The sequence below is a fragment of the Capra hircus genome, chromosome 8 (assembly GCF_001704415.2).
Source record: "Capra hircus breed San Clemente chromosome 8, ASM170441v1, whole genome shotgun sequence".
Classification (NCBI taxonomy): domain Eukaryota; kingdom Metazoa; phylum Chordata; class Mammalia; order Artiodactyla; family Bovidae; genus Capra; species Capra hircus.
Window position 1 is genome coordinate 10,194,811 of NC_030815.1, and position 142,985 is coordinate 10,337,795.

General features: G+C 46.6%; 2 protein-coding genes and 1 pseudogene across 7 annotated transcripts; 1 reads left to right on the forward strand and 2 right to left on the reverse strand.

Moving 5' to 3' along the window:
* On the forward strand, positions 2,208-50,330 carry ZNF395 (zinc finger protein 395). 4 transcript variants are annotated; one of them, XM_018051864.1, is made up of 10 exons: positions 2,208-2,271; positions 31,407-31,653; positions 33,416-33,648; positions 36,973-37,082; positions 42,043-42,278; positions 42,894-42,994; positions 43,668-43,950; positions 45,504-45,596; positions 46,552-46,655; positions 46,846-50,330. In XM_018051864.1, the coding sequence occupies exons 1-10, from the start codon at positions 2,234-2,236 to the stop codon at positions 46,955-46,957; spliced, it is 1,557 nt and encodes a 518-aa protein (XP_017907353.1). In that variant the 5' UTR covers positions 2,208-2,233; the 3' UTR covers positions 46,958-50,330. The 4 variants fall into 4 exon arrangements, with proteins under 4 accessions (XP_017907353.1, XP_017907354.1, XP_013821311.2 ...); XM_018051865.1 differs by lacking the exon at positions 2,208-2,271 and adding an exon at positions 2,878-2,945; XM_013965857.2 differs by lacking the exon at positions 2,208-2,271 and adding an exon at positions 2,990-3,104.
* On the reverse strand, positions 52,290-81,742 carry PNOC (prepronociceptin). Of its 3 annotated transcripts, none has more exons than XM_005683550.3 (4): positions 81,669-81,742; positions 67,990-68,139; positions 57,518-57,911; positions 52,290-52,960 (listed from the first exon to the last, which is right to left on the reverse strand). In XM_005683550.3, the coding sequence occupies exons 2-4, from the start codon at positions 68,113-68,115 to the stop codon at positions 52,875-52,877; spliced, it is 606 nt and encodes a 201-aa protein (XP_005683607.2). In that variant the 5' UTR covers positions 68,116-68,139; positions 81,669-81,742; the 3' UTR covers positions 52,290-52,874. The 3 variants fall into 3 exon arrangements, with proteins under 3 accessions (XP_005683607.2, XP_017907355.1, XP_017907356.1); XM_018051866.1 differs by lacking the exon at positions 81,669-81,742 and adding an exon at positions 81,410-81,594 and having other exon boundaries at positions 57,460-57,911; XM_018051867.1 differs by lacking the exon at positions 81,669-81,742 and adding an exon at positions 81,410-81,464.
* Positions 85,566-86,218, reverse strand: LOC102179851 (annotated as a pseudogene).

Genomic DNA, 142,985 nt, shown 5'->3' on the forward strand with positions numbered 1-142,985 from the left:
TTCTAAGCACATCATGCTTTGTGTCTGTTGTGCTATGGGGTGTGTTCAGGACTGGGCCAGGAGACCGAGTGCTGGGTATGTGTTTGGGAATGGATGTTTGTGAGGGAAAGTTCAGAGTCTGTATTAATGTGCAGAACTCTGGAATGCATACTGACAAGTACATACCTGCAGTCAAAGGGGATATTCATTCAGTATATGCAGTAAGAGAGCACATGCCTTTGGATGGCCTGTCTCAAACAGAACAAGCTCTGGGTTCTGTGCAAATTTAGAGACCGGTGGCTCACACTGCACACAGCAGGCACTGACATAGCTGTCAAATGAATGATTGTTTCTGTTTTATTAAAGTTCAATCATTTTCAGAAATATATAGGTTGGGTTACAAGTTTGAACTGGATGTTTTAAGAAAAATAAACCTCACAGCCAGGTACCGACATCCCTTTATAAAGGGTAGCAGTTTAAAAAGACTGGAATAGAATTTACCTGGAGTCCTATCTGGTGTCAAAAGTGTTCACTATTTCAGTTCATTCAACAAACATTGGCAGAACACCTCAGCCAGGTAGCACCTGGTGTTGCTGGACTCAGTTTCCTCACTCCCTTGGTCTGGGTGCTGCAATTAAAGCTTAATTATATGCTATCTTGTATTTTTCCTTAATTATTGCAAGTGCATTCATTTACTTCCAACTACGCTGGATGTCCCTTGGGGGCAGGGACTATATTATAAATGTCAGGATCGGTGAGGGACTTGGCAGAGAGGTGAATCTGCAGAAGCCAGTAAGCACCTATGGTCTGAAGAGAAAGGGAAACAGAACCGAAAGCTATTCATGAACTGTGTGTGTGTGCTAAGTCGCTTCGTGTCCAACTCTGTGTGACCCTATGAACTGTAGCCCGCCAGGCTCCTCTATCCAAGGGATTCTCCAGGCAAGAATACTAGAGTTGGTTGCCATGCCCTCCTCCAGGGGATCTTCCCGACCCAGGAATCGAACCTGAGTCTCCTACATTAGTAGGCGGGTTCTTTACCACAGGTGCCACCTGGGAAGTACATTCGTGAACTGTAGTAATACATAATACATCACAAGATACCTTAATAATAAGGGTGCACACATTGGTTGTTAATGAAGTAGAATATTCCTTTAATAATAAAAAGTAAAATTCAAATCTGCATTTTCCCATTAAGGGGAGATTTTGCATATTCATATCATTGCTGTGATCCCCCAAATGCTTTGCTTTCTGTTCTTTTGAATGCAAAACAAGAATGTTTCCTTGAGGATAAGAAGGAAAAGGGGGAACCAGTCTTTGTTTGATGGCCGAATTAGCCTATAGCAGGATCTTTCAACAGTGTCACTATTGACAGTTCAGACCAGGTAATTCTTTGTGGTGTGGGGCCATCCTGTGCCTTGCGGGATATTTAGCAGCACCATTGCCCTATACCTGTTTAGATGCTGGGAGCACCACTACTCCCAGTTGTGACAATCAAAAATACTTCCAGACATTGCCAAAATGTCTGTTGGGGGCAAAAGTCACCCCTAGTTGAGCACTGATATCCTTTAGGGACTTTGGAGTTTTTTAAAGGAGATTTTTCTTATGTTAACACATGGTGGACCATGAGGGAAGGGAAAGAATATTTAGTGTTTCTTTGGTGTGAGCGAGGCACTGTACCCATGTTTTTTATTTCATCTTACAGATAAAGAAACTGAGGTTCAGACAGAGAAAAGAACCTGCTGAAAAGCATAAAACTAGTTCGACAATAAAATCAGGATCGCAAACCAGGCCCGTCTGATTGCAAAGCCTCTAGTCCTTTCCTGCACACTCCCCACCGTCTCACTGCAAGAAAAACAGTACACTTCAAGTTGAAGGTGAACTGACTGCAAACTCAATAAGTAAGTCCAAAAATATTTAAAAACTTTTTGGGGGAGGGGATTGGTTTCTTCTACCCTTTAAATTTATTTGACTATGAATCTATATGCCCCTGCATACAGGCACTAGGGCCCTTCACTACCGTTGTGGCTCTTGGTCTTATCTCTGAAAAACACAGAGCGACACAATGGAGCAGCTTCAATTCTCCTCGTTACAAATTATACAAAAGCCAGAGCCTAACGGTGCCAAAAGCAACTGGTATTGTTTACATAAGGGCTGAAAGCTAATAGTTAACTTTCTCTCCTGTTAATTCCAGAAACAGTAAATAACGCCTCACTTTACAACTACAAACGAGTGAGCTCGAGTAAAATGTCATAAAATGGAGAAGAAAACATTAAAGCAAAGGAAGATGGAAAGGTTGGCTGCAATCTTCACTCCCTCCGGCCTTTCGTTCTCGCGCGGCGGGCCGGGGCTGCGCGGCCTGGGTCTCCATTGCCCCCGCCCAGCGTCCGTCGGTGGCGCCCGGAGCCTGATGGCGGCCTTTCCCGCCCTGGGGCAAGCTCGGCCTGTCTCGGTGAAGCCGGTCCCAGAGCCCCGCCTGGAAAAACAACAGCGAGAAACTTTGGCTCGGTTGGCGGTTCAAGTGAAAACAGGCAAACACTCAAGTTTGGTTCGGGGCTGCAGCCGCCGGGTCGGATTTGGGGGTGGTGGGGGGTGGGGGAGGCGGGGGCGTCACCACTCGGTCAGGTTCAAGGGCGCATGTGCGCGAGGAGTCGCTCGGGCACTTATTGAGCACCCACGGTCTACCGGCGGCCGGGGTGTGCACGCCGGGCGCGCGGCGTGGGTGTGGGGGCGCGGGGCGCGGGCGCCTGTGGCCGGCGAGAGGCGCGCGGGCGGCGGGCGCGCGCGGCGCCGGGGGCGGGGTGCGCGCGCGGGGAGGGCGGCTAGGGGGTGTGTCTCCAGCCTGGCCCCCGCGCTCGCTGGCTGGCGCGCGCCTCCGCTCCCTTCCCGGGCTGGGAATCCGGGCCGGGTTGTGGCCGCGGCCGCGTACGTGAGCGCAGTGTCCCGGAGAGGGAGGGCAGGCCGGCCAGGTGGGCGCGAACGGAGCCTCGGCGGGCGGGCGGCCGCAGCGGAGCGGGGCGGTGGGCCGCGCCGGGCGGGCGGGGGCCGCGGCAGCCGCAGCCGCGAACCGAGCCGAGCTGTCCGAGGGGGAGCTGCCCGGCCCGTGCCGCCACTCGTGGCGGGGCGAGGTGAGCTGCGCGAGGACCTCGCGGCGCTGCAGCCCGGGGACTGGGGGCGGCCCGGGAACTTCCCACGCTCTGCACGCCCGCGGGGGCCGGGCCGGAGGGCCGGGAGGCGGGCGCCGCCGGGGCCGCGGCCGGTCGGGGCGCGGGGGCGCTGCGGCAGTGGCCGCGCCGGCCGGGAGGGGGGTGGCTGCGCGCCCTCCCTCCCGTGAGCTGCCTTGTTTATCCCGCTCGCCAAGGAATCCCCTCCCCAACTCTGAGCGCCGGTCCGGAGTCGCCTCTCCGCCGGAGGGTGACCTGCCCCCTCCCTGACCCTTTCCGGCTGGGCGGCCGGCCCAGTCGTCCCGGCGCCCCGCGCGTTCCTGCCCGCTCCGCCGAGCGGCCGGGCGGGCGAGTGCCGGGCTCCGGGACGCGCGGCGCGACACACCCTCCACCTCGGGGGCTGGCCCCCACCCTCCCGGTCCACTTCTGCCCTGCTGTCCACCCCCCTGCTTCCTTCTGCGCGCCTTCACCCTGTCTCTCCTCGCCGGCAGCCCCGGGCGCAGGCACTGTGGGCTTGTGGGGGCCTGGACGGGGAGTTTGTCATGTGCAAACAATTTCCAAGGCAGCGTTTTCTTCCCTTCCTGGGAGTTCGGGGCTCGGCGCCTTCGCTTTAGGACGGACTCAGAAATCTAAAGACGCCCACCTGCCAGGGGACCAGGGGGCTCCGTTGCCTCTTGGTTTCAGGCGGCCTTGGCCAATGCCCGGTGACTTTGGAGAGCGTCCCGCAGGCGAGCGTTCTCCAGATGTCAGGCAGCCAGGTGCAGGGGTTACCTGCAAGCCACCGACCCCTTCTTTACACCCCGTATGGTACACTTTGCCTGCAAGTGAGTGATCAACAGGTATCCAAGGCCTTTTTGACATCCTCCTAAGGTTTTGTGTAAACAGAGATTCGGGGTCTCAGGACTCTGGAAACACCAGAAAATAGCAATTAAGTTCAATTCCACAGGTACCTTTGGGGGACTGCAGGCCTTCTCAGCACCATGCCAGGCTGTCCCGGAGAGAGCACCCAAGGAAAGGTGGAAGTGATTTGAGAGCTCAAGTTCAAATTAATGTACTCTGACTGCCTGAGTGACTAAATGCTAGGGGGCAGGGGGACTGTCAAAGGCAAGGTCAGAGCTGGGGACTGGACTTGGAGTCCTAAGTTATGAAATCAGTTATGCACATGGAAAATAACTCTGGCAAAGGCCAGAGGTAGGGGAGGAAGAAGTAAACAGGTATGAGAGGTCAGAAAGGGGTTGCATATGGGAGGAGAAGAGGTTCAGACAGCTATTCAATGAGGAGGATGTAAAAGATACCGGAGATGATTTCCTCCAGGGTTTATCATCTCAGGGGAGAGACAGAAAGACTTGAGCATGGGAACTAAGGCCTCAGGATAGGGCACCATTACCTGTCAAGCTGCAAAGCGTAGAATAGGTGCTGTTGGAGTTCAGAGAAGGAATAGGGTAGGAATCACAGAACTGTTCTCCCCGAGACCCTTGAGGTGGGCCACCAGGTGCAAACGGACATGACTTTTCCTGAGAGACAGGAGATGTCCTTGGTCAGACCAGGGGATGTTTCTTGAGCAGTAGGAGTGAAGATGGGGAAGGACGATGATTGAGGTTGTGAGCATCCTAGAAGGCCAGGCTGAGGGACTGCATTTTACTCTGTGTGTACTGCGGAGACCGTCAAGGTTTCTGAGCCAGACTGATGTCACGAGAGGGTCTTTGGAAAGATTTTGAAAAGTAATGTTGTTTAGCCTGACTCTTGGCGATCCTGTGGACTGTAGCCCTCCAGGCTCCTCGGTCCATGAGATTTTCCAGGCTAGAATACTGGAATAGGTTGCCATTTCCTCCTCCAGGGGACCTTCCTGACCCAGGGATCAAACCCGTGTTGACCCGAGTCTCCTGCATTGGCAGGCGGATTCTCTGCTGCTGAGCCACCAGGGAAGCCCTTTGAAAAGTTATGTTATGAGACAAATCAGTAGGCTGTTACAGTTGTGGAATGCCCAGGATTTGGACTGGGATAACTGGAAATGCAAAAGTGGATGAGTTTTAGAAGCATTACGGTTTAAATAATCTATTGACAGGAACAGGGTGAAGGAGGAGATGAATGCAAATTAATTCTTTGTGGAAATTGATTACACGCCAGGGCCTTGGAGCTGCTGTGCTTGGTAACTCAAGAAATCGGAAATGTGTGTTTTGGAGAGAAGTAATTGATACTCTGCAGAGAAGTTTCTTTTGTTTGCTAAGAAGTTGAAACATAGGTGTCCTGCTAGCAACTGCAGCCCTGAGATTGGTGGGAAACCAGGGTATATAGGGTGGGAAAGGCTGCCGGAGCCCGGGGATGGAAGGCACTCTGATGAGTGTCTTCTTGGTCATAGGGGGTGCAGTAGAGGTTGTTGGTGAGGGGATCTGGGGTGTGAGTTGGAAGGCTTTGTTCTGTCTTGCCATCCAGATGACATCACCTGGTCCTGAACCTGAAGTGAGCAAAGCAGCTCGGAGGAATTGAGGCTCCAAGGAATATGGGACACTTTTTCTTCTAATTGGGAGGGAGGGATTGGAGAATGGCAGGAACTAGAATGGAATTCACTAAGCACATAAATTGCTGGACTTTGAAACATGCTGAGTTTTGCTCTCCACAGAGATCTTGTCTAGTCCTGGTGTCTCACTGCAGGTGAGCATGGGGGAAGCAACAAGACGAGGGGACAGCCAGACGATCTAAAAGAGGAAGGAGGAAATTTGGGGCCCAAATTTGGGATAGTGCCTTTTCCAGGGCCAGGTTCCTCCTAACCGGAGCCCTAGCCAGGTCCCAGGAAGCCAGCCACTTGCCTGTCTATCTGCAGAGGGTGCTTCTCCTGAGCTCTGAATTCTGCTTTCCTGTTGCAAGGCTGAGCAAGGGTGATTTACTGAACAAATTCCCCAAGCCTCAACTTGCAACATCCCAGGGCTGGTGAATTTGAAGGATATGATTGCACAGAGTTGCAGAATGAGTGGCAATGTCATTGCAGCTACTTAGTCTCCCTCTTCCTCTGGATGCAGGATCAATGAATTAGCAGGGCAGACAGGCTCATATGGGGAGAGGTGGCCATCAGATTTTTTTTTTTCTTTTTAGGGAATATATGACTGTCAAAAAAAAAAAAAAAAAAAAGGTTGCATGGAGCCCTGGTGGAACTAATCTACTGATTACAGAACAGTGTTTTCTACACTGTTTCAACCATGACCTACATTAAGAAATAAAATTTACACCATGAACCAGTACACCCAATCATGTATGTAAAAACCTAATTTAAGTTCGTGAGTACTGCCTCTTTTGCTTGGTGCAATCTCCTCTGATATTTTTAGTTAATGAATTTTTATTGGAGTGTAGTTGATTTACAGTGTTGTGTTTCAGGTGTACAGCAGAGTGAATCAGTCATTCATGTACATACATCCACTCTGTTTTAGATCCTTTTCCCATATAGATCATTACAGTGTTGCGTAGAGGTGCCTGTGCTATACGGTAGCTCCTTGTTAGTTCCTGATGGTTCAGTGGCTAACGAATCCACCTACAACGCAGGAGACAGAGGAAACACGAGTTTGATCCCTGGCTCGGGAAGATTCCCTGGAGGAGGAAATGGCAACCCACTCCAGTATTCTTGCCTGGGAAATCCTGTGGACAGTGGAGCCTGGTGGGCTACAGTCCATGGGGTCGCAGAGAGTCGGACATGACTCAGCACCGCACAGCACAGTGTGTACATGTCAATCTCAATCCTGATACTTTTATTTTCTATTCCATTATTTTTCATTTACAAATGTTTATTGTCTTCCACCAAGTCAACTTAACGAGCCCATAATGGATCATAACCCACAGGTAGGAAAACAGTGAAAGAGCATTTTCACATCGAAGAAGTATTGAGTAAACTGCTTCTGTGCAGAGCGCCCCTGATTAGTGCTGAAGGTGGAAGGAAGCATGAGGAAGGGACTGAACGTTTACAGGCTCCATGAGAGATAAGGTCCGCCTGTGATTAAGGAGCAAGGCAAGGTGATGAAATGCCAAGATGAAAAATAAGTAGCCACAGGGTACGAGGGAAGGAGCTATGCTTGTGTGACTTGGAAAAAACTTCTGAAATAGGGAAGGAAGTCTGGGGTGATTCCTTTGTGGTAGCTCATGGTGCCTCACAGGTGGGGGGTTTATCACTATGATGCTGCATAGGTGGGGGCCCGGGGTTAGGGGTGTACACAGTGTGCAGAAGAGGTCCTTGTGAGAGAGGAGGGAGCAGTCAGACTGGAAAGGTTGGTTAGGATCAAAGGGTAGTGGAGGGGTTGTAAACAGGAGGCCTGAAGAATGTGTTCAGTTTGCAGACTGGGGTTGTCCCTGGGAGGTTTTCTGCCACACAGAGGTTTTCAAAAATCAGGAGCAGTCCAGAAAAACCTCTGAAGTTGGAACTCTCATAAAAACTCAGATCAGGCCGACCTGTGCAACTGAGTGGTGGCTGCCCCTGGAGATGGGAGACAGCACCGCCCTGGGGGGCTGGGTCGACAGATATTCAGGTTCCCCTGCTCTCCGCTGCTTTAATCCAGTTGATACCAGTTCCCTACTCAGTTCTGCAGGCCTTTGGGTTTGTGACCTGAGTTTCCGAGACTCGGAGGCCAAGAAGGGAATTTGGGATTGCTGTCGGAGGATTCCGGTAGGAGTGTGACACTGAATTTGAGAGCTTTGTGTGCAGATGACTTGTTGGAGGCTTGTCAGTAGTCTTTTCTGAGTTGCTGCTGGCTGGCACTGTGAAATATTTTTCTGATGATTGGAATGGTGCTAATCAGAGATGGCCTTGGACTGTATTCTCTGGTGAGGCCGGTTTCTAGTGACCCCCAGGATCTCTTAGTCCTCCCGCTTTCCACTTCTGGCTGGCCTGGTTAGATGGTGACTCCTGGCACGTACTTTCTGGGAACCATGTTGAGGTAATAATTTGGTGAGATGTGAGTCACAACTGCCAAGTGTCGTTTGACATTAGGTCCTCAGGGGCTTTGGTTCTGTGCGTGAATAATAAAGGAATGGCAAGGAGACGGTCTCATTTCTTCTCTTAGATCCTTCCTAGGGTGGTCTCGGAGGTGGGCTTCCGGGATCCAGAGACTGATAATCCAGAATGCGTAATGACCATGTCATAATTGGTTCAAGACCAGGTGTGAATGCAAATGACTCCTAGAAGACTAGGAGGTCCATAACCACCCGTGATTGATAGTCCTTCCCCGGGGGAAGCTACAGGTGACAGGCACTGAACAAGAACCACTCTGCTTTTTACAGATGTGCAGCCTGACTATTTTAAAATACAGTTTTTTTAAAAAAGTTATTTATTTATTGGGGCTGTATTGAGTCTTTGTTGCTGGGCTTTCCTCTAGTTTGAGTGAGCGGGGGCTACTCTGTAGCCGTGGTGCTCAGGCTCCTCGTTGTGGCGGCTTCTCTTGCTGGGGAGCGAGGGCCATAGGACGAGTGGGCTTCAGAAGTTGCCGCGTGTGGTCTCAGCAGTCAAGGCTCCCAGGCTTTAGAGCGCAGGCTTAGTAGCTGCGGTGCATGGACTTAGCTGCTCCGCCCCATGTGGGATCTTCCACACCCAGGGATTGAACCCGTGTTTCCTGCCTTAGCAGGTGGATTCTTTACCACTGAGCCACCAGGGAAGCCCCTAAAATATAGTCTTTGTAAAAAAAAAAAAAAGTTGAAACTGAAGTACTTTTTGCCAAATTGCTTAAAAATATGTGATCATAGGATGCAAGGATAACCAGAAGTCAGCCGAATCATATCAAATTAAAACCCATTTCCTGCTTTTTTAAAAATAAGTGTCCAGTGCCCCTCTTTCACTTTATATCTGCATTTTATTTATTTACTGGCCACGTTAGATCTCAGTTGCAACACGGAGTCTTTCATTGCATTTGTGTGGGCTCCAGAACGCCTGTGGGCTCAGTAGCTGCAGTGGAGGGCTCCTCCAGTTACGGCATGTGGGGTCTTAGCTCCCCGAGCAGGGCTGGAACCCGAATTCCCTGCGTCAGAAGGTGGATTCTTAACCACTGGACCACCCGGAAAGTCCCCCATTTCCTGTTTTATATAACGGTTTGGTTACTACATCAGAGAAGCCATGCGTTAGCTATGGTACACTTTGGCTTTAGTAAAGTATTTGTCAGTTTCTTTAGGTAGGATGGTCCATATTAAATAAGTGGTGGAATGTGGGCTGGGTGGTGTTACTAATTTAATTTGACAGTTGTATGCAAAAACTGTTAGTTAGTGGCACTGAGTCAGCCTGGAAAGGGGTCTAAAAATGAGTGCCATAGGGTTCTATTCTTGGTGTTGAGCTGTTCAACATTTTTTTTCCATCGTTGTGGATGAAGATACAGAAGGTATATTTGTCAGCATTGTTGACAGTGTAGAAGTGGGAGGAATTGCTTAGTTAGCAGATAACCCAAGATTCAGATATATACAGAATGAGGGCTCAAATTTTAAAAAGAAATTCCGTAAGTGATAAATGTAAACCCTGATTTAGTTTTTAAAATTTGAATTGTAATGCTTATGCATTCTAGTAAGATAATCTCCCTCCTGGAGACCACATCGCAAGTGTACATGATGCTTTGTACACAGAGATTATTTAGAGTTTTTTTTTCCCTTAAACCGTAATGAAAAATTGGAAACAACATAAATATCCAGTAGAATGACTGGGCAGGAAGTAATCCATAAGTGATTCTGATGGATGTGTCTTCATAATGGAATATTATGCCATTAAAAATCAGGGTTAGGAATATTTTAAAATAACATGAACAGATGTTTCTGTGAAAAGTTAAGGAGCATCTACAGTATGATTTCAAATCTTTTTAAGTTTTTCAAAATAGTTTTATTTATTCTGGGTGTGCTGGGTCTTCGTTGCTACTCAAGGGCTTTTCTCTCACTGCGACGAGCGGGGTCTCCTCTGCAGTTGTGGTGTGCGGGCTTCTCATTGTGGCGGCTTCTCGTGTTGTGTAGCACGGGCTCTACGGGTATGCAGGCTTCAGCAGGTGCAGAACGTAAGCTCAATAGTTGTGGCACACGGGTTTAGTTGCTATAAGGCATGTGGGATCCTCCCGGATCAGGGATCGAACCTGTGTTTCATGCATTGGCAGGCAGATTCTTTGCCACTGAGCCACCAGGAAGCCCCTATGATTTCAAATCTTAAAAAAGTGCGTAGAAAATGACTGGAAGGAAATATTCCAATAATTCTAATACCAAAATATTAATATTGGTTACTTCTAGATAGATGAGTTGAGTGACTGTTATTTTAATGTTTTAAGTTAGCTATTTATATTTTTTATAGGGTGTATGTATGTCACAGTGGGAAAAACACTACCATATATTTTTTTAAAAATACTTTATTTTCTCGAGCAGTTTTATATTCACAGCAAAATTGAGAGGAAGATACAGAAATTTCCCACATACTTCCTGCCCCTCACATGCACAGCCTCTCCAGCCATCAACATCCCCTACCAGATGGTACATTTGTTGTAACTGATGAACCTACGCTGACCATTACTAATCACCCCAAATCCATAGTTTATATTAGGATATTCTGATTTTGGACAAATGTATCCACTGTTACAGTATCCTATAGAGTATTTTCACTGCCCTAAAATCCTCTGTGCTCTGCCTATTCATCCGTCCCTCTCCCTAACCCCAGGTAGCCCCTGTTATTTTTACTGGCTGCACAGTTTTGCTTTTTCTAGAATGTTATATCATTGGAATTGTACCGTGTGTTGTCTTTTCAGACTGGCTTGTGTCTAATCTTCCTCCATGTCCTTTCCTGGCTTGGTAGTATAATTCTTTTCAGCATTTCTTTTTAGCACTGAATAATATCCCATTATCTGGATGTAGCACAGTGTATTTATCCGTTCACCTCGGTTGCTTCCAAGTATGGGCAGTCAATATGAATGAAGCTGCTGTAAACATCTGTGTGCAGGTTTTTATGTGGATGTAAATTTTCAGCTCCTTTGGATAAATACCAAGGAATGCAACTGCTGAATCGTATGTTAAGAGCGTGTTTAGTTTTGGAAGAAACCACCAAACTTTTCCAAAGTGGCTGCACCGCTTTGCATTCCCACCAGCAATAAATGAGAGTTCCTGTTGCTCTGTATCCTCACCAGCATTTGGCGTTGTCAGTTATCTGGATTTTGGCCACTCTCATCGGTGGGTAGTGGTATCATTTTAATTTGCATTTCCCTAATGACTTGTGATCACATCTTTTCATGTGCTTTTTTGGTTGCCTCTATGTCTTTGGTGAGGTATTGGTTAAGGTTTCTGGCTCGCTTTTTAAAATTGAGTTGTTTGCTTTCTTACTGTTGAGTTTTAAGAGTCCTTTGTATATTATGGATAATAGTCCTTTATCAGTTGTGTCTTTTGCAAATATTTTCTCCCAGCCTGTGGTTTGTCTCTTCACTCTCCTGAACACGTGTATTTTTAAAAAACATTTCATCATTCGGGGACAGGATGGGGTAAAGGCAGATGATTCATTCAGTGACTAATCTTGAGTTATTTACCTGCTATGTGTCAAGCACTGACTGGAGACACAAACGAAGGCTCAGTCTCTGACCTGAATTTGATGATCTGATTGAAAGCGGGAGACCAACAGTCAAACAGACAAGCACAGCATGGCCCCCATGGTCCTCCAGGTGCCAAGGACGGGACAGATCACGTGGGAAAAAGTTGGAGATTGTTCTGTTGTTCACAAGTTTAATGGGAGCCCTGAGTGACATAAGGTTTTTTTTAGAAGTTAGTGTTAGTTGCTCAGTCACATCTGACTCTTTGAGACCCCATGGACTGTAGCCCGCAAGGCTCCTCTGTCCATGGAATTCTCCAGGCAAGAATACTGGAGTGGGATGCCATTCCCTTCTCCAGAGGATCTTCCCCACCCAGGAGTCGAACCCTGGTCTGCTGCCTTGGCAGGCAGATTCTTTACCATCTGAGCTACTGGGCGAGCCCTATTTTAGAATTCAAATCCCGTTCATAACCAGATCAGAAATTCATCAGTCCAATCCCAGGACCTGGTTTTAGTGACCTCTGCTGGTCTTGTGACATTTGGACCACTGTGGGGATATGATTTTAAAGAAGCACAAAGAAGGCTTCACCCACAGGAAGGAGCCTGGGATGCTGTGGGATTAGGATTGACAGGAGCATATTCAGGGGCGTGGGCACCCAGTAGTACTTTCCGATCTTTTCACGGTAATTGACTTTTTCATCTCTGCTCCTAGTGTTAGAATATGACCAGTGGACGGAACAATTACTTTCTCCTCTCCAGCTTCAGATTCTTCCTCTGTAGAATGATTGCTTTACATGATTCCTTACCTGTTGAATGATTACACTGAAGGTGATGAGCTTTAAGGTTCCTTTAAACCATAAAGACTGGGAGACCAGATTTCAGTTCTGTCAGAAAAGGAATTTTTTAAAATTTTGATTTTTTTTTATTTAGCTGTGCCAGACCTCAGTTGTGGCGCACAGGATCTTTGGCCTTTGTTGCCATGAGGGATCTTTAGTTCCGACATTTGAACTCTTAGGGATGTGGGATCTAGTTCCCTGACCAGGGATGAAACCCCTGAACTGGGAGTGTGGAGTCTTAGCTGCTGGGCCACCAGAGGAGTCCCGGGAAAGGAATTTTCCAGCTGGCAGGTCTGACCAACCGTGGAAATGTCTTCCCCTGGAGTAGTGAGCTCCCCATCATTGGAGGTATTCAACGTGGGCTGAATGCTGTGGATTAAGGGTGCCGTAGAAGAGAACAAGAGTTAGGCTGGCTTCCAAAGTCCTTTCCAAGTCTTAGGTTATTGTGTGACTTTTGTCAAAGCTGAAAGATAATGTGAAATATGGGATATACCTCTAATTGTACAGTACTAGGGTCAACATCATCATGGTAGGCTTTTTAGAAAATGTTAATAAGTGGGTCCTAACATTTTCAAGAAATCTGCTGGGGTCATTTTAGAAAGGAGGAAGAGAACTATTCAGTGGTGGCTCAGGAGTCAGTTTGTGGCCAGGACTGCTGAAAATTGAATTTTGTCTTTAGGAAAAGCAAGAAGACAGAGGTGGAGTGGAGATGGCAAATAATAATAAAGCAGGTTGGCATATGGAAGACTAACGTGTTTATTGGGCAGTTGTGTTCAGTATAATGAATGAGTCAAGCTGGGGGCCTTTAATTGACTCCTGAGGTCCTCTGCTTGGCTGTGGAGGACCTGAGAGTGTCCTTGGCTACCTCCTTCCTCGTGTTTTCCAGGCAGATTTATATTACCAGGTTATTGTTGTTATTGAGCTCAGTCACTCAGTCGTATCCGACTTTTTGTGACCCCATGGACTGTAGCCTTACAGGCTCTTCTGTGCATGGGAATTCGCCAAGGAAGAATACTGGAGTGGGTTGCTATTTCCTTCTCCTGGGGATCTTCTGGACCCAGAGATCAAACCTCGAACCCAAGTCACCTGCATTACAGGCTGATTCTTTACCATCTGAGTCACCTGGGAGGCCCTCCGCACATTAAATGCCATCCTGACACCAGGGATGAGTCTGAACCTTGTGGCTGCTCTGTGGATTTAGTGATAGTGACGACAAGGAAGATAAACTTTTGGGTGGGATTTTCCAGAGATGCATATGTTAATGTTATTTTATATTGGACAGTAAATTTGTGATTTGAATAAAAATGTTTTTGTTTTCACATTTTTATTTGTTGCTTCCATGTGGAAGTTTAATTTTGCCTAAATTTTACTTAAATATGTGGTTTATTTAGAATCCACTCTGGTTAAACATTTTAGATTTTCTTGCTGATATTTTTGGATTCCTTCTTTTGTTGGGAGCACTGTCAGGGCTAACTCACATAGCAAATGGGCTAACTCACATAGCAAATGTTTCTCAGAAATTCCGCAAGGAGAATAGAGGTTTATCTCATCTTTTGGAGAAGAACGCAAGATTTATGTCACCAGGCCATTCATGCCGGCCTTTTGGCATTTGAAAGAATCAGTATTAGGCAAGAGAGTGGTTTTTTGGTGTTTTTAAATTTAATTTTATTTTTTGGCTGGACTGGGTCTCCGTGGCTGTGCAGGCTTTTCCCTCGTCGAGACGAGCAGGCGCGCTCCCCGGTCAAGGTCCGCGGGCTTCTCACCGCAGCGGCTTCTTTTGTTGCTGAGCACGGGCTCTGTGGTTCAGGGGCTTCAGCAGCTGTGGCTCCCGGGCTCTAGAGCACAGGCTCTGTAGTTGTGGGGCACGGGCTTAGTTGCTCCCAGGCGTGTGGAATCCCCCTGGACCGGGGATTGAACCTGTGTCCCCTGCATTGGCAGGCAAACGCTTTACCTTTGAGCTGCCAGGGAAGCCCGGAAGTGCGTTCTTCATGTGAAGCAGTTTCGGGGTGCTTACCTAGGGGGCGTCAGTTTTAGATGTATGTAAAAAGCACAGACAGAACTCTGTAATTGAGAACTAAAGTGGGAAGTCTTTGTGCATTTGATGATGAAGGGCTCAGGCCGCCTTTATCCCAACATCATTTGGGTCTCACACAGTAGATGGCACATCGACTGTGCTTGTTGAGTTGCTCGGAATCAGTTCCCTGGGCCACATAACAGTGAGTATGGGAAAAACTTAGGCTATCAGATTTTTTTTTTTTTTTTAAGGCAAAAACACGATAAGAAATAACAGCTCTCAGCCGTTTTTGTCCTTTGAGTGTTAGGAAGCCATAAAACTCTTTTAGTAAAAACAACCACACTGGGTGGCTGTTTTTCAAAGTGCAAGGGGGCGGGGGAGTTGGTGGTGGTGGTGGAATGAAAACCTCCCTGTCCTCTATTTTTCTTCTTCAGCCGCACACGAATTGCTCCTGGTGTGCCGTTCTTAAATTCCTGTGTCCTCTATCCGTTTTAATCTTGTTATCTATTTTTATGGTGACTGTCGCCATGGTACTTGTGCACTTTACATAGCACAACAGAGATTTCAGATATCTCATAGGACAGCTCAAAGTTCTGCTGCAGCCAGGGAGAAAGGCTGCTGGGGTAGTTTTCTTTTTAAATTGAGGTGTAATTTGCATACAGTGGAATGCTCAGATCTGAACTGTGCCGTTTGATCAGTTTTGACAAATGCATCCTGAGACAGAACCTGTCTATCACCTCTGAAGCGTTCCCTGTGACCTTTTTGAGTGCATCCTCACCGCAACCAGAAGGACCACAACTCTGATTTCTAAGACCCTAGCTAGGCTAGTTTTGGTGACCCTAGGACTTTAATAATAGACTTTTGTGTTTCTATGGGCTTTTCACGTGGCATTTTGAAGAGGTGAAGAGTATGTGTGTGTGTTTAAAAGATCAGTGTTTTGTGTGATTAGGTGGCCCTCAGGAGTAAATGAGATTTTAGAGCTTGTCTGATGTGGTGGTCAGCTTCTTCCTTCTCATGAACCCACGGGATCGGAATTGATGTTAAAAATCCTGATTCCCAGATGGAAGGGTCTGAAGCACAGCTGGTTGGCTAGGGGCCCTGGTGGATTATGTGTGGTTGGGTGAGAGCTGCCATTATGGGCGAGTCTGTGTGTGTGTGTGTGTGTGTGTGATGTTGGACAGCTGGAATGCTCAGCTTGCACAACTGAAATCTTTCCTAGGACATCCCTTTATGTTACCCAGAAGCCCTCTGACATGCCTTTCTCTTTTTTTTCTTGCCTCTTCCCTGAACTGGCGTATAAACTGAACCATCCACAGAGTCACAGAGCTGGGATTCTAATACTTAAAGTAAGATCTGTGTTGCAAAGCCCACTGCTTTGCACCACTCTGCTTTCAGCGTCCTAGGGAATTGTATGGCAGATTCAGTTAGAAATTGCCCCCAAACATCAGACTGAAATGTACGGAACAAGGTCGGTTTCTTTTTTTTAAAAAAAATCACATGGTGAAATGCAATTTTCATTACAGAAGTAGTACATGAACACATTCTCTGTAGGAAAAAAAAAAAAAATGCAAACCTTTCAGAGCAAACCCAAATCTTCCTTAACAACCACTTGTAATCCCAGTCCTTCCCTGGAGGTTAACCACTGTTACAAGTTTGTTGGTGTTCTCAAATGCTTAACATACTTGCATTTATACCTGTAGAACAAAAAAAAAAAGTGCGTGGCAAGTAGTATTGTGCTCTCCCCACCCCCCTTCCATCTTGGTGGTGGCTTTCTGCCACTGCGGGTAGGTCTTACTGATTTTACCTCCTTCATAACCTTGCTTAGAACCAGAAGGCTAAACCATTGTTTGTGGGCTTCCCAGGTGGCGCTAGTGGTAAAGAACCTGCCTGCCAGTGGAGAAGACATAAGAGATGTGGGTTTGATCCCTGGGTGGAGAAGATCCCCTGGAGAAGGGAATGGCAACCCGCTCCAGCATTCTGGCCTGGAGAATCCCATGGACAGAGGAGCCTGGTGGGCTACAGTCTGTGGGGTTGCAAAGAGCTGGACATGACTGAAGCAACTTAGCACACACACGAACAGTTGTTTAATTTAGCCTAATTGATGGCCATTGAAGTTATTTCCAAATCCCCTCCTGATACAAATGCTGTTACAGTAAACATGGCCAGACATGCCTGCTTGTCACGCATGTGACCAAGAATAGATAGTGAGAAAGGGGATTTGCTGGGTAACAGGGTACTTTAATTTTAATTTTAATTTTTTTTGTATTTATTTATTTGGCTGTGCTGAGTTTCAGTTGTGGCATGTGGAATCTTCAGTTGAGGCACATGGCATCTAGTTCCCTGACCAGTGATGGAACCTGCACCCCCTGCATTGGGAATGTGGAGTCTCAGCCACTGGACCACCAGGGAAGTCCTGATACTTTAATTTAAAAAAATAATAAAGACCCATTACAGGGTCAGTTCTGAGCTTAGGCTTGATGTAGGCCAGAAGTTCTTCAGGTGGACTCAGACACAAAGCAGTTGTTTTCTGAGAATGGGGCAGGCCCCAGGGTGTGCGAGTATGCAGTTTGGCTGGGAGGCTGGGTGTTGGAGAGAGTCCATTGAACCCCATAGTCAGTTGGGTCTAGTTCCCCGAGGACTTTGACCTGTGTGTTGGAGAAGAGTCACTGGATGGATGAGCAGCCGTGGTGGCCCCTAGATGGTAAATTCTAACCTAGTTCACTCCCTAGCTGGAGACCTTCAACCCATCTGTGATAGTTCTCTGTCCATCTTTAGAATACAAAGTGTGGCTTCAACACGCAAGCCAAGGGTCAGGCTTGTGGAAGCATTTTTGTGTTCTTAAAAAAAACAAAACCAAACCTAGAACACTGTCTTTATCACTCCTGTCAGCAGTTCCATTGTGCTTGGAGAAGGATGGAGTGTGTCTCTCTGTGTTTACCCTTCCCATCATCTCTGGATCTCTGAGAACTCCTGGAAGACAGGAAAAGTCATCGTCAGGCCAAACCCATGCCTCTAGGAGGGTGTATGGCAAGGAAGGGCTTGGCTCTGTCCCTTCTGAATGGAGCATGCTGGTCACCCAGCTGGTGAGGGCAAGGTCCCGTTGCAGCCTTAATCATCCTAAATGCATTCACCTTCACATTTCTTACGCAGAGGTTAGAGAACAGTTCTGGTTCTGAATCCAGGGACCCCCACTGATTGCACTCACACAGTTGTCCAAACCCAGTGAGGCAATTTATATTGCCTTCTTTGAGGGTGTTGACCCGCTTCAGTCAATGTTGGGACCCTATTTTATCTCTCTCACTTGCTAGACCCTCCCAGGGCTCACTGGCCTTAATCTTTGCTTTGAGTGTGCCCTCCCCGTGACAGCCCATTGAGCTGACTGTCCTGGGGTTTCACAAGTTCTTTCTCCATGGGCAGCCATCTGTGTCCCCAGGATGGATGAGTCTCTTAAGTTTATAGGTGGTGGTGGGTAGCGTGTTTCCTTTTGGTTCAGTCCTTTTGCATTGGTGCTGGACAAAACGATTTTTTTTTTTTTTTGACTTTGTGATCCCGGTAGGATGACAGTCCAGTCTACACAGAGGGCCCTATGTCAGAGCTCTTCCATGATTTCTGTTTCCCCTCCCCCCTTAAATGTATTACACTGCCCTTGTCAGTGTTCAGCTTTACTGTCAGCTGTTCCCCTCCTTGAGCGAAGTTTCCCCTGTAGTCTCGTCTCATCACCACCCAGAGCTTGGTGCCTTTTTTAAGGCTAACGTTCATTGAACTTTGGAGAAGGAAATGGCAACCCACTCCAGTACTCTTGCCTGGAAAATTCCATGGACAGAGGAGCCCAGTAGGCTACCGTCCATGGATTCTCAAAGAGTCGGACACGACTGAGCGACTTCACTTCACTTCACTTATTGAACTTAGCCCTGGAAGATTCTTTTCCCATTCCTTCCTGGGCTTTTCTCTCAGACCTGGGGGATCAGAATATCTAGGAAGGGAATCTTGGTGACTCTCTCTCTCTCTCTTTTTTTTCTAAATTATTTTTTAAAAATTTATTTGGTTGTCCTGGGTCTTAATTGTGTCATGCGGGCTCTTTATTCCCTGACCAGGGATCAAACCTGGCCCGCCTGCATTGGCAGGTGGATTTGTATCCACTGTGCCACCAGGGAACACTTTCTTTTTAAAAAAGTTGTATTGGAGTATAGTTAATTTACAGCATTGTGTTATTTCTGTTGTACAGCAGAGTGACTCAGTGATACCTGGTTCTGTCACTTCCTAGCTCTGTGGCCTTGGGAATGTTGCTCAACCTTCCCACGTCTCAGTTTTCTCATCTATCAAGTGGAGGAGGTGATCCTGCTTATCTCATGGGGCTATTGTGAGGGATGAAGTGAGATACAGTCTGTGAAATACATAGCCAGTGGCCAGCCCTTCTGTCTTTGAGTAATGATAGCTCTCGGAACATTCCTGAACAACTATAGTCTTCGAAAGGCTGCAGGATGGACAGAATGCTGGGTTTCTCTTGCCCTTGATTCTTAGCGGTTCTAATGAAGCAGATAGACGTGATCTGGGGGCTTGTGAACACCCCTAATGAAGCAGATAGACCTGATCTGGGGGCTTGTGAACACCCCGGGGCCTTTCCTCTCAGAAGAGTCTAGTTGTCTGCGTGAGCCTAAGTTCAGTCTCCCTGCCTGACCTGGGGAGGGATTCCATGTGGTCCCAGGGGCCAGCAGTGGGTTACTGGTGCTGGGCAGCCACTGTGGCGACCCACCACATGCCAGGGTCGTTCTTCTCTTTTCCCAGAGTGCACGTGTGCGGCCCGCTGGTCCTTCCGTTTGGTCCACACTAGCTTTGTTACTGTCACCAGTGAGTGTGCTCTCATCCTCTGTCCATTTCAGAAAGAACATCCAAGAGTGGATGCCTGGATATCCTGAGCTCAGACAGACATGCCCACTCACTTCGCCTGTTTCTCCATCTCTCTGCAGCCTTTGAAATCATCCTCAGGCCCACGGTTATTGGGACATGCGAGTGCGTGTGCTCAATCATGTCCGACTCTTTGTGGCCCCAAGGACGGTAGCCCAACAGACAGGCTCTGTCCACGAGATTTCCCAGGCAAGAATACCGGAATGGGTTACCATTTCCTTCTCTAGGGGATCTTCCCGACCCTGGGATCAAACCTGCATCTCCCACATTGGCGGGTGGATTCTTTACCACTGAGCTACATGGGAAGCTGAGAATTCCATAAATGGCCACTCTAGAGAAAGCCACTTCCTTGGTGGGTTGGGCCTCGGGCAAGCCCCCTCCCTCACTGTGCCCATTTTCACAATGTATTTATTTAAACCATCTGCTATACGGTATTCACTGAGGTTGACTTTCTGTTTTCTGGAGGAAACGTGTTTGTCTCCCTCACCCTCCAGTCACTCAGCAGATTTTTTTTTTGTTGTTCGACCCATAACATTTTATTTCAACTTAACTGTGTCAAGCACTGAAAATATTAACATGCATAGTCATCTATGTTTATAAGCTTCATCCTAAAAACCATCGTTTTTAAAACTGGGCTTTGGTTTCAGATTGCTGATTTCTTTTTTTTTTTTTGCCTTTTCCTGAAAGAAGCAGATTCTGATCCATTCATCTAATTGCTCAGATCGATGACTGTCACTCTTGAGCATATGAAGTGCTTTAATAAGCGAGCTGGGTGTGGGATGCAAGGGAAGCTCAGCGAGGCCTAAAGCTCTCTGATTATTCGGCAGATTGTCTTAGCTCGCAGGTGCTGGGGTCCTGTGGTGCCCCTTCCCCTGGGTTTCCAGTGAGCTGGCGCTGCCCTGTGTGCTGGGCGTGTCTGCACGGGTAAACGCATGTCCAGACCCAGGCAGCTGGGATCTGGGACTGAGGTGTCAGATTTGGGAGGGTTGCTCGCAGAGGCTGGTCACGCTGGTCACGCTCCGCCTCGCGGAGGCTTGGCAGCGGTCCTTGAACCGCCCTGGGCAGGCCACCAAGACGGAGATTTTGGCAAGGGGCGGGGGAGGAGGGCAGACTTGGAACTGTGTGCTGAGAGCCAGGTGAGGGGCCAGTCACATGGGCCCTGCCTTGGGCTCAGGGCAGAGCTGGCCAGCTGGGTGTTGATATCGAAGCTGGGAGCCCTGGGGTTGGTTCCCCATGGCCAGATGGCCTCTAAGTGGAATATGTTGAATTTCTCAGTTCCCCTTCTTGCCAAAATCAGTTCCATTGTGATTTCAGTTAATCAGTAACTCACTCATGGTCAACTTTTTAAAAAAGTATTTTATAGTAAATAATATTATATAATATTTTAATATATAATTATGTATTATTTATAAATAACATAATATAAATATATAAATAAAATATTTATATATAATAAAATATATAATATTATATTATTATATATTAACACTGGCTGTGTCTTGCAGCATGTGAGATCTTAGTTCCATGACCAGGGATCGAACCCATGCCCCCTGCCCTGGAAGCGAGGAGTCTTAACCGCTGGACCACAGGGGAAGTCCCCGTGGCCAGCTTCTCGATTCCCTTTAGAGTTAGTAGCTGCATCACTGATTGTGGTTGAACACCCTTTCACAACCTCAGTTCCCAGGTGCCGGCCGGACTGTGGCCACTAAGCTGTCCGAGTGGCCAGCCATGTCTGTTAGCTGTGTAGTGCCAGGCTGGGATCAGGCAGCAGAGGAGGGGACACGTTGTGGAGACCCTTCCGGACACTGGGAGGTGGCCTCAGTTTTCACGGTGAGGCAGGAAACTGAGGCTCTGAGGGCGTGGCTTGTTGCCTGATGCTGCACAGGTCAGGGCCATGGGCTTGCCTGGAGCGCGTTTCCTGAAGCGGTGCCCTTGGCAGTGTGCCCAGACTCAGCCTCTCTCGTTCCATGTTGAGGAGCCGGCTTCAGTTACTCAGGTGTATCCAGCCTTTTTTTTCCCTCGGCCACAGAGCTCCTGGGGGATGGGAGGCATTTGTGCGGCTCTTGGGGAGAACGCTCCAGCCCCAGGAGCGAAGGGTTGTCCCCCAGGAGAAGGTGCCAGAGTGACAATGTGGGGGGACTGCCCCCATCCTGAGACAGGAAACTTGTCCTGGGAAGCGGGGAGTCAGAGTGGAAGCAACATTTAGATGAAAAATTGATCCGTGGAAGGACCTGATCCAGTAGTTAAGACTTGGAGCTCCCAGTACAGGGGGCCAGGGTGCATCCCAGTCAGGGAACTAGGTCCCGCATGGCACAGCCCTCCCCTTCCTCCAAAAAAGTTGATCCATGGAAGCGGGGTACAGTCCTTCTGACCAGACACGTCTAGTTCTGTTCATTATCCAGCTCTTATTTCAAGTTTTTAAGTGTTATCAGCCACTAGAATGTTCTGTCATTCGAACAGCACGTGCTCCTTGTCTCATTACCTGTAATTTCCAAAACTACACTTTATTTTGTCCTGGCTTTTGTTTGGCCCTGGTGGCTCCCAGGTGGGACTCGGATTCCGGAGGGGTATTTGGGTCCTTTCCTCCCCTGTTGCTCTTTTCTGCTTGGCCCATTCTCTTTTGCACGTGCATGGTTTCTCCCCCTCTCCTGGCCCGGCCCCCAGACCAGGTGGCTCCTTTCTTGGGTACCTGCAAGAAAGGGCTTTGGAGTTCCCTGGGGCCTTTGTGTTGCCTTGTCTGATCCTCACAGTGCTGTGAGGAAGGAAGTGTGAGCTTCATTGGGAAGAAGGGATCTATCAGAGGCACTTGTGTGTGTGCATGCTCAGTCGCTCAGCTGTGTGTGACTCTCTGTGACCCCATGGACTGTAGCCCGCCAGGCTCCTCTGTCCATGGGATTCTCCAGGCAAGAATACTGGAGTGGGTTGCCATACCCTTCTCCAGGGGATCTTGTCCACCCTGGGAGAGGGCTCCCACCTTCTTACTACCTGTTGATTCTGGCCAGGAAAGTCACCAGGTGACTCACCTTCCCTACAACCCCACTGGCACCACCCCCCACCCCCGGTCTGTTTATTTAGGATTGCCAGGGTAGGTGATTATTCATTCAAATGACTGCTGAGTTCCACATGGTTTTTCTGTTCAGTGAAGAAATAGAGCCTGCATCTCTCTGCCTTCAGAGGAGCAGGAATACAAGAGGCCCCTGTGTCTCGAGATCAGCATTTCAGGCATCACAATCACACAGCTTCCCTTTCTAGGGTGTGCACCATTCAGGGACTTACCTAAGGGGTCCCATGTTGTTAAGCATTTTATTTTTAAATTTTTATTTATTTAAAAAATATTTATTTATTCGGCTGTGCTGGGTCTTAGTTGTGGCAGGTAGCATCTAGTTCTCTGATGACCAGTGATCGAACCAGGGCCCCCTGCATTTGGGAGCTTGGAGTCTGAGCCACTGGACCGCCAGGAAAGTCCCTGTTAGGCATTTTAAATTCTCTCCTCTGTGCTTTAGATTTGGGAAGGTTGTTCTTATGATGCCAGTTTTCCCTTTTCATAACTGTAAGTGCCTCTGACAGACTTCCTGGTGACTCAGTGGTAAAGAACTTGCCTGCCAGTGCAGGAGATGCGGAGACACTGGTTCAATCCCTGGAGGGGATCAAGAAGATCCCCTGGAGAAGGGCATGGCACCCCACTCCAGTATTCTTGCCTGGAGAATCCCATGGACAGAGGAGCCTGGCGGGCTACAGTCCGTGGGGTCGCAAAGAGTCGGACACAGCTGAGCGACTGAGCATGCACACACACAAGTGCCTCTGATAGATCCCTTCTTCCCAATGAAGCTCACACTTCCTTCCTCACTGCACTGTGAGGATCAGACAAGGCAACACGAAGGCCCCAGGGAACTCCAAAGCCCTTCCATCTGAGCCCCTGTCCTGCTCCAGGGTCCAGGGATGAGAGAACGAGTCCAGGGATGAACTAGGAAAGGCTGCGGACAGCCCAGCTGACTAGGCCAGCAAAGCAGTGGCCTTCTGAAGGAGCCTCAGTTTTCTCAGCTATAAAATTGGGATTAAATTGTCCCTCCATGTTTCCTTGAGTTGCTGTGAGGTCAGGAAAAAAAGGAAGCCCCCAGATGTGTGTATCAAAGTACGTGGAATCCCGAGTGCTATGCAGGCATTCATGGGTGGTTGGGGTTAATGTGCAGGTGGGAAGCTTTCTCTGCAAACTGCTGGAGGGAACTGTCAGTGCTCTGAGGCCGGTTCTCCCCGCCTCCTCCAGCCCGCTGGCTCTGGTTAGAATGCCGAGTCAGCAGTCAGGCATCTCCCTGCCTCCTACGGGAACTCTCACATAGTTTTGGTACAGCCGAATCAGGTTTAACCACAGTGCAGGCACCCACATGTACGCACGTGCATGCGTGCCCCGTGCAGATAGGAAAACAGTGCTGGCCCAGCCCTCCACCTCGCCTGGCATGTTTGTAGGCGTGCCTTTACTTATCCCTGCTTCCTTAAACAGCATGCTCTACCTGTTTTCAAGAACACACTGCGTAAGTCCCCTACACACAAACCTTCAAGATGCGAGCTTTCAAAGATGCGAATGTGTATTCTCACGTTTCACCTCATAAATTAGTTAACGTGTCTGGCATGCATTGTCACGTGCGTGTGTCCTCTACAAGTGGTTGTGCTTTTGTGTGCTTTACAGAATACAGTGTCTTTATTTGAACCCCAGGATGTCCCAAAGCAGGGCTTCCCAGGTGATGCTGCTGGTAAAGAACCAGCCTGCCAATGCAAGAGACAAAAGAGACTTGGGTTTGATCCCTGGGCCAGGAAGATGCCCTGGAGGAGGGCGTGGCAACCCCCTCCAGTGTTCTTGCCTGGAGAATCCCGTGCACAGAGGAATCTTGCAGGCTACAGTCCATGGGGTTGCACAGAGTCTGACATGACTGAAGCGATTTAGCATGCACACATCCGAAAGCAAGCGTAAAAGCAGCGGTGATGTACATGGTACCGTTAAGTGCCAGCCGTTACACTATACTAGTGACTTTTCAAGGTACTGTAAGATTAAAAACAATTTTCTTTTTTTATGTGTGTTTATTTTTTATGTACTATTTGTGTGAAAAATATAACCCTATCACAGTACAGTACTATATAACTGGTTGTGTTAGCTGGATACCTAGGCTAACGGTTAGACTTACGAACACGTTGGACTTACCAACACTCTTTCGGAACTTGTTTATATATACGGGACTTACTGTACTTTCTTAGAACCAAGTCTAAGTGCTAAAATGCTACCCTTATTTTTGACATCTGCCTATCATTTTAGGGTGAGTAGTAGGTCTTATTTCTTACAACACATTAATTTTTAACTGTATTTTATTTTTAAAATTTTTACTTATTTATTTTTGGCTGCACTGTGTCTTTGTTGCTATGGAAGGGGTTCTCATTGAGGTGGCTTCTCATCGTGGCGCACAGGCTGTTGACCACGTGGACTTTAGCAGTTGTGACGCATGGGCTTAGTTGCTCCATGGTGTGTGGAATCTTCCCAGACCAGGGATCGAAGCCCCATCTCCTGCGTTGGCAGGTGGATTCTTACCCAAGGGACCACCAGGGAAGTGCACCACATATTATTTTTTAATCTGGGGCTTTCCTTACCTATGGGAATAGCAACATCTGTTCAAAATCATGCATTTAATGGGATAAGCAGGGGCTTGCTCTCTTGGGGAGATGGAGTCTCTTGGAGTTTCAGGTCCCTGAGCCCTGTGTTTCATACAGAGTAGTGCCTGCATGACAGCTGTGAATAAAGGACACTGCTGGTTTTGTAAGTAGATGAGGAGGTAGGTGTGAAGGAAGAGGAAGTACAGTTGTTCCTGGGCTGAACTGTGAAAACCCTTTCCTTCCCTGTGGGCAGCACAAACAGAATGGTCTCTTTTACTTGACTAGAATGGCTCCTGTGCAGTCACATCAACAAAAGTATTTGTGGATCGGGGTCATTTATTGTTTGCTGGGGAAAATTCGGTGTAACCAGATCAGGTGACCCGTTTCTGCAGCCCATATGCTGGGATATGAAAATAGCTCTGCTATTTGGGGCCCTAATTTTCCTCTTCCGTTTTGCTATTACTTCTATTACTCAACGGTGGGAAGGCTGGGCCCTCAGTTACAGGAGATCCTGTGGAGAAGATCCAGCCCTGAACCGGAGATGGGCAGCCTTTAAGATCCTTGCCAGTCCTGATCACCTAATTTTAATTTTACCAGCAGTCTAAACTGTTATACATTGAGACAGTATAATCCGGTGTCTAAAAACCTTCAGATGAAGACAACGATTAAGATGACTTGAGGATCGAAATGGTCATTCTCTGAACAGCTGATTTAGAAATCTTGGCGTTGAATCAATTACTGATATGCTCAATGCTATGATCTTAAGCTCATACCATGAAAAACCTAAAATGCACACTATGCATTTAAAAAATGGTGTCATAGGGCCTGATGTGTAACTTGAGAGACCTAGATGTTTTCGCGCAGGCCCTTGGCTACTCTTGGAGATTTTTCTGTCCAAAACCAGGCTGAGAAAAAGGTCCTCTGGGAAGAAATAATCAATATATGCTCAATGAAGTGAAGTGGTTTTTTTTTTTTTTTTTTTTAACTTTTCCTGGAGAAGGCACCCAGAAGAAAATAAAGCTTGAGAACCAGGTAGCATTTGGGCAGTGAGGACAGAGTATGACAACTTGCTTCTTTCTGCCAAGCAAGGTTCAGATGGTGAGGACCACAGACAGATTTGCATATAGTCATCAGTATGCTGTGGACGCATGCGGCATCTCTCTGTAACAGAGATCATCCTTGGGCAAGGACTGCTGAAGCATGAATTGTTTGGGACCAGTGAATTGTCCTTTTCTCCACTGAATTCCATTAGGCAGTAAAACGTGGTGTGCTGCAGCATTTTTGACCTTTACGTGAGCTTAGAATGTCACGTGGAAGGAAGACAGTAAGTGAAAACTTTACAGATTTAAAAGAAAATGATAGCAACACCGATAAAAGATGAAGAACAATATGCAGAATATTAGCCAAAGGTCTTAAAAACTCAAATCGTTGCTCTTTGCAGTGGTTACTCAGGGGGAGATCATAAAATAGAAAGCTGAGGTTTAGTGGGGAATCTCAGCAGAGGAGTGACGCCCCTGACCTTGGTCCCCAAATTGTTCATTAGAGAAGCAGCAGTCTTCCATGCTTTGGCATATGGAAGTCTTACTCCAAGCCTCACCCTCTTTAATGACAAAAACAAACAGGAAAACAAAACAACCCCTCCCCCCCAAAAAAAAACCCCTTTGGTTGTGTAATGAATCAGTTTGACTGTATGACCTGCGTCCTGCAAGTGCTACTCAGTGATGTCATAGCTTGTTGCCATGGGAGGCTAAAGAGAGCAATCATTGTGCATGAGGGCGTGCACACACACACACGTGGATGTGCTGAGACGAGGGGTTGTCTGGCAACAGTCACATGTCAAATGGCGATTTGCAGCTTAGAACCACAGAGAGGGTTTGTTTTCTTCTGTCTGTTCCAGTTATTAAACTGATGGCAGATGTCCTCATTAAGAGCTATTAGCACATCAGAAGATGTTTGCTGAGTTTGGAAAAGGGCTCACCCCTTTTGGACATGGACCAAAATACATCTCCAGTAGCCAACCGCACCCTGAGGAGGACAGCAGAGGGGATGAGAAGCAAAGAGAAGCAGGTTCTCTTAAAACTCTACATCAGCCAGGAAGTCTTTTTTAGCATGAGTTTATATTTTAGTCAAAGACTTCTGTAACTCAAGAATGTAACATTGTAAAGTTGGATTTGCCTACTTGTTGAAACACTGTTGTTGTTACCCTGAAATAGATGTTTCCTGATTTCTCTTTATGGTACCAGAACCCTGTGGCAAGTTAGGGACTGACTGGTTTATATGGAACATCTATAGCTCTGAAGAAAGAAACTAATAGGGAAGTGAGTAGAAAGTAGAGATCAGGGAAGGAGGATTTGAAGGAGGCAGTGGTTATATTGATAGAAACATACTGGGAGAGAGTTGGGACCCTCGATCTCAGGTATAAAGTGAGAAGAAGTCCTGGAGAGCCCCTGGCAAATTCTGTATTACCCTGGCACCTCTGCCTGGCTGCATGGCAGACCTTTGTACGTGTGTGCATGCTAAGTCACATCAGTCATATCTGACTCTTGGACTGTAGCCCGCCAGGCTCCTCTGTCCATGGGATTCTCCAGGCAAGATTTCTCTAGAATGGGTTGCCACGCCCTCCCTCAGGGTATCTTCCCAACCCTAGGGATCAGACACGCATCTCTTACTCTCTTGTTTTGGCAGACGGGTTCTTTACCACTAGTGGCTCCTGGGAAGCCAGGCACACCTCTGTAGGTGCTTGAGTTCACTTCTGAATTCCTGAAGGACTTGAGGGATGGTGTTATCTCCCGAGCCGTGCTCCTGATTCAGTAGCCTACATTTAATCTAGAGTCATATATTTTCACTTCCATGCTATCAGTCCCCAGTGTAAATTTGGCTAAAATTTTCCTTAGCTTTTGGGATTGATTCCATATCTCTCTGCGCCCTCATGAGGGCAATATGTGTATAAAGTTCTTCCCAAACCACTAAATGATTAACAATGACCTGGACTGTTAAACAAGATCAGAGGAAAGCACTGACCTTTATTTTGTAGGTAGGAAGCTGAGGTGCAAGTGGAAAAGGGATTTTCAAGGAAAGAAAAAAGCACAGGAGATGGATGCAGAAACTTGCAGGATTGGGAGCTGGGTTTTATTTGGTTTTGCTTTATTTTTTTCCTATCAAGGTTCACTGACATAGAGAAAAAAATACCACGTAGATCAGAAGCAACTTGAGTGTTTTCTTTTGAGAGATCTCATACCTACTGGACTAATGGCAGTATCATGCCCTTTGACACCAACGAGGCAAGAGTTCAGTCCCCTGGGACTGCCTTTCATGGTTGTGTTGCCTTGGCAACCTAAGCTGGCAGTGGCTCAGTTTCCTCATCAGAAATGAAAGACCATATGTTTGTCTTAAGTTGTTCTGAGGATTAAATTAGATACAGTTTGTGAAAGCTCGTGCTATTGGGCATTTAATAAAGGCAGTTTCCCTTCCTTCTTTCTCTTCTGCTTTTAAAAATTAAGATTTGAGCTCGCTATAAATAAAGCAAATCATAAAATGTATTTCAGGGTGGAATTCAGGCCAGTCAAAGGAGAAAGGCCAGAGAACGCATGTGGAAAGAAGCCGGAAGTGGGCATGTTCACCAGCTGTGCAAATCCAGCAGGCTTTGGAAGGTGCAGCTTCACAAATCAAATAAAAAGTGTTCTTTACGTTAAAAAAAAAAAAAAAAAAAGGCTTAGGAAAAAGAAAACATCATCAGAGACTGTGAGCCAAATATTTCAGGCTCCGTCTGAAGACTGGAAGCCCAGGAATTTTGGAAATGCTACCCTTTCTTCATGTTCAGTGGTAGAAACCTCAAACTTCCTGCTGTGGAAAGTGGGGGTGGCCGCTGTGTTGTGTGTGTGCATGTGTGTTTTTTTTGGTCAAGAGCAGGGTTCTTTCTTTCTCTGGAAGATTGCTGCCATCTGACGTCTCTAAGTGGCACTGTGGCTTTGCTTACAGCTCATCGACATTAAACAGCGGGTTATGGGCATCCCTGGTGGCTCAGTGACCAAAAAACCTGCCTGCCAATGCAGGAGCCATGGGTTCCATCCCTGGGCCAGGCAGATCCCCTGGAGAAGGGAATGGCAATCCACTGTAGTATTCTTGCCTAGGAAGTCCCATGGACAGAGGAGCCTGATAGACTATTGTCCATGGATCACACAGATTTGGACGCAGCTGAGTGACTAACTCTTTCTCTGTGTGTGTGTGCACACGTGTGTGTGTGTGTCCACGCGCGCGTGCACATTTCCGCCTGGGTGCTCAGAGTCACTCCGTCATGTCCGACTCTGCAACCCATGGACTGCAGCCTAGGCTCCTTTGTCCACAGGATCCTTCAGGCAAGTATACTGGAGTGGGTTGCCTTTCGCTTCTCCAGGGGATCTTGCCAATCCAGGGATCCAACCTGTGACGCTTGCATTGATACCACTAGCGCCACCTGGGAAGTGCTTAAAGTGAGAGTTCGAGGCTCTTGTTTCTGGCTTGATGCCTGAAGATGACAGTAGGTGACTGGGTGGACACTTTTTTTTTTTGATGATGAATTTACTTCTTGTGTTTTTCTTCCTTTTGATGACATGCATAGTAAAAAAAAGCTTTCCAATAGTGTTACTACATATAAAGTCACTAGATATCTAGAGAGGAATTCGGTAGGGTAGTCTGATTTTGACCTTTTTCTTACCTCTTCTTTGCTTTCTAGGGAATTCATGATGGAGATACCATACTCCCTGATTCTAGCCTGTGAAGCTCTGAGTAAAACATTTATTAAAACGTGCCAAACCCTTCTCCTCCATATTTGCAACTGTATTATTAGCAGACAGGCTGTGGAGCATGGGTGGGATTTCCCAAGAGCAACTTTGTTGACAGTTTTGATTCTCAGAGGCCCTAGAAGATTGACTTCCTCTTTTCTGGAATGGTATGGGCTTCTGAAGGTCAAGGGGTTCCCCCTCAACCACCCCTGCCCTGGGGCTTAGAGAGTGCCAGGTGGTTAGAACCCACCTCTCAGGCAGTAGGATTTTGACCAAAGGAGCATCAGCAAGCGTCTCGTCTCGTTACCTTTCTAGCCCTTCTGCCATAAAATGCAGAGGACAGGGCTCTGGTTTCTGGAATATGATCCGTGGAGGGTGCGCTGACACCTCTGAGCAGGCAGAAATAATATGTCCAGTTTTTGGAGCAGCTCCTGCCCATCATGGGGTGACTGCAGAGGCCTGCAGTGGTCTTCCGTGGGTCCATGCAGGCTGTGGTCCTGCATTTGTATCAGCCCTGAATTCAAAGCAGCCCGAGTTGTTAGGGGCAGTGTACAGGCAACTGGGAGGCAGTGAGAAGATCAGGGTTTGGAATCAGGACACCAGATCCCATTTATCTGACACCAACAACCTTTATCGCCATGAATAAGTCTCTTAAGCTCCCAGGGTTAGTTTCCTTAAGTGTAAAACAAGGAGAGTTACCGTGGCTCATTTCTGTGGCTGTCTGCAGCTTTGAAGCCAGCTCAGTGTGGGATTCTGTGAGTATCTCACAGACACCCTCTTGTTCTAACTTGGTTGTTGTTCAGTCGCTAAGTCATGTCTGACTCTGTGACTCCATGGACTGTAGCCCGCCAGGCTCCTCTGTCCATAGGGATTCTCCAGGCAAGAATACTGGAGTGGGTTGCCATTTCCTTCTCCAGGAAATCTTCCCAGATCAGGGATCAAACCCGTGTCTCCTGCATTGGCAGATGGATTTTTTACCACTAGCCACACGGGGAGGCCTCTGCTCTGACTTCGCACTATCTTAATAGGATCCTGACCTGGAAAGTGACCCTTGGTGTGTATGCTGAGGGTCACTTTCCAGGCACACTAAGATGCTCGCTGTGGGCAGAGAAGTTTTGGTAACACAACCCAAGGGTGCAGCCATTAGGCACAATAATAAGGGATTTGTTAAATTAGCAGTGAGGCGGCTGCCTAAGAAAACACAGCCGTGTCTCCCAAAAGAGTTTTTGTAGAATAACTTTTAATGATACAGTACAGCTGACACAGGATAGGTGAAAATTCCCCGTTTACCAAGCCATGACCCTGTTTTTTGTAGAAATGCAAGTATGTAAACCCTCGTGTAGCAGAAAGCCTGGAACACTGTCCAGGAAACATGGGTGTTTCTCTGGGAAGTCTCTTCTTGAGTGATTTGTTTTGCTGCTTATCAGGATGTTCTCAATGTCCTACTCGTATCAGGTGTTTAGCTTTTGTAGAAAGAAAACTGTTGTAAAAATTACTTTAAAATGTCTCATCGTTTTTTATGGACACTCATGGGCTCCAGCTGTGTGGGGGGCATCTTCCTGATTCCCCAGATACTGGATAAAGGACCCTGTGTCTCCTTTGTCTCCCCAGGAAAGGCAACAGCATGGCCAGCGTGTTGTCCCGGCGCCTCGGCAAGCGGTCCCTTCTGGGAGCCCGGGTGTTGGGACCACCTGGGGCTGCCCCACCCTCGGAGCCTCAGACAGAGCTGCTGGAGGGGGCGGCTCCCCAGCCCTTTGTTGCCTCCAAGGATCCGTCCTGCCAGGAGCAGCCTAAAGAAGTCCTCAAGGCTCCGGGCACCTCAGGCCCCCAGCTGGTGGCTTTTCACCCCGGGCAGAAGGTAGGTTGATCCCCAAGTAGACAAGTGTCCGCTGTCCCCATGCTGGGGTTCAGCATCCCAGTGGTATCCCAAATGACAGGCCAGAAACTCTCTGGGCACTGACTTGAGTGCAGACCTTTTCCCTGCAGCCATATGAGCCCCTTCAGCAGGCTTCCCAAGAGAATGAGCCATTCTTAGCAGATCCAGAGCTCCTGCATGACAATTCTGGGCTCAAGCCTGCTCAGAGCCTCAGTGCAAAGCATGGCCAGAGCTCAGTTTCTCTTAATCTGCCCTAGTTTACAACTTTACAAAAACAAGGGAAAGGAGCTCAGATTTATGAGAGAGAGAAGATTGCATCCCACAGTCATGCATGGATGTGAGAGTTGGACCATGAAGAAAGTTGAGTGCTGAAGAATTGATGCCTTTGAATTGTGGTCCTGGAGAAGACTCTTGAGAGTCCCTTGGACAGTAAGGAGATTGAACCAGTCAATTCTAAAGGAATTCAGCCCTGAATACTCATTGGAAGGACTGTTGCTAAAGCTGAATTTCTAATACTTTGGCCATCTGATGCAAAGAGCCAACTCACTGGAAAAGACCCTGATGCTGGGAAAGACTGAGGGCAGGAGGAGAAAGGGACAACAGAGGATAAGAGGGTTGGATGGCATCACTGACTCAATGGACATGAGTTTGAGCAAACTCCAGGAGATGGTGAAGGACAGGGAAGTCCATGGGGTTGCGAAGAGTTGGACACAACTTAGCGACTGAACAACAACGAAGATTGCACCATTGAATTACCTTGAGACGTTTCAGGAGACGAAGGTGTCTGTTTAGTTGGAATGCCATTTGGATTCTCTTTTCCAGTTTCTGCTCCTCTGTGTTTTCACTAGATCTGTTTGGCCTCATGTTATCGCTAGATCCAGATGAGTGGGCTTCTCATTCATTGCCTTCCTAAGAGCTGATAATAGAGGCTCTACTTTCTGCCTCTCTTTTAAGACTTGTGTGGTCCAGATCTTTTTTCCCATAAGGTGAGGACCCTGCCAACTGCTAGGCACCTCTGAAAGCGGTCAGTCTGCATTTTCATCACTACCATGTTGCTCCCAGGTAGACTCAGGATTTTCTGAAGGCAGAAATGCGGAGTGTGAGCAATTCAAGGCAATAGTTGGGAACCAGCAGATATATAGAACTTTAGAGGCAAGTCAGGTTAAGATCTCAAGAGGATGGATACAGATTCCAAATTCATTTGATTTGAAATTTTAATCCATTTACATTTAAAGTAATTAGTGATAGGTAAGGACTTGATATTGCTATCTTGTTAGTTTTTTTCCTGTTTTATAATTACTTTGTTCCTTTCTTCTCTTGCTGTCTTCCTTTGTGAGTTTTTTTTTTTTTTTTTTTGGTAGTCCTGTGCTTTGATTTCTTTATCTTTTGTATGTCTACTAGAGTTTTTTCTTTGTGGTTTCCATGACGCTTACAGAAAACATAAGTATTTTAAGATGATATCAACTTTGTATATAGACTCCAAGTTTAAAACAAGAAGTCTCAGAAATTGATACGTTTGCTCTCTCCATCTAAAGAATTTATAAAGATTTGTTTCAGTGAGAACTGATCCACTTTGGCTGGTCTGGATGTTCAGGTAGCAAGCAGGTACCCGGGAGCATCTGCATGAACTAAAGATGAGTCAGAGAATGCAGTTTGTTACAGGTAGCTCCTGGGTCTCAGAACCTAGAGCACATGGAGTGAGAACTGCCAAGTGCTGACCACTGGTTGCTCTTTCTCTCTCCAGGTTTGTGTGCGGTACGGGGGTCAAGAGTCCACAGGCCTGGTGGAGCGGCACAGTTGGGCAGAGGATAAGGTGACTGTCTGGCTGTTGGACCAGAAGTTACAGATCTGCTGCAAAGCGGAAGAGGTGTGGCTGGCCGAGCCGCCGGGCCGCAGTCCCCGGGTGCCACCTCCAGAGCAGGGAACCCAGGCACCAGCCTACAGGCCTGTGTCCAGGAACATTGATGTCCCAAAGAGGTTTGTGTGGGAGAACCTTGGCTCTGAAAGACATGTGGGTGTTGAGGTAGGGGTTTTGGGATGCCTTGGGTTGGGGAAGGAATGCAGAACTCCAAATATCTGTCTACTCCTGAATATACCAGTCGGACGAGATACAGTGAGAGTTTTTTTCCTTTTGAAGAAAAACCTAGACGGGCATCTTTTCTTCCCCATAACTCTGTTATTGTTGTTTTAGTCGCACAGTCCTGGCTTGACAATTTTGCAGTTCCATGGACTGTAGCCCACCAGGCTCCTCTGTCTATAGATTCTCTGGGCAAGAATACTGGAGTGGGTTGCCATTTCCCTTCGGATCTTCCCAACCCAGGGATCAAACCTGAGTCTCCTGCATTAGCAGGCAGATGCTTTACCGCTGAACCTCCAGGGAAGCCCTGGTAACTCTGTTAAGAGTGATATATATATATAGCTTCATCTGGCTGAGGGCTGTTTTTTTCCCTTTCCTGCTTAAACTAAAATTAGTTCTTAGTTTTTCATGATGAGAGAGAAGAAAAGTGGCTTAGATCAGGAGGCAGCAAGCATGTCCAGAATGGGCCAGATAGTAAATATTATGTCGGCTTTGTGGGACACAAGTTCTCTGTCACAGTTACTCTGCTTGGCTGTGATCTTGAGAAATCAGCTGCAGACAGAACTTAAACAGGCTGGCATGTTGGGCTCCAATTAAAACTTCACTTATGGATACTCAAATTTCAATTTCGTGTAATTTCCATGCATCGTATGTCAAGAAATAATATCCTTCTTTTGATTTGTAAAACCACTTAAAAACTGTTAAGCCAGGGACTTCCCTGGTGGTTCAGCGGTTCAGAATCCGCCCGACAATGCAAGGAACACAGGTCTGATGCCTGGTCTGGGAGGATGCCACAGCTAAGCCTGGGAGCTACAGCTGCTGAGCCCGAGTGCCCTGGAGCCCTCGCTCTGTAAGCAGAGAAGTCGCCGCAGAGAGAAGCCTGCGCCTGACAAACTAGAGGGTAGCCCCTAGCTTGCTGTAACTAGAGAAAGCCCGCACACAGCGAGGAAGAGCCAGCACGGCCAAAAACAAACAAATAAATAAGTAAACTTTTAAAAAGCTATGCCATTCTTAACTTTCAAACCAGGCGAAAACAGACAGTAGCCTCAGTCAGGAGATTACAGAGCCCCAGCTAGATATTTAAAACCATTGATTTTGAATGAAAAATGTATACTTTGCTTTAGAAGTCCCCCCCTGCCCCGCCCAAGCTTTAGAAGTTTTAAAAAATTATTTTAAATTTTTTTTTTTTTGATCCCACTGCACAGTATGTGGGATCTTAGTTCCCTAATCAGGGATTGAACCCCTGCCCCCTGCCCTGGAAGCATGGAGTCTTAACCACTGGACTATTAGGAAAGTTCCTGTTTTAGAATTTTATGACATGAATTTTTCCCCTGAGAATACAAACTGTACTGTGTTAGTTGCTCAGTCACGTTCGACTCTGTGACCCCTTGGACTGTAGCCCACCAGGCTCCTCTGTACATGGGGACTCTCCAGGCCAGAATGCTGGAGTGGGTAGCCATTCCTTTCTCCAGCAAATCTTTCCAACCCAGGGATTGAACCTGGGTCTCCTACACTGCAGACAGATTCTTTACCGTCTGAGCCACCAGGGAAGCTCTATGTTATATACTCTATGCACATTGATCTTTTCAGATTAAAAAAGAAAATCTGCTAGTGAGATTTTTCTATGCTGTGCTATGCTTAGCCACTCAGTTGTGTCTGACTCTGCAACTCTGTGGACCATAGCCCACCAAGCTCCTCTGTCCATGGGATTCTCCAGGCAAGATTACTGGAGTGGGTTGCCATGCCCTCCTCCAGGGGATCTTCCCAACGCAGGGATCGAACCCAGGTCTCCTGTATTACAGGTGGATTCTTTACCGTCTGAGCTACCAGGGAAGCCCTAGAGTTCTGAAGTGGGTAGAGAATCCCTTCTCCAGGGGATCTTCCTGACCCAGGAATCAGACTGGGGTTTCCTGCATTACAGGCGGATTCTTTACCAGCTGAGCTACTAGGGAAGCCCCGAGATTCTTCTATACAGGATATGTAAGCAGCTGAACTCCCTGCCCCTGCAATCTGTGTGTGTATCTGTGCATGTTACTGTTATTGACAGTATATTCTGTGTCTTGAGACCAGACCAGAGCAGTAAATAACATTTGTGATTGTGGATTCAGTGGAACACTGGCAAAGAATTTGTCTTTCTATTCTATAGAAATAAAAATACAAATAATCATTCAAAAAGGGGGCTGCTGACATGTCTAATACATTACTAGTCTCAGTTTAGCTGCTTCATGTCATATAATTTAGTGGATCTGAATTGTAAAGAATAAATTGTATAATACAGTCCTTTGAAATAGAGGTGCCACCTGGAAAATTATTTCAGACTGACTTTTCATACTTTAGCATTACCTTGTTGATGGCTTTCATTTTATTTTCAAATAGTGTAACTTTATATGGATTAAGGAAATTATGTGTAAAATTTCATACATCTCTGCTGTATAAAGCATTGAGGTTTGTTGGGAGATTTATTTTAGTATTTCTGGAGATTTTTTGCTCATTGGCTTATGTGCCAGATTCTGTTGACATTCAGAAGCTACCATACTATCTCATCACTGATATTGAGGGGAAGGGAAGGGAGTTGGTGAGTGGAATTGTTCTCCCTTAAATGTAAATATAGAGACTTCCTGGTGGCCCAGTGGCTAAGACTCTGTTCCTAATTCAGGGGGCCTGAGTTTGATCCCTGGTCAGGGAACTAGATCCCACATGCTGCAGCTAAGCTTAAAGATACTGTGTGCTGCCACTAAGACCCAGCACAGTCAAATACATTAAATAAGCAAATAAATATTTAAAAATTTAAATATAAAGCTAGAAAAGGAAGGTAATGATAGTGCTTTCGAATTCTAGCCAGGTGTCTTGTATGCCCTTGCTTTATTTCATTGCTTGGGCATGTCTTCCTTTCCCTCGAATAAAATTCCCAATTTTAAGCTGCAGAATGAGAGTTAGGAAGTGAATTCCATGGAGAATGGAGCTGCCTCTGGGTGTCAGCAGTGGGATGGGGCCCAGCCTGCTTTCCCTGGGGTTGACTGGTATTATCAGAGACACTCAGAACTGAGTACTTTTCATGAAGAATGGGGAGAGGTCCGAATGCTTTATTTAACTCTATTACTTGACCACACACCGACTGATCTGATCGGAGTAGGGGCCCAGACGGGACATTCCAGGAACGTAAGATGCTCACGTGACCTGCTGTGTCGGGAAGTAACCTCTGGCTCTCACCCGTCTGAATCCAGGAGGTCGGATGCGGTGGAAATGGACGAGATGATGGCTGCCATGGTGCTCACGTCACTGTCCTGCAGCCCTGTCGTACAGAGTCCTCCCGGGGGCGAGGCCAACTTTTCCGGTGAGGAACGGGGCCGAGTGGGTTCTGGGTGCGGCCGAGGCTTCCTCTCTTTCGGAGTTCGAGGCTTCCATTCTCTCTCCTCAGTTTCCTCCTCTGGGGAGAAGTTTCCTGGTGCGTTGTGAAGATGGTTGAGTGTGAGACTGAACCTCACTGGGCGCCTGAGTAAGTTCTTCCACGGGAGTAAGCGAGCAAGGCACTCGGGCTGCACGAGGCCAGGAGAGGAACGTTTAGTTGTAAAGGTAGGAACGTACTAAATGATCCCCTCGTGGCCTCGGCCGATTCACGGCCCCCTTCCAAGTGCCTCATTCAGCCTGGTAAATTAGTGTGGAATAAACGATCCGAAGTCTGAAATAAATCTAATTGCTTAATGCAAACCAATAGAAAGACTTCATAACAAATTTATAAATTAAAAAAATGCTAGCACAACCCCCCAAATACATTATGAGTAATATGGGAGGAAGGTGGGTTGCTGGATATTAGTAGTTTGACAAGGTTTGTGGTGAATCTGAACCTTTTTTTTTTTTTTTTTTTTTTGAAATTTGTTATCTGGCTGGCCGAACTTACTCCCAGGGAATAACTTTTTTGTTGGTGAGATCTAACTGAATCGTGAGCTTCTTAAAACCTTATAGGAAAATAATGGAGTCAGTTTTGAACATATCAGGTGGAAAGTGGCCTTTACAAAGCATCCCTCATAAGTAATCTCCCTACTTAGAAAATAAATTTAAGGAAGTGATAAGATTTACTTATTTCACCCAAGGCCTGTCATCAATGGCTAGACTGCTAGCAGAAGCTGTTGAGGGGCAGAGCATCACATACCCGTTCTGTGAACACCTGGGGCCCACACCAGCAACACAGGAGGAGAGGAGTCAGCTAAAAATTATTCATTTATTTGGTCATGCTGAATTTTAGCTGTGGCGTGGAAACTCTTAGTTCTGGCATGAGGAATCTAGTTCCCTGACCAGAAATTGAACCTTGGCCCCTTGCATTGGGAACTCAGAGTCTCAGCCACTAGACCTCCAGGGAAGTCCCATAGAGTCAGTTTTAAGGTCTCAGGAAACTCCACAAGTTTAGGAGATTGAGGAGGTTGGTCAACAGGAAGAAGATCCAGGAAAATATCATAAAGGGAAAGAAAATCATTGACTGAAATTCCCCTCAGCTCGTGTGTGTGTGTGTTTGTGTGTGTGTGTATGTGTATAGTCCGTTTATATATGTTCACACACAGACCCCAACCCTAGCATATACCCATCTAACTGATAATATGCTGTGATACCTTAAGTTCCCTTGATAAACATTTTGTTATTGTCTGTTAAAGGGGTTTTCCCATAACAACATATTTCTGGTCTTCCGTTGAAGTAAGTGGGAAGATAAGGCCTCCTTGGCAGCTAATTATGTTGATGTAGTCTGGAAGGTGAGGTCTCTACAACAACCAAAACCTTGCTCTAATCATGGTTGCTTTTTGCAGAATCCACCCATTCCTCCTGGTGTCTGTATTGTTAGGATGGCTCTGCGTGGGCCTGTGGAGAGCAGAGGGCATTACAAGGATTTCTTAGAAGTTCAGGGTGCATTGGCCTGGGAACACTTTGTTTTCCTGGTACAGAATCTCTGTTGACCCTGCCCTAGAAAATTGTATGATCTAAGGTAGAGTGATTTATGTTCCTCTTGTAAGATATATGGGGCTTCCATAGTGGCTCAGATGGTAAAGAATCTGCCTGCAATGCAGGAGGCCCGAGTTCGATCCCTGGGTCAAGAAATGGCAACCCACTCCAGTATTCTTGCCTGGAGAATCCCATGGACAGAGGAGCCTGGCGGGCTACAGTCCTTGGGGTTGCAGAGTCAGACATGACTGAGTGACTAAAACTTTGTTTCACTTATAAGATACCAGTTAATTTATGAGTTTCACTTTTTAGCTTTGTTTTGTATTTTTCCTTATGTGCCAATTTGCCAGTGTTGGCACTGAGCCACTTGAGTGGCTCCTCCGTGCAAGACTGCTGTATTGTGGGGCGGGCCTGTTCTCTTCTCCTGTCCTGATGCCAGATGTAGCATTCTTCCCCTTCTCCCATCTCTCCCTGATGGATTTCCTTAGTGGACTTGTGAGAATCATTGGCGGCTCCTGATTGCTTTCCTGAAGGGCTACCCTATTTTTAGCCGCATGTGTAGATGCCATAAACTCTCAATTTCCAGGAAGTCATACCTTTGAGACTCGACAGTGATGCTTAGGGAAGGCAGAGTTCATTTGGCCCATTCTGTTTGGGCAGGCTTCTCCTAGCATTTAAGACTTAAATAAGGAGAACCTGCATTGGAAATATGGAATGCTGGGTGTCTAGGTCAGCCTGAAAGTGGATTGGAATATGGAGTAGGATGAGAGGAAAGCAGTGGGATGCTTATCCTGGCCTCGGGGGATGTGGTCGATGGTCTCAGAATCCAGGGTAAGGAGGCCTTGTGGACCACTGCCCATGTGGAAGTTGGGGCTTGGGGACAAGGCCACCATACCTGAATGTGTCACAGGCTTTTCCCCTTTTCTTGCTATTTCTGTGGATCAAAATTTCAGGTTCTCCTGTAGTATAAATCGGGCTTCTCTAGTGGCTCAGTGATAAAGAATCCACCTGCCAATGCCCGCTAGCCAATGCAGGAGACGCAGGTTCGATACCTGGGTCAGGAAGATCCCCTGGAGTAGGAAATGGCAACCCACTCTAGTATTTGTGCCTGGAAAACCCCATAGACAGAGAAGCCTTGTGGGCTATAGTCCATGGGGTCAGAAAGAGCCAGAAACGACTTAGTGACTGAACAGCAACAACTAAATGAGGTAAACTAGCACATTATTGACCGAAGAATTTTTGCAGAACCTAATGCCTGTGGCCGCCGATTTGTTATGTCAGTGAATATGAAACATCTCCGATCAATAATGTTCGGATAACAAAGGACGTACTAATGGGTCTCTGGCCAGTGAGTTGTCAGTACAGGGTTATGGCCCAGGCACGGAAGAGTCTGGGCTGGGCTTAAAGCAACCCAAAGGGAGGCAGTTTAAAAACTGAAAATTTCACACGTCTGACTGATCTTCCTGTTCAGACGTGTTGCTGGGAGCAGGGCAGCGAGTTCAGGCCCTGTCGGGCGAGCAGGCCTCCTGTTATCTCGTGATGAGTCTGAACTGTTCTCGGAGCTTGACTTTCTTGCTCTAAGCGTGTTCCCTGTGGATAAAAGCAGGAGCCAGCTCTGGTAAAGGCTTCACCTCCTGACAGCTGTGAGAGGTGGCTGAATGGTTTCTTTTCTCACGCAGGTTTTGATGTTCTTGCCTGGGTTTAAATTATCAAAAGGCATCTTTTAAGAAAGCCTGGTTAACAAGCCCTTCTCCTGGCCTCTGCATCCTACTCCACTGCTGGGAAAACTTCCCAAATGTACCCAGCCCATTTGCGCGCGGGGTGGGGTGGGGGCAGGAGAGGCTTTTCCTCTCCCCTCTCGCTGCTCTCCCCTTACCTTTAAAGTGAGAGGTACCTTTTGATTAGGTTATCTTTCCATTAATAATACAGGTCTCCCCTGCTATCTGAAAGTAGAGCATTTCTGTGAAAACTTTCGAAAACTGAAATGGTATAAGGCAAAGAAACAATTACCTTAGGACGCCTCTTGGCTAACGGATGCACAAAATACACTGTGATAAAGCACAGATACTCGCAGGTTCAATTCAAAGCACGGGGGGCTGGGTGCTGAGATGCTGAGTGTGGTTCCTAGGAGGGGGCCTGGACTGTTTGGGGCGCCCTGCCTCCGTAACAGCTCGCTGCAGAACCAGCATTGAAAACTGTGTCACCTTTTCTCATAAAGTGAAAGTCCTCCTTAGATTCCTTTCAGTTAGTGAAGACAGGTCCTGATGCAAGGTTGTCACTCGGTACTCGTGGGGGTTTGGTTCTAGGACCCGTGCGGATACCCAAATCCATGGATGCTCAAGTCCCTTGTGTAAAACAGCATTGTACTTGCTTGTGAGTTATGCACATCCTCCTGCGTATTGTCAATCATCTCTAGGTTGCTTATAATACGTAACACAAGGCAGATGCTGTGTACGATGTTGTAAGTAGTTGGAAAGACAGTGTAAATGCCTTTTAAATGTTGCTGTTTAAATGTTTCGTTGCTGTGTGGCAAATTCAAGTGTCGCTGTGGGGATCTTTCTGGAATTCTTTTTCCTAAATATTTTCAGTGCGGAAACTGGGGATTTGGAGGGCTGACTGCAGGTCTTGTATCTGAAGGAAAAGGTATAAATTGAACTTTCGAAAACTGGGGGATACCTGCACACAAAATACAGCTACAGAGTGTGTCTGGTGGTCAGTGATGATCAGCACAGCTGTGGCAGGAAGGGTCCATGAGAACAGAGCAGTCTGCCACCCGCAGACAGTGCTGCAGTGAAGGGGCCCATTCCTCATTTTTACTGAAGCCCAGAAAGGGGAGGGGTTTGTTAGGGAAGGGATACTTTGTCGGTTTTTGTTTCTCCCCCTTGGAGTACAAAGCCAGGCAAGCAGAACCCGGCATTAGATTCAGGAGCTCAACCTTTTTAAGAAAACACTTTCTATTTATGCATCTGTTTTTGGCTGTGCTGGGTCTTTGTTGCTGCTCAGGCTTTTCTCTAGTTGTGGCTGCCGGGGGCTACCTGCTACCTGCAGGGAGCCAGCTTCTCCTGTCACAGAGCACAGGCTCCAGGGTGCTTGGGCTTCAGTCATTACAGCTCCCAGGCTCGAGAGCACAGGCTCAGCAGTTGCGCCCAGGCTTAGTTCTTCCTTGGCCTGTGGGATCTTCCCAGACCAGGCATCAGACCCGTGTCTCCTGCATTGGCAGGTGGGTTCTTTACCACTGAGCCGCCAGGGAAGCCCAGGAACCCAGACTCTGAACTAGGGTGTCCTGCCCCCGACTTGGGCTGTCTGCGGAATGTGGCGTGAGCAAAGGGACAGGCACCGAGCATCCTCTGTCCTCTCCCCTCCAGCCTCCCGCACAGCCTGCGACCCGTGGAAGGAGAGTGGCGATGTGTCAGACAGCGGCAGCAGCACCACCAGCGGGCACTGGAGCGGGAGCAGCGGCGTCTCCACCCCCTCGCCCCCCCACCCCCAGGCCAGCCCCAAGTACCTGGGGGATGCCTTCGGCTCTCCCCAGACTGATAATGGATTTGAGACCGACCCGGACGCTTTCCTGTTGGATGAACCAGCTCCCCGAAAAAGAAAGGTGCGTGGCCTGAGCTTTCAAGCTCAGCTGCAGAGGGGCCAGGCCTGGTTTCCCCGGCCTTCTCGGGCTCTATCCTGTTTCAGTGATCCATTTTAAAAAAATTAATTAATTAATTAGGCTGCACCAGATCGTGGTTGGGCCATGTGGGATCTAGTTCCCCACCCAGGGATCGAACCCCGGCCCACCCTGCATTGGGAGCTCAGAGTCCAAGGCCCTGGGCCATCATTTCAGCTCTCCTTTGCTGCTTCTCTTTGCTCTTGATGTTGCCAGAAGCCTGCCCCTCCTCTCCAATGCCACATCGTTGGCCTCACCTCTGCCCAACCTGGCTCTCCTGCAGAGACCTCCATCAGGTCTTCCCCTGTCCCCCAGCCCTTCTCCCCTCCCCCACCGCATCTCCTCTCCTCCATCCCCCTGCCCCGAAGCCCACCCCCCTCTCCGCTCCAGACCGATGCCGGCCCCCAGGACCAGCTCTCTGCCCGTGTTTGTCGGTCTCTCTGGGAACCCCTTTACTCGATTGAGCCTTCTGCTGGGTCCTGTTGGATGTGACTGGAGCCCCACTGGGTGAGGCTGAGCGGGCCGACATGACCTCCCCATCCCTTGTTCCTTTCCGTCCAGAACTCGGTGAAGGTGATGTACAAGTGCCTGTGGCCGAGCTGTGGCAAAGTCCTGCGCTCCATCGTGGGCATCAAACGACACGTGAAAGCCCTCCACCTGGGGTAGGTACGCACGCAGAGCTCCTCTGCCTAGGGCGTTCTTCAGACCTCCTCCACCCGCTGATTCCCCGAGACCCACACCCCCAAATGCTTCTGAGAAACTGGCTGGCTGAGGACCCCACCCATCCCTGACCCTGGGCCCTGTGGAACAGCCCCTCTGCTGGGATCTTTGCTGGGAAGGAGGCCCTCCTGCGTGGTGGGTGTTGATGCTGTTGATGGGTATGTCTTCTCACCCTGGAAGGAAGATGGTTCAGTTCTGGGCACTTAGAGGATGGTTAGTTACTGAGAGCCTGTTGCTTCCCCTTGGGGAGCTGGGGCTCCCCTCACACTGACACCCAGAGCCGGAGCTGCATATGGCTGAGGGGACCAACTCATAGTCCTTCCCCTGCTGGAGAGTGTGACCGTGAGTGAGTGGTGTCCAAAGAGGACCCAGGGCAAAGCGTGAAGCAGATCTGGCCAGAGGAGAAGCTTCAGTGCTAGGGAAAATAATTCCCCTTGTGCCAGGGTGCAGTCCCTGGGAGCCCGTGTCGGGACCTGGGCTCCCACCTGTCCTCCCGGGCTTCCCCTGTGACTTGCTGGCGGCCCTGAGCAGGTGCTCCCCTCATGCCTCGCTGTCCCCTGTGTTTGGACCAGGACAGCTTATCCCTGGTCGTCACCACCTCTCTCTCCCTTGCAGCGACTCCGTGGACTCCGACCAGTTCAAGCGGGAGGAGGATTTCTACTACACAGAGGTGCAGATGAAGGGGGAAGCTGCTGCAGCTGGCGGCCCCACAGCTGACCCGGCTCCGACCCCCAGCGTGACCAGCCCGCCCCTCACCATCCTGCCCCCACCGCCTCCTCCTAAAGCCCAGTCCTCAGGCCCGGATCACCCTGGCCTGGAGTCTTACCTGCCCTCTGGTGCTCTCAGCAAGTCAGCTCCTGGCTCCTTCTGGCACATTCAGGCCGACCATGCATACCAGGTATGGGGACCCCCTGGGAGCTCAGCCTAGGGGCCGTGAGGGATTCCGTGCCTGTCACTGGTCAGCCTGATCACAGGCCACTGACCACACTGATTGGAGGCTGAGTCCTCAGCTGAATTACCCATCTCTTACTTCTTTAAGGAAAATGACTTCACAGTTAATAAACACAGGAATTCCAGAGTTGTACCTTGGTGATTGTAATGAGTGGTTACTGAATCTGGCTGAATCCAGTGGTTAAGAAATCTGACTGAATGCCTGAGTGACCAGGTTGATGCATTTGGGCGGGGGAATTCGTCCATCCTTGGTTATAAGGGGATAGACTAGGGTAGTAGGGTTTCTGAGAGCAAACCCCCAATTCTCAGAATTGTACTACATTAGATAATCTGGGACTCAGTGTTTTGAATACCTACTGTGTGTCAAGCTGCAGGGTAAGTTTTGCAGTAGAATAAGATATATAATTCTTGAGCTTGTGAAGTGTACGGTTTAGCTGGAGAGAGAAATGAATGTGTAACTGTGATTAATTATAATAAGTAGTTAAAATATCTTACTGGAGGCACAAGCAATTGTGGTGGGTACAGGAAGGACCAGGCTTCCCTGGTGGCTCAGTGGTAAAGAATCCACCTGCCAATGCAGGCGATTCGGGTTCGATCCCTGGGTTGGGAAGATCCTCTGGGGAAGGAAGTGGCAACCGGCTCCAGTATTCTTACCTAGAAAATCCTATGGACAGAGGAGCCTGGCAGGGTACAGTTCACGAGCCGGACACAAGTCAGTGACTCAGCAACAATAGCCGTAAAGACCAGGGTATTATGCCCATTGGGTTGGGAAAGCAGGCATGGAGCAGGTGGCATTTCGGGGGTTTTCTACTGCATGTAGTAGGTGCCGAAGACTCGGTTTGCCAAGTGCGTTTTTCTTAAAATCCTTTGATGCCTACTGCTTGTTTTTTTCTGACTGTAGGTTGATTTGCAAGTTAGTAATTAAGAAGCAGTGCTTTCCGTTGGAAAGCCTTTAGAGAGCGAGCCAGCTCTCCTCCTCATTAGAATGAGTGGTCGCTCAGCTATTCCAACTCAGGTGGCCCTTCAGGCCGCCAGCTGTCCCTGTGACATGAGGCCTGGAGAGGGCGGTTGGTGATTTTAGAAACAAACCTTGACCTGGAGAGTCGCTGCTTCCACGCGGTTGCCCCAGGGGTGGCAGGCGCTTAGCACGGTGCCTGTGCCCCAACTCACCAGGCTGAATTCCTGGGGGAGCTGCCCCGAGCATGTTCTTGGTAGGTGATCCCGCCAGGAAGTTAATCTGCGGAGATGATTAACTCATGAGGCTGTTACGTAAACCAGCTCCAAGAGGAGAGCTCCAAAAAAAAGACTGGAGCCCGAGACAAAGGCGACTCCAGAGAGCCGGTGCTCTGCTGTTTCTCTCGGGAGGGGCATTTTGGGGTGTCCCAGGACTTTGTAGTGTGAGGTGCACCTGTTGCTGCAGACCGTGAGGTCGCTGGGGTGGGAGGAGGGCCCTGAGAGCTTCCTGAGCCGGGCCCTGGCTGACGCACTCTGTCTCCGCAGGCTCTGCCGCCTTTCCAGATCCCGGTCTCTCCACACATCTACACCAGCATCAGCTGGGCCGCTGCCCCCTCCAGCGCCTCCACCCTGTCCCCGGTGAGTGTGCCCAGCGCTCCGAGCCCCTCAGCCCTTCCAGGGGCCCCGGAACCAGCCGAGGGCTCGGCCGCACACACCCCATGCTGGCGGCCTTTCCCCCTGAGCTCGTTGCCTCCTGCACCCCAGCTTCTTAAAGGTCTTCATACCCTTGCCCACCCAACCCCACCACCACCAAGAGTCACAGGTGCCCATAGAATGTGGGAGGGGCATGCTGGTGAGGAGCACCCAGATCAAGTTTATTGCCAAGATCCTGAGGCCAGGTGGGATCAGCACCCTCTTTAGTCCTGAGCCCCCGGGGGTGCTTGGTAAGGTTTTGATGCCAAGAGGAGGAGGGAGAGGACATGGGGAAGCTGGAGAGGAAGAGGGAGGGTGAGCAAGGAAAGAGGGGCATGTGGAGGGCTGTGCAGGTGCATCAGAGCTCCCCGGGCCACTGTGGGCCAGCGCATTAGGTTGCTTGTCCCCGAACTGAAATAAATCGGAAGTTATTTTGAATCCCCATGAACAGAAGAGCCTGGTGGGCTACAGTCCATGTTGTTGCAAAGAGTTGGACATGACTGAGAGACCCTTAGGGTGTTGCAGTCTGAAACGCCTCCTGCAGGAAAGCATCACCACACACTGTAAACCCCACGTGCCCGAAGGTGCCGCTGAGGCTGTACCCGTCTCTCTTTCTTCCTCAGTATGGTAGCTTCTTCTAAATCTGCAGGTGGCAGCCCACGAGGGCTAGTGGCTCTCCTGCTTGGAGCCCCTTCCCCTAGCTGGAGTGTGCCTTTCAAGGCTGGCTCCTCCCTCTCCACCTCCACTCCCTCCTTGATCCCTGCTCACCTCTCCCTGAAGTCTCCTTCTAGAGAAGGCCTCCTGGCACAAGGTGGGGTGGGGGTAGCTGGCTATCCCCCCGGATGGTCCTTTGGCCTTGCACTTCTGCCCTCGTGCTCACAGCCCCTCTGCCTGTGCCCAGGTCCGGAGCCGGTCGCTAAGCTTCAGCGAGCCCCAGCAACCGCCGCCTGCCATGAAGTCTCACCTGATCGTCACGTCTCCACCTCGGGCCCAGAGCACCACCAGGTGAGCCTGTCCTCTCCTGAGATCTCCTTGGGGGCTCCTGTCCCCACCCGCCCCTCATCCCTAGGGCTGGTCCCAGGGATCCAGTGGGGGACGTCTCAGATGCGAGTGAGGCAGTCAGTCCTCCGGCCCCGGTGGTTCCCCTTGCTGGCTGGCCAGCGGGTGACCATCCCCTCATTGACCTGTCTTGTAGGAAAGCCCGCGGGGAAGCTAAAAAGTGCCGCAAGGTGTACGGCATTGAGCACCGGGACCAGTGGTGCACCGCCTGCCGCTGGAAGAAGGCCTGCCAGCGCTTCCTGGACTGAACCACGGCCCCTCCCGGCGGCCTGGGGACACAGGCAGATGGGTCCCAAGCCCCACAGCAGAAGCCTAAAAGCTACAGAGTGGACATGGGGAGTTTGGGCTCTATTGGCTAAGGTTGAATACTCAAAACATTTTCCCCTCCCTCATGGGAATGTTTTAGTTTTTTTTAAAAAAAAAATAGAAACAAAAAATTATTTTTTTTTCTTCCCCTAAAATAAGAGAGAGCCAAAACTGACCAAGGGTATTCTGCAGCAAACCAGAGACCAAAGAAATGACAGCCCCTCCTCTCCTCCCCACAGCCCATCTCCCTAGGGGATGAATGTGTACCGTATGGAAGGAAGGGACAGCTCATTGTGTTTCCTGCTGAGCTGGTGGATTCTTTGCTTTCTCCACTCTTTCAGAAGGGACTGTGAGCAACATGGATTTACTTTTTTTTTTTTTTTTTTTTAGAAAAAAGAGGTTTCTGGCTGATGACTCAGAGAACAGGACTTGCTGAGGCTAGGGTGGGAAGACGGGGCTGATGTGTGAGCTTTCTGAGGTGCATCCGGCCCCCTTTCTCCACCCAGACCTAGGAGAAGGGAGAGATTGTCCTCACCCGGCAGCTTCCATCAGAATGCAAGGAAAGCCCTTTTTCTGGTGCCAGCTGCTCCGATCTGGGGTCCCTCAGGTCGGGTTGCAGCCCAACAGATACGGTGTGGCCTCTTCTCCAAGCCCAGACTTGTAGGTTTGTAAAAAGACTGTCCCCAGGAAGCTGAGCCAAAACGCTAAAAAGAATTCACGTTGTACGGTGCGGCGGATCAAGACTGCCTTGCCCACTCTTTCCTTGAGAAGAGACCAGACGGTCTCTAACACTTCTCTAATACTCGGTGAGAGTTCTTCGCTGTTCCCCGAGCGAACCACACCCACCCCTCCCCACCAGCTCTGGAAGACACCCTCTCAGAAACCCTTTGTTTTCACTTACGGTGTATTCAGGAGCCTCTTTCTGATTAGAGATTCCCCCTTTGGCCGAGAGATCCTGCCCTGAGGTAGGTCCCTCTTCGTCTGATGGGAACCAGGGATTTTCCTGTGTTCCTCCAAGGCCATAGGGCCGGGCTGGTGAAGAGAACAGACAGAAAGGTAGGTGGCAGCTCCTGCCACGGTGAGAGGGCGCAGAGCTGTCCCGTGGCTCCACGGGCTCACCCGGCCCTTTGGGGACCATCTGGTTTTCTTCCTAAGGTGGCAGGCAGGACAGGACTCTTCAGGGGGCTTCTGCCTGGTCCAGTCAGTGTGATGGGGAGGGTCAGTTGCATGTGGTGCTGTGGTCCCAGACACCTGTGCGTGTCTTTTCTGGGGAGGTTAGGGGGCCTGAGGAGGTCACGTGACAGGAACTGGGGTTGATTTAGCATCTACTAGAGACCTCAGGAATGGAGGGACCCCAGACTGCGTGACCTGAGAGCTGAATATGTGAATCCATTTTTGTTGAGGAGGGACAAGTAGAGGCAGGGGGTTCTGTGCCTGGGCGAGCAGGGCTGGGAAGAGGGCACATTTTTGGCTCAAAGCCTCACCTTTCTGCCAAGCGGCACTGGCTTGGGGAACTCCTCAGGGCCCGCGTCCCAAATGTCAGGGGCTCAGGGAACTCTACCACGAGGCCAGCTCTCTGGGGTTTGCACAGTGGCATCCAGGCTTTGGCTGTGAGCAAAGCTGTCCTTCCCGTCCAGGCGGGCTCACCTGGCTGCAGGAACCTGATAGATGTCTTTCCGTCTGTGCCACGCGCGTGTTGGAAACCGGCAGACGGGAATAGGGGGTGTGATGGTGTGAAGGGTGATGGTGACCTGGGTTTGGTGACAGAAGGGAAAGGCACTCTTACACATGAGTGTCTTTGGTGGTGATGGGATATATTTTTATAACTTACTTAAAAAAAAAATGTATGTGGAATTCTGTCCCTCGGTAAAGCTGGAAATCAGGCCAGCAAGAGGTGCTGGGTTCTTCCTCCCGCTCCTTCAAGCTCCCAGCTTCCTAAAGCTGACTCCCGGCTTCCTGCCCTGTGCACCTGTAGGTCCTACCCGTGTGAGGAGGGGGCCTTTGAGATGGGGGTGGGGGGAGCTCTGCCCAGCAGCATCTCCCCTTTCCTCCTTACTCAAAGCTTTTGCTGGGTCTCCCCTTTGGAGACACTATTTTCATTTCCCCCTCACTTTGGACCATGTAGGTACAACTGGATATCAAGATTTTCTCTAAGTAAGGCAGGCTTCTCGTGTTACTGCTGCACAGGGCAGAAAAGGAAGAGAGAAGAAATTGATGCAACAATTTCAAAACTGAGGGTTTTTTTTTTTTTTTTTTTTTTTAATGTTCTGGTGTGGCTTTCCCTGCTGGCCTTTGCTCCGGCCTCCTTCCCGGTGGTGGTGGCCTCCTCCAGCCTCTCTCCTCCCACTGCTCCATCTGTGGCTGTCGTGTGGGTTCTTGACGTGTGGTCTGTCCCAGGGTTGTCCCATTCGTCTCTTCTCGGAGGGCCGGGGGTGGTTTGTGAACTGATCCCACCAACACGCCTGTTTTCTTCACCTCTGTGTTTCTCCTTCCTTCCTGGCCCGTCCTGGGAGGCAGAATCTGATGGAAGGTAAGAGGCGACAGGTGCGCTTTGGAAACTAACAGGACGGATTGGCAAAGCAAGCGTCTTGGGAAACTCTCTACTCCGGGGATGTTATGCTTATTCACAATATTTTGGAAGTACCTTTGGAGTCTGTGGTGCCTGCTTTGAGCAGCCTTAATGATACTGAATCTGCCCCCATGCTTGCGCCTTCAGTGCAAAGAGTCCAGTGAATGGCGGTGGTGGTACTGGTTGAGTCACTGAGTCCTGTCTGACTCTTTGCAACCTCATGGTAGCCCTACAGGCTCTTCTTGTTCGTGGGATTTCCCAGGCAAGAAGACTGGAGTGACTTGCCATTTCCTGGTGGTCAAGTGAGGTCACAGGTGCAGAGCCCAAGGAGCAACGGGTGAGTAACATGGCTTAGATCGACTGATCTGACTTCTAAGCTGGCTGTGAAAGCAGTCCTGTCATTTCAGAACACATTCTGAGCAACATCCACAATGTTGCAGTTGGCCTGAGGCTAGATTCTTTGAAGGACGAAATGGATTTGGATGTGGAAACTCTGACTTGTCGGAAGAAATCTGTCCTGTTACTTTCTGGTCCTCACAGGTTCTGACTTTACCAGGGGCAAAAAGAAAGAAAAGGAGAGGGAGATAAATCCCATCTGTGAACTTGTCTTTATTGGCGCCTTTTCCCCCAGCTGTCTTCCAAGTATTATTTTTACTGTTAAAAAATTTTTTTAAAAATGTGAAATATAATGTTTTTACAGCAATATGAAATATATTTTATAAGGAATAAAATGGTACATTGTCTGATTTGATGTGTGCCTGTGCCTCCGCCCTCTCACCCTGCAAAGGATAAGATTATCATTGTCCTTGGTGTTAAGCAAGCAGTAGCCCCGGGGGAGGTGTGTACACTCCTTTGCTGATAGCAACAGCAGGCAACATTATCAGGGACCCGGCCAAGTGCTTACATGGATAACCCACAAAGGGATTACTGTTGTCAGTGATTTTAATTTTATTTTTAAAATAAAAAAAAATTATTTTTAAAATTTATTATTTTCATTTCATCACTCCCGTTTTACAGGCAAGGAAACTGAGGCCCAGAGGTTAGAAAACTTGCCCAAAGTCGTCATCTGGGAAATAATGGCACTAGGATTGTAATCTAGGAGATAACCATTTCTTTTTTTTTTCTTCCTAATCTCTAATTTTAATTTTTACAGTTTAATGGTTTATTACAGTGCAAACACCTAAGTATCCACCATTCCTTCAAAAAACAGATCGTGGCCAGCATTCCAGAAACTGCCATTGTACCTCTGTGTTGTGCTTAGTCCCTCAGTCGTGTCCGACTGTTCGACCCTGTGGACTGTTGCCTGCCAGGCTCCTCTGTCCATGGGGATTCTCTAGGCAAGAATACTAGAGTGGGTTCCGATGCCCTCCTTCAGAGGATCTTCCCAACCCAGGGATCAAACCCAGGTCCCCCACATTGCAGGCAGATTCTTTACCATCTGAGCCACCAGGGAAGCCCTCTGCTGCTGCTGCTGCTGCTAAGTCGCTTCAGTCGTGTCCAACTCTGTGCGACCCCATAGACGGCAGCCCACCAGGCTCCCCTGTACCTGGGATTCTCCAGGCAAGAACACTGGAGTGGGTTGCCGTTGCCTTCTCCGAGGGAAGCCCTCTAGCAAGGTGCTATTCCTCTTTTCCTCATAAAAGCAACCACTGTTCTTTGACTTTTTACATCAATGACTTCCTTGATTTAGGAAAATAACCGTTTTCTCCCTTGCTTGCATTGTTGACAATGGGGAGAAGCTCCTGGCTGTGGACCTGAATTTGTTGGGGGTGCCAGCAGGTGCCTAAGGAGAGAATGAGCCACCTTCTGCTTGTGCAGTGCGTGCTAACCCTGGGGAGTAACAGGGGCTGCCCCTCCCCACCCCCACCCCGTCAACCCATGGGTTTTGCGTCCTGTGATGGCCCACGAGGCTGGTTCAGAGCTGGCCTTGGTGGAAGGGGAGGTGGCACAGAAAGGTCTGGCTCGCCCTGGGAGGGGGTTCTAGGACCCCCTCACAGCACCCAGCAGGAGGTATGAAGCTGCTCAGGGAGGACCTAAGAACTAGATTACTGCCAAAGTCAATCTAGCTCAGCAGCCTGCGGGAGAGGTTGTCCTTGGCCTTTTCCCTCCCCTCGGTGTAGATCAGACGGCCCCTTTCTCCCCCTTCCCCTGTCCTTGCCCCACTTGGTCTCTCTAAAAAAGACTAAGAATCACTGTGGTTTTCCTTCCCACACCCTTCCTTTAAAAGGGTTTACTGCATTTGGGCCGGACATTGTCCATTTGCAGCTCTGGACCCTCCCAAGTCCACTTTTGTGGGTGCATCCGAGGACCTCCTAACTTTCTGGCTCCCAGTTGGGTCTGACCAACAGGAGACGCCAGGCTAGAGTTGGAAGGGAGAGAGTTGTTCAATCTCGCCGACGGTACTACCCTGCACAGTGAGTGGCTGTTTCCCTCCTGACCACTAGAGGGAGCTACAGTCCTCACTGGGTTCCAGTAATCCCTCACCTCACCAGGCGCCCCCTCCCCCTTTACCCTCCCTATTGATTTCCCACGGTTCCCTATCTATCTGTATAGATGACTGACCCACCTCAATCACTCCATTTGGGTGGATCAGAGGTTTCTTGGCTGAACTGATATTACCCATCTTAACATGTTTTGAGTTAATTTTGACCCCAGCCAGAGGGTCCCAAACCAGCAAATGCTACATCACCTGGGAATTGTTAAAGATGAAACTTTATAGTGAGTCAGAAACTGAGAGTGGGGTGCAACAGCCTGGCCCCTCCACCATTTTGCCCGCTGGGTCCAATCACAGCTCGGGGCTTTGGATCTGGGGACCCAGCACAGTTGGGGTGTTCCTGCTCGACACACTTCACATAAAACAGAGTCACATGCGTTTTGCCTCTGGCTCCCTGGAGAGGCAGCTCTGGAGTCTGCGCTCTCAGTTAAAGAAGCAGCCAACCCGTTTACTAACCATTTGCTCAGTAGAAGTTTAATGGAGAAATATCTGTTTAAAACAATCGGTCAAAAAGAACAGCTCTTTTACAAACAAGTTACGGCAGTGACGAGTCAAAACCCCAGGCTTGATTTCCTGTTCCTTGAACCCACCACCTCAAAGAAGGAAGAGGTGGGTGAGAAGGAGAGATGGGGCCGTTTAAATGTTAGCTGGAGGAATTACAAAAATACACTCTGATGTAGCAACAGGGTTGTCATGAAACATGCCATGGGTGGGGAGGGGCCAGGAGGAGTCAGGGAGGGAAAGACAACCAGATGGGGCAGGGCCCTGGGGTGGCGGCCTGGAGGCAAAGCTCGCCTCAGTGCCTTGGGGAGGGAGGCGTCCTGATGCCCAGCCGGCAGGTTTGGGGCTGGAGACATGCTGCTTTGGGGATCGCCCGGACACCTGGGGAGACATAAATTAAAATGACAAATTAATGGCAGATTAAAATGGCAAATCCGACAGTTCTTCTGACCCTTCAATTCGACTTTCCCTCGTGCCTGAGGAATAGAAAGGGGGCAAAGAAAAACTATCACCTGGGACTTCCCTGGTGGTCCAGAGGTTAAGATTTCATGCTCTAAATGCAGGTGTGCTGTGTGCTGTGCTTAGTCGCTGTCGTGTCCAACTCTGTGCAACCCCATGGACCGTAGCCCACCAGGCACCTCTGTCCTTGGAGATTCTCCAGGCAAGAATACTGGAGTGGGTTGCCATGCACTTCTCCAGGGCATCTTCCCAGCCCAGGAATCGAACCTGGGTCTCCCACATTGCAGGTGGATTCTTTACTCTCCAAGCCACCAGGGAAGCCCAAGAATACTGGAGTGGGTAATTTATCCCTTCTCCAGCAGATCTTCCCGACCCAGGAATTGAATAGGGGGTCTCCTGCCTTGCAGGCGGATTCTTCACCAGCTGAGCTACCAGGGAACCCCTAAAGGTACAGGGCCCAGGTTCAATCCCTGGTCAGGGAACTGAGATCCCACCTGTTGTACAGTGCGGCCAAGTAAATTATGTTAAAAAAAAAAAAGTTTTATAATCCACATAATTAGCCGCAAAAGCAGCAAGAAGGGGTCCTTGACTCCTACACACCTGTTTCCCTGGCCCATAATCTAGCGTCAGAACCAACAGAACAAAGGGGAAGCCTCCTGCCCAGAAACAGTTCTCTTATCCCTGGTATCAGTATTTGGAATCTCTGTGTAGGAATTCATTTCTTCAGGCTAAAAAGAGCCCTCATTTGTGGCTCTCTTATATTACAAGCGCTAACTTCACTGATTCCTCAGCAGGAAGGAATCTGCTCACTCTCCCCCATCTAGAAGGTCAAGGTCCGGGGCAGCGGAAGAGAGGAGGGGAGCATAGGGCCAGGAAAACGGACGCTAGGTATCAGGATCAGTCGCGTACTCTTCACAGGCCTCTCCAGGACTGGTCCTGCACCCCAATGTCCCTTTTTTTTTTTTTTTGTTCCATTTGTTATTTTTTTATTGGAGTGTCATTGCTTTCTTATGTTGTTAGTGTCTGCTGTAGAACAAAGTGAGTCGGCTATGAGCATACGTACATCTCCTCCTGAGCCTCTTTCCTTCCCATCTCGCCCCGTCCCACCCCTCAGTCGTCACAGGGCGCTGGGCTGAGCCCCCTGTGCCATACCGCAGCCGCCCACTAGCTGGCGTGACGGTATGTATAGTCAGTGCTGCTCTCTCGGTCCAGGCCACCTCTCGCCTCTCCCTGCTGTGCCCGCAAGTCCATTCCCTACAGTCTGTGTCTATTTCCACCCTGCAAATAGGTGCCTCTGTACCATTTTTCTAGATTCCATATATACCAGTGTCCAGGACATCATTACACTTTCTGAATAAGGGTTCTTTATCCCAAGAGTTTGCTTCCCCAGTGGCTCAGTGGTAAAGAACCTGCCTGCCAATGCAGGAGACACAGGAGACATGGGTCCTATCCCCTGGAGGAGGAAGTGGCAACCCACTCCAGTATTCTTGCCTGGGGAATCCCACGGATAGAGGAGCCTGGTGGGCTGCAGTCCATGAGGTCACAAAGAGTCGGACATGATTGAGCACACAGACACGTCCCATGTGTTGGGTGGCGCCGTTTCATCCAGCATTCTAAATATAGGTTGGTATTGGTTGTCTCAGGTGTCCAGAACAGCTCTGGCAATAGGAGTCCCCGAGCCGTGGAGAAATCTCAAGCATGTGTGGGGCTGGCTGGGGTGTGTACAGGCGAATAAAGACAGGCTTAAGGGACTCATAGATACACATCCACACTGGAACTCAGCAGCCATGAATGTGTGGAAAAAAGAATCAGCAAGATGGTCGCAGGAGGAGAGCAATCGATAATACCCAGATGAGCTGCTTAATATCACCAGCGTTTCCATCAAGAACTTTATATCTTGAGCAAAGCCACAGGCAGAAGCTGGTTATCCGTTATGTTCCAGTGCCTCTCAGTTGGAGGCTTAATAGAAAACTAGAAAAACCAATTGCCCAAATAGGGGCTCAAATAGTTTTTCTAAAAACTAAATTGATTCCTGCTAACATGACTGATTTGAAACTGTCTTTATAAGGTAAACGGTCGTAGTTCAGGCTTAGACGTGTCTTCAGGGTGCCTTGATGGTCCCTTTAAACAAGAATGTCCCTAAAGTTTAGGAGGAAGGTTCGGTGGGGGCACATATGTATACCTATGGCTGACTCATGTTGATGTGTGGCAGAAACCAACACAATATTGTAAAGCAATTATCCTCCAATTAAAAATTTAAAAAGAAGAATTTCTTTAAGATTTGGAAGAATTCAGCCCATGCCATTTCTGAAAGATTATTAGGTCCTGTGTAGATATGGCTTTGGAGAAATGAATGCTTATTAGGGATCCAAGAATATGACTTCAAACCCAGTGCAGGTTAATTCAGGGCCTTCAGAGATTAGTCATTCTGCTTAAATGAACACAGCAGCCTTTGGCTCGCCACTGAATACATATATCCATATTTGGCAATGGGCGTTTTGCAAACAAGCCAGCCTACCTGCAAAGTGTTATGTGGGCTGCCTTCCTGCTGCAGTGTGGGAGCTCAAGATTCACATGTGGATTAATATACATTGAAGGAAGATTATTAACAATCTGGCCACCTTTGACATACAGGAAGCAAAGTAAAGGAGCTCATGCACAAACTTTTTGCTTTTATGCCTCTGTGTCAGGCAAAAGCCCCCACTTGGGTGATAATGTCTGTGGAGTTTCAGACCAACTGAATAGTTCATTCTGTTCGGGGAAGCTTCTCTCTTTAAGGAGAGATATGAGATACCGCATGTGAGCCTATGCGCTCTGTCCTGTCTCTTTTCAACCTCATGAACTGCATGCAACCTGCCAGGCTCCTCTGTCCATGGGATTCTCCAGGCAAGAATACTGGAGTGGGTTGCCGTTTCCTCCTCCTGGGGATCTTCCCAACCCAGGGACTGAACCCATGTCTCCTGCATTGACAGGCAAATTCTTTACCACTGAGCCACCAAGGGAAGCTCAGATGAACTCCTGCAGATAATCATATTCCTACATATGAATTAAGGCACATATGCTTAATGATTGGAATTCTCTCAGGTTTTCAGAAAAGTTCATTGTGCTAGGTCCCTCTGCCACTCAAAGTTATGTATGGGTTAATGGGCTGAGGAAAGCCGAGTTTGTAATGACTGGGAAATAAGTTAGGATCTCTGATATTTAGGATCTGATCTGCATTGTAGGTACATGTATAAACAAGTGCCTGGGGGAGTAAGAACAGACAGGCAGGGAGATAGGAGGAAAGGCAAGCAACCAAAGAAACACAAAGCAGAAATGGCACCTGGGCACTTTCCTGGTGGTCCAGTGGTTAAGAATCTGCCTGCCAAGGAAGGGGACATGGGTTAACCCCTAGGACAGGAAGATCCCACATGCTGTGTGGCAACTCAGCCTGTACACAACTACTGAAGCTCTCACACCCTAGAACCTGTGCTCTGCAACAAAAGAAGCCGCCACAGGGAGAAGCCTGTGCGCTGCACTACAGAGTAGCCCTCAGTCGCCGCAACCAGAGAAAACCCGTGAGCAGCAACGAAGACTGTGCAGCCAAAAATAATAAATAAAAATTAAGACCAACCAACCAACCAACAAAAAACCGGACCTGGCACTAGGAAAGAGGCAAAAAGTGAGGAAAAATGATGATCCTTTAGTCCCTCTCCTAAAAGTGACTCAGGTCATTAGGGCCAGATTCTCAAAGCCTTGCTCAGGTGCCATCAGCTACAAAGCACCAGCCCACCAGCCCACCAGCCCAAAGTGATCAGGTGAACAAGTGATGTGTGGCAGAAAGACACACAGAAAGTGTCCTAACAAGAACTGGTCCTAACCAGAGCTCCTTGACTGGGGGAGAGTGGGAAAGTTGAAAGGTTGCCGTGGAAGCCAGTCACCTTGAGATAGCGGGAGGAGGGGTGGGGACAGCTAAGCCATCTTTGAAGGTGAAACAGCAACATCACAGACATAGATCAGACTCTGCAAATGGCTAAGTGCAGGTCCAGCTCTGGGTCCTTAAAGTCTCTGGGGAAAGGTGAGTGAATGGTTTCTATGGCAACCAGATAGGAGGCTTGGTCCACTTCATTGTCCCCCATAGTAACTAAGCTCCTGAAGGGCCATAGAGGAATTAGTTATCTTAACACACTACTATTATCCCCATGGTAACCCGTCTCTTCACCGCAGTGGTGAGCTGTTGGGAGTAATCCCAGGAAAATTTTTGCTCCCAGAAAGAAAAAAAGGCAGGCTGGAGCAGTCCTAGGAGCTGAATCCCTGAAGGAAGTGGTGTGGAGTATGTATATGTGTTTGGGTGCCAACATGTTTCCCCCCACCGGGGAGGAAGTTTAAGATGGGCTAGAGGACGTTTCTTCTTGCCCCCAGCTCATTGGGGCCCCACTCACTCATGGGTTGAAGTGGACGGTGCAGCCGGGAGGGGCTCCCCTTCCAGCTACGCATTACCATTCTGGTGCAGGGTGCGCCGGCGCTGGCTGGACTGCATGCTCAGGACCAGGTACTGCCGCATAAACTCACTGAACCGCTTCTGGTTAGCCAACTTCCGGGCCGACTTCCGGGCCCCGGTGAAGCCCCCGAACCGCTTCTGCAGCTGCTTCTGCTCCATATCCCCCACCTCCTCCAGGCCGGGCTCTGTCCTCTTCTGCCTTTGAAAGAGGCTCCTGACCCGGGGCATTCGCTTCAGATGCTGCATCTCAGAGGCTCTGGCCTGGTCCGGAGCAGCTGCCACGTGGTCTGGGTCAGCAGGGCTGAGCTGCCAGGAGCCCCTGGCCATGACCTTGGTGCATGGAGTCCAGAGAGGGCTGGTGAAGACCTTCTCTTCACACTCGAGGATGCACACCTGCCAAGAAAGAGGTTGGAGGAAAGAGAAAGACCAGGGACATCTGTTAGTCCAAGGCAATGAGGAGATCAAGTGCTTTTGCTGTCTACTTGAGGGCTTCCCAGATTGCTCAGTGGTGAAGAATCCGCCTGACAGTACAGGAGAAGCAGGAGGTGCGGGCTGGATCCCTGGATCAGGAAGGTTTCCTGGAGCAGGAAATGGCAACTGCTCCGGTATTCTTGCTGGGATAATCCCGTGGACAGAGGAGCCCGGCAGGCTGCAACCCATGGGGTGGCAGAGTCAGGACACAACTGAGCGGGCACGCATGGTCTATTTTGGTACCAATCAATGCAAGGGCCTCTGGAGCACCTCTTCACTACCATGGAGCCGCTTCACATACAGTTACTTAAGTTCCTAGAATTTCAGAGTTGGAAAGGAACAGAAAATGAACTGGCCCATCTCTGTCATTTCAGAAAGAAAGCTGGGGCTCGGAGAGGTGAGGTTAAGTTACCCAGGTGACCCAGCAAGTTAACAAGATGCACAAACAAGAGTTATAGTCTTTGTTGGGTTTTTGGAGCCAAACATAGCTCATCAGGATCATCCATAAAGAAACATTTTATTCTGTTCTCTTATCCGGCCTGGGAGAGGTCAGAGTGATTTAAGAAACTGGGGATGTTAAAGCATGTAGTCACGCAGTTAAATCTGCATGGTTATTCTAAGGTCACCTGGTAAAGATCAACCTCGGTGTGATTCGTTTCTCACCTTACATACATTCATCATCACTATCAGTGCATGAGTTATAGAAAATACGGGTCAAATAGAGAACAGACTTATGGTTGCCAAGGGTTAGGAGGGGGTGGAGGAAGGATGGACTGGGAGTTTAGGGTGAGTAGGTGCAAACTGTTACATACAGAATGAATGGACAGCACGGTCCTACTGTATAGCACAGAGATCTAAATTCAATGTCCTAGGATAAACCACAATGGAAAAGAATATAAAAAATTTGCATATATAATAACCGAGTCACTTTGCTGTACAGCAGAAATTAATACAACATTGTAAATCAACTATACGCCAGTAAAAATGTAGAAAAGGGGGGTTAAGACCCTTTGGGATATAGACAGGTTGGTAATCTGGGACTGTCTGACACAATTCAGTGGACCTGCCAGCTCTCTAGGAACCCCTGCAGCTTCCGTCTCTCCTGGCATCTCCCACCTCTCGTCTAGACCACCAGCCTGACCATGATGTTCCTGTACCTTCCTGACTGGCCCTGGCCTTAACCCTTCCCTCCCACATTCCTGTCTGATTGGAATCTCCTGGAAGCCTCTGCCTCCAAGTTTCTTTCCTATTGTTTTGGCTCCAGGCTTCCTGGATGACTCAGGTGGTAAAGAATCCACCTGTAAAGCAGGAACCACAGGAGACACAGCTTCAATCCCTGGTTTAGGAAGATTCCCTGGAGAAGGAAATGGGAACCTGCTCCAGTATTCTTGCCTGGAAAATCCCGTGGACAGAGGAGTCTGGTGGGCTACAGTCTGTGGGGCTGCAAAGAGTTGGAAATGACTGAGCGCCCAAGCACACTTCACCCCGAACACTCCTCTCTGTGTTTTTGGGGTCAGATGAAAACCCCACTTCAGCCTGACTTTGACATCATGGTGAGCAGGAAGCTGCAGAGCCCTTCATCAAAACTCGGAGTCTTTTTTTTAACTGAATTTTTAATTTTTTTGGCTGCACCATGAAGCATGTGGGATCTTAGTTCCTGGACCAGGGATCAAACCTGCACCCACTGCATTGGAAGCTTGGAGTCTTAACCACTGGATTACCAAGAGAGCCCCAAGCCAAGGGGTCCGTGCCTGGCTTACAGGGCGTCAGGAGTTACTGCTCTGGTTGGACAGGTGCAGGATGTAAGATGTGTGTGTGCCCCATCGGGGCTCTCTGGGGAGCACACACTCCCACCCGGGTGTTCAGAGTGGCACACATGCCTCTATAGGCAAGGTTTCCAACGTGATCTCCAACCAAGTAGTAAGATACGCATGCACCTTAAATCACAGACTTCACCAGCTGTTCCACCAAATCATCAAAACCTGTCCTTCAGTCTGACTTCTCCCGCTTGCCTTTACTATTCTGACCCTGCCCTCCTTTTGTTGCTGCCAAACTTCTCCAAGATGTGGTCACGCCCATGCCTCCACTTCAGCATTTTCCACTTTCTCTTCCTGGCTTCTGTGTGAGGGATCAAATCTCCATCTTTGGCGGGCAGGGGATGGGACACACAGCGCAGCCTGTGGGATCTCAGTTCCCCAACCAGGGCCTAAACCCATGTCACAGCAGTGAAAGCCCGGAATCCTACCAGTGGACTACCACGTATTGTTGTTGTTTAGTTACCAAGTTTCGTCCAACTCTTTTGAGACCCCACAGACTGTAGTCCAGCAGGCTCCTCTCCGTCCGTGGGATTGCCCAAGCAAGAAGACTGTAGTGAGTTGCCTTTTCCTCCTCCAGGGGATCTTCCCGACTCCGGGATAGAACCCAAGTCTCCTACATTTTCAGGCGGATTCTTTACCGCTGAGCCACCTGAGAACTCCTAAATCTCCATCTTATTAAAGAAGTCACGTCAGGTGTTTGTTACTAGCTGCTGCTGCTGCTGCTAAGTCCTGTCAGTCATGTCCAACTCTGTGTGACCCCATAGACGGTGACTTTAATTCTCATCTGATATACTTTTTCAGTATGAGTGAAACAGGTTTGAATGAAGCATATATATCAGTACTTCTCTCCTACTTTTTCCCACCTCAAGTCTTTTTGCTCTCTCTCTGAACGTCACCTTATTCCCCAGCTGGTTCAGGTTCAGACCCCTGGAGCACGCCCCTTCTCGGACCCCGTTTCTCCATCTGGTCAGCATGTGAGTCTGCTGTCTCCTTTCCACCCTCTGCCTGACTTCCTCTTGGGGGTGCTGTGAAGCAAGGAGAACAGGTGACCCCTATCCAAAAGCTCCAAACTCCCTGATGGATTTTGGGGAGAAGTTTTTATAGGCAAGGTTTGGGGTAAAGGCTGCAGGGTGTGTGACTTTGTTCTGAATGGCTGGTGGTAACAGATGTTCCAGGAATCTTGTACTCATCCTGAAGTCACCATCATCCACCTGGGTGGGGGCCTTAGGTCCCACAGAAAAATTCAAAGGTCGTCGTCATTCCATTGATAGTCGTGTCTGACTCTGCGACCCACAGATCGCAGCACACCAGGCTTCCCTGTCCTTCACCACCTCCCGGAGTTTTCTCAAACTCATGTCCACTGAGTCGGTGCCACTATCCAGTCATCTCATCCTCCATCGTCCCCTTCTTTTCCTGCCTCCAACTTTCCCAGCATCCGGGTCTTTTCTAATGAGTCAGCTCTTTGAACTCAAAGGTATTGTTATGTATATTCCTTGAGGCGGAACCAAGAATGGCTGCACTGTTGCTTGACTGCCCCTCCCTGCTCTTGGCATCCCCTGCCTTCCCTGATTAGCAACTTCCCTTTGGAACTCAGGGCAGGTTCAGGAGACTGAACGAAACCTATTTCCTACAAACAAGAATTGGGGGCCACAGAAAGGACTTGTACCCAGGAAGACCCCCAGGGTCCTGCTCCATTTCACAAGGACACTGGCAAACAACCTATAATGGATAGGACAGCCCACCCCAACAAATAATTATCCAGCTTAATACATCCACAGAGTCTGAGAAACTCTACTCTACAGAGTCAGGGAGGAAGCAGAAAGCATGGGTAACACCGGGAAAGCCAGAAGCAGTGAAATAGAAGGGAAGTGGGAAGGATAAAACCTCTGATCACATGACATAGCCCTAGAAGATACGACATAAACTGGTGAGAACCGGCTAGATACAAGATGGTGGAAGATTCAACTTCCAGTGAACCTTGAGCCTCGTCATATGCTCACTGTGATATTAGCATCTAAATGACACACCTACAGGCACCATGAAAGTTCAGAGGCTGATCATAAAAGGTCAAAAAGTGGGTGCTGGCCCAATTCCAGAAAATCTCTACCCCTTTTCCAAAATAGCTGGAATAATTCTCGTACTCATTAGCCCATGAAATCACCCAGCCCATAAAAACTAACCACCCCATGTTTTGGGGCCTCTTGCCTTCTGAGATGGACCACACTCTGTCTGTGAAATGTATTTCTTCCAGGGCCATTCTCTCCTTTTGAGACAGACTGCATTCTGTCTATGGAATGTGTATCTCTAAATAAATCCGCTTGTTACCTATCACTTTGTCTCTTACTGAGTTCTTTCTGCAAGGAGACATAAAGAATCTAAGCTTCATTAAGTCCTGAGACCAGGTGTGCAATCTCAATGAAAAGACAGTGGATTCAGGGGCTTTCCTGGTGGTCCAGTGGTTAAGACTCTGCACTCCCGATGCAGGGCACTTGGGTTCCATCCCTGGTCAGGAAATTAGATCCCTCATCCTGCTTCTAAGGGCATCAAAAGTGGCTCCTTGGTAAAGAATCTGCCTGCCAATGGAGGAGGCACAGGAAACGTGGGTATTGATCCCTCTGTCAGGAAGATCCCCTGGAAGAGGAAATGGCAACCCACTCCAGTATTCTTGCCTAGAGAATCCCATGACTGAAGAGCCTGGAGGGCTACAGTCCATGGGGCCAAAAAGAGTCAGACTCGATTGAGTAACTGAGCACACACTCACTCCCACATGCCACGATGAAAATCTAGCAGGTGAGAAGGAAAACTCCAGTGTGCTGCCACTAAGACCTGGAGCAGTCACATAAAAAAAAAAGGAGTGGGTTCAAGTTCCATCCTGGGGTTTTGCTGGGTTCAAGTCCCAGCCTGACTTGTGTGGTCATAAGCGTAGACTTGTAGGACTCAAAAGGACTTTTGAACACACTTGGTTCAGCCCTCACATGGATAGGATCCTCAAAGTGCTTGTTGCCTTGTTCTGCTCTGTCCATTTACAGGAACAGGTGGAAACTGTTAAGCCTAGAGTCTCTCAGATCTTCTGCAAGCCCCTGGGTTTCTAAGCCCAGATGGTAATTATATTGCATGTCAATCAGAGAAAATGAAATTCTATGATCAAACCAGATGTATAGCCCTTCCTGAGACTCAACATACTGTTAGATGATTAGGTACTAAAAAACGGATCTTGATTCTTGATTTAGGAGAAGGTTTTGGGGCAAAAAAATGAGGAATCCAAATTGACGGCAACATTTGTAGCACCAGATGGGCATATGAGCTTCCTGACTACACTCTCTGGTCTGAGGGACTCACCAGCCTATTTGCAGAGATGGGTTAATGGCCCATTAAGTGAGCTGGACACATTTTCACAGCCCACTCTGATGACATTGCTGTATTCAGACACAGCATGGAGGAGTATCTGGAAAGTCCCAGATTGGTGCCAAATTGATCTGTGAAGCTGGGCTTTGCATGGGGGAGGGAAGTCAATGAGCAAAGGGTCATCTGAATGTCTAGGATCAAAGATTAGTGAGCCCAATGGAAGGAAAATAAACAACTCATTCAGACTGTCATGTTTCTGCCTCTAAGGAATCCAGCCACTTCTGACCAAGAGACATTTGGGACCTATTTGCTTTGGGAGGGTCTGCCAGTATATCAGAGGGCCAACGCTAGTGGGCCAGCAGATGCATAGTACAAAAGAAAAACGTATTAGGAACTCCTACGGCAAGTCAACTACTAAGATTTTCTGTGTAATGAAGACAGAAACTACCAGGAGTAGTAACTCTTCTGCTGTTAATAGAGTTTTAGGGAATTTAAATAAGTTTCCCTAGACCTTTCTTGGCTTCCCTGATGGCTCAGGGGTAAAGAATCTGCCTGCCAATGCAGGAGATACGGGTTTGGTCCCTGGGTTGGGAAGATCCCCTGGAGAAGGAAATGGCAACCCACTCCAGTGTTCTTGCCTGGGAAATCTCATGGACAGAGGAGCCTGGTGGGCTACAGTCTGTGAGGTCGCAAAGAGTTGGACATGACTGAGTGACTAAACTTCTACAGCAACAAGACAGACCTTTCTTGGGAGTTACCTTCTTCCTGGTCACTAAAATAACTCGGTGAATCTAGTTTTTTCCTTTGTAAGCTGGTAGGGTAAGTATCATTCTCAATTAGCTGACAGCCCAGGACTTTCCAATCATTTGGCTTGTGTGCTAGTCATTTACTGACCAATATGATGGTCTAACAAAAGGCAGGCATGCTTGGACCATGGCCCTGGAGTGAGAACAAATGAAAGTCCTGATGAAGCCAAGGGTCCGGAAGGTCCTGGGAATAGGTTAGGATTCCATCATTGGTGGAAGCATTGGGGTGGGGGCGGATAGTGACCCTTGCCTAAATATCTGAGTCCCCCCATCTTTCACAGAGGGGACATAGTCAAGGGTTGCAAGAGTTGGAAATGAGATGTGGTTGCCTCAATTCTAGGCATTTCATAAAACTTAAAAAAAATAGGTTAAAAGTGAATACAAGCTAGAAACACCCAGGCAACCAGGTCCTCTGGGGGTCAGCAGGCGCTTGCAGAGGTCGTCCATCACTCTGAAGCAGGAACTGGCCATTTTCTTACAGTGTTTTCCAGACCCCAGAGATTTAAGATGCTATGGAGAAATAGAAACAAGCTCCAAATTCCTTCCTGGCTTTGAAAGACACCTGTGTAAAACCTCTACAGCGTCTGCACCCATTAGGAGACTAAAAGGTCTTGCAGTGTTACAATTTCCCCGTGCCTGCATGCTAAGTCGTTTCAGCCGTGTCCACCTCTTTGTGACTCCATGGACTGTAGCCCATCAGGCTCCTCTGTCCATGGGATTCTCTCGGCAAGAATATTGGAGGGGGTTGCCGTTTCCTCCTCCAGGGAATATTCCAAACCCAGGGTTTGAACCTGTCTGTACCTTTTCCATCTCCTGCACAGGCAGGCAGGTTCCCGCTAGCACCCCCTGGGAAGCCCTCCAGTTTTCCTGGCACCTGTTTACTGAGTACTGCCCTGTTCCACACTGAACTGTGCGCTGGCGAGGCCCAGACTAACCGGCAAAGAAAGCGCCTCAGAGATAGCCCAGCAGGTGCAAGTACTTGCCAGAGAACAATGGTGCTAGGGGCTGGCTCAACTGGGGACTGGTGGAGAATCAGCAAAGCATCCTCTCCTAAGAGTAGTATTGAAGGGTTTATTGGCTGGGGGAGGAGTCGGAGGTATGAGCAAGATGGCAGGACAGGTTCTTGGAGCTGTGGGGAGGGAAGGGAAGCATGCGTTTCCCAGGAACTATGAACCCAGGAAAGAGGAGGCAAAAAGTGTACCTGCTGCCTAGGAAAGCAGACGCTGGGAAGGGGAAAGGACATGGAGGTAAGAACAGGGAATCTTGGCTATCACTTGTGTTTGGGGAGGGCAGGAAGAGAAACGGGGCTCTAACAGGCAGAAAAGGAAGAGTCAGAATGGAGAAGAGAGCGGGGTTCACCAGAGAGGACGAGGAGGGGAAGCCTGCACATTGGCGAAGGTTTCTGTGGTTAGGAACCGCTGACGACCTTGGAGATTGGCTAAGGAGTTAAGGCAGGCTTCCCAGGTGGGGCAGTGCTAAAGAACCTGCCTGCAGTGCAGGAGACACGGGTTCAAGTCACGGGGTAGAGGAGGTCCCCTGGAGAAGGAAATGGCAACCCACACCAGTATTCTTGTCTGGAGAATCCCATGGACAGAGGAGCCTGGCGAGCTACAGTCCATGTGGGCAGATACTACTGAGCAACTGAGCTCGAGCACAGCAAAGGGGCGAGGCAACCGTGAGGGGTCCAAGTTGCAAAAACAGGACCTCTTCCAAAAACAGGACCACAAAGGGAAGGAAAGAGCAAGTGGGAGATGGGAAAAAAGAATTTCCAGCAGGAAAATCAGTGGTACACAGGAAGGGGGAGAAGAAGGAGCAGAAGCAGATTCTGAGATGACATTAAGGAGGCTGGAGGGAACCTGCCCCTGGTAGCTTCTGTCATCTCACAACTGGCACCCAGGGTCAAGGTGTCCCGGGAGCCAGAGCATCACAGTGCTTCACAGTCAGGCATGATGTTTGCTCTCGACAAGTTACCTAAATCTGTGAATGCTTTACTTTGTAAACAAAACAAAACAAAACAAAACACTAATGCAGACTCAGTGTTATCCTTACAGTTGAGCTCCAAATACTTTTTTTTCTATTGTAAAATCCAAATACCATCAAATTTATACTGAAACCATTTTTAAGCATACAGCTCAGCGGCATTAAGTACATTCACTTTGTTGGGTTACCATCAACCCTTGCCCCCATCTCTAGAAATTTTTCATTCTCCCAAACTGAAACTTGGCATTTATTAAACACTAGCTCCCATCTCCCTGTGTCCCCAGCTCTTGGCAGCCCCATTCTACTTTCTGTCTCTGAATCTGACTGTTCTTGGAACTGCAGGTAAGTGCAATCCTACAGTATCTGTTGTTTTGTGACAGCATACATCTTCAGGGCTCATCCAGGATGTAGCCTGTATCACAGTTCCCTTCCTTTTTAAAAGCTGCATAATATTCCGTTGACCGCCTCGACCATGTTTGGTTTATCCATTCATCTCTCGTTGGTCACTTGAGTCTTTTCTACCTTTTGGCTATCGTGAGTAGTGCTGCCATAAACATGGGTGTACACAGGTCCTCATGCTTTTTTGGAGTGGGAGATATAGGGTTGCAGTTAAAGCTTGTGATTCAGGAATTGTGCACAACTTTCAGTCTTTATCAAGATTGCGAAGATGATGAGATTATTCCTTAATCAACTCCTTCACTGGTTTACCTGTGAACTAGCCATCTGCTCTGTTGACTGAGACCACGGGAAAGCGTTTTGTTTTGGATGAAATTCTAAGCCTCTCTGGCCTGCACAGAAAAGGCGTGTGGGTCTTCTGTGTTCTAGCCAAATCCAGCTTGCCTTAATTCCTTACATGTCACTGCCCTCCCCCCAAAAGGCATTTGCACATGTGCGCTCCTCCCCCACTCTAGTGCCTTCCTCATTACCTGGGCACCTGGGCTCACCCCCTGCCTCTCTGATCATCTTTAGGTCTCCTTAGAGGCCTCAGTTCCTCCCAAAGCCCCCTCCACCCCTCTAGACTAGGTTGGGGTCCACTGCTCTTGCTTCCCCATTTCTCAGTGATTACTCTCAGGACAGGATCCTGGGTTCTTCTCTGCCACTATCTGCCTGCTCACCTTGGGGCCCTTGGTCTAGTTCAGTGCTTGGTGCATAGTAGGTGCTTGGTGCATAGTAAGTGCTCAGAAGACCCACAATAACTGAAGGAGGAGAATGGATGATCTTTTGAATGGGTTCTCAGGATGCGTCTTCATGATTTGGTGGTCATTACTGTTCAGAAAACAGGCTCGAAAGCCACTGAGGTGGCATGGGAGGAGCGTGGTGTTTTGGTGGGTCAGGGGGCTGTGTCTGTTCACGTTTGTGTGTCAGCCCAATGTGGGTACTTGGTTTCTATATTTGTACACTTGCCTCAAGGGACAGGAGGGAAAAGGTGGCTCTTAAGATTGAGGAGTTCCAAACATGACATCTTTTGAAAGAAGTTTTCTTGACTACAAAGAAAAAGTCATCAAGTTATATTAGATTAAGTAGGAGAGGAATAACTATTTAAACGGTAGTGAAAGCAGTGGAGAAAGCAGCTGACTTAGTGAAATTTAGTGCTCAAATAAACAAATTAAATACGAGATAGCACCTAAGTGTTCACTGTAGAATTGTCTATAATATCAAAACTGGATGATAACTTACGTGCTCAGCAGGAGGGATTGGTTAAGCCAAGTATACTTAAATTAAAATAATGTTAATAATGAGAAACTTATTTTGGTATAACACTGCAAGTGAAATAACTAAGATTTTTTTCTCTGACTGGTGAGATTAAAGGTGACTTTAACTTTTTCTTTTCATAGTTCTTGGAATTTGCCAAATTCTCTAGAATGAGTGTGCATGCTTTTAATAATAGGAGCAAAACAGCAGCCTGGCTGGGTCTTTACTCAAATGTGGAAACGTGGGACGATGACAGGGTTTGCTTTCAGAAGCTGCTGTTTCTTAGGGACCATCTCACACTGGGAGACTCACGTGACCTGGGCGGGGAGAGGAAGACAGGGTCCAACCTCCTGGACCTACCTCGAGGTTGAAGTTGTCAAGAGTGGGGTGGAGCTTCTCTCTGCAGACCAGACAGTCCTTCTGACAGCTGCTGGACACGCTGGAGAAGAGGCTGAGCAGCAGGAGGTCACAAAACAGGATTTTCATGGTGCAGGAGCCGGAAGCCAGATGCTAAAACACAAGTGAGGGTGGGCACCATTAGCACAGCCCTTCTCTGGGAGCCCGTAGGGGCTGGAGACCCTCATCCAGGGCACAGTGCCCTGGTTTCCACTTCCCAGGAGGGGCTGGACAGTCAAGGGCACAGGTGGCCCATCCTGTCTGCCGGGGGTGATATTCACACACAGGCTGGCATCTGGGTTCTGGGGTAGGGATGGGGAAGCAGGCACACCTGTTACTCCTGCCATCCAACTGGCCTTCACGTATATGGATGCTTCCAGGGAGCTGAAGGCCCCACTTGCAAGGCCCACTTGTGGCCTTGAGACAGCCCCTCCCAGTCTCACTTTTCACAGCTCTTAATGGGAAACACTGGTACCTGCCTTGCCCCAGGGCTGTTGCAAAAATGAGATCCCTAAGAAATGTTTTGCAGAGTGTGAGATGTGTAACATAGGTTTATGAATGACTCATCCTCCCCTGCCTTGGCCAGGAATGCCCTGCAGCCCCAAATTCACTCTTCTGGGAAGCATCTGCTAGGTTTCCTGTCTGGTTCTCCTCCTTGATGGGAGCCAGCTCTCTGCACACAGAGCTAATATCGTTCACCTTGTTATTCTGTGCAAAGCACAGGGCCAGGCAGATGGAGTCATTTATTGAAAAACGACCAAAGAGACTATTCTAAGGTAACAGCGCCAATGATTATGAGTTAGATCAGTCATTTATATTCTTTATGTAGGATTGCCTCACGGAGAAGGCAATGGCACTCCACTCCAGTACTTGTGCCTGGAAAATCCCATGGACGGAGGAGCTTGGTGGGCTGCAATCCATGGCGTCGTTGAGAGTTGGACACGACTCAGTAACTTCACTTTCACATTTCACTTTCATGCATTGGAGAAGGAAATGGCAACCCACTCCAGTGTTCTTGCCTGGAGAATCCCAGGGACGGGGGAGCCTGGTGGGCTGCCGTCTATGGGGTCGCACAGGGTCGGACACGACTGAAGCGACTTAGCAGCAGCAGCAGCAGCAGGATTGCCTCAAAGATGTGCAGTTCTTTCTGTTTCCCTTTAAACTTTTCCTGTGATCAAGTCTCCTGCATCGGAAAGCTATTTTCTTGGACCGCATCACTTTGGGTCCCTGTAGAATCAACTTTATTTGGAGGGTTAAATGGAAAGGGGAATGAGGGAACTTTCTGGAAATGTGAAATGTTCTTGATTGAGGTGTAGGTCACAGGGGTGTATACGTTTGCCAGAAATTCACTGAATTGTACATTTAGATTCTGTGTGTTTTCTTGCATGTAAATTTCACCTTAAGTGTTCAGCATAGAAAAACAAATAATGGCCTTTATTACTTTATTAGACGACACTGAAACAATGTATAAGCCTTACTATGCAAATACAGTCTGCAGACCAGCAGCATCTCCTGGGATCAAGAATTTCGGTCCCTACCCCGGATCTACTGAATCTGGATCTGTCTTTTTAGTAAGATTCTCAGGTGATTTGTACACATGCTTAGAGTGTGAGAAGCAGAGGTAGAAAGTGGGTCTGCAATGGAGCTAGTCAGTGGGAGAAGGAGAGGGGGTGACCCATGGCCACGGGCCCTGTAGGGACACCAGGCCAGCTCTTCTTGGGCATCATCCACGCTTTTCATACCAAGGGTATGTCGACTGAATCCATGGTCAGTGCTTGTTAAGTTATTGAGGTGACATCTGAGATGGGTTTTGAATAACGAGTGAGAGTTTGCCACTAGCTATTTTCACGTGGTAGTGTATATGTTCAGTCCTAGTCCCCCAGTTCATCCCTCTTTCCCCTCTCCCCTGTGTCTGCATGCCCACTCTCTACATCCACATCTGTTTCTGCCCTGCAGGCAGGTTCATCTGTACCATTTTTTTGGATTCCACATATATGCATCAATATATGACATTTTTTTTTTTCTATTTCTGACTTCCTTCACTCTGCATGACAGACTCTAGGTCCATCCACATCTCTACAGATGACCCAGTTTTTTTAGCGGCTGAGCAATATTCCATCACATGTATGTACCACGCCTCCTTTACCCATCTGTTGATGGACATTCAGGTTGCTTCCAAGGCCTGGCTGTTTTAAATAGCGCTGCAATGAATGTTGGGGCACACGTGTCTTTTCTCAGGGCGTATGCCCAGTAGAGGGGTTGCTAGGCAATACGGTACCTGTGCATAGCACAGGTCAGTGCTCTGAAGACCTAGAGGACTGGGCTGGGGGTGGGGTGGGAGGGAAGTTCAAGAGGGGCGGAATATACGTGTTCCTATAGCTGATTCACTTCACTGTACAGCAGGGGCTAACACAACATTGTAAAGCCGTTATACTCCAGTTATCACAAAAAGAGTTTGCCAAGAGGACACAGAAGACGCAGGGAATGGCTTTCCAAAGGCATAGGGACTTCCATGGTGGTCCAGCGGTTAAGATTCCATGCTGCCAGTGGAGGGGGTACGGATTTGATACCATACCTGGTCAGGGAACTAAGATCCCACCTGCCACACGGCACAGCTGAAAGATAAACAAAGAGCAAAGACATAGAGGAAGGGAGAACACAGCAGGGGTGGGAGGGGATGGTGAGCAGGCAGCCTTCCCGGGGCTGTCTTCCTAAGGGAAGCCCCTTCTGAGAGAGAGAGGCCCGTTCCAGGTGAAACAGGGTCATGTTTGCCATCCACAGGGTTCAACCTCTACCCTACCAGTTGGGAGGTCTGTGCTAATGAACAATGAACTTGAACATGTATTCAAATGTTGTTTAGTTTCTAAGTTGTGTCCAACCCTCTTGTGACGGCATGGACTGTCTTTTCAAACGAATATGCCTCAAATGCATCTTTCTCCTATATCCCAGGGGCTAGTACCTTAGTTGAGATATATCACCGTGGTTATTGGGATCACCCTCTAATCACCCAATGATCCAGCCTCCCACCAGGCCATCTCCACGTCTGATGATTCCCTCATTCTTTAATTCTCTTGTCCCCCGTGGGACTCAGCCCCACTCCCACCCAGCCCTCTGGCTTCAGCTCCTGTCATTCAGCCTTGAATCTCCTCCAACCCTCATGAGTCACACGTAATATCAGGTCCCGCCATGCCTCTGTGTCTTGGTCCCTGCTCTTCCTTCTGCTCAGAATACCCGACTCCAGCTCACACTTTATACAGGAGTTATCCCCCGGGGGAAGCCCTCCCTGGTCTGAGTTAGATGAGTCCCCTCTGTTTGTGTGGCATTGTGAAGTACATCACGGCGGGAAGAAGTGAGCCCTGGGGACCTGTCCGTCAAACAGGCACAAGGGACCTAGAGACGGGGTTGCTAGGATTCCTGTTTTCTTAAAAAAAAAAAAAACACTTTAATTTTATAATTGATTAACAATGTAGTGATAGTTTCACTTATACATATTTTGGATTCTTTTCCCCTTGTAGGTTATTACAGAATATTGAGCAGAGTCCCTTTTGCTATATAGTATAGTGTGTATATGTTAATCCCAGCCCCCTGATTTATCCTCCTGCCCCCACCACAGCCTTCCCCCTTTGGTAACCATAAGTTTGTTTTCTGTCTGTGAGTCTGTTTTGTAAATAAATTCATTTGTATTATTATTTTTTTAGATTCCACGTATTAGTGATATCATATAATTTGTCTTTCTCAGTATGATAATCTATGTTGCTACAAATGGCACTATTTCATTCTTTATGACTGAGTAATATTCCATTATATATATGTATGGCTGCTTGTTTATCCATTCATTTTTCTGCGGACATTCAGGTTGCTTCCATGTCTTGGTCATTGTAAGCAGTGCTGTTATGAACATTGGAGTGCATCTATATTTTTGAATTACGTTTTTTTTTCCTGGCTATATGCCCAGGAGTGGGATTGTAGGAGCATATAGTAGCTCTACTTTTGTTTGTTTGTTTGTTTGTTTTTTTAATGGAGGGATTCATCTTTTCTCATCTTCTCATCCCTGCAGACTGCCTGGGTCTGCAAAATCCCATATCTGCAACTCAACCTCTCAGGTTCTCATCTGTAAAACTGGGACAGTAAGAGTAACCATCTTATAGGACGATTAATGGGTTGATATCTTTAAAATATCAACCTGACAGTTAAAATAGCACCCAGCACAGAACAAGTATAACAAAAGTTTGTCGAAGAAGGAGCCCAGGACATAGCCTTCACTCTGTAATACTATTATTGTCTGCTGTGTGGCACTTAGCACTCTACTCGGTAAGCTTGACTTACATGTCTATTTCTCCCACTGGGCTGTGACTTCCTGAAGGGCAGAAACCATGTTCTGTGGTTCTCTGAATTTCCAGCACCCAGCACAGGGCCAGGTGCTTAGGCCATGCTCAAGAAAGTCTAATAGATGACAGTGGAGTCTCACGAGTGTCTCTCCTTCACAAATGAGAGTTGGGGCATGTTTAGGAGGATCCCCACTTCCCTGGGAGCCTGGGATGCTCAGGCATAAAAGCCACTTCAGGACCTGCCTGACAAATCGCTGTGCTTAGTCGCCCAGTCGTGTCCTACTCTTTGCGACCCCACGGACTGTAGCCCGCCAGGCTCCTCTGTCCATGGGGATTCTCCAGGCAAGAATACTGGAGTGGGTTGCCATGCCTTCCTCCAGGGGATCTTTCCAACCCAGGGATCAAACCCAGGTCTCCTGCAGTGCAGGAGGATTCTTTTCTGTCTGAACTACCAGGGAAGCCCGTGGCCTGACAAGGTTCTGGTAGTTAATTGTTCCACTCCAGGTGGGAGGGCTGGGAACAAGTTTTGCTCCAGAGCAAGGCCAGATGCCATCCAAAGCTGGAACCGCATGCATGTTCTGGAAAAAGGCTAGTTGCCAGTGTCTGGGAGGCACGGTTGGGATGCTGCTATGTGCTAAGTCTGCAGTGGTGCAACCTGTTGGTAGACAACAGGTAGACTCATCACCACTTATAGGCTCTTTGGAAGAGAATATATCTTTTGAGTTCCAAACAGTCACCTTATCAGCAAAGGTCTCAAACTGAGGACTGCTTGGTTATATCCTTTGTTTAATTTGGTAGTTGCCTTTAAGCTTCTTGTTCTACTCAGTTTCATTCTGGGCGGAGAGACAGCTGTGTCTCCTTTGTTCAGCATGCTATGTTCTCTCTGGCCACATGGTGGCAGTGTCCGTACGTCACAGAAGGAAGGGAAAAGCCGGGAGAAAAGGGACCTTTGCCTTTCCTTCCTAATACAAAATTGCGATCCGTAATGTTTGCATAGGCTGAGCTGATAAATTCTGACAGATGTTAATGAAATGCTCTCCTGCTGAGGTTTTTCATGAACTTCATTAAATGTGGCAACTTGCTCATTCAGCAAATGTCTGGCGGATTGACTGTTACTCCTTATCTCAAATTCTGGGTAAATGGGTTTTTAGGATGAGGTAAAGAAAGATGAGCCCCTGGGACACTGAGCATGTGTTCCATTCCATACCCTTCCTGCATGTGAAACTGTTTGGCCCTTGGGGAAACCTTATCAAATCTACTTGTGGTTAGCCCAGCCCTTACTTCTGATCCTTGGTACACCAACCTTTCCTCTCACCTCTGAGCTCCCATCCCTTGCAATTATTTATTTTACATTTTAATTTATTTTTCAGAAATAAGAAAATCATTTTTAAAAATTTAGCCGGTTCTCTTATTCTACTCCGCCAGGCTAATCAAGGCATGTGATTAATAATATTATCTTAAAATTGCATCCTGGGCAGTGTTTCACTTAAGTTTAATGAAAAACACTTGGTAGCAATTGAGTGCTGGGGAGGTGTGATTGGTTATTATCCTTGTTTATGAGTTAGCATTAAAGAGTAGCTGATGCTGGAGGCTAAAGGTTTTATTTCTTTTTTGTAACAATGTTCCATCCAGGACTTCCCTGGTGGGTCAGTGGGTAAAGGCTCCATGCTCCCAAGGCAGGGGACACCAGTTTGAGCCCTGGTCAGGGAAGTAAGGTCCCATAGGCTGTATGGTATGGCAAAACAAAACAAAGTTCCATCCATACTGAAACAGAAAGATTGATGAATGTCAGTGGGCATTTAACAGTAAAAGAAGCCAGGAAGCCAGAGATTGCTACCCATCACTTTTAACAAGTGACTCCACTAATTAATGAAAAATCTTTACTCAGTGCTATTCATTCTGCTCTGCAATTCAAAGAATCCTAAAAATTGGAATTACCACACAGTCCAAACTTACAGGTGGCTTCTAGTATTTAAATGAGATTAAAATAAATAAAAGCTCAAAATATATGTAATTATTCTCATAAAGGGGCTTGCTTCCCTGGTGACTCAGATGGTAAAATATCTGCCTGCAATGCGAGAGACCCAGGTTCGATCCTTGGGTCGATCCCCTTGGGAAGATCCCCTGGAGAAGAGAATGGCTACGCACCCCAGTATCCTTGCCTGGAGAATTCTATGGACAGAGGAGCCTGGTGGGCTACAGTCCATGGAATCGCAAAAAGACACGACTGAGTGACTAGTATATATTCTCATAAAGGGGACAACACTTTGTTGCTTTTGGTGATCCTCACAACCCTGTACTACTGTGTTCTAGGTTAAGACTTTTTTTTGAGAAGTCTTAACATCTGTGTGCTTTCTTTGTAGCTGTGTGTCAGTTAATGGCAAGAGAAATGTAGACAAGTAATTGATTTCTGAGTTACATTTATATTTGATCTTTGCACTTTGTAATTGTGTGACTTTGGGCACATTTCACCTTTGAGAGCCTCAGTCTTCTCACCTGCAAAATGGGGGGAACAACATTTTGTTGTGATTGTTGTTTTTAATTGTGCAGTAGAGACTATCAGTAAATAAAATTTCCCTGAATGTATCTAAATTTTACATGGTTTATATTCACTTTGTGAACCAAACTCAGCTAACACTTCCTTGTGGGGAAGCTATGCATCCGAACATCTTGTATTGAGTAAAGAAATGTTTAATTACCTTTTATTTCAGCCACAGCACTCTTTATAAAGATAAAATACCACTGTATTTAGCTTTAATCTATTTAATCTATTTGTTTGTAATCATGCTTCCAAGGGCAATATAATTAGTTGCTTATCTGTTTGGAGGATTACGTATGAGGCTTTAGCGGAGCTAAAAGCTAATTGAGTTTTGTCTTATGACCTATGAGAAAGCCTGTAATTTTAGTGCTTTTAGTGGAGAAGGCAAGAGGGACTGGGCTTTCTGCTAGAGGCATATCTCCCCCTATCCTTCTCATCAGCCACATGTATGATTGTTGTTCTTGCTGGTAACAAAAGTTTTATATTCTTATACAGTCCTGTAAAGTGACTCTTTGCCACCCTATGGACTATAGCTCACCAGGCTTCTCTGTCCATGGGATTTCCCAGGCAAGAATACTGGAGTGGGTTGCCATTCCCTTTTCCAGGGGATCTTCCTGACCTAGGGATTGAACCTGGCTCTCCTGCATTGCAGGCATATTCTTTACCATCTGAGCCACCAGGGAAGCCCAATACAATCCTATAATCTTAATATTATCCCCTCTTTGAGAGGAATGTATGTTTATAGAGGTTAACAATTTACTTAAGGTAATCCGGCTTATAAATAAGCCAGGACTTAAACTCAGGTGTTTTGACTGTAAAACATGTTCTGGGAAACCATAAACTCCACATACTGGTCCTGCTTTGGAAAGGTTGACAAATTCTGGTGGCATCTTATGGGATGGTCTCTGTTTGTATTTAACAGTAATCATATTATTATTATTATATTTAGCACACTCCTCTGTGCCAGGCACTGTCTTGATGGCTTTGTAACCATCTGTCCTATGGGGTAAATGTTATTGCCCCCATTTTACAGTTGAGAAGACTGAGGCTTGAAGAGGTGAAATAACTTGAAGTGGCAGAGCTGAGACCCCAACCCATCTGATTTCCAAGCTCATGTTCTCATCAGATGTTTCAATGATCTTGGCAAAGGGCCTTCCCCAGTGGTCCAGTGGTTAGGACACTGATTCCATTGCAAGGGGCATGGGTTTGATCTCTGGTTGGGCGATTAAGATCTCACATGCCACACAAGTTGTGTGACCAAAATAAGAAGAGAAACAGGATTTTGGTGGTTTTCTCTCTGTTCCTGCGGGTGAATTCATTGCAAGGAGCTCCTTTTGTCCTGAACTCTGGGTGTCCCTCTCTCATGATACACTTTTTTTTTTTTTCTAATTGGAGGATAATTGCTTTAAATGTTACATTGGTTTCTTCGGCACACTCTAATCAGTCGTGATTATTTATATCTCCTCTCCCTCTTGAGTGTCTCTTCTGTTCTCTCCCACCCCGTCCCACCCCTCTATGTCGTCACAGAGCACCAGGCTGGGCCTCCTGTGCTATTCAGCAGCTTCCTGCTAATTATCTATTTTACACATGGTAGTGTAAAAATGTCATTGCTACTGACACCCTCTGTATTGCTGCCTGTCCTGAGTTCCTGAAGGGGTTTTTCATTGCCCCCCAGCATGAGGGTTTGTCTTCCTCATTTCTTTAACCCGTCGCAACCCCAACTCCTACATTGAGCTTTTGCTTATTCACCAGTTATGACTGAATCCCTTTTATTTCTTTTCTTCCTCTAATAGACTTACATCCAAAAAGGTTCCTCCTCTGCTTCTAAATTCCCACCTGGAAAGAGGGGGGGAGGTGGGTGTAGAGAAGGTGGAGGGCCAAGCATGTCCCCACCCCACACAGACCGGGTGTGCTTAGGAGCTGGTGGGCAATGAATGAACAGAGCCCTGTGCCTGGGGAGGAAGAGGCCTGGGCTCCAGCTCCGCCCTCACCTTTGGGATCCTGAGTCTTGAGTGCTTAGTCATGTCTGACTCTCTTGTAGCCCACCAGGCTCCTCTTATGGGATCTTGAGCAAAGCCCTTTCTCTGGGGCTTTGTTTACCCTTTTCCAAAAAGAGGCAGTTGGGTTAGATGGTCAATATTAATGTTTTTGATTTTATAAGTGGCCAGATATTTGTTACAACAGCCCACCTGGGGCTCAGAGCAGAGATGGAACCATTTTCTTTTTTCGTTTTAAATTTTGCTTGTTTATTTTTGGCTATGCTGGGTCTTCATTGCTTTGAGGGCTTTTTTCTAGTTGCGGCCAGCAGGGGCTACTGTCTAGTCGTGACTGCGAGTTTCGTTTCGTATTGCAGTGGGCTTCTCCTGTTGCGAAGCTCGGGCTGTAGGGCTTGCTCCCAGGCTCCAGCGCACAGGCTCAACAGTTGCGGCACGCTGGCTTAGCTGCTCTTCAACATGTGGGAACTTCCCTGATAAGGGATCAAACCTGTGTCTCCTGCATTGGCAAGTAGATTCTTTACCACCAAGCCACCAGGAGAGCCCCTCTTTTCTTTCCTTTTCTTTTTTTTTAAAGTTTTTTATTTTATTTTAAAAATTTAATTTTATTTATATTATTTTAAAATATTTTGGCTGCCCCCTGACCAGGGATTGAACCCAGGTCCCAGAAGCGAAGATGCCGAGTTCGGATCACTGGACCACCAGGGAATTCCTAAGAGGCACATTTACTCTCAGTGCTGTTGCAAAGGTGGGAAGGGGTCGTCACTCTTGTCTTGGATCTTCCTGATTCTGGCCTGCGGTTCCCTATATAAAAAATGTTTTGTTTTTTTTTTCCCCTCATTGTTTTTACAGTAAAACCACTTAATGTTCCTTTCAAAAACATTGGAAAATACAGATCCGCAAAAGAACAATGGGTACAGATCAGCGTGCGTGTGTGCTCACTTGTGTCTCTCTGCGACGCCATGGACTGTAGCCCACCAGGCTCCTCTGTCCATGGGATTTTCCAGGCAAGAATGCTGGAGTGGGCTGCCGTTTCCTCCTCCAAGGTTTCTTCCCCACCCAGGAATCAAAGCCCTGTCTCCTGCATCTCCTGAAGCCTAGTACCCTTTTTTCCCTCCCAGTATTTATTTATTTGGCTGCACCAGGTCTTATTTGCAGCATGCAGACTTTTATTTGTGGCATACATTCAGGATCTATTTCCCTGACCAGGGGTTGAACCCGGGCCCCCCTGCATTGGGAGGGGAGCCTGGAGTCTTAGCTACTAGACCACCAGGGAAGACCAATAATCTTCAAATGTCTTTAACTTTATACCTCAAGCAATCAAACTGTCTTGAGCAAACCTTTCCAATTTATTTGTTACCTACATTATAATACCCACTAAAGTGCAAATTAAGAAAGATAAGATAACCACATAAAAAAATTCAATGTGTTTCCCAAAGCCCGCTGGACTGTTAGGCACACACACCCCTTTCGGAGACCACCAGCCTGGACCCATTAATAGAGAGTGACATTGGCCAGGATCTCTGAGGACAGGCTGCCCGGTCAGTTTCCCAGGCACTCAGCACTGCGGGCTCTCATCAGGAATCCAGGCACGTTTCTCGGCTGAATGAATGAAAGGATGAATGGGGACTGGGTGGAGGGGTGGAGAGTGAGCTACGGGGAGGCTGGCTCCCAGCCTGGGTGGCTAGGCAGAGCCTGGGTATGTGCGGGTGATCCGCTGACATTTTCACTGAGACCTAGACTCCTTGGAGGCCGGCTCCACACGTCACTCACCCAGTCAGTCCCATCAGAGCCGGCGATGCTGTGTGTCTGCAACACTGAGACATCATCTAGTATTTGAAAAATCTCAGGATCGTAGAAAATCAACATCGAACGTGATCATAGATCTAGGAAGATGCCCAGAAAACCGGCTTGCCCCCCAAATAGGCGTGCCATACATCTCACAGCTAGTTTGTGTTTAGAAGGAAAGTGGCATGTTGGTGACTAGGAGGACCTAAAGGCATTTAAATAGAAGTGTTTAGAACATTGAGGTTGCCTGATGAGCTCCCAGCCATTCAAGCCGTGAAAGCTGTTGTTACTCCTGTTCTCTAGCCAGATGCTTATCAGGTAGATTTCCTTCGTGGGAGCTGGGGCTTGCGGGGTGTGTGTGGGTCTCACTGAGTATGGATAAAAGTATAGAAAACTCACCCCAGATCTCCCATCCCTACTGTGTGTGTGTGTGTGCTCATTAGCATGAAATAGACATATAGATAAGTTTAGCTCACTGTCTGGCATACAGTAGGTTTCAATACATGTCCATTCCTTTGCCCTCTTTTTGTGCCTTTGTTCTGGCGGCCACCTCCCTCTCCAAAACCCTTGGGTCATCCAGATTCTATCTCCTTCCCTGACCGGCTTGAAATCCTGGACTCTCTGAGCAGGCGCTCCTTCCTCCAAATGCCTACAGCGCTTGCTGTCTGGACTACGAAATTTAGGACTTAATTACACCCAGCCTTGCATCCTCCTCGAATTCTTTCACTGTGTGTTGCTCCATCCCCACCCCCTTAGTTTGTAAGCACCCCAGGTTCGTAGAGGGCCGTGCACTGGAGCCAGCAAGGCTGGCTCGGTCCCCTCGGCCACATCCTGAAACAGATTATTTAACCTCTCAGCTTCAGTTTCTTCGACTGCGCCATGGAGATAATGACACCATCTCTCATTGCTGTCGCGGAGGATAATGGGTGTGAAAGCGCTAAGATGTAAATCGTTGTGTGAATGTAAAGGCTGTTATTATCACCTCTGTTGGATCGACCCCTGCTTGGTGGAGCATAATAAATACCTGATTGATTGAATACAGAATAGCTTCGCGACAGCTCCTGTTTTGGGCTCCAGAAACACCGCTTTGCGCCTGATCCTGCAATTACTCCCTTTGTTGATAATGCTAAATCTGCATCCTCTAAATCCCCTGTACCCTCAGCCTTTAGCTGATAAAGCCAGGGAGAATGGAACTGAGCCCAAGGACCCTGCCGCTGCACCAGAGCGCCCTCAACAGGCAGCACATGGAACCGCGGAAGCTGTTCCTTCTACCAAGGTGATGGTTGGGGGCACAGTCTTTCCAGGGACCCTCCGCGGCAGCAGACTCAGCCAGTCCAAAGGAACGCGAATGCTTTTTGTGAAAGGTATTGCAGCATCATCAGCGGAAGGGTGCAGACCTTTTTCCCTGCCACACTTTATAATTGAGAAAGAGGAGCGTGCCTGCAGCAGCCACCCACAGGCAGGCAGAGAGCAGCAATTTCCTTCGGAGGTTTTGAGAAGAAGCCAGGCAGTCACCCGTCTGCCCGCCCGCCACCACCCCCCGCTGCCCCCACCCCCCGCCCCCCGCGCGCCTCAAATCCTCTATGTTGAAAACTCCGGTTTCGGCTTGCTGGCAAATGCCATGCGAAGCTCATCTTTTGTTAGTCTGCTGAACAATGTTATTGGTTATAATTGGGGCAATTATGGGCTGCTCGAGGAAGCGAAACACAGATGTTGAAACCCAGGATCAGGGTATTCAAGTCCAAAGCTGCTTGCTTTAAATAGTCCGTTTCCCGAATCATCCTGACTTACTTGAAATTCCCTCAGAACTTGGCCATGTTCAGAATGAGATGCGGGAGGATAAAGATGGGTAGCGGTGGGAGGGGAAAGCCAGACCCGCAGGGAGAGAGACGCACAAAGAGAGAGAGAGGAAAAGGAGGCTGAGCGAGAGCCAGAGTTTGGATGACTTCTGAACGTCGTTTTCGCAGGACCCCAGCAGAAACCTTTAGGTGGCAGAGATGGGTAGGAGGAAGAAAGATGCAAAAAAGAGAACAGATCTCCGAAAGAATGAGGGTCTGGAGACCAAGGTCAACCCTGCGGAAATACACGGCGGAATTCACACACAGCGACCGCGATCGGCTGGGTACCGGTCAAGCCCAGGGCAGGCTGCGACTCTTCTCCACATCACCACTAGCCATTTGTATTCGGTGCCGAGGGGAGCAGGGTTCCCTCGGGATGAAAAAGCCAAATCGCAATCGAGTTCAGTGATATGTTGAAAAGCAGCCTGCACCCACTGTGCAAGGAAGTCCGTCACAGAGAGAAACCCCTCCTAAAGTGTGCCTGGAGGGGTAGGTCGGGGGTGGGGGCGCTTCCGGACGGTTGCCTTGCAAGGCAAGCCCCCACCCCACCCCCCAGTGCCTGCCGCTCCCCCAGCCTCACTTCTACAACCACCTCTTCGCCGCGGACAGCAGTGACAAAGTAGGGACCACACCTGGGGAATGGAAACTTTTCCTCCTTCCCAAGTTCAGCTCTTCTGCATCTCTCTGCAGAATAAAGCCTTAGCCCTCCCCTCCACCGCTACCCCCCACCCCCATGAGAGCACGGAAAAGACGAGTGAATGATCTAAAGGGAGGCCAGCAGCATCTACGCTGGACAAAGGAGAGGGGCTGGGGAGACAGCCTTGCCGCCCGCCCGCCACTTCCCCAGGCTCCCAGCAGCGTGTCTTGGGGCGGAGGGCTTCGCGCGCAGTCGCCTACCTGCGAGCTGTCAGTAACCGGGCTCCTCCGGGTGTGAGGCTCCGCCGTGTCAGCCACACCGGCATATATATCCTCCCCCCACACGCACAGCCCTCCCCTTCCCTGCCCACCTCGATGACACATACACACGGCTGACCCCCTTAATCAGGCGAGCAGCAGAACCTACAGCCCTTCCTGGCTGTTCCCCGCCCGCCTTGGCTCTGTGCTCAGACCTGTGACATCTCAGGCGCCCCATCAGGCCACCCCCCAACTGCTTTACCTGGACGCTGCTCAGCCAGGATCCCACAGCTGCCTCTGCTCTGCTTCCAGAGGCGCTAGGAGGACTGACGGGGAGCTCTGGCAAGTCAGGAAGGAAAAAAAAAAAAAAAGCCTCCTGGTGACAGTGACAAGGCAGACCCCAGTCCTGGAGTCTCCTTGAGCAACCTTTTCTCCTGAGAATGAAGAAGCGGGAGTGGGCAGAAGCGGGGGGAGCTCCCACTGGCAAAGACAAGCCCAGAGCTGAATTCAGATGAGTCCCCTCCAGCTATCCCTGCCCGCAGGCAGCCGCAACTAGGCCGCTGGAGGGAATGGCCACCCCTGCTCTGGGGCGGCCCGGGTGCCTCCCAGGTGCTCACAGTGGAAGGTGTTGAGATACGAGACTCAGCACTTCATGCCTGAGATTCTGATTAGAGCGAGCTCTCTGTGAACCTCAGGTCTCCTCCTATGAAGGGGGAAAGTCAAATACCTCCCAGGATGGCAATGTGGGTAGAAAAACGAGATTCTGTTTGTATTCGGAATCTACGACACCTTTAATAAAGGCGAGTTCTGCACACTCTTCATCTCTTCCCATGGAATCAGATCAACTGAATCTGAAACTCCCTCTGCCAACAGCTTACTGTCACAACAGAGTGCTTTTAAACCTGCTGCTACACTTAAGGGTGTCGCCACCCAAGCACCTGACCTGCAGCATGCAGCGTCTTTCCCTTCTCTGTGTGGAAAGAGCTCATGGTCAGCTCATGAGGGCTCCTCCGGCAAGAAGGAGGTCATGGTGTAATTCATCTGCTGCCAGGAAAGAAGGACAGCGGAGGCTGGTCTGCTGTAGTCCGTGGGGTTGCAAAGAATTGGACGCGAGTTACAGATGGAATGACAACAGCAGTCTCGGCAGGGAGTGTTTCAATTCTGCATGCCCTTGTGCCTCCCTCCTTTCCCAGCTGCAGGTGAATCACACCAGGACTTCCTCCTTGGCTGTCCCAAGAAGATCCACAAATATTCCAGAATCCCAGGGTTCGAGCCTAGTGCTGCAAGGATCTTCAGCACTCTCTCATGTCTCGAGTCTGGGTCTTGCATCAACCTGAGACTGGATGCAGAAACATTAAAGAAAGCATCTGCTCTGACTCCTAATGGGTACAGGGTTTCTTCTGAGGGTGATGGAACGGTTCTGGAATTAGATAGGGCTGATGCTGCGCAACATAGTGAATATGCTAAAACCTCCACTCAATTCTGTCCCTTAAAACAGTGAACTTTATGCTGTACGAATCATATTTCAATTTTTTGGAAAAACAGCAAGAGAACAAGCAAGCAACATCTGCCCCAGGTTACGAGCAACAAGTTCTAAGAATAAAGCATCCATTCATCTGTGTAGAGAGGCCCAGGAGACTGGCATACGCACAGTTTTCCGCCTAGGTTTCTGTTGCCCAAATCTTACACTTCGTTACGATAGGGCAAAGCCACCACTGTGAGCTCTGAGAAATCAGCATGGCATGTGATCAGGTTTGCATCCTGATGTATGTTGGGGACTGGAGCTTGGTTTCACACACGCTGTGGCAGATGTTGCTGGTGGCCTACCCAATACCCATTTCCCTGTTCTTCCTTACTATACAGTACCCCTGGTTTTTTTATTCTAGGTGGCAAAGCACTCAACTAAAAGCCTAGCTTTCCCAGCCTTCCTTGTGGCCAAGGGTAGCCAACGAGAATCAATCTGCCAGTCATTGGGTGGAGCTTCCAGGGAAAACTCTTTTAAGGGGAAAACTTCAACTAGAAGAGGCCTCTTCTTTACCCTACTGCCTGCCTTCCTGGAAACAAATGTGATGAGTGGAGCTTCAGCAGCTATCTTGGATCATGAGATGGCTTTGAGGATGAAAGCCATGAACTAAAGATGATGGAGCATCAAAACAGAAGGATTCTGGGTCCTGGATGACTCTGTTCTGCCATACCAATCCTGGATTTCCAATTTCTAACTTTTTTCCAAGAGAAAAAAATTCAGATGTTTATTTCAAATGTCAGGCTTCGGTTTGCTCTTTGCTCCTAACAAGCCACACCAAAGTCAGAGAATTCGTTAAACAACAAACCACTTATTTGGTTCCTGATCCTGCAGATTGGTTACTTAGGCTGGGAGGGGCAGGGCAGCCTTGGTCTCAGGCGCCCTATGACTCTGCAGTTGGCTATAGATGGGCTGGTTGTTGGCTGGGGGCACCTTGGTTCTCTCCCAAGTGTCTTATCCTTCCTGCGTCTCTCATCCCCTGAGCAGGCTGGTCTGGCATGGTCTGGGGTGCAAGTTCAAGTAAGTATGTCCCAGCCAGGCAAGCACCAAGCATGCAGAATTCCTGGGGGTTACCTAAGCCTGGTGCCGGCCCTCCGTTTGCTTTGGCTGTGTGTGTGTGCTCAGTGACATCTAACTCTTTGTGACCCCATGGACAGTAGCCCACCAGGCTCTTCTGTCCATGGACTTTTGCAGAATACTAGAGCGGGTTGCCATCTCCTCCTGCAGGGGATCTTTCCGACTCAGGGGTTGAACACGCATCTCTTTTGTCTCCTGCATTAGCAGATGGATTCTTTACTGCTGGGCCACCTGGGACTGTCATAAGGCCAGTCCAGAGCCAGGTTGGGTGGAGACCCCCAAGGTCAGAGGACAAAGACGTGGCTATACAGAGGCTGTTCACTGGAACCATTGCTAACTTTAACCACCACGTTTTGTTTCAGTCACTTTCTTGGGTTTTCTGTTACCTGAAGTCGAAAAACATCTTCCATGGTCTTCTTACTTTTGAGCATCTTCCTATTCGCTGGGTGTTGGGTGGCCAAACACTCTTCTTCCCTTGAAGTGGAGAGAAAGAAAAAGCAAGAGTGAAAAGTCATTTAACGTCTCTGCGTTTTTCTTTGCTTCTTTATGGAAGAAGCAAATGGAAGAATTGAACTGAATGAACTGGAAGTTCCCCTTGGGTTGAATGAAGCTGCATTTTGTGGGAGGCCGTTTCCTGTACCACCTGAAGAGGAGGGCAGGAATGAGCCCAGAGGAATTTATGGTCACAGTCGTGTCTGTGTATGTGGGGGGAGTGTGTGTGTGTGTGTGCGCGTGTGAACCTTGCCTCTGGGAAGAGCAGGAGCCAAGTAGCAGGGATACAAACTTGGTGGGTGCAACTTGGGTGCTCAGGGTCACTTAAAGTTTTTTTCCTCTGCACTTGGTGGCTGAATCATGGCACCTTGAGGTCCACAGGCTTCCCTTGGAGGTAGGACTTGGTCTTGGAGCATCAAGCTGCCCTCTGCTCTTCTGAATGACAACACCCACTTACTCAAATCATTGGAGCAGAAAGGTCATCTCTGTCCATACCAGCTCACCATCCTCTTGCAATCAAGGGGCCCAAGCCAGGTGGCTACAAGCTTTAGAGCCATTCAGTTTTTTTTTTTAAATTTTAATTTCATATTAGAATATGTGCTCAATTGCTTCAGTTGTGTTCAACTCTTCATGACCCCATGGACTGTAGCCCACCAGGCTCCTCCGTCTATAGGAATTTTTTTCCAGGCAAGAATACTGCAATCGGTTGCCAGTTCCTCCTCCAGGGGATCTTCCTGCCCCGGGGATTGAACCCTACTCTCCCGCATTGGCGGGTGGATCTTTTACTCCAGCACCCCCTGAAAAGCCCATATTGGAGTACAGTTGATTAAGAATGTTGTGTTAGTTTCTGATGTACAGCAGTGATTCACGTATGCTGCTACTGCTAAGTCGCTTCAGTCGTGTCTGACTCTGTGCGACCCCATAGACGGCAGCCCACCAGGCTCCTCTGTCCATGGAATTCTCCAGGCAAGAACACTGAAGTAGGTTGCCATTTCCTTCTCCATACATCGACATATATCTATTCTTTTTTTCTTTTTGATGGTTGTGTATGGTTTATTAAGTTGTGCATTAATACAGACACTGGGGCTTGCCCATGGTGCTCTTAATGTACAAGGCCCTGACGTTCTGCCAATTTTTCTTGAGCAATGACACTATTAGGACGTCGACCGCTAAGTGGGTGTTGTACAGAAGCTCATCATCTGTTATCTTCATGTGGCCAACAGCCACTGCCAGACATAGCACCTTCTTCATCTGGAACTTGATCATGGACTTCATCAACTTTGGCCACCATGTTCTCATTGTGGGTCATCAGGGAAGGGAACTTGCCAGCCTTGTTCAGGCCTGGGCACAGGATTCGTGGGATCTGCTTGATCAGAGACTCTGAAGCCAAAAAAGGCATCATATTTCTTGGCCAGCTTCTTGACCAGTTTCTTATTCTTGTTGAGTTTCCTCAGCGCCTCAGTGTCCATGTGGGGGATATCCACAGCCTTGGCCTCAACACGATGCTGCTGGTCCCCCAAGACACACACGGAGAACTTGGGGCGGGGAGTGGACTTAAGCCTGACGGTGCCCGGGAAACGTTTGTCCTTCTGAGGGTCATAGTTCTTCAGGCTGGTCTGAAGCTCCGCCGTCTCCAAAAACTTCCGGCACTTGCGCTGGTTCCCATGCAGGACTTCCCGCACCGCCTCGTAGAGGGTGTCAGGGGAGACTTTGCTGCTCATGGTTCCCCACGTCGCAATAACTGGAAAAGAGCTCTATTCTTCATTCAGTTCTAACAGATAAGCCTGGAGGCAGATTTAGAAGCTCTTAAAACAATCGCTGGCAAATCTCAGTCGAGGGAGCTGCAGGAGGAGGCAGGCAGGCAGGACTGGGCTCCCACCATGAACTCCTCGACCTTCCACCCACACAGGACTTGTCTCTCTCAAAGGAAAGAGCCTCTCATCGCCAGGGATTTGGCTGCTGGGAATTTAGTGATTAATTACGGTACCTACCGCCGATTGGTCTCCTTAGTAACCACACTAGCAGGGTCCCAGACGGAGAAGCTGTTTCCTATTTTCAAAGAGGGCAAACCCTCTCCTCACTGTCAAATACCTTCAATCAAAACACAAATGGATTTGAAAATCAAGAGACTCTCCTGTCTCTCTCCAGCCTCTTTTCTCCAGCAGTGGGATTTGATGGTTTTGCAGGGAAAGCTGAGTGATAGTGATTGTTTTGAAGGAAGAGTTAGGGGACTTCCCTGGTGGTTCATTGGCTACGGTGCTATGCTTCCAATGCAGGGGAGCCCGGGTTCGATCCTTGGTTGGGGAACTAGATCCCACCTGCCATAAAGAAGATCAGAGATCCTACAACTAAGACCTGGCACAATCAAATAAATTAAAAAAAAAATAAATGAAGAGTTGGGCAAATCCAGTTTCAAGGCAAAATAGCCCATTGTTGTGGTCTTACAATCCAGAGCATCCAGCCAAGTGCTGGGACTGGGAAGCCAAAGGGGTGAACTCAGGTGTCCCGCCCTTGAGAAGCTAGCCTGGGGCACAGGACACACACTGGTGGCTTAGAAATGAGAGAATGAGGGAGTACATAACCTGGTGCCAACTGTAGATCTGCCGGAAGTGAGGGAGCTGTTTGGGTGAGAAGGGAGAGATGGGATATATTTTCTTACTTTTTGAACAAAATGTTAAGATACTGAAGGTCAATGGCAGGTTCTGAGTGTGTAGGAAGGGGCATCCGGGCTTCATTCTGGGCAGCATCAGGATTATGGGATATACAGGTCAGCTTGAGCGGCTGGCTGAACAACAGATGTTCGTTTTCTCCCTGTTCCGGAGGCTGGCTGGCTGGGCTTTAGAGGATCCTCCAGAGGCCTCTCTCCTTCTGTCTTCTCCTCCCTGTATCTTCACGTGGTCTGGTCTCTCTGTGTTCTGTATCTTCATCCCTTCTTAGAAGGACACCCGTCATACGGGATCGGGGCCCACCCTGATCGTTCTATTTAACCTTAGTCACCTCCCGTAGACTCCATCTTCAAACAGTCACATTCCGAGGTCCTGCGGATGAGCACTTCAACAGACAAATTTGGTGTGTGGGGAAGGCATGTGTATTAATAACAGGGGGAAGTGATACTGTGCCCATCAGATAAGGGGGATGAAACCCCAGAAAGGGAACTAAAGGTCACTGGGCCACTGGGTGACTGCTGTGCACAGTGGGTTCCATCCTCCCCCGGGGTTACCCAAGCCCTGGCTGTCCTGCTTTGCTGTATCTTGGTGCCCCTGGTACCTGCGCAGTTCTCAGGGCCATGTCTTAAGAGTCCCATCCCCATGAGGAGCTGTATCCTGGAACTTGGAAAGCGGCGATCTTGGAACCGTAAGGCTTGGCATGCTCAGGAGGAAGAAGGCCTCCAGGCACTTCACAGGCTCCAGATTGCCGGCCCTGAGTTTTGTAGGATGGTAGGTTAGCATATGAATACCGGGGGCTGGGGGTGGGGGGCGCTAATATGCTTATGTTCCATCACTTTCTATAAATAAATGCTACAGAACCCCTCTGGAGCTGCCGCTCAGACTCAGTCGCATCCAACTCTGTAACCCCATGGACTGTAGCCCATCAGGCTCCTCTGTGGGATTTCCCAGGCAAGAGTGCTGGAGTGGGTTGCCATTTCCTTCTCCAGGTCTGGAGCTGGTCCCTCTGTTAAATTCGGCATAAGTTATTTATTAATACATAATAAAGATGGCTTTATTATAGTTTAACGTATTATTATAATGATTAATAAGATGGCTGTGCTGCATTTTGTTGCGGGCATGTGAACTCTTAGTTGTGACATGTGGGATCTAATTTCCCAGCCAGGGTTTGAACCCCGGCCCCCTGCTTTGAGAGTCTCAGCCGCTGGACTACCAAGGAAGTCCCAAATTAGGCACAGGGTGTGAAGATAAGCTCATTGCCTTTACTCCCTGGGGGAGGCCCTTAGGTCTCAGCCCGCTTGCCACGTTTTCATCGCCTTCAGGAATCCTCACTCGCTCACCTCGATACCCACAGGGATGCTGTCCTATCCACTCTGACGCATCCCGCCCACACTACCAGAGTCACAACCTCATCATCACAGCTGCTCAGCTTATAACCTGAGTGTTTCCCTCCTCTCTCTTTTCCCATCCTCTGCATTCGGAGGGTTATCAAGTGCCATCATTTCACCTTTATTGCCATTTGTCAGAGCTCCCCAGCACTCCCACCCCTTCAATCTATCCTGTACACAGCCCCTTGCCCAATATTTTAAATTAATTTCAAAAATTAATTTCTTTAATTGAAGTGCAGTTGATTTACAATGTCGTGTTAATTTCTGCTGTAGAGCACCATGGTTCAGTTATACACATATATACATACACATTCTTTTTTTAAACATTCTTTTCCATTATGATTTATCACAGGATATCAAATATAGTTCCCTGGGCTATACAGTAGGACCTTGTCTGTTATCCATTCTACATATAAAAGTTGACCTCTGCTCACCTCCACCCCGTACTCCATCCCTCCCCGAACCCCCTCCTCCTTGGCAACCACCAGTCTGTTTTTTACGTCCATGATTCTGGTTCTGTGCCCAACGTTTCACTTACTTTTATACGGTAGGTCCTAAGTTATCCATTTAAAATGACTAAGGTTGTTACTTAGTGTGTACATGTCCATCCCAAACTCCCTAATTATCCCTTTACCCCATCCTACCCCCTACCCCGGTGTGCCCAATAATGCCATTTTCATTTTGCTTCATTAGCTTACTCCAAAATCCTTTACATCCAAAATTTAAAGGCAGTGGATAATAACAGTTTGAAGCAGTGGGCGCACTGCAAGGCCCATTCAATTTGAACTCCAAAGATCGGAGTTTGAGTCCCAGCTTTGCCCCTACCCTGCCATGTGACTCTGGCTAAATCTCTCCTGCTTCCAGGACCTTGTCCACTTATTCTTTAAAATGGGTCCAGTAATACCTAACATGGTATAACATTTATTCAGTCAGTGTAATGGAAGGGGCTTTGAAAATGCTAAGGTATCACAAAAATACTTGTTGTTTTAGTCGTGTCCAACTCTTTTGGGACCTCATGGACTGTAGCCCACCAGGCTCGTCTCTCCATGGGATTTCCCAGGCAAGAGTACTGGAGTGGGTTGCCAAGACCTTCTCCAGGGCATCTTCCTGACCCTGGGATCGAACCTGTGTCTCCTGCATTGTTAGGCAGATTCTTAACCACCAGGGAAAGTGAAAGAGGCTCAGTCGTGTCTGACTCTTTGCGACCCCATGAACTATAACCTGCTAGGCTGTTCTGTCCATGGAATCCTCCAGACCAGAAAACTGGTGTGGGTAACCTTTCCCTTCTCCAGAGGATCTTCCTGACTGAGGGATCGAACCCAGGTCTCCCACATTACAGGCAGGTTCTTTACTGTCTGAGCTACCTGGGGAGCCACCACATAAATACTATGACATATAATTGCCTCTCAAGCTCATCTCAAGTACAACCACGTCTTACAACTAATTAAAGTGTTAGTCATTCAGTCGTGTCCGACTCTTTGCAACCCCATTGACAGTAGCCTGCCAGGCTCCTCCATCCATGGGATTTTCCAGGCAGGAATACTGGAGTGGGTTGCCAGTTCCTTCTCCAGGGGATCTTCCAGACCCAGGGATCGAACCCAGGTCTCCTGCATTGCAGGCAGATGCTTTACCATTTGAGCTACCAGGGAAACCTTACAACTAATTAAAAGTTGCCCTTTTCCTCTCCTGAGCTTCTAGAACCTTTTCCAGGACAATTGCTTGTAGTCAGATTTGCAGTTTGCATTGCCTGGTGCGCCCCCTGCTGTTCCCTGCCAGTTTCACATCTTGCCTGTCAGGAGGATTGCAAACCACTTGCGTGCTCAGCTGCTGAATCATGTCAGACTCTCTTTGGCCCCATAGACTGTAGCCTGCCAGGTTCCTCTGTCCATGGGATTTTCTAGACAAAAGTACTGGCTCAGGTTGTGATTTCCTGTTCCAGGGGATCTTCCCCTGGCCCAGAGATTGAACCGGAGTCTCTTGCGTCTCTTGCACCGGCAGGCATTCTTTGCCTCTAGCACCACCTGGGAGGGCTTCCCACATAGCTCAGTTGGTAAATAACGTGCCTGCAATACAGAATACCCTGATTTGATTCCTGGGTCAAGAAGATCAGTTGGAGAAGGGGAAGGCCACCCACTCCAGTATTCTGGCCTGGAGAATTCCACGGACTGTATAGTCCATGGGGTTGCAAAGAGTCGGACACGACTGAGCGACTTTCACTTCACTTCACTTCACCACCTGGGAAGCGCATAAACCACCTGAGGGATGCATATATATTCTCTCCTGTTCCTCTTCAACTGAGCACAGTGCCAAGCATCCTGAAGTCAACGAATCTCACGTATATTGATTGAACATCAGCTATTTCATCACACAAGGCACATATTAATAGGCAAGAGATTCAGTGAGCTATAATAAAAATCCTTGCACCCAAAGAGCTCACAGTCTGGCTTCGAAGACGAGTTGTAAGAGTGGAAAAGGGTGTGTAAAACTGTTCCAAAAGATACATTGGTGTGTGAGGGTGATGAGTCCCCTCCTGCCTGGGTGGTGGGAAAGGCTTGGCTGAAAGGCAAGCTTTTGATCTGAGTCCTGGAGGATGGGTGAGATCCGGATAGATGTATAGGCCAGAAGGTGGATTCCAGTGCACAGGCCAGGTGACCTGGAGTGGAGAAGGCTTGGCAGAAGAGGGTGATCGGACAGAAAGCTGGACCAGCCAGCTGGCTGAGACAGTGGAAGGCCTGGAATGGCAGCCTCAATGATTTGTGCTCTGTCTTGGCAACTGGAAGACTTGGGGACTTTTTGCTCAGGGGGTGATAGACTCAGGGCAGTCTTTGGAGTGTTAAGGGAGGGTTAACACTGATTCCTTACTTTTTAAATAATTTTATTTCCTAATGCTTGGCTGTGCTGGGTCTTCATCACTGCTTGGGATTTTCTCTAGATTCCGAGTGGGGGCTACTCTAGTTGTGGTGTGTGGGCGCCTCATTGCGGTGGCTTCTCTTGTTGGGGAGTCTGGGCTGTAGGGTGTGCAGGCTTAGCGGCCCTGGGGCATGTTGGATCTTCCTGGATCCAGGATTGAATCTCTGTCTCCTGCATTGGCAGGTGGATTCTTTACCGCTGAGCCACCAGGGAACCCCTAAATACTGATCAGAGAGAGCAGGAGAGTGTGTGGGTTCTCCTCTTGAGGCTGTTCCCCCAAGGATGACTCCAACCTCAAAATCCTGTCAGAAATAGACATACAAGCAGTCAAGCAACTGCACGGAAAGTTTTCTGTTTTTTCAGCAAATCGTGTCACGTGAAAATCTCCTAATCTCATGACACCTCCTGTTTCTAGACTAACTCACATCTCTCCTTCGCCAGTGCAGTCAGGGGCCTGAAACAGCTACAGCCAGTCTGAGCCTGCCCCTCCTCATGGGAGGAGGGCCCATTCATCCTCCCTCTCCCCAAACAAAGTTCACAGAATGCCATTTCACGAAATGATGCTGTTTGTCACACAAGATGACTATCTTCCCAAAGCTATTTCATGGTTTTGGGAGAGGAGAATACAAAACAGATTTTATACATATATATATATGGCTTCCCAGGTGGAGTGATGGTAAAGAATATAAAATATTTTTCTATTATGAATCAAAACAATTTTCTTTCTAAAATATATATATATTTGTATATGTGTATGGTGCATGCTCAGTTGCTCAGGTATGTGATCCCATAGACAGAGGAGCCTGGTGGACTACAGTCCAGTGGGGGTCGCAAAAAAAGTCAGACATGACTGAGCAAAAGAGCTCTCACCATGCACATACATAAGGACATATATATATTTTTTTTTTTTGAAAGAGAAACTCATTCTTTGCAAAAATGAAATAGTGGATCTCTCAGTCCATGTTTTCACCATCAATTAAAAGACATTACTTAAGAACTTCATCCTGCTGGTCTCCCTCCCTCCCATGGATCTCCCCACCCTGGGCCTCTGTGGACCACACTCGTCATGCACACAGCTGGTACCTCCAGCTCTGTCTGCCATCATTACAATCAAAGAGCTTTCCCTAAGCAACAGGAGCTGGTGCCGTCAGAATTACTTGCAAAATGTATCTTGTTGAATCACAGGAGCACAGCGCTTAAAAAAAAACCCCAAAGTCGCATCGTCGGTTGAAGATAATGGCATTGTTCCTCCGAGGGAAAGGTAGGCGATGAGCCTCTTGTGTCATATATTACAAAACCGAGTGCAGACCTCCAGGAGGGGAAATTTCCAGACACTCAGCTGGCTTGCCAAAACTTGGTTCTGCCGCTTTGCCCTCCGATGGGGAAAGAGTTCCCCAGGCCTGGCCCGGGGGAGCCCAGGCTTTGGTCCTAATGACAGATAAGACTAAATGAGTTTGGGACTTCCTCCTGAGCCGGCACATGTGTATTACCGGCTGCCACGCGGCCTCCATGGGGCTGCATCCAGGACCTGAATGTTTTATTGAACCATTAATAGTGCATTTTCTGCTTGGATTCCCTGCTGCTTGGAGACAAAAGGCACCAGAGGGCTCTGAGTCAGGGTTCAGGATTGGGGAGGGGAAGATGTTCTCATTTGCATTGTCTAGCTTTGCGCCTGTGCTTGGTCTAAACACAGACCATCCCCTCCCTGCCAACACAACTATCCATACTCTGGTTCATTCACTCAATAAGCGCGGGGGCTACCGACCTCCTCTGTGCCCATCACCATGCTCAGAGCTGGGTACCAGACAAGAATGAGACAAGATCCTGTCTGTCGCACAGAGTAACCGTTGAAGCTTGAAAAATGCATTTAGAATTAGCACAAAGCAAAACATGCTCCAGATATGAAATATTGCAGAGGGTTTTAAGTGAATGAGTTAGTAGATTGTGAAGAGAGAAGTCAAAGGAAGGCCAGATGATTAAGTATGACTGGATGAAATGGCATGAATACAGGCACTTCCTTGGGTGTCCAGGGGTGAGACTTCACCTCCCAATACATGGGGTACAGGTTCCATCTGTGATTGTGGAGCTGAGATCCCATGTGTCTCCAGGCCAAAAATTCAAAACATCAAACAGAAACAATATTGTAACAAATTCAATGAAGTCTTTCTTTTGAAAACATTATCTGGACACAGATTAGGGAGAAACAAGAAAGATATCGCCATGATGATTTCCCCCCTGCTTTCAGAAGTTTATTTCATATTGTTACAGTAATCTTTATAGTATAAAATAGGGAGAAAAAGCTTAAATTTGGATGAGAAAAACCTTCAAGATACAGCCAGTCTTTGCAGGCAATACAGAATTTTCTCATACTGAAATGTTTCCTAAATGAATGAATGTTTCACCACAGTTATTCCAATAATTTCCAGGGGTGGAAAGACCACTTATAGAACAGAAAATGGTATCTTCCCCCCAAAATGAAAAGAGTGTTTTTTCTTCTGACTGTGTAAGCAATATGTGTTCATTGTAGCAAATAATTTTTAAACTATACCAAAAATAGCATAAAAATAAAAATTTATCTGGAGACCCATGTAGAAATAGTCAACTTATCTTTGACAAAGGAGCAAAGACAGTCTTTTCTTTTTTTAATTTATTTTTTGCAAAGTATTTTGCTCCCATTAAACAGGTTTTTATTTTTTGTAAAGTATGAGCATTTATTTTAGGCTTTAGATCCCAATCAATTTCAGAAAACAAAATCTGATTCCTCTCTTCCGTGTGAGGATGATTTCCTGGAGGCTGAACAGTTCTGTGCCCTTAGGAACATGTCTCATCAGGTTCAGAACAAAGTCCCTGACGCCCACTGTACCCCAGCCCCCTCACCACTATGGGGCTGAACAAATGCACACATGTAACTGAGCTTGCTGTGCTGGTCTTTGTTGCACACGTAACTGAGCTTGCCGTGCGGGTCTTTGTTGCACACGTAGCTGAGCTTGCCGTGCGGGTCTTTGTTGCACACGTAACTGAGCTTGCCGTGCGGGTCTTTGTTGCACACGTAACTGAGCTTGCTGGGCTGGTCTTTGTTGCACACGTAGCTGAGCTTGCTCTGCTGGCCTTTGTTGCTGCATAGCTTTTTCCAGTTGCAGTGTGTGGTGTCTACCCTCTAGCTGCAGTGCACAAGCTTCTTGTGGTGGCTTCCCTTGCTGTGGAGCATAGCTCTAGACCTCACAGGCTCCTGGCTCTGGAGCACAGGTTTAATAGTTGTGGCACATGGGCGTAGATGCCCCATGGCATGTGGGATCTTCCCAGATCAGGCATTGAACTCGTGTCTCCTGCATTGGCTGGTGGTGGATTCTTTACCACTGAGCCACCAGCGAAGCCCGAGTGTTTTCAACAAGTGGTACTGAGACAACTTGACATCCAATGAAAAAAAGGAAAACAGAATCTAGTCACAGGCCTTATACTCTTCTCAAAAATTAACTCAAAGTCCATCATAGACCTAGATGTAAAGCACAAAACTGGAAAACTCCAAGAAGATAACATGGGAGAAAACTTCGATGACCTTGAGTATGAAGGTGAGACACCTGAGGAATGGTCCATAAAAGGAAGCACTGATGATCTGGACTTCATTCAAACTAAAAACTTTTTTGCAAAAGACAATGTCAAGAGAATGAGAAGGCAAGACACAGACTGAAAGAAAATATTTACAAAAGACACATCTGTTAAAAGAGTGTTATCCATAATACAGAAAAACTCTTAAAATTCAACAATAAGGAAACAACCAGAATAAAAAATGAGCTGAAAACTTTAACAGACACTTCACCAAAGAAGGTGAAAGTGAAGTCACTCAGTTGTGACCAACTCTTTGCGACCCCATGGACTGTAGCCTACCAGGCTCCTCAGTCCATGGAATTTTCCAGGCAAGAGTCCTGGAGTGGGTTGCCATTTCCTTTTCCAGGGGATCTTCCCAACCCAGGGATCGAACCTGGGTCTCCCACATTGCAGGCAGACGTTTTACCCTCTGAGCCACCAGGCAAGCAGGTATAAGATGGCAAAAAAGCACATGCAAATATGCTCCGCATCATATGTCGTCAAGGAACTGCAAAATAAAACAGCAGTGAGATACCACTACACACCTGGATGCGTTTAGTCGCTCAGTCTCGTCCGACTATTTTGACCCCATGGACTGCAGCACTCCAGGCTTCCCTGTCCTCCACTGTCTCCTGGAGTTTGCTGAAACTCACATCCATTGAGTCGGCGATGCCATCCAACTATATAACACTCTGGGAAAAGCAAAACTGTGTAGGCAGTAAAAAGTGGTTACCAAGGGCTAGAGGGTAAGGGGAATGAATAGGCAGAGCACAGAGGATTTTAGGGCAGTGAAAATATACGGCACTAGAACAGTGCTTGCATTTATCCACAATCGGAATATACAACACCAAGAGTGAACCCTAACGTCAACCATGGACTTTGGGTGATTAGTAATTGTCAGCGTAGGTTCATCGGTTACAACAAATGTACCATCTGGTGGGGGATGTTGATGGCTGGGGAGGCTGTGCATGTGAGGGGGAGAGGGGTATGTGGGAAACTTCTGTATCTTCCTCTCAGTTTTGCTGTGCATATCAAACGTCTCTAAAAAAACTTTTTAAAAATTGTCTTTAATTCTTTCAGAGATAACTTCTATTAGTATTTGACTGCATAGAACTAAACTTTTCTTTATGTGCATATCTTTTTTAAAATATAAATTTATTTATTTTAATTGGAGGTTAATTACTTTACAATATTGTATTGGTTTTGCCATACATCAACATGAATCCGCCATGGGTGTACCCGTGCTCCCCATCCTGAATCCCCGTCCTGAATCCCCCTCCCCGTACCATCCCTCTGGGTCATCCCGGTGCACCAGCCCCAAGCATCCTGTATCCTGCATCAAGCCTGGACTGGTGATTCATTTCATATATGATATTATACATGTTTCAATGACATGTGTGCATATCTTTAAAACTCTGTGTGCTGTGCTTAGTCGCTCAGTCATGTCTGACGCTTTGCAACCCCCTGGAGTGTAGCCCATCAGGCTCCTCTGTCCATGGGGATTCTCCAGGCAAGAATACTGGAGTGGGTTGCCATGCCCTCCTCCAGGGAATTTCCCCAACCCAAGGGTTGAACCCAGGTCTCCTGCATTGCAGGAGAATTCTTTACTGTCTGGACCACCAGGGAAGCCCACACAACATATCTTTAAAACTCTACCACCACATTCACAGCAGCATTATTCATAGTAGCCAAAAGGTAGAAACAACCCTAGTACCCATCAGCAACGAATGGGTGAACAGAATGTGTATATACATACAAAGGAACATTGTTTAGCCACGAAGGAAGGAAATGCGGGCAGAGGCTACGACATGAATGAATCTTGAAGACAGGATGCTGCATGAAATGAAATAAATCCGTCACAAGAAGACAAATATTGTAGGATTCCAATTACAGGAGATAACTAGAGGGTTCAAAGTCATAGCAACATAAGGCACAATGGTGGTCGCCCAGGAGCTGTGGGAAGGCCTTCCCAGGTAGCAGTAGTGGTAAAGAACCTGCCTGCCAACACAGGAGACATAAAAGCTGATTTGATCCCTGGGTCGGGAAGGTCCCCTGGAGGAGGAAAAGGCAATCCACTCCAGAACTGCCTGGAGAATCCCATGGACAGAGAAGCATGGCGGGCTACAGTTCCTAGGGTCACACAGAGTTGGACACAACTGAAGCGACATTTAACAACAGGGGCTGCAGGAGGGGAGATTGAGGAGTTGTTGTTTAATGGGTACAGAGTTTCAGCTGGGAAAGGTGGAAAGTTCTGGAGCTAGATGGGGGTGAAGGCTGCATGGGGAGGTGAATGTGTGTGATACCACTGGTAGTGCACGTGCACGTTAAAGCTCAGTCGTGTCTGATCCTTCATGACCCCTGGACTGCAGCCCACCAGGCTCTGTCTATGGGATTTCCCAGGTAAGAATGCTGGAGTGGGCTGCCATTTCTTTCTCCAGGGGATCTTACCCCCTCAGCCATCAAACTCACATCTCTTGTGTCTCCTGCTCTGGCAGGCCAATTCTTTACCTCTGAGCCACCCGGGAACGCCACTGAACTGTACACTTAAAAATGGTAGAAATGGTCAAATTTATGTTCTGGATTTATATACGTATTTTAAAAAATTGAAGCATACATAGTTAATTTATAATATGGTGTTTCAAGTGTTCAGCAAAGTGATTTGATATATATATATATATATATATATATATTTCCAGATTCTTTTCCATTATAAGTTATTCCAAGATATTGAATGCAGTTCCCGGTGCTACCTTGCTGTTCATCTGTTTTAGAACTCTGTACCTGTTAATCCCATAGGCTGTGTATATTTTACCACAATGCGCAATGTTAGATTAAAACTCTACCACTATGTACACACATAATATACATACACTTTGATTGCAAGTAACTGGAAAGCTCACTCAAATTGGTTTCAGCAAAAGGAGGACTTTAGATTTTGAAACTGTAAAGCAGATTATTTGCTGCATTGGGTCTTCGTTGCGATGTACCAGCTTTCTCTAGTTGTGGCCTTTGGTATTAGGGATCTTAGTTCCCTGACCAGGGATGGAAACTCTGTCCTCAGCATTGGAAGGCAGATTCTTAAATTCTTAACCCACTTAACCACAGGGAAGTCCCCAAAGGAGGACTTTAGATATAGCAATGCCACCTAAAACCCATTGGCAGGCATGTGGCTGCCTTTTTAGGGGCCTGAGATCAAGAACCAAAGCTCCAGAAACAAGGAGATGCTGTCTGTCTGTCTGTCTGTCTGTCTGTCTATCTCTCTATCTTTGGGGTTGCCTGCTTTCTCTGTTCTGCAAATTTCTGGGTATCTGATTCTTCTGTTTCTTCATCTGGGTTGTTTTCCTATTTTTCCAAGCCTGTGGTAGAAGGTGGCTGCCCTTAGCTTCGGATTTTCTTGTCGCCTTTAAAATAAACAACCCAAACTCAATTTCCAGGCTTGAGTGATCAACCTAGAATAACATTTCTAAATCCTAATTGCAAATTCCGAGAAAAGAGGTTATTTGCTCCCAAGGGTATCTTGAAAAATTTCAAGCCCATAGAAAAGTTGAATGAATAGAACAATAAACCTTTTTCTTGTTTATTGTTGATTAATGCTCGTCAATTAGCATTTTGCCATGTTTATGTGCTTTCTCTTTCTCTGCCTATACACACACCACACACACACACACACACACACACACACACACACATACATACACGCGTGCTGATTTTTGACTGAACTATTTGAAAGTACGTAGTAGATATGAGGTTCGCGCTTAAAGTTCTTCAGCATTGCCTCCTAAGGTAAAGACTTTCTTCTTCTGAATCACCCTTATCACACCTAAGAAAATTAGCCACAATTTAACAGTATCAGGTAATATCCAACATATATTCAAAGTTTATCAAGTGCCCCAAATTTTCCTTTATGATTTTTAAAATTCAGGATCCAATCAAGGTTTTTAAATTTTTTTAAATTTTATATTATAGCTGATTAACAATGCTGTGTTCATTTCAGGTGTACAGCAAAGTGATTCAGTTATACTGTATCTATTCTTTTTCAAATTCTTTTCCCACTTAGGTTATTACAGAATATTGAGCAGAGTTCCCTGTGCTGTACAGAAGACTCTTGTCGGTCATCCATTTAAAATATAGTAGCGTGTACATGTCCATCCCCAACTCCCGATCCATCCTCCCCACCGCCGCCCCCCACCCTGACCAACTGTAGGTTCATTTGCATCATTTTTCTTAGAGTCCACGTAAAGGGATATCATATAATATTTATCTTTGTCTGTCTGCCTCACTTCACTTAGTATATAATCTTCAGTCAAGGTTTTCATGCTGCCTATTTAAATGCCTGGTCATTTAAAAATCTAGAACAATCACCCTGCCTTCTTTTGTGTTTCTTGATACTGACCATTTTGAAGCCTTCTGGCCAGTTGTCTTATAGAATGTCCTCCATTCTGAATTTGTCTGGTGTTTCTTCATGGTAAGATTCAGGTTAAACATTTCTTGGTAAAACAATGACCTTGGTGATGTTGTATACTTACTTCATCACAGCAGGAGGCAATTTCTGGTGAGATTAATCTTGATTATTTAGTTAATATAGAAATCACCAAGTCTTTCCATTGTAACTCTGTTTGACTTTTCTAATTCATAAGAAATCTGTGGGATGGTAGCTTGGAGACTGTGAATATTCTGTTTCCCTGCAACTTTCATTCAGTATTCTTTGATGAGCTTTGCCTAAATTAATTACTACATTAGAGGTTGCAAAGTGATGATTTTCTATCAGTCCTTCTTCATTTTTAAATGGCATTCTTACACAGAAAATTTTCCCTATTTTCCTTCTCTCCCCCTCTCCCCTACTTCTTTAGGAGGATTATAGAATTTATAATCTTAAAAAAAAACCCTTAATGTATTGCAAACACTTACTGTAATTACTCTATTTTGACACTCAAATTTCCCCAAATTTAGCCCGTGGGAGTTCTTCAATTGGCTCGTGTCCTAAACTGATCACACGAATACTTTGAGTTTTCTGGTACAATATGTTTCAGAATTATCTTGTACTTCCTCACCCCAGATCTGGGACCAACCAAAAGAGAGCATCTGAATGGCTTAACACAAATCTGTTACCCTTCATTCTCAATCCCAGTGGCGGTGGAGGGGTCTGGGGTATGGGGTGAGGACCTTCCTGGTTGGTGTGCAAATGAACGGAAGACACGCTTCCCATTGTTTGAGGCTTTATACTCAGACTCGGGAGTGACAGAAGACACCTAGAAAGACCCACACCTCAAAGCAATAGGTGAGTGTCGACTTGTGAAAAAGGTGTCATAAAATATCTAATGCATAGATACTGCATCAACTGTGAGACGTCATTTCGACTTGTTTGAAGTACTTGGCTCAAAAAGTACTGACCTAGGAGCCAGAAAGACTTGAATGATAATTAATACTTTTAAATTAAGCATCTGTTGTGTGCCAGGTATGTTATAGACAGTATATGCTTTAATCCTTATAACACTTTGTTGCAGATTGTGTCCTCACTAAATTTATATGTTGAAACCCTTATCCCTAATGTGTTTAGAGATAGGTTTTTTTAAAATTCATGTGTTCTTTAAAATAAATTAATTTATTTTTGTTTTTATTTATTTTGTTGGTTTCTGCCATACATCACCAGGAATCAGCCACAGACATACATAAATCCCCTCCCTCGAGAACCTCCCTCCCTCCTCCCACCCCGCTAGGCTGTCACAGAGCTGCAGTCCGCGCTCCCTGCGTTACATGGCAAGTTCCCTGTTTTACACACGGTTGCGTATATGTTTCAGTGCTACTCTCTCATGTCCCACCCTCTCCTTCACCCACTGTGTCCGCAGGAGAGAAGGCTTTTAAGGAAATAATTAAGGTTAAATGAGGTCATAAGGGTGGAGCCCTAATCCAGCGTGGCTGGTGTCCCTATAAGAAGACAAGGAGAACCCAGGGGTGTGTGTGCAGAGGACGGGCGGTGTGAGCACACAGTGAGAAGGCGGCCGTCTTCAGGGCAAAGAGCAAGGCTGCAGGAGAAACCTTTCCCCGACTTTGATTTGGATTTCCACCTCCAGAACTGTGAACAAATGAATGTCTATTTTTTTAAAGCCCCTCCTCAGTCTGTGTGGTATGTTATTATGGAAGCTCTAGTAAACTAATACACACTTATTCAAGGAAGGAACTGGAACCGCCACTGCTCAGATGAAGAGAACAGGGTTCAGACAGGCCGAGACACTTTCCTAAGCTCCTGCAGGTAGGAAGCAGTCACGCATGCAGGTTCAGACAGGCAGAGACACTTTCCCAAGCTCCTGCAGATAGGAAGTATTCATGCATGCGGGTTCAGACAGGCAGAGACACTTTCCCAGGTTCCTGTAGGTAGGAAGCAGTCATGCATGCATGCGTGCATCCTCAGTTGTGTCTGACTTTTTTTTTTTAAATTTCTTTCTTTATTTTTGGCAGCCCTGTGTCCTCACTGTTGCATGAGAGCTTTCTCTAGTTGTGGTGAGTGGGGGCTACTCTTCACTGCAGTGTGCAAGCTTAAGTATTTGGGATTTTCCTGGACCAGGGATTGAACCCATGTCTCTTGTACCGACAGGCAGATTTTTAACTACCTGACCACCAGGGAAGTTTCAGCATGTCTGACTCTTTTGTGATTCCATGGACTGTAGCCCGCCAGGCTCCTCTGATCATGGGATTTCTCAGGTAAGAATGCTAGAGTGAGTTGCCATTTCCTCCTCCAGGGGATCTTCTTGACCCAGGAATCAAACCCACGTCTCCTATATTGATTCTTTACCTCCTAGGTGAATTCTTTACCACTGAGCTACCTGGGAAGCCCAGGAAATGGTACTACCAGAATTCAAATCCAGGTCTATCTCACACTGAAGCTACGACATTTTTCACTGCTCTCCCCCTTGATTGTTGCCACAGTTGTAGTAAATGCTGCCCTAAAGTCGGGGATGATGTCTAATGTGCTTACTGACATGTCCGTGTGGCTCCCACAGTACCCGTCACAGCACTCACATGTTTGTTGGCTGAAAAACTATGCATTCATAAGAGCATTATGATTCGTTCTCGGTAAGAAACCAAATGTAAAAATAACACGAAACTATCGTTATGGTGGAGATGTGGGGGACAATAATTCTGGGAAGGGAAAGTCGGGGTGGGTTAGAACAGAGGGAAGATTCCACAAGGCAGAGGGGAAAATGGTCAGCATTGGGGTCCAGTGGTTTATTTGTCTTTTCTATTTTGAGTCACTCTGTGAATCCCAGGGACGGTGGAGCCTGATGGGCTGCTGTCTATGGGGTCGCACAGAGTCAGACACGACTGAAGGGACTTAGCAGCAGCAGCAGCAGGAATAATTTAGGAGAAGGCAGTGGCACCCCACTCCAGTACTCTTGCCTGGAAAATCCCATGGATGGAGGAGCCTGGTGGGCTGCAGTCCATGGGGTCGCTAAGAGTCGGACACGACTGAGTGACTTCACTTTCACTTTTCACTTTCATGCATTGGGGAAGGAAATGGCAACCCACTCCAGTGTTCTTGCCTGGAGAATCCCAGGGACGGGGTAGCCTGGTGGCTGCCATCTATGGGGTCGCACAGAATTGGACACGACTGAAGCGACTTGGCAGCAGCAGCAGCAGCAGCATGAATACTTTATGGGCTTTCCTTGTGGCTCGGCTGGTAAAGAATCTGCCTGCAGTGTGGGAGACCTGGGTTTGATCCCTGATCCCCTAGAGAAGGGAAAGGCTACCTACTTCAGTATTCTGGCCTGGAGAATCCCATGGATGTCCATGGGGTTGCAAAGAGTCAGACATGAGTGAGCGACTTTCACTCATTTTTATGAATACTTTATAGAAGTGAACATAAAGGAGTAGTGGAAAGCAACCTCATTAGAAATTTTGGTAAAAATTCAAATAGTAAACCTCTTTGAATCAAGCAAATTTTGTGGCACAAATATAAAAAATAAGACAATGCTGTTAACATTGCATGTCCTTTTAGCAAAATGGGATAGGCCAGGTGCTTGTAACAATTATCCATCCTTTGACTAATGATTATAAAATACTGCATTCCCTTTTCAGCCTTAAATATACATCGTTCACACCTTGGTTCTTAAAATTTGGGAAGAATCATCAGGATGCCATCATCTGAGGACTCGCAGTCTGAGGTTTCACTTACAGGTCACATTTTCCCATCATGATTCAAGTCTAGAGTGCTGCTCTCTGTCGCTTTTCATTTTCTGGTTTATCAAATAATTTGAAACGTCTTTCTCTGTTCGTCTTCTTTTCTTTGCCTTTAAAGGTAGGAAATTAAGAATTCCTGAGTTGTCATTTGAGTTTAATGAAGGCTGAGAGCAGACTACAAAGATAGGGCCCACTGGCTTCTGTTATACCTTCTTGAAAAGATGACGTATTCCTTTTGGCAACAAGAAAACCAAAGAATGATAATTTCTTCATTTTGCTTCATCTTCCTAGGCAGTGCCATCATCCTTCCATTTAAAAATTATTTTCATCTTCTTTTAGCAAACTTGGGAACAGTTGATGAGTAATGATGAGGAAAGATGAGCAACAATAACTCCCAGGTAATGGAAAAGCAGCATGTTTTAAGAGACAGGAAAAATAAGACCATTAAGATCCCACATTGTGTCTTAGACACATTGCCCTTTGATAAAAGGGTTTTCATAGTTTAGAGGTTTTATTTAATTAAAAGATAAAGATTTTATTTAGTTAAAAAGATAGAGATTTTATTTAATTTAAAAATATGCAAATTATTTTTGTTTCTTTGGAAGATTTCTAAGGAAGAGTCATAAAATGCCAGTCCTCATAGTTGGAAATTAAGAAAGAAATGTGAAAGGAGATCTGGAAAAGTGGGTGAAGATGGACAGGCACTCCAGCTGTGGGGGGAAGAGTTGGCAAACAGGTGCAATGGGGAGGGGCAACGGAGCCCTGTGTGTATGGGAATCAGAGAAGATCTGGTTTATCACGGCTGACTTTTTGTTGAGTAGAGTACATTCTGCTGGGTATCCAACTGTGGCCACCATTCATTGGAGCAAGTAGCCTGGATTCTGCAAGGTCACCCTGAAACCACCCGAGGCCTGATGCAGGCACACTTTTTCTGGCAGTTTTGTGCTATGGTTGTGATGCTTTCTTCCCAAGGAAAAGTTTTAGTTTTTACCATGTAATAAAAATCACCCATAAGAATCTTAATATTCAGTTCAGAGCATTGTGCATTTATTTTCAAGTACTTCAGTATGGATTACATTCTTTTATACAAATTAAAAACCCACATGCTGTTCTTCAAACTCAATTAAAACCATACATATATTAATAAATAACCTACTTAGTTGAATTTCATTTCACTGGGGATTTGTACTGACTCCACAGCCTTTGACTGTTTTAAGTACCATGCTGGTTTGCCAGTAGGGGATATGGTAAAAAAAAAAAAAAAAAAGCACAAACCCGACTTCTCAGTCTGGGAAGGTTAAGCTTGAGAGTGAATAGGATTGTGTTCTGAAATGGTTAAGTGTGGTAGAGAAATGGAGCACACGTTTGCTTTTCAAATTCTGGAAGTGTTTCATATGCGAGAAGCTTATGGACCCATTATCCCAAGAGGTGGTAGTGCCTGAAAATGTAATTTCAAAGATTAAGATAAATGTGGAGATGACAGTCATAATTGGTTATTAAAGAAAACTAAATGTTTTGAGTCACCCTTCTCTAAGGCTATTGCCAGGGCATAGATTTCTAGCTGCTTAGACAGTCACATTTGTTTGTTTATTTTTGGCTGTGCTAGGTCTCCACTGCTGCTTGCAGCCTTTTTCTAGTCGTGGCTGGTGGGAGATCCTCTCTAGCTGAGGTGCACAGTCATCTCATTGTGGTGGCTTCTTGTGTTGAGGAGCATGGGTTCTAGGTGTGTGGGCTTCAGTAGTGTCTGCGCAAAGGCTTAGTTGCGCCAAGGCATGTGGGATCTTGCTGGACCAGGAATTGAACCCGTGTCCCCTACATTGGCAGGCAGATTCCTAATCACTGGCCCACCAGGGAAGTCCCAGAGTCACATTTAATGCACTCTTGCTTATATCCTTTAGAGGCAGTTTGTACTAAGAGGAACATCTTGCTTTCAGAACACATGCCCATTGATTTCTTTTTCTTATTTTTATTTAAACAAAATGATCATTTATTGTTGACTGGGCTTAGGAGGTGGTTCTCACCTGGAGTCTCTCCTGAGGTTGTAATCAAGTAGTGCCTGGAGCTGGAGTCGTCTCAAAGGCTGTCTGTTTGTTAGCCTCAAAGGCTGGACCTCAACTGGGGTGAGGGTTGAAACCTTATCCTTGGGCTCTCCATTGTTACTTGGGCTTCCTTACATCATGGTAGCTGAGATGGAAGAGCAGGCATGTCAAGAGAGGAAGAGCCAGGCTAAAGTACCTTGGAAGTCACACAAGGTCACCTCTGCAGCATTTCTTCGTTGGAAGTGAGTCTCTTAAGTCCAACTCAACTCAAAGGTAGGGGAATTAGACTCTGCCTCTCAATGGGAGGCCTACTGACTTTTAGGAAAATATGCTGGTTTCATCCCCGCATCTTGATAATAATTACACCTAACATCTCTCCCGTGCTATTCAATCAATCAATTATTCATTCATTCAGCAAATGTGTATTATGTTGGGCATTTTGTCCATACTTGATGTCTGAATAGGGCTTTATAGTTTCAAAGCAACTTTATATCCATTATTCTACTTGATATTCTCAACAACCCAGGTATAAAAGGCTGAGTGTACTTTATTACTTCCATTTTTTTCAGATAAAGCAAGAAGAGACCAAGGAGTTCATCCAAGTCTCTGGGCTGGTGCCTGGTCCATAATCACTCATTCCTAAGTCTGCCCTGTTCTTTCCACTCATCACCCAGAGCGCCACCATCTCTTTTTCTCAGTGTGGCCAACACTGGGGAGGGGTATAGACAGACTTGCTCTGAAGTCAGATGGCCTATATGCTGGGTGACCTCATTATCACCAAACCAGAACACTCGAGAGTGAAAAGTAACGCTACTTGCCAATTGTACTGTGATGGCAGGCTTAAATCAAAACCATTTCAGGAAAACTAGACATGGGCACTCTACCCACAATAGTCAAATTTCACTGCAACCCAAGTGCCTGGTGTTCTTTATTTCCAAAACCCTGCCTTGATTTTAAAATGTCTATCTCTTTAAAAAATGTGTAAATTTCATTTAAGTATAGTTCATTTACAATGTTGTGTTGGTTTCTAATGTATAGCACAGTGTTTCCGCTTTGTATATACACAGAGACATATAAATTCAGATTCTTTTCCCTTGTAGGTTATTATAAAATAATGAATATAGTTTCCTGTGCTATGCAGTAGGTCCTTGCTGTTTACCTATTTAATATATAATAGTGTGTATATGTTAAGCCAAATGTCCTAATTTATCCCTTCCCCAGGCTCCTTTCTCCTTTGGTAACCATGAGTTTGTTTTCTATGTCTGTAGGTCTATTTCTGTTTTGTAAATAAGTTCCTTTGTGTTTTTTTCTTTTTAGAAAAAAGAAAGTGGTATCATGTGATATTTCTCTTTCTCTGTCTGACTTACTTCACTTGGTATGATAATCTCTAGGTCTATCCATGTTGCTGCAAATGACATTGTTTCATCCTCTTTTTTGACTCAGTAATTTCCCATTATATATATTGCAGATAATCTTCATCTGTTCATTTGTCAGTGGACATTTCAATTCTTCCTTGTCCTGGCTATTGTAAATAGTGCTGCTATGAACATTAGGGTGCAAGTCTCTTTTTGAATTATAGTTTTCTCCTGATATATGCTCAGGAGTAAGACTGCAAGGTCATGTGGTAACTCTGTTTTTCAAAAAACTTCTAGTTCTCTTAAAGCAAAACCAGAGAGCCAAGAGAGCCATCAGTGCATGAATGATCCATGTTTCCCAGGATAAGGCATGAGGGCATTTTTTACATACTTCACGTGACTGCTCCACCAGCTTCGGGAACCTGGCTTATGCCACGTCAGCCGAAGCCCCTGTACGGGTCTGGGTGGATGGGCAGAGGCCTGTGGGGAGACCGTCCAGCTCTTCTGAGCTTCTATTCTGCTGCAGCATTTGTTGGGGAGGCAGGAAGACCATGCTCGAGAGAGCTGACGTTCAGGATAAAGGGGAAGACCGGGGTACAGGGTGAGGAGAGAAGGGCTGTCTCAACTGGTGGCCTAGAGTTCAAGCCTGGAATAAGGATGGGTAAGTCAGGGATGACCAAACTGAGGACAGGGGAGAGTGGTGTGGCATGGCCTGGGGTGGGCTGTGGGGCAGGTCAGGGTCTCCAGAAGCAGGTAGTAAGGGGGAGTCAGGGGTGTGAGATGTGTGTCGGGAATCAGCATCTGTGAAAGAAGCCAGAGGGAAATGAGATCAGGCAGAGGAAGAAGTCAGTGTGATGCGGGTCTGATAAAATCCTCGTTATTAGCTCAGCCGAGCACTTGGGAGTAAAAATTGCCCATTTGCATTACCCGTACTGGGCAGAAATGCCTGGGTCTTTACCCTCCTGCCTCAGTCAGCAGATGCAGGATACCCGGGAAGTGTGTGACCCTGGGTGACACAGGCGTGTAACAGTGGAGGCAGACCCCGAAGGAGCTGAGAGCTGATGGCCATGTTTTGACCATGCATCCCACAACTGGGCCACAGTTCTTCCTGAAAAGGAGTTGGGGGGTACATATCCCATGTCCATCCCAGACTGTTACAGTAGGGACAGACAAACAGGAAGACAGTTTCTGTTTTACTTATTTATTTTTTAAATTTCGGTTGCACCAGGTCTCTGTTGTGGCTCGCAGGCTTCCCTAGTTGCAGTGCGCAGGCTCAGTTGCTCTGTGGCACGTGGGATCTTATTTCCCCAACCAGGGATGGAACCCATGTCCCTTGCATTGGAAGGCAGGGTCTTAACCATTGGACTACCGGGGAAGTCCCGAAGTTTTCTTTTTTAAATTAAGTGTGGTCTCAGATTTAAAGGACCCAGACCTGGAGTGGATTATGTCTTTTTCCCTTTCCTGGACTGACCTTTCTTGCGTGTAACAGTGAGTTTCCTGAAATAAAGTTGGAACCAGCCGCCATCCTGGCTCACAAAGTTACCTGGGCTGGGCAGGCTTTTCTGCCTCTTAGAGTGGGTTGAATTTTAAGCCTTTTTGCTGTTGGGTTGGGATATATGCCACAGGCTCTTCAAGGTAAACTAGAATACCCCCTGGAGAATAATGTTTTAAATGGCTCTACAGGAAAATTTATTGTGACTGTTAAGTGGCTAAAGAACAGAGAATCCCTGGGGAGTGATCCGATGCCACTTGTCAGCGTTGGAAAAGCTTTAGCCTTTTGGTTAATGGGAAAGAGCATGCAGAGTTTGGGGTAATAACTATGGTGTGCCTAGCATTTGTGGAGAACGTTTTTGTGTCTTTCCTGTTTTTTTGGATTTTACTTCCTTCCTGACAACACTTCCCTGGCCTCTTTTGTGTCTTGTAAGCTTCAGCTTGAAATTGCACATCTGATGTGGAAGGCTTTTTGCAACTAATGCATTATCTGTAGATTTCCATTATTCTTATCTCTTCTTCCCAAGGTAATTAAAAGATGGCTGGGCCATTGAGTGATTACAAGTGCTTTATCCAGTTAGCTATAGTATTTATCTTTCTCTGCATGGCTGAATAGCCTCCTTTCTCTAGTTGACTAAATCTTGGCAGATTACTGGCTCAGGATGGCAGGTCATCCCGCGACCTGAGAGTCTTCCTGGTGGTCAAAATTCCAGGAGACTGAGGTGTCTGTGTCTTAAAATATTCTGCCCCCTGGACTCCCCTGAGGAGAGATGGAAGGTAAAGGGGAAGCCGGGGACTTTGGAAGGGGGCACGGGTCAAACTGGGAACCACTTCCGGTTCTGGAGCCAGTGGGAAAATGCATTTGGAATGTGATTCTAAGAGCCTGTTGGAAATGGACCCCGGTGTAGAAAGACTGGATGGTAGCAGAGTGACACCCTGAGCAAGATGGGTGTGGCCCAGGGGTGGGAAGAAGGAAGGGGAAGTGGTGTGGGAACTCTGAAGTGCCAACCAAATGTGGTCCGCTCTTACTTAATGCCAATAATACCTTCCAGAAACTGGACCTTCAACCCTGGGAACATCCTGCAGAGCCCCATGACCTGCAATTTCCACTTCGCTGCTGTGCCCTAACTGAGCCCTTTAACAGTGTGAACTTGGACCAGTGTAAGAGTTTCCTTCCTGAGCTTCCTGCTTCCGTCTCTGCTTCAGATCACAACCTCTTCAGTGCCTCTGGAGCAGTCTTACTAAAACACAGTTATTAATCCAATCCTCTCCTCTGGCTGAGAAACTCAAATCCCCCACCCCCTCTGAGGGCAGCTGACTTCCTTAGCAAGCATTAGACCTTCACCTTGTTTTTGTTTTTAATTTTTATTTTCTTTGGCAGTGTGAGAAGTATGTGGGATCTTAGTTCCCTTGCCAAGGCTTGAACCCATGTCTCCTGTATTGGGAACTAGGAGTCTTAACCACTGAAGTCTCTCAGCTTGCTTTTTTATTTTTATGTTCTGTATCCCCTCTCTTCCTCATTTTATAGAAATTCACAGTTTTATTTTATTTTTTAAAGTTTTTTTTTATGTAGACCGTTTTTAAAAATATTGAATTTATTTCAATATTGCTTCTGTCTTTCGTTTTGTTTTTCTTTTTGGACTGAGGCATGTGGGACCTGAATTCCTCCACCAGGGATTGAACCCGTACCCCCTGTGTTGGAAAGTGAAGTCTTAACCCCTGGACCTCAAGGGAAGTCCCCTAGAAAGTCACAATTTTAATTTGGCCGCTTCCGTGTCTTTATGTATAAACTGCCCTCCTGGTCCGAACCTTCTTCTTTTTCCTCCCTCCTCCTTTAACCTCATCTATAGGGTTCTTAACCAATCCTAAGACCAAGTGCTGAGGCCACCTTGTTCAGATTGCTTATCAAGACTGCTCTGAATCCATCATTTTCTCTTCTGTGCTGGCACAGTACTATTATTGCATGTGACCCAGTTTGCTTCGTTTATGGCTTCTTTTTCTGCCTTTCCTGTGAACTGCTGGTAATTGAGGGCAGGGAAGGTGTCTGATTGATCTGTATATGCCGCATGGCATCTGGACACTCAGTGACAATTTTTTATAACTGTTACAAACTGTTTTATACATTACCTTATTAACAAGGTTCTGTCTCCTTTGAATCTTGGGCAACATTGATTCTCTTCCTACAAGCTGTTCCTCTTGAGGAACAAGACCCCTATCACAAACTCCTGTTTTTTATTCTCTGTAAGGCCAGTGCTATTCTGCTTCCAAATGTTCCTCTGGATGGCTTAATAGCAGTTAATATCATTAGCTCCTTCCTGTGGCAGAAGCTGTGATTTCAAAAGAGTACCATTTTCGTTGTCCTGGAGCCCAGCGTGATAATCCACCACAGTCTGGAGGGTTGAGTCATTGGGCTCATGTCCCCATTTTGCAGATGTTAAAAATGGAGCTCAATAGTTACTTCCCAAGAGGTACTGAGGCTAAAAATAAAATCACTGGCAAATGAGTACTTTATAAAAGAGTTTAAACCACAAGATGAAGAACTGAGATGATCCTTCACTCATTACTTGATTTTTGGATATTATTTAAAATACCGGTTATCTGTAATGTTAGCAAGATGCATTCTAAGCCACTTCAGTAGTGTTTGACTCTTTGTGATCCCATGAACTGTAGCCCACCAGACTCCTCTGTGGGATTCTCCAAGCCAGAATACCGGAGTGGGTTGACATGCCCTCCTCTAGGGGATCTTCCTGACCCAGGGATCCAACCCACATCTCCTGCACTAACAGGCAGGTTCTTTACCACTAAATGTTAGTAATAAGGGTTCTCAAAAATATTTGCCTGACCCACTAGAGTGAGTGAGAGGTGGACAGAAGTTAAGTGACTGGCCCAAGGTCACACACCTAGTAGGTGCCCTATTATACATATGACACAGCATTCGTTTAAGGATGTTCTGCTTGAAGCTAGAGGTGTTGAGGAAAAGGAGATTTTCTTCCTGAACAGATAGACTTGCCATCTTCTCAATACATTATTGGGGCTTCCCAGGTGGCACTAATGGTAAAGAACCAGCCTGCCAATGCAGGAGGCATAAAGAGATGTGGGTTTGATCCCTGGGTTGGGAATATTCCCTGGAAGAGGGCATGGCATTTTTGCCTGGAGAATCCCCTGGACAGAGCAGCCTGGTGGGCTACAGTCCATACGGTCACAAAGAACTGGACATAACTGAAGAGACTTCAAAGTGAAAGTTGCTCAGTCATATCTGACTCTTTGTGACCCCATGGACTCTACAGTCCATGGAATTCTCTAGGCCAGAATACTGGAGTGGGTAGCCTTTCCCTTCTCCTGGGGATCTTCCCAACCCAGGGATTGATCCCAGGTCTCCTGCATTGCAGGTGGATTCTTTACCAGGTGAACTACCAGGGAAGCCTAAGAATATTGGAGTGGGTAGCCTATCCCTTCTCCAGCACATCTTCCCGGCCCAGGAATCAAACTAGGGTCTCCCGCGTTGCAGGCAGATTCTTTACCAACTGAGCTATCAGGGAAGCCCTGAAGTGACTTAGCACAATACGTCATTAAGTTGATTGTCAAGGCCGTAGCTGTTGACTAAATGGGTCCCCTGACTCAGTCACCCATACCTCTTTCTAAAAAGACACAGGTGGCTCTCCTAGACTCTGCCTTTGGGGTATCACACCGCGGCCAGCTCACCAACACTGCCCCTGGGAACAGGAGCAGTGTGAAAAGCAGTGTCCCCAGGGGGAGCATAAACTCTCCCGATGGGTCAGCTGGGAGGGTTGCTGGACGATTCCAAGAGATAATGGCTGTGAAACGCACTCCAAAGCTCCCAAAGCAGAGTAAGCATTTAATGAATATCACACACTGCTGTTCCGTTTATTCATTCCATATCCAGAACTGTAGTATGAACTGCACAGAATATGCAGCTGAAAATGTTCAGATCTCCTGGCTGAACCTCTTCAATGACGGAATCCCTCACAGATGCTCTAGACTAGAGTCTTGCTGCCCGTTGAATCAGTCTTACTGCATTTTTAAAAAATCCATTTTATTCATTTATTTTTAACTTTTTATTTTGTATTGGGGTATAGCTGATTAGGGTTTCCCTGGCAGCTTAGCTGGTAAGGAATCTGCCTGCAATGCAGGAGACCCCAGTTCGATTCCTGGGTTGGGAAGATCCCCTGGAGAAGGGACAGGCTACCCACTCCAGTATTCTTGGGCTTCCCTGGTGGCTCAGATGGTAAAGAATCCGCCTGTAATGCGGGAGACCTGGGTTCGATCCCTGGGTTGGGAAGATCCCCTGGAGGAGAGCATGGCAACCCACTCCAGTATTCTTGCCTGGAGAATCCCCATGGACAGAGGAGTCTGGTGGGCAACAGTCCATGCAGTTGCAAAGAATTGGACAGGACTGCATGAGTAAGCATAGCACTTAGCCAATTAACAATCAATGTTGTGATAGTTTCAGGTGAACAGGAAGTGGACTCAGCCATACATGTGCATGTATCTGTTCAGACTTATTGCATTTTAATAGCATTTTTATTTTTAATTTAATTTCAGTGAATTATTTATTTGGCTCACTGGGTCTTAGTTGTGGCACGCAGAATCTTTAGTTGTGGTGTGTAAGATCTAGTTCCCTGACCAGGAATGGAACTCAGGCCCCCTGCATTGGGAGCTTGGAGTCTTAAGTCGGTAGACCACCAGGGAAGTCCCTTAATAGCATCTTTAAAAGAGAGGATCATGTTGAAATAATCTAGCTATGCCTTAAGTGTCTCTAGGCTGGGGGGACTAACTGCTTCCCCATTCGTCAGCTTTGTTATTTCTTCCTGACTTTGAGTTCCTCAACTCAACTCTGCCTCTGGTGATGAGCTACCCTTGGTAGGGGTTTGACCTTTTGGTGCGACACGGAGGAAAGTCTCTCCTGCTTTCTCAAGGGCAATCTTTCAGTTATTTGAAGACAATCATTGTTTCTCCCCTGAGTCATCTTTCTGCCTAAAGGAGCCATTCACCATAACCCATGACTTTCTGAGCCATCACTATCTTGCTTCTGTGCTTTTGGACAATTTTCACATGGATGATTAATGCGGAACCTCCTTCCTGAAAGGATTAGACAATAATAGCAGAAATGCAGCAAGGTTAGGCTCTGTTCCTACCTGCAATGGGAAATTAGGATCAGGAAAAAGGAGGAAACACAGATGAGAACTCTAAGGGTTAAAGAAGTTGATGTGATCCAGCATGGAATTTAGCTCTGAGCTTCTAAACAGCAAGCATAAAAATAAGGACAGTAAGTTAAGGGAACTTATTGTTAAAAAAAAAAAAAGGAATGCATGGAAGACTCTCTTAGGAGCTGTATTTTTTCTTGATTCTAAGCTGCTCAGGCATGCTTTTGTTCCCCTAAATAAATTTTTTATTTTTGGAATAACTTGAGATTTACAGGAAAGTTTCAACAACAGTACAATATTCCTACAGACTCTCCTCTTAATTTCCTCTACTACATCTGGCAAAACTGAATTAACATTGGTACTTAAGTATCCATTAGACTCCAGCTTTATGCACATTTCACCAGTTTTCCCGCTATCCTTTCTCTCATCCAAGATTCAGTATTGGTACCCAGGAATTGATATAACCAGGACTGAATCTTGAATTTCGTCTTCTGGTCTCCCTAGTCTCCTCTGGATTGTGTTTCTCAGGCTTTCTTTCACCAAGGTTTTTTTCCTTTTTTTTTTTCAATGGCTATTGTCCTTATTTTCAGGAAGGTTGAATCATTTACTTAATAATGAGATTTTTAAACAAAAACAGGGTCACATTTCATATACTGTCTCTGTGCTGTGCTTAGTCGCTCCGTCTTGTGCAACCTTTTGTCAGCCCATGAACTGTAGCCCGCCAGGCTCCTCTCTCCGTGGGGATTCTCCATGCAAGAGTGGATTGCCCTTCCCTTCTCCGGGAGATCTTCTCAACCCAGGGATCCAATCCAGATCTCCCACATTGCAGGTGGATTCTTTACTGCCTGAGCCACCAGGGAAGCCCAAGAATACTGGAGTGGGCAACCTATCCTTCTCCAGGGCATCTTCCCAACCCAGGAATCAAACCAGGGTCTCCTGCATTGCAGGCGGATTCTTTACCAGCTGAGTTACTAGGGAAGCCTCTGTTTCTGTAGTGATATTCAATGAAAATTGATGTTAAAACATTTAAAAGGATATTCAGTGAAGATGATTCTGTACCTCAGACTATTGGGGGCCTACAGTAGGAAGACTTTTGGTGGTTTTACCTGAATAATAGGGAGGGTTGGGATTGGAAGTGGGTGGCTTTAGGCCCTCCTTAAATATCACGTCTCTTAGCAAGGCTTTCTAAAAGAGCAGAGTGGTTGGTTCAAGCTTGTGTTCCCAGACAACGGCCTGCAATGATGGCATCTCTGCATCCCTGTTGCTAGTTCTGGGCAAATTCTTATCTTTCAGGAAACTAGGTGATCACGCGGTGGCTTGTTGTCATGTGGGTGCAAAAATCCACCCTCTTTATGTTTTTTCTTTAAGATTTATTTGTTTATTTTGGACTGTACTGGGTCTTTGTTGCTATGCACGTGCTTTCTCTAGCTGCAGCCAGCGGAGGCTACTCTTTGTGGTGGAGCACAGGCTCGAGGTGTGCAGGCCTCAGCAGTTGCAGCTTGTGGGCCTAGTAGGTGTGGCACATGGGCTTAGCCGCTCTGCAGCATGTGGGATCTTCTTGGACTAGGGATCGAACCGGTGTCCCTTGCATTGCAAGGTGGATTTCTAACCACTGGACCATCAGGGAAGCCCTTGGTTCAGTTTTAAAAGGCAGTCCAGGCTGCTTTTCTCTATCACTTCTTTCCTCCACTCCCTCTCTTGCTCCCTCCCTCTTTTCCTTCCTGCCTCCTTCCTCTGTCTCTCCTCCCCTCTCTCCCTCTTACTTTCTCTCCTTTCCTTCAAACTTAAGAATGAGTGTTGGTTTTCAGAAGTTTCTTTCCCCCAAGTTATTTTCACCTGAGCGTGACTGAACAATCTGATTTGGTGCCGAGTCTAATACCCTGTAGAAAGTGGGTCATGGGAATCACGTGGTGGTGATGTGGCAGTTGGTAATCAGGCTGGATAAAAAGGGTTTGCAGAAAGAATAAATCACCACGCACTGGAAATGTGGGCAATTCAGGGGGAAACTGACACTGTGGTCTGGTTGAAGGAGTCTTTCCAGCGAAGCAGTCAGGTCCTCTGCCAGGGTGAGAATCTCTCAGTGCTGACCACACGTGTTGGCCGCTTCACGTGGTTTGTTGTAGAATCCTGTGACCTTGGCAATGTGAATGAGTTCTTCTGATCTAGGTGAGCAGGAGTTTCAAGTATCAGAAACAGCATGGTGTTGTTTCAGCAGAGATGTTCATCTGCAGAAACCTGGTTAATAGTCTAATCTCAGATGGCTCTTGAAATCCAATGTTGCATGTTAAAAAAAAAAGGAAAATTCTTTATCATCATGTGAATTGCACATTACTGCGATTTAATTGCTTGTCTTAGTCCTTTGGGGTTGCTGTAACAGAAGACCATAGGTTGAGTGGCTTATCTACAACAGAAATTTATTTCTCTCAGTTCTGGAGGTTGGAAGTCCAAGATCAAGGTGCCAGCAGATTTCGTGTCTGGTGAGAGGTAGTTTATGAGTTCATCAGAAACCATTTATTCTTGTGTCCTCACATGGCAGGAGAGTGAGGGTGCTCTCTGGGGTCTTTTTGTAAGGGCACTAACCCCATTCATGGAGGCTCAACTCTCATGACCTAAGCACCTTCAGAGACCATCCTGAACCTAAGACCATTACATTGAGGGTTAGAGGTTTTTTTTTTTTTTTTTTACATTTTATTTAGTTCTTTAAAATTTTTTATCCATTTATTTTTTATAAATTTGTTTATTGAGGGTTAGGTTTTGAATATACACTTTTGGGGGGCACACAGACATTTAATCTGTAGCAGTAATCATGGAACATTTGTGGGTGGATGGAAAAACAGACATTTCAGTCTAGTTGGACACTGTGATATATGTTCAATATAAGTCAAAAAATAATATTTTGTGGATATACCATGTGGCCAACACTATGCTAGACATCAATGATACACAAATGAATAAGACAAAGTCCTCTACCTTGAGGGGCTAACAGCTTAGGAGGAGACAACACAACAGAAGTTCAACATACTGTGTGATAAGCATTAAGAGTGAGGCAGGTGTAAAGTATTGTGAGAGTGTGGCTTTCAACCCAACCTGAGCGTTTAGCTTCTTGAAGGTGACACCTAAGCTAATCTTGATGTAGAAGAAACTTGAGGATTTCCCTGGTGGTCCATTGGCTAAGACTTTGTGCTCCCTGGTCAGGGACCTAGATCCCACGTGTTACAACTAAGACCCAGCATAGCCAAATAAATACAAAAGTGCTGGGGGAAAAAAGGAAGCTTGGAAGAGGAATGTAGCAGCCCCAGCAGGAGCACAGAGGAAGGCGGTGCACAGTGATGTTGGAACTACAAGCAGTTCCACCCTCCTCAGGTGTGGAATGTCCTTCCGTCAGTGGTGGAATAAAACTGGAAACACCACCACTGAGTTTGCACTTTGGCTGGTGAAGAATCATGAAATGTTATAATCAGATATGATTTGTGTGTGTCTTTAAAGATGGAATGCATGCTGAGGATTCTGATAAGATGTTGGCTGGAGCCCACTTTAATGATGCCCTGTCCCCTTCTTTCTGCTGGGATCATCAGCTCATAAGAAAAGGATGGTTCACTCCTGGAGCTGGGAAGAGACTCTCAAACACTCTGGAATTTGAGTGGGTGTTGGTTGGCTGAGGGTTGAATTTGGGTACCATTTTTGGAATTATGAAGGAAAGTCGAAGGACCTACGAGGAAGCCAGACTGTCTGGCAAAGGCTAAGCCAGCACCCACTGATGAGGACTGTTGGTTTCGAGGACCCTGGTTGCCCTCAGGGAGAATGTCCCTGCTGGGTTGAACTGCTCTCTGTGATCTTGGGACAGGACTCTTCATCCTGTAGTTCTGAGAGTTTGGGTGCCTCTTTAGGTGCTTCAGTTGAGAAGTCCCAGGTCACCAGGCCATGTGGGTCTGACCTACAGAGGAAGCAGTTCCTTCTGAAGCAGCCAGCTCCCCACTGCCTGCAGGAGACCAGTGTTATGACGTGCATTAAGTGATACAGGTAGGCGAAAGTGAGAGTTAGTTGCTCAGTCGTGTCCAGCTCTTTGTGAGCCCATAGACTGTAGCCCACCAGGCTCCTCTGTCCATGGGATTTCCCAGGCAAGAACACTAGGGTGGGTTGCCATTTCCTTCTCCAGGGGATCTTCCCCACCCAGAGATTGAATCTGCATCTCCTGCATTGGCAGGCAGGTTTTTTTTTTTTTTTTAACCATTGAACCACCTGGAAAGCCCTTGGATTATTGTGTACATTTATTGGATTTTGCATTCATCATAGTTAATTTTTATATTGTAATGCCGAGAAAACCAGTGAAATGGAGAACAGAATATTTTATATCAAAGCTGGTTGGAAACAGTGAAAGCAATATTTAAGAGAATATTTCTAGCTTAAAATGTGTCATAGTATTTCTCTAGTTTACAAAGAAAGATCGATGGCTTGGGAGTGGTTCATTGAAGCATAAAAATAGAGGTGAAAACAGTATAAACCCTGCAAGTCCAATGTAGTATGTGACTCTATATGCTAGAAAAAGCAAAACCATGTTGTTTGTCAAAAGAGGAGTGCGAAGAAGCAGTGTGATGATAAATTAGAAATTGGATTTTGCTCAATTGATCATCTATTTCCCCCTAATATGTTGTCTGAAACTTTGTCGAGTAGTGATATAGAGCCATCAAAGTTCTTGCAAATGAAGCATAGAAGCCTCTTTAGTAAACCTCCACCTGATTAATTTTATTGTTAAAGGTAGAAGGGAGACCAAAACTAGAGGCATCATCTAGAACTGCAATCCTCTGAGCAAAATGAGGTGTTATTTATGCTATTGAAGGGAAGTGTATAAAACCAGCCAAATGTGATGACAAATGTGCTTGGAGAGAAAGCATAACAAGTGATTGAAAAATTCATTTAAAAAATGATGCTGTTGGATATCACAGGCAGTATGAAAGCACAATTACCATCACGTATAGTTGGACAAGACCACTGATGTAGAGCGAGTGAAATAGCTCTTGAAATACGTGTGTTACATACATGAGAGAGAAGTGCTTGGAGATTTGCTGTCTTGTTTCTCACTTAAAAAAGCACGTGTTGCAGAAGAGATTTTTTCACATAGCTGCTGATTAGTTAGTTCATGAGTGATGGTGTAGACTAGAAAATGAGTGTCGGGACCTCCTCTAAATATATGTAGCTATTTGTAAAGCAAGAAGGGGCATTCCAGATGTAGAAAACAAACTTATGGTTACCTGGGGATGAGGATTCAGTTCAGTTCAGTCGCTCAGTTGTGTCCAACTCTTTGCGACCCCATGAACTGCAGCATGCCAGGCCTCCCTGTCCATCACCAACTCCCAGAGTCCACCCAAACTCATGTCCATTGAGTCGGTGATGCCATCCAACCATTTCATCCTCTGTTGTCCCCTTCTCTTCCTGCCCTCAATCTTTCCCAGCATCAGGGTTTTTGCAAATGAGTCACCTCTTCGCATCAGGTGGCCAAAGTATTGGAGTTTCAGCTTCGACATCAGTCCTACCAATGGGCATGAAGCAGGGGGAGATAAACTGGAAAACTGGGATTGACATATACACACAACTATATATAAAATAGAGAACTAATAAGGTCCTTGTGTATAGCACAGGGACTCTGCTCAGTGCTATGTGGCAGTCTGAATGGGAGAGGCGTTTGGGAGAGAATGGATACATGTATATATATGGCTGAGTCCCTTTGCTGTTCACCTGAAACTATCATAACATTGCTAATCAACTATACCCTAATATAAAATAAAAAATTTAAAAAGTTAAAAAAATAACTAATAAGGACCTACTGTATAGCACAGGAAACCCTAGTCAATGCTCTGTAATGACCTATGTGAGAAGAGAATCTTAAAAAGAAAGGATGCATGTATACGTATTACCAATTCACTTTGCCGTATCGCACAAATTAATGCAATGTTGTAGAGCAACTGTACACCAAGAAGAAAAATTTTAAAAAAGAAAATACAAGGAAAGCATAGAGATTATATCCGGAATTAAAAAAAGAGAAGTCCTCTGTAACGTCATGCTCTATTTACCGAGAACAGCTGTTGGTCAACAGTATACAACAGTACCTACACCTTCAGCATGCCTTTTATTGTCTGTATGCTGACACTTTGACGTCTGGGGCCTTGCTGACACGGGAGGGACTGCTCCTCCCAGGAGAGCTAATTCCTAGAGAAAGTAAGTGAAAATCACCTGAATTGCCTCTCATATGCACACCAACCAATTCAGAGCCCTTGGTAGCTCAGACGGCAAAGAATCCGCCTGCAATGCAGGAGACCCAGGTTCGATCCCTGGGTCGGGAAGATCCCCTGGAGAAGAGAATGGCAACCCACTCCAGTATTCTTGCCTGGAGAATCACATGGACAGAGGAGCCTGGTGGGCTACAGTCCATGGGGTTGCAAAGAGTCGGACACGACTGAGCAACTAACACACCCCCAAACACCTTCTTTGTCAGGCTCTCACACTCCAGGCCACCATCCATCGGCACCAAAACCTCCCACACAACATAGCAGAAAGTAGAGACTTGTGCTCTGCCCCAGGGCCTGCTGAAATATTTATTTAGCCACTCCTAAACCTGGTTAGATAGCATCACTGACACAATGGACATGAATCTGAGCAAACTCTGAGAGATAGTGAAGGACAGGGGAGCCTGGCGTGCTGCAGTCCATGAGATTGCAAAGAGTCAGACAGGACTTAACAATTGAACAACAACCAAAAGACCCGGTTGCTTTGCCCTGCCTTACCTATTCCTTTCCATGGGAACTGCAATAAAGGCTCTTGCTCAGAGGCTTCTCCCTCTGCCTTGTAACCAGCCCTGGGGCTTCCTCATGTGCTGCCTGCCGCCCCCCCCCCATGCCCTGCCCCGTCATTGGTGTGGTGTGCCCTTACTTCTTGGGATCTATATCAAAAACCTATTTTTTATTTTTCAAAAAACCTATTTTTTATTTTACAGTGAGTCCTCGCTGGTTGTCTATTTTTAAATATTTATTTGGCTGCATGGAGTCTTCACTGTGGCATACAGGCTTCTTTCTAGTTGGTGCGTGGATTCAGAGTACTTGGGCTTCAGTAGTTGCTGCATGCAAGCTAGTTGCACCTCAGCATCTCAGTTCCCTGACCAGGGATCGAATCCTTATCCCCTGCCCCGGAAGATGGGTTCTTATCTGCTGGACCACCAGGGAAGGCCCTGGTTATCTATTTTAAATATAGCAGTGTGTACTGGTTGATCCCAAATTCCCAATCTATCCCTCCCCCTCCAGCCCTTCCGCTCTGGTGTCCATAAATTTGTTCTCTAAGTCTGTTTCTGTTTAACAAATCTATTTTTTCAATGGCAATCTTCTCCTGATCCGTTGGCCTCATCATACCTAAATAATAATAAAGCCTACATTTTCAAACACATCTTGATCTTGATTTAAGGTTAATAGAAATTGTGAAAATTGTGAATCCATCCAGATTGTACCCAGTGGCAGCCTATTTTTTTTTAAATGCAGGATGTCAAGAAATGGGCACCAAGTACCAGACTTCTTCCACCCTGAAGTACCCTAGCTGTCACAGAGAACACAGTTCTCAAGTTTCGAAGTTAGGAAGGAAATAAAAACATTTCTCTATGACACTGATAAATGTCATAAACTGCATTTCTAGGACTTCAAGTGTTTTTGCTCAATTGTGTATTTCAACATTGTGTTTATTGTCTTGAGAGCCTGAGCCTACTGCCTCAGGGCTGAACAATCATGAATTTTAATACCGAAGATAAAATACCAGAACTTCTCCATGATGCAAATAGCTCAGTTGCAGAAAGTCTGTCTTTTTCTCCAGCACTTGCTGATTTTTTTTTTTTCTCAGGGAGAAAGAAATCAATGATGTATTATTGGCCATATTTTAAAATTACCTTCAAGGGCTGCAATGGAGCATGACAAGCTACTTTCTAAAGGGTAGATTAAGAATCCATTCAGCACCAATTCCTGAGTGAGAGTCATTTCTGCAGCTTTGAGTGTGATGTGCGTATTGACAGAGCATCTGATGCAAAGCTGAAAGAAGTCTTCAGTGAGTCATCTCTTCATGATTTCCGTGTCCCTGTTCAACCCAAATACCTAGCATTATCTCAGAGCCAAACTCTTCCTGCCGTTCTCAATAACTTATAATTGGTACTTTGAGTTTCATAATTAGGTAGAAAAAAGTAGAGAGGAGAAACCAAGTCAGTGTGGAATCTGGTGACACAAACTTTGTCATCAAGTCAAAGAATTAAATATTTCAGACTCTCCACTCTTCCAATTGATAGGAAATAAGCAGTATTGATTTTAAAGATCTAGTTCTTATTATTAAAATTATGATGGCTCTTTTTAGAAATAACCTAAAATTTGGCTCATTAAGTGATCCATAGTTGTCCAAAGTCAAGGAGATCCTGGTTAAGCGTAACAACTCTTCTTAAAGAATTGTCCTTCTGGGACTTCCCTGGTGGTCCAGTGGCTAAGCACTCTGTGCTTCCAATGCAGAGGACCTGGGTTTGATCCCTGGTCAGGGAACTATATCCCACAGGCCACAGCTAAGACCCAGCACAGCCAGATAAATAAATCAATGTTAAATTAAAAAAAAGAATTGCCCTTCCTTTCCTTACTAGATCAAGTACATTTCCTTATTCACCTAGGATCATTTCTCTCTCAAGAGGGTCTGTAATTGTCAAAGTTCTCCAGGGAAGAAGAACGAACAGAACATTCATTCATTCATTATTAAGAAACTGGCTCACATGATTATGGAGGCTGAGAAGTCCCAAGAGATGTAGTCTGAAGGCCTATAAACCAGGAGAGTCAATGGTGTAAGTTCCGTCTGAGTCCAAAGGCAGAATAAAACCGAGTTCACCATCAGAGAGAGAACAAATTCTATCTTGCTCAGCCTTTTGTTCTTTCCAGGCCCCCACTGAACTGGATGTGGCCTACCCACACTGGGGTGTGCCGTCTGCTATATTCAGTCTCCTGATAATGGTAATCATATCTCCAACCACCCTCATAGACACACTCAGAATACAACTTAACCAAATGTCTGGGTGCCCAGTGGTCCAGTCAGGTTGGTACATAAAATGAACCATCACAGGGGTCCTTAGCCCTCCCGAACAGAGGTTTACTTGTGGCCATTCCATAGGTCTAGGACACAAGATGCAGACGAAGGCCAGCAGAGAACAGAGCTTAAGTTCTCTTTCCAAGAGGCACCACGACCCACACGAGTCCTGTACTGACAGGCCTCTGTCATGACTGTGCCATCAGCTTCCCAGGTGTGACTAGAGCCTAGATGTTTCTGGGTCTCTTATCCTCAGGAAAGGACTCATATATCAAAGTCCTTAATTGTCAGCAACAAGAATTGATTCTGCTTCATATTAGTAGCCAAGTCATTTCTTATTCGCTTATTGGGAAAGAAACGCTTGTGCACCATTGGTGGGAATGTAACTTGGTGCCACCACGAAGGAAAGCAGTACGGAGGTTCCTCAACAAATTAAAAATGGAACCACCATACCATCCAACAATTCTGCTTCTAGAGATTTATCTGAAGAAAACAGAGTTACTATCTTGAAAAGATATCCTATGTTCACTGTAGCATTATTTACAATAACCAGGACATGGAAACAACCTAGATGGTCACTGATGGAAGAATGGATGAAGAAGATGTGGTCCGTGTACACAATAAACTATTAATCAGCCATAAAAAAAAAGAAGGGAATCTCGCCATTTGCGACAAGATGGATGGACGAAGGCACTGTTCTAAGTGGAGTAAGTCAGACAGGGCAAGGCAAACACTGTGTGATACACTTTGCATATATTGAGTTGGCCAAGAAGCTCTTCTGAGTTTTCCTGTAACACCTATGGAAAAACTTATATGAACTTTTTGGCCAACTCATTAGAATCTGAAAGAAAAGGAACTCAGAACAGACTGGTGGTTGCCAGACGTGAGTGGTAGAGAGTAAGGGAAATGGGTGTAGGTAGTCCAAAGGCACAGACTTCCAGATGTAAGATAAATAAGTCCTGGGGTTGTAATGTACTGCATGGTGACTGTAGTTAATATTGCAGTATTATATGTTTAAGAGTTGCTGAGACAGTAGACCTTAAAAGTTCTCATCTCAAAAAAAAAGCAATTAGGACTGCGAGGTGATTGGTGGATGTTAATTAGATTTACTGTGGTCATCATTTTGCAGTATATACATATATCAAACCTTTATTTTGTACACCTGAAATGCATTTAATGTCAATTGTAGCTCAATTTAAAAAGGAAAAATATAAACCCAGTAATAATCCTTTTTTATTGGAGTATAATTGCTTTGCAAGTTTGTGTTAGCTTCTACTGCACAATGAAGTGAATCAGCCATTTGTGTACAAATATCCCATCCCTCTGGGACCTCCCTCCTACCCCCCTCTCCAGCCCCCACTTCTAGGTCGTCACAGAGCACCAAGCTGAGCTCCCTGGGATGTACAGCAGCTTCCCACTAGCTATCTATTTCACACATGGTAATCACCTAGAACCAGACATCCTGGAATGTGAAGTCAAGTGGGCCTTAGAAAGCCTCACTATGAACAAAGTTAGCGGAGGTGATGGAATTCCAGTAGAGCTATTTCAAATCCTGAAAGATGATGCTGTGAAAGTGTTGCACTCAATATGCCAACAAATTTGGAAAACTCAGCAGTGGCCACAGGACTGGAAAAGGTCAGTTTTTATTCCAATCCCAAAGAAAGGCAATGCCAAAGAATGTTCAAACTACCACACAATTGCACTCATCTCACACTCTAGTAAAGTAATGCTCAAAATTCTCCAAGCCAGGCTTCAGCAATATGTGAAACGTGAACTTCCAGATGTTCAAGCTGGTTTTAGAAAAGGCAGAGGAACCAGAGATCAAATTGCCAACATCTGCGGGATCATCGAAAAAGCAAGAGAGTTCCAGAAAAACATCTATTTCTGCTTGATTGACTATGCTGAAGCCTTTGACTGTGTGGATCACAATAAACTGTGGAAAATTCTGAAAGAGATGGGAATACCAGACCACCTTACCTGCCTCTTGAGAAACCTATATGCAGGTCAGGAAGCAATAGTTAGAACTGGACATGGAACAACAGACTGATTCCAAATAGGAAAAAGAGTACGCCAAGGCTGTATATTGTCACCCTGCTTATATAACTTCTATGCAGAGTACATCATGAGAAATGCTGGGCTGGAAGAAGCACCAGCTGGAATGAAGATTGCCGGGAGAAATATCAATAACCTCCGATATGCAGATGACACCACCCTTATGGCAGAAAGTGAAGAGGAACTAAAGAGCCTCTTGATGAAAGTGAAAGAGGAGAGTGAAAAAGTTGGCTTAAAGCTCAACATTCAGAAAACTAAGATCATGGCATCTGGTCCCATCACTTCACGGGAAATAGATGGGGAAACAGTGGAAACAGTGTCAGATTTTATTTTTTGTGGGCTCCAAAATCACTGCAGACGGTGACTTGCAGCCATGAAATTAAAAGACGCTTACTCCTTGGAAGAAAAGTTATGAGCAGCCTAGATAGCATATTCAAAAGCAGAGACATTACTTTGCCAACAAATGTCCGTCTAGTCAAAGCTATGGTTTTTCCAGTGGTCATGTATGGATGTGAGAGTTGGACTTTGAAGAGGGCTGAGTGCCAAAGAATTGATTCTTTTAAACTGTGGTGTTGGAGAAGACTCTTGAGAGTCCCTTGGACTGCAAGGAGATCCAACCAGTCCATTCTAAAGGAGATCAGTCCTGGGTATTCTTTGGAAGGAATGATGCTAAAGCTGAAACTCCAGTACTTTGGCCACCTCACGCAAAGAGTTGACTCATTGGAAAACACTTTGATGTTGGGAGGGATTGGGGGCAGGAGGAGAAGGGGACGACAGAGGATGAGATGGCTGGGTGGCATCACCGACTTGATGGAGTGGGTTTGGGTGAATTCTAGTAGTTGGTGATGGACAGGGAGGCCTGGCGTGCTGTGATTCATGGGGTTGCAAAGAGTCGGACACGACTGAACGACTGAACTGAACTGAGTGTATGTATGTCAGTCAGACTCCCGATTCCTCCCGCCTTCACTTTCCCCTCAAGTGCCCACATGTCTGTTTTCTAAGTCAGAAAGAGAAAAACAAATATCGTAGATTAATGAAGGTGTGCAGAATCTAGTCATTCTAATCATTCTTTAAAAAAAAAGGATATTGGGGATCTCAGAGAAGCACATGGAGGAAGTTGCTTGGAAAACCAGTCTTGGAGGCTGCATAACCAGAAATCAGGATCAAAATTACTGCTGTAGGCTCGTTCTGTCTGTCTGACCAGATGACTCCACCATCAAATGCCGCATGTGTGGGCAGCGCCATAGACGCTGGACAGGGTAATAGTTTTGTTGCCACGTGGCTCAGGAGTTCTGTCTTGGTACAATGCCATTGCCTCCAGAAAACCTTCGCTGTAATTTTTATTTCTTTACAAGATGCTCCCTGGGTTAGAGTCCAGGGCAGTAACTTCAGACAATGGAGTCTAGATTCTATACTCATGATTGACCTGCAAGGGGACCAGGGGAGGTGACTTTCTGCAGTTTTTGGTTATATGGTTCTAAAAATAAAATGGTTCTAAAACATAAATGGTTCTAAAATGGTGGTTGGGTTCTAGCTTCTACCAGAACCACAAGATAGGAACTTTTCTGCATATAGTCAATACAGTGAGGACGATTTTGAGCAATAGTTAAAAGTGTGGACTCTGGAGGTCAAATTAGGCACAAATTCAAGGTCTACCACTCACTCACTCTATGACTTTTGTTAAATTATGTAACATCCCTGTGACTCAATTTCCTCATCTGTTAAAGGAGGAGACTAATAGTACCTATCTTGTAGGGTTGCTATAAAGATTTTATTACTTTTTAAATTTTTAAATTGGAGGATAATTGCTTTACAAGGTCATGTTGGTTTCTGCCATACAACAGTGCACATCAGTGATAACTATATGCGTGTGTGTGTATACTTTGTAAAGCAATATATATATCACTTTTGGATATATATATATATCCCCTCCCTCTTGAGCCTCCCTCCCACCACCCCCCATTCCTCCATTCAGGTGATCACAGAGGGCTAGGCTGGCCTCCTTCTGTTATATAGCAGCTTCTCACTAGCTAGCTATTTTACACATGGTAGTGTATATAGGTCAGTCATCCCACCTTCTCCTCACCCTGCTGTGTCCACTAGTCTGCGGATTTTATTAGGTAGTATAGATAAGCATTTGAAACAGTGCCTGATGCATGATGGTGGTGGTGGTTTAGCTGTCAAGTCGTGTCTGATTCTGCGACTCCATGGACTGTAGCCCACCAGGCTCCTGTGTCCATGGGATTTCCCAGGCAAGAACACTGGAGTGGGTTGCCATTTCCTTCTCCAGGGAATCTACCCAACCAGGGATCAGACCTGTGTCTCCTGCATTGGCAAGTGGATTCTTTCCCACTGAGCCATCAAGGAAGCCCTTGCCTTTCCATCAGCCTCAGTTCAGTTGCTCAGTTGTGTCTGACTCTTTGCAACCCCATGGACTGCAGCACACCAGGCTTCCCTGTCCATCACCAACTCCTGGAGCTTGCTCAAACTCACATCCATTGAGTCAGTGAAGCCCTCCAGCCATCTCATCCTCTGTCATATCCCCTTCTCCTCCTGCCCTCAATCTTTCCCAGCATCAGGGTCTTTTCTAATGAGTCAGTTCTTCACATCAGGTGGCCAAAGTATTGGAGCTTCAGCATCGGTCCTTCCCATGAATATTCAGGACTGATTTCCTTTAGGATTGACTGGTTTGATCTCCTTGCAGTCCAAGGGACTCTCAAGAGTCTTCTCCAACAACACAGTTCAAAAGCATCAATTATTTGATGTTCAGCTTTCTTTATGGTCCAACTTTCACATCCATACCTGGCTACTGGAAGAACCATAGCTTTGACTAGACGGACCTTTGTCGGTCAAGTGATGTCTTCCATAGGGTGACCCAAGTCGTCATTCTCGAGAGTCTGGAGTCTCGGTGACCCTGCCTGTGTCAGGTGGCTCTGGCTCTCCATTGGCTTAAACCACTGTTTATGTGTATTATTTAGGATGCTTTTGTCTGCATGCCATAGAAAACCCAATTAAATAGCTTAAAAGAAGGTTCATTCAATCATTCACTCATCTAAAAAATGTTTATTGAGTGCTAACTGTATATTGGGTACTCATTCAGGTGCTTAGGATTGAGCAGTGAACAAAATTTCCTGCCCTCGTGAAAAGTTCTGGTTGGAGGAGGTGGGAAGGAAGAAAATAAACCAATAAACTGCATGTAGAGCCTTAGGTGGTGATAAGTGCCAGGGAGAAAAAGCAGGTTAGAGTAACCAGGTAGGGTTACCCTACCCTAGAGGTAGGGCTTGCTGTTTTTAATAGAGTGGTCAAAGAAAGATTCCTTGATAAGGTGGTGTTTGGGCAGAGATCTGAAAGACATGGGAATACCTGGGAGAAGGAGTTCCCTTGGCAGATTCAGGTGAGTCAGGTTGTTTTGACAAACTGTTTCTGAAATTAACTAACAATGTTGGATGAACAGAAACATCGCCAGGCAGGCTGGTGCAGAGAGTGCTGGTTGATCCCTCACTCCATTTCCTTTATTGTTAACATCTTTGTAACAGCGGCACATTTGTCAAATGTACAAAAGTGGCATTGCCACATTAATTATTAATAAACTGGTAATCAGTTTATTTATACTAGACATTATTCAGATCTCATTCGTTTTTAAACTAATGCACCTTTTCTGTTCCAGGATCCAATCCTGGCTACCACCTTGCATTTATCTGTTACGTCTCCATAGTTTCTTTCGATCTTGACTTCTGATCAGGCTCCTGTAACAAAGTACCATAGACTGGACAGCTTGTAAACACAGAATGTTTTTTCTCACAGTCTGGAGGTTGGGTAGTCCAAGAATCAAGGCATTAGTGGGTTTGGTGTGTTTCCTGGTTATAGATGGCTATGTTTTAGCTGTGTCTTCAGGTGGTGTAAGGGGCAGAGGAGCTCTGTGGGATCTCTTTTATGAAGGACTAATCTCATTCATGGTCTTCCCTGGTGGCTCAGAGTTTAAAGCATCTGCCTCTGATGCGGGAGACCCACATTTGATCCCTAGGGCAGGAAGATACCCTGGAGAAGGAAATGGTAACCCACTCCAGTATTCTTGCCTGGAGAATCCCATGGATGGAGAAGCCTGGTAGGCTACAGCCCACGGGGTCGCAAAGAGTAGGACACGGCTGAGCGACTTCACTCACTCACTCACTCAGTCTCATTCATGGGGGCTCCACCTTCATGACCTAATCTCCGCCCAAAGGCCCTACTTTATAGTATCATCACCTTGGCGTTAGGATTTCAGCATGAGAGTTTTAGGAGGAGGCATAGACATTTATTCTATAGCAGGTCTGTAACAGTCTTTTTTTCCCCATCATTCTGACAGTTTTGAGGAGTATTGATCAGGTAGTTTGCAGAATGATTCTTAATTAGGTTTTTGTCTGATGTTTTTCTTATGGTTAGGCTGGCTTAGAGAAGAGTACCTAAGAGGAGAAGCATGCTTCCTGTCACATCATATAACAGGATACATGACATCAACATAGCTTATCACTGGTGGTTAACCTTGATCACGGTTGAGCTTGCTGGGTTTCTTCAGTCTCAAGTTACATTTTCCCTCTTTCGACATTGGTGATGTTTGGAAACAGTTATAAATCTGGTCCACACTTGGGGTGGAGGATATGGGGGTGAAGGCTGAGAGTCGTGGATTCAGCTCCATCTCCTGCAGGGGGCATCAGCTACATAAATTATTTGTAATGCTTCTGTAAGGACAATTTGCTTCTTCTTCTTCCCCACTTATTTATTTACAAAATGACTCACTTTGGATTATAATCCAGTGCTATATTTATCTCATTACCCAAATTGTTCCAGCTTTGACCATTGACATGTCTTCTCTTATTTTTTAAAAACAATCTCTTACTTTCTGGCACGGCAAGACACTCCAGACTCATCTTACGTTTTCCACTCCTCAGCCCTAGGCAGGGAAGTGGTATTCATTCATTCAGTTATATATTTTTTGGCCACATGTAGGACCTTAGTTCCCCAACCAGGGATTGAACCCACGGCCCCTGCATTTAAAGCATGGAGTATTAACCACTAGACTTCCAGGGAAGTCCTGGGAAATGGTATTCAGATAACAAGATTTGGGGGCTAGGAGTTGTTGGTGCTACTTGGGTGTTGGCTTTTTTGTGAACAGAGCTAGGGAACACATGTGTATATATTAATGTTAATCCATGTGAGTACACATATCTACAATTGTTCCATATCTTCCCAACTGTACTATATATCTGTATCTATAATAATAAGGCTAACATGAGTTCATACTGATGTCTTCAACTCTTATCCAGTGTCACGTGGCTCATCCCAGTCTTCCTTTCTTACCTGTAGTTTCCCTCTTAAACATCAAGAACCCTAGCTCCCAGTTGCTCTGTTCAGTCCGGCATATACTACTTTCTCTTGTTGGTGCTGGGTTCTCTGGACGTGACGGCTGCTCTGTGGTTCAGAGAATCTAGTTCATAGATACTTCAAGACCTCCTGGGACTGACCATTAGGTCTTTTCTTCCTCAAAAGAAAAATGGTTATGTGCCAAAGAGGGGATATGGCTTTGCTCCACAACTTTGGGGCTTCTGCTAAGATTCTCTATCTTGGCTTACCATGGCCCCCATAGAGCATCCCAACCTGGCCCAGGCACTTGAAACAACATGGGCCACACAGGGTCATGAGGCAGGCCAAGTGGTACTGCTGCTTCCGTGAAGTGTGGGTGGCTCCTTCTCTGAGACCTGGGGCTCTAGGATTGGGGCAAATAGCAAGGGAAATTCAGGATACTATATATATATATATATATATATATATATATATATATATATTTAATTTTAATTTATTTATTTTGGGTGTGCTGGGTCTTTGTTGCTGCATGTGGGTTTGCTCTAGTTGCAGTGAGCGGGGGCTGCTCTCTAGCTGCAGTGCACAGGGTTTTTGCTCCAGTGGCTTCTCTTGCTGCAGAACATGGGCTGTAGGCACGTGGGCTTCAGTAGTTGAGGTACATGGGCTTAGTTCAGCCCAGTCACTAAGATGTGTCCGACTCTTTGCGACCTCATGGACTGCAGCACACCAGGCTTCCCTGTCCATCACCAACTCCGGGAGCTTGCTCAGACTCATTGAGTCAATGATGCCCTCCAGCCATCTCATCCTCTGTCATCCCCTTCTCCTCCTGCCATCAATCTTTCCCAGCATCAGGGTCTTTTCCAGTGTGTCAGTTCTTCACATCAGGTGGCCAAAGTATTGGAGCTTTAGCATCAGTCCTTCCAGTGAATATTCAGGACTGATTTCCTTTAGGATGGACTGGTTGGATCTCCTTACAGTCCAAGGGACTCTCGAGTCTCCTCCAACACCACAGTTCAAAACCATCAATTCTTTGGCACTCAGCTTAACAACTCTCACATCCATACATGACTACTGGAAAAACCATAGCTTTGACTAGATGGACCTTTGTTGGCAAAGTAGTGTCTCTGCTTTTTAATATGCTATCTAGTTTGGTCATAGCTTTTTTCCAAGGAGCAAGCGTCTTTTAATTTCATGGCTGCAGTCACCATCTGCAGTGATTTTGGAGCCCAAAAAATAAAGTCTGTCACTGTTTCCATTGTTTCCCCATCTATTTGCCATGGAGTGTTGGGACCAGATACCATGGTCTTCATTTTTTGAATGTTGAGTTTAAGCCAGCTTTTTCACTCTCCTCTTTCACTTTCATCAAGAGGCTTTTTAGTTCCTCTTCACTTTCTGCCATAAGGGTGGTATCATCTGCATATCTGAGGTTATTGATATTTCTCCTGGTGATCTTGATTCCAGCTTGTGTTTCTTCCAGCCCAGCGTTTCTCATGATGTGCTCTGCGTATAAGTAAAATAAGCATGGTGACAATATGCAGCCTTGACGGACTCCTTTTCCTGTTTAGAACTAGTCTGTTGTTCCATGTCCAGTTCTAACTGTTGCTTCCTGACCTGCATATAGGTTTCTCAAGAGGCAGGTCAGGTGGTCTGGTATTCCCATCTCTTTCAGAATTTTCCACAGAAAACTAACATCCATTCAGAAAGCTAAGAGCATGGCATCTGGTCCCATCACTTCATGGGAAATAGATGGGGAAACAGTGGAAACAGTGTCAGACTTTATTTTTGGGGGGCTCCAAAATCACTGCAGATGGTGATTGCAGCCATGAAATTAAAAGACACTTGCTCTTTGGAAGCGTCTTTAAGCAGCACAGAGAACATAGCCAATATTTTATTACTATAAAAGGAGTATAACCTTTAAAAATTGTGAATTGCTATGTTGTTCACCTGTAAATTACAATGTACATCAATATATCTCAATTAAAAATAGAAAAATTAAAGCTAAGTGTGTTATAGCAGAATGGTAGGGGCTCAGATCTCCAGTGAACACAGAACTACCACACCACACCTCTGAACTTGTCTTAACCTGTTGCTGTTGTTCAGTGGCTAAGTCGTATCTGACTCTGCAACCCCATGGACTGCAGCATGCCAGGCTTCCCTGTCCTTCCCTATCTCCCAGAGTTTGCTCAAACTCATGTCCATGGAGTCGGTGATGCCCTCCAACCATCTCATCCTCTGTTGCCCTCTTCTCCTCCTGCCCTCAAACTTTCTCAGCATCAGGGTTTTTTCCCAATGAGTGGGCTGTTTGCATTAGGTGGCCAAAGTATAGGACCTTTAGCTTCAGTCCTTTCAATGAATAGTCAGGGTTGATTTCCTTTAGGACTGAATGGTTTGATCTCCTTGCTGTTTTATGTGGGAGAGATATAACCTATCTTCTTAAGGCCTTGTTGTTTCTTGGCTTCAATTAAGAGCAATCCAGTGCATGTCTTCATTAATACAAGGCTCTGTATCCCAGTCATCATCAGTCATAGGTCATGCTAGGGACATGCTTCTCAAGCATCAGCATCACCTGCAGGTTTGGTTAAAACCTAAATTGCTGGGCCCTGCACCCAGAGTTTTAGATTCAATTGGTCTGGAGTGGGGCCAGATAATGGACATTTCTAACAAGTTCCCAGATGCTGCTGCTGCTGGTGGACCAGGGACCACATTTTGAGAAGCCCTGGGCTAGGGCAATGGGAAGAACATAGGAGGTTTTATGTAAAAGTTACAATTTTTCAGGCTATAGTTTCTGTTTAAGCAAGATCTTTGATTGTGAACTCACACTTACATGATCAGAAGCAAATAAATTGGAAGCCTCCCGGCTTTAAAAAGATTTTTTTTATTGAGATATAATTTATCCTTTTAAAGTGTGTAATTCTTCAATAGCTTTTCATATGGGCTACCAAATTAAAAAAATTTTTTGTTGTGGTAAAATATTCATAACATAAATATAGCTACTTTGACCTTTTAGAAATTTATTTATTTTTAAAAATTTTATTGGATTATAGTTGATTTACAATACTGTTTAAATTTCAGGTGTAAAGAAAAGTGATTCAGTTATAGATATGATACACTTGCTCTTGGAAGTGTCTTTAAGCAGCACAGAGAACATAGCCAATATTTTATTACTATAAAAGGAGCATAACCTTTTATATAACCTTTTTATATGTATAACCTTTTTATACGGTTTCAACCATTTTAAAGTGTGCCGTTCAACGGCAGTACGTGCATTCCCACTGTTGTGTATCCATCGCCACCATCCATCTCTAGAAATGTTCATCTTCCCCAGCTGAAATTGTGTGCTTGTAAAAACAACCCCTTCTTCCCCTTCCTCCCAGTCTCTGGTGCCCCCAACTCTGCTTTCTGTCTGTGAATATGACTACTCTAGGTCCCTCATGTAGCCGGAATCATGCGGTACTTATCCTTTTCTGACCAGCCTATTATACTCATCATGATGTCTCAAGGTTCGTCCATGTGGTAGCATGTGGAGAATTTCTTTCCTTTTTAAGGCTATATAATACCCCATTGTGTGGATAGACCACCTTTTGTTAGATCATTCATTCAGACATTTGGGTAATTTCCATCTTTTAGCAATTGTAAATACTGCTGCTATAAACATGGACCTATCACATTTTTAATTTAAAAATTTCAATATTAGCTTTTTCAATTTTATCTTTGACTGTGTGGATCACAACAAACTGTGGAAAGTTCTTCAAGAGATAGGAATACCAGACCACCTTACCTGCCTCCTGAGAAATCTGCATTCAGGTCAAGAAGCAACAGTTAGAACCAGACATGGAACAACAGATTGGTTCCAAATTGGGAAAGGAGCACGTCAAGGCTGTATATTGTCACCCAGCTCCAACATACTCTGATGTATATATGCAGAGTACATCATGTGAAATGCCGGGCTAGATGAAGCACAAGCTGGAATCAAGAGTGCTGGGAGAAATATCAATAACCTCAGATACGCAGATGACACCACCCTTATGGCAGAAAGTGAAGAGAAACTAAAGAGCCTCTTGATGAAAGTGAAAGAGGAGAGTGAAAAAGTTGGCTTAAAATTCAACATTTAAAAAATGAATATCATGGCATCTGGTCCCATCACTTCATGGCAAATAGATGGGGAAACAATGGAAACAGTGACAGACTTTATTTTGGGGGCTCCAAAATCACTGCAGATGGTGATTTCAACCTTGAAATTAAAAGATGCTTGCTCCTTGGAAGAAAAGCTATGACCAACATAGATAGCATGTTAAAAAGCAGAGACATTACTTTGCCAACAAAGGTCCATCTAGTCAAAGCTATGGTTTTTCCAGTAGTCATGTATGGATGTGAGAGTTGGACTATAAAGAAGACTGAGAACAAAAGAATTAATGTTTTTGAACTGTGGTGTTGGAGAAGACTCTTGAGAGTCCCTTGGACTGTAAGGAGATCCAACCAGTCCATCCTAAAGGAAATCAGTCCTGAATATTCACTGGAAGAACTGAAGCTGAAACTTCATTGAATGCTGAAGCTGAAACTCCAATACTTTGGCCACCTGATATGAGGAACTGACTCCACTGGAAAAGACCTTGATGCTGGGAAAGATTGAGGGCAGGAGGAGAAGGGGACAACAAAGGGTGAAATGGTTGGATGGCATCACTGACTCGATGGATGTGAGTTTGAGCAAGCTCCCGGAGTTGGTGACAGGGAAGCCTGGTGTGCTGCAGTCCATGGGTCTTGCAAAGAGTCAGACACGACTGAGCAACCGAACTGAACTGAAGTTTTACTCTTGGGTTTATATCCAGAAAAGACAAAAACTCTAATTGGAAAAGATGCATGCAGCCCAATGTTCGTAACACCACTATTTGCAATAGCCAAGACATGAAAACAATGTAACTGTCCATCAACAGATGAATGGATAAAGATGTGGAATATACAATGGGATATTAACATAAAAAAGAATGACATAATGCCAGCAGCAGCAACATGGATGCACCTAGAGATTATCATACTAGCAGAAGTAAGTCGGAGGAAGACAAGTATCATATGATATCAACTATATGTGGATGTTAACAAATTATACAAATGGATTATCTGCAGAACAGAAATAGACTCACATACATAGAGAACAAATTTCTATTTACCAAAGGGGGAATAGCAGAGAGAGAGAAATTCGGGGTTTGGGATTAACAGATACAATCTATTATATAGAAAATAAACAACTGAGATTCACTGTATTGTTGTTTCGTCACTAGCTGTGTCTGACTGTTTTGTGACCCTTTATGGACTATAGCCCTCCAGGCTCTTCTGTCCATGGATTTCCCAGGCAAGAATACTGGAGTGCCATTTCCTTCTCCAGGGGATTTATTGTATAACACAGGGAGCTATATTCAGTTTCTTGTAATAACCCATATGGGAAAAGAATCTGAAAAAGAATATATAAATATTCTTTTGAAGCATTTTGCTGTGTACCTGAAGCTAACACCACATTGTAAATCAGCTAGACTTCAATCTAAAACATTTAAATAGCTAACACGTTCATATGGCTCAAATACAAAAGAATGGAAACACAGTAAAAAAATCTTACTCCCACCTGTGCTCAGAACCACCCGAGCCCTTCCCAGGAGGCAACTTTTGTTATCTGTTTCTTGTGTGTCCTCCCAGAGATCTGTCACTTTTCCTTTCATTCTGACACAGAAGAAATGTAGTGTCCTGTACACACTGTTCTGCACCTGTTTCTAAAATTCAGCCTTGTTTCTAAGAGACCTAAAGTAAGAGCTTTTTCATTCTTTCGTTCTTTTGTTTAAGAGTTGTATAGGATGTCATCATACGGGTGTACCATGCTTTCTTTACCTGCCGTTTATTGATTGTCATTTAGGTGGTGTTTAATCCTGTACTTTGGAAACACAGCTGCAGTGAATAATCTTAGCGAAATATCAGTTTATTTGTGCGAATTCATTGCTATGATCAATTCCTAGAAGTGAAATTAGTCAAAAGATATCGCATGCGTAATGTGTATGTATATAGCCAAATGCATATAGATAGCTAGCTATATATATCACACAATTACTCATATGTACATATGAGTAATATATTTAGTCAAATTGCCCTCCGTGGAGGGAGCTGCAGTTTATGCTCCTGTCAGCATATATATGAAAGTGCCTGCCTTGCCTGGCTTGCCAATGCAGCCTGTTATCAAAGTTTCTGATCTTTTCCAGTCTCTTTAGTGAAAAATGGTCTCTGACTTGCACAAAATGTACACAGTACTCTTACTCATAATAGTAAAAACTACTTGCATCAATTTTAAAAAGGCTGTGAAAGCCATGTACCCGCCCTGGCCCCCTCTCCCCCAAGAAGGCTGTCTCTGCAAGGCCCCCCTTAGAGGAGGCTGTGAAGACAGCTGGCCTGGAAGTTTCTCTCAGACACCAGGAGAAGGGATCACTGAGGCCAGCGGACAAAGAGGAGCATTCCAAAAGCAGAGCCTGAGGCCTCTGGATTAGCCCACCGAGGAGCTCACTCTTTGGCCAACCCAAGTGTCTACCCCATTCAGTGGAAAACGGCGGCTGTTAGGGCTGGTGCCTGCTTTGTGTTTCCCACTCTCCTCTTTTCTGGATGATGCTGGTTCACTTATTCTCTGCCTTCCCTGTCACTGTCTACCAGGTGAATTCTACTGAGTGAAGTAAACAGTGTGGTTTCAAAGCTTCCAGGTCCCCAGACCTTGAGAAGGCATGTTTGGGTCTGAGATCCTGACTTTGAACTCAACTGTGACTGGTCAGGTATGAAGACGCTGGCTGGACTCATGGAACTCTGGCACACGCAGCTGGGTCCTTGATAAGCATTCAAGCCACTTTCTTTGGCCTTTTCTTTCTAGCTAAAGGAACTCGAATTGTGTTGGAGGGGTGGGAGTGGGAGGGATTGTCCAACTGCAAGTAATGAGTCATGATGGATTCATCGCTTGAGGGTGAGTCTTGCTTTATCAGAGCAATGTTTTCCTTTATAATAAAAAGAATGAATGATGGATATTCTCTCTTCCCTCTCCTTCCCTTAATGCAGACAAGACGCTTAGAGCTGCAATAGCTACCTTGTAACAATCAGGTAATGAATAAGGATGGTAGCGCGGAACATGAAGAAGGGGCCTGGGCTTTCAGCCTCATTGGATTTCTATACCAACCCTGAAATTCTCATTTCCAGAGTTCTTTTTTTTAATGTTGTTGTTCAGTTGCTCAGTTGTGTCAGAGTCAGGAAAGCATGCCAGGCTTCCCTGTCCTTCACTATCTCCTGGAGTTTGCTCAAACTCATGTCCATTGAGTCCATGATGCCTTCCAACCATCTCATCCTCTGTGGCCCCCTTCCCCTCCTGCCTTCAGTCTTCCCCAGCATCAGGGTCTTTTCCAATGAGTTGGCTCTTCACATCAAGTGGACAAAGTATTGGAATTTCAGCTTCAGCATCAGTCCTTCCAGTGAATATTCAGGACTGATTTCCTTTAGGATTGACTAGTTTGATCTCCTTGCGGTCCAAGAGACTCTCAAGACTCCAGGATTCCCTGGTGGTCTAGTGGTTAAGAATCCACCTGCCAATGCAGGGGACCTGGGCTCGATCCCTCTTCTGGGAAGATTCCGCATGCTGAGGGGCACAGCCTGAGTGCCACAGCTTCTTAAACTGGCGCACACTGGACCCTGTGCTCCACAACAAGGGAAGCACCTTGATGAGAAGCCCATGCACCACAATTAGAGAGTAGCCCCTGCTCGTCGCAACTAGAGAAAGCCCGCATGCAGGGACAAAGACCCAGCACAACCAAAAAAAAAAAAAGTCTCCTCCAGCACCACAGTTTGAAAGCTATCTTCTTCATAGTAAAACTCTCACATCTGTACATGACTACTGGAAAAACCATAGCTTTGACTATACAGAGCTTTGTCAGCAAAGTGATGTCCCTGCTTTTTAATACTGTCTAGGTTTGTCATAACTTTTCTTCCAAGGAGCAAGTGTCTTTTAATTTCATGGCTGCAGTCACTGTCAGCAGTGATTTTGGAGCCCTCCCAAAAAAGTCTGTCACTGTTGCCATTTTCCCCATCTATTTGCCATGAAATGAAGGGACTGGATCCCACGTTTTTTTAAAAGTATGATACAGTTAAAGCCTTTATTGTGTAAGCTACTATTGATGCTTAAAACTCAGCCTCTGTGCACTGGTGCTGAATTGAATCTCAGAGAGCGAGTTTCCAGTGAAGTAGAAACTTCAGGCAAAGGGGGACACAGCAGGAGTTGTATAGCAATGGTTCAATTGTGGGGTGCGGATAAGATTAGAGTGTGTGCAGGGCCTGCGTCCTTTAACCTGGCCTCAGTTAATCTCGTGACGAGTTTCTCTGGTTCCTTTAATCTGGCCTCAGGGGGGCTTCTCTGGCATGAAGAATGTTAGCATCTTCCACTTGTTGGGGGATTTGGTAGGCAGGGAGAGCCAGGGCCCTGCCCCAGGCTGCACTGCTGTTTCGGGGATTCGGCAGGCAGGGAGAGCCAGGGCCCTGCCCCAGGCTGCACTGCTGTTTCTTGCCTGCTTCTCCCTCGCCTCCACATTCCTTCTCTGCCACGATTAGTAGCTGTTGGAATCTGCCCTGTGGAGCTCAGGGAAGGTCAGGGAGGCTGAGGTCTGTTCCCTAAAAATAAGAAATGGGGGACACAGAAAGGCTCCCAGGAGCCTCACAGAGTTCTGCTGAGTTTCACCCTAGTGTCTCCATCTTATTAAACTTCCAGACAGAATAATCTGTGACCCTTGCTCCTTTGCCTCACTTGCTTGTATTTCCAAGTCTGGGGTGAGTGTGCCTGGTTGGCAGAGCTTGGGCTGTGTTCTAGCTGCAAGGGAGGCAGAAGGTGAGCAGTTGACATTTTTTGGCCTCTATAGTAGAAGGTGGGCTCTGCCTCTCACTAAAATTAATCAGGTTGCGAATTCCCCAAATATTGGACAGGGTTTCAGATTTTGGGTGGTCCAGAGGTGAACCTGTCCATGACAAACCTTCAAGCCACGTGGTCAAGTGTGGTTAGTAAAGAAAGTATCCTAGGCAGAGGAAACAGAAGAAATGAGAACATTGGCATGGTGTTCTTCTAGAAGATATGAAAAAAAGAGTCGGAGGCAAAATGTAATAGGCTAAAATTAAGTGATTGTACTACTATAACTGAATGTAAGGAATGCTGAAATCTCAATCTCTGTGTTTATTTTCTAATTAGTCTTTTGAAGCCAAAATAATCTCCCTTATTGGACCATAAGATCCTCAAAGTCAGGAACCACTCCTCACTTTGGGGAGATGCCATGTCCCTATGGAAAGTCCATTGGCTTTCAGATCAGGTGGAAGTAAGCTTGCATCCTGGGTTTGCCACCTTTTTATTTTCAGTTTGCATGCACTGGGTCTTCATTGAAGCACATAGGCCCAGTGGCCCTGTGGCGTGTGGAATCTTAGCTCTCCGCCTAGGGATTGAACCTGTGTCTCCTGCACTGGGAAGCATATTTTTAACTAGCAGGACCACCAGGGAAGTGCCCTGGGTTTACTACTGATGAGCTAAATGATAGAGGTTATGTAAGGCAGCCTCTCTGAGACTTTGTTTCTTTGTAAGTAGATAGAGATGGTACTTGCTTTTCTGCGCGATAAATATTGTATCTGACAAATAAGCTTAGAAAGTCGATGTTCAGTAACTATTTCCTTCCTTCCCTTTAGACCATTTCTGCTCTTTGCAGGCCCTTCACTCGGCCCGTGTTTGCTGAGTGGATGAACTTGGCCTTCATCGCTCTACAGGTGCGCTTCTGCCCCTTCCTCCTGTAGCTGCAATATTTGGCTTGCTCTGTAGCCATTCTGGCGGCTTGGTGTGATTCTTTTTCCATGGACACCCTCTAGGAGATTTTTATATGCCAGTAGGGCTTCACTGGTGCTACTTTTCTATGTTTACTAACCAGTTCATTTGACAAATGGAACGCCAGATGCCAGGCTCCGGGGAGCAATGGGTCCCAGCATCATGAAATTTGCAATAGGGGGGTGGGTGGGCTTGTAAATAGCTATCAGCAATGCTGACTGCAGCAGTAAACGGAAGCACAGACCATGAGCATCTATTTCAAGAAAAGAGTCATTTTATTCCATTGCTCCGCCATAGAATTTCTAGGGTTTCCCCCCCCAAAATGAGTGTTCAGATAATGACCGTTTGGCTTAATTATTTCATCAGAACGTTTTTAGAAAATGGCATCTCTGCATACACATGCTTTCCCAACATTCCCAAACCACAACTTTTACTTTGGTTTTCTTTACTAGCTTCAGTGGTCTTCTCAACTAGGAATGAGTCAGGTTCCATTTCAAATTTCCTGCTTCGCTTAGTTTCGAAAAGCTCTATTCCCAGAATTTGGTCTTGACTTCTTCCTACTGAGAAGGATCATGACTATAACAATTTCCACTGAGAACCAATTACAAAGATGGCAGTGAAATGATGATATCAACAGTCTCATTAATCCAATCACTTGGGATAAGCCCCAGTGGAAATTAGTAAAGGCTGTAATGTAGCAGGCGATGAGCCCACTGGAAGCCCAGAAGAAGTTTCTGAACTCATCTGGCTCCATATTCTGATGCCCAGCTCTGAGCGTGGAGAGAAGGGAAACCCTGGACTTCCGGCATGGCTTTTGGCTGTTGAAAAGGGATGCGTTTTGGGGATACTAATAGCAGCTTAAATGAATGAATTCGGGCTCATATATGGACAAAGCTAAAAAATGATTATGGAAAGAAAAAAGCAAGTTGTGGATTTCAATACCTTTAGACCATGAAGTTTCTGCAGCTGGTCTTATGTTTCTGCATTTGTCCCAGTGTCTCCTAGTTTATAGTCTATGGGAACCTGAATAGAATTTTTATCTTACTGTTGTGTGAAAGTTGTATAAATATTAATTATATCAAATTGGTTCATAATGCTTTTCAGTTCTTCTGTGTTCTTCCTCTTCTCTCTACATTCATTCTATTAATTTCCTAGAGTTTGATTTTGAAACTCCAACTAAAAATCTTTATCTACTTAAAGCAATTGTAATATATAGTGGAACTATATGTAACTTTGTTCTGCATTTTCCAAGTATCCTATAAATGTGCTACCATATTTTCATAATTAAAAATTGTTTAAATTAAAATATTGAAAAGTGAGCTGTAGAATAATGAAAACGAGTTTGAAATCTACAGAACAGGATGTCTTAGTTGCTCTTCATGTCCAGCTCTTTGTGAGCCTATGGACTATAGCCCGCCAGGCTCCTCTGTCCAGGCAAGAATACTGGATTTGCCATTCTTTTATCCAAAGAGTCTTCCCAACCTAGGAATTGAATCCAGGTCTTCTGCATTGCAGGTAGATTCTTTACCATCTGAATCACTAGGGGATTTATTTGTGTGTGTATATAGTCTAGTAATTCTAGCAATGGAAACTATGTGGAAATGACAAATTCTGAGTTAAGGAGAGTGGTTATCTCTGGAGAGGGAGAAAGGATGATGGGATCTAGGTAGGGATTCAAGTATTGTAATATTTTAATTAAAAACAACAAAGATTGTGTACAGCAATTATATTTCAATAAAAATACATTTAGCAACAACAATAGCAAAGATCTGAAGCAAAAGCAGGGGAAATGTGTGAAAACAAAAGCTCTGCCACCCCAAGGATACAGCCAAGGAGACATAGTGGGAAGATGGGGGAAGTGGGAAAACTGGATAGGGGACCTAAATTCGTGTCTTGTCTCTGCCCTGGCTGGGTTCTGAGACCTTGAACAAGTCTCCTCCGTGAGCTTCTTCTGGACTTCTTTTCATAGAATAGAGAAAATCACATTTGACCCTATCCTCCTCAAAATATTTCTGTGAGCAGCCTTTCCTCAGTGTATATGAGTACATTCTGATGATTGATCTGTGTGAGTGCTCAGTTGTGTCCGACTCTTTGCAACCCCATGGACTGTAGCCCGCCAGGCTCCTCTGTCCATGGGATTTCCCAGGCAAGAATACTGGAGTGCAGTGCCATTTCCTTCTCCAGGGGATTTTCCCGACCCAGAGATAGAACCTGACTCTCCTGCACTGGCCACCTGGGAAGCCCCCACCCCCCACCATGACTGTTGAGTATTTCCCAGAGGATGGGTATAATTATCAAGCTGAACAAGAAGTTTCTTCAGATTTTCCAGATGATCTTACCTAAATGATGTCAGGGGTTCCTTGGTAGCTCAGTTGGTAAAGAATCCACCTGCAATGAGGGAGACCCCAGTTCGATTCCTGGGTCGGGAAGATCTGCTGGAGAAGGGACTGACTACCCACTTTAGTATTCTTGATCTTCCTTTGTGCCTCAGCTGGTAAAGAATCTGCCTGGAATGCCGGGAAATCTGGGTTCGATCCTTAGGTTGGGAAGATCCCCTGGAGAAGGGAAAGGCTGCCCACTCCAGTATTCTAGTCTAGAGAATTCCATGGACTGTATAGTTTATGAGATCACAAAGAGTCGGACACAACTGAGCGGCTTTCACTTCACTTTACCTGAATGAACTTCTTGGCCGACCCAGCATTATTAATAGAAGCTAGTTAGAGCTTTAGGTATGGTGAAGCCAGGAAAAAAACTGAGGTTAGTAACCAGGTAGTGGGGTTTCCCAGGTGGCACTCATGGTAAAGAACCTGTCTGCCAAAACAGGAGACATAAGACACGTGGGTTCTGTCCCTGCGTTGTGAAGATCCCCTGGAGGAAGAAATGGCAGCGCACTCCAGTATTCTGACCTGGAGAATCCTGGAGACAGAGGAGCCTGGTGGGCTACCGTCCGTGGTGTTGCAAAGACTTGGATACGACTGAAACTGTCTTAGCACGCACAAACCAGGTTACAGTAAGAGCCTTCTCTATTTATCAGCAGTATAGAGCTTAGATGCAGAAAATAAAATGTTCCAAAAGATATGAGGAAAAAAACCTGATAATCATTGAGGGAAATACCCCTCAAGCCTTGCCTGTGTTCCTCATCCCCACCCACATCTCTACCCTGGCTGGTGCTCGTTGGGACATTCTAGAGGGTGCTGTGTACATGCTCACTGGACACTAAGGGAAGAGGGTGGGTGGGAAAAAGCAGATTATGTTACCTTGAAGCAAAATGGTCAGCTGTTAACTGTGGCTGATCACTCATTCTCCCTCAAGGGCAGGAATACTTGTGCAAGATTTTATTGGCTGTGTGAGCCCCAGGGCTCTCTGTTCAGGCTTTTCCACT

Excerpts from the sequence above, each read along its gene's own strand:
- ZNF395 (XM_018051863.1), top strand. The coding sequence starts at position 29,754 with ATGATGGAGATACCATACTCCCTGATTCTAGCCTGTGAAGCTCTGAGT. Across the intron at positions 37,083-42,042 it reads GGGCGAGGCCAACTTTTCCG|CCTCCCGCACAGCCTGCGAC; the intron begins GTGAGGAACGGG and ends TCTCCCCTCCAG. Across the intron at positions 42,279-42,893 it reads CAGCTCCCCGAAAAAGAAAG|AACTCGGTGAAGGTGATGTA; the intron begins GTGCGTGGCCTG and ends CTTTCCGTCCAG.
- PNOC (XM_018051866.1), bottom strand. The coding sequence starts at position 81,532 with ATGTGTCATCGAGGTGGGCAGGGAAGGGGAGGGCTGTGCGTGTGGGGG. Across the intron at positions 68,140-81,409 it reads CGGTTACTGACAGCTCGCAG|CATCTGGCTTCCGGCTCCTG; the intron begins GTAGGCGACTGC and ends CTTGTGTTTTAG. Across the intron at positions 57,912-67,989 it reads TTGACAACTTCAACCTCGAG|GTGTGCATCCTCGAGTGTGA; the intron begins GTAGGTCCAGGA and ends CTTTCTTGGCAG.